Source organism: Lithobates pipiens, unplaced genomic scaffold (genome assembly GCF_037356315.1).
Source record: "Lithobates pipiens isolate NorthernLeopardFrog02 unplaced genomic scaffold, aLitPip1_a1.2 Scaffold_27, whole genome shotgun sequence".
Lineage (NCBI taxonomy): Eukaryota > Metazoa > Chordata > Amphibia > Anura > Ranidae > Lithobates > Lithobates pipiens.
The window spans coordinates 9,265,505-9,405,849 of NW_027507788.1; the positions used below are offsets into that span (position 1 = coordinate 9,265,505).

The 140,345-nt window shown below is 45.4% G+C and overlaps 3 protein-coding genes across 4 annotated transcripts in view; 1 reads left to right on the forward strand and 2 right to left on the reverse strand.

Annotated features, from left to right (window-relative positions):
- The first annotated feature begins 4,044 nt into the window (after positions 1-4,044).
- On the forward strand, positions 4,045-84,462 carry APLP1 (amyloid beta precursor like protein 1). 2 transcript variants are annotated; one of them, XM_077456382.1, is made up of 17 exons: positions 4,045-4,406; positions 48,925-49,074; positions 58,076-58,205; positions 59,281-59,393; positions 59,484-59,656; positions 61,736-61,908; positions 62,035-62,156; positions 65,333-65,407; positions 69,670-69,828; positions 70,002-70,130; positions 71,430-71,529; positions 71,606-71,740; positions 75,344-75,367; positions 76,245-76,315; positions 76,512-76,571; positions 79,212-79,355; positions 81,608-84,462. In XM_077456382.1, exons 1-17 carry the CDS (start codon positions 4,338-4,340, stop codon positions 81,704-81,706), a joined length of 1,926 nt encoding a protein of 641 aa, XP_077312508.1. In that variant the 5' UTR covers positions 4,045-4,337; the 3' UTR covers positions 81,707-84,462. The 2 variants fall into 2 exon arrangements, with proteins under 2 accessions (XP_077312508.1, XP_077312509.1); XM_077456383.1 differs by lacking the exon at positions 75,344-75,367.
- Positions 84,463-90,256: 5,794 nt separating this feature from the next.
- Positions 90,257-113,559, reverse strand: UPK1A (uroplakin 1A). Its single transcript, XM_077456384.1, has 8 exons — positions 113,418-113,559; positions 106,951-107,029; positions 95,702-95,902; positions 95,537-95,611; positions 93,815-93,922; positions 93,290-93,469; positions 92,125-92,208; positions 90,257-90,993 (listed from the first exon to the last, which is right to left on the reverse strand). The coding sequence occupies exons 2-8, from the start codon at positions 107,011-107,013 to the stop codon at positions 90,949-90,951; spliced, it is 756 nt and encodes a 251-aa protein (XP_077312510.1). The 5' UTR covers positions 107,014-107,029; positions 113,418-113,559; the 3' UTR covers positions 90,257-90,948.
- Positions 113,560-131,971: 18,412 nt separating this feature from the next.
- ARHGAP33 (Rho GTPase activating protein 33) overlaps positions 131,972-140,345 on the reverse strand; it is a gene marked incomplete at its 5' end in the record, with an annotated part of 52,504 nt that continues 44,130 nt past the window's right edge. The window contains 4 exon segments of the mRNA XM_077456386.1: positions 131,972-133,855; positions 136,060-136,406; positions 136,505-137,062; positions 139,899-139,970. Coding sequence (XP_077312512.1) covers positions 132,827-133,855; positions 136,060-136,406; positions 136,505-137,062; positions 139,899-139,970 — 2,006 coding nt within the window.

A 140,345-nucleotide genomic window follows, 5' to 3' on the forward strand; every position in this document is an offset into this window, starting at 1 on the left:
TCAATATGTTCTATATGATGGGAGGAGCTCTGGATTGATCAATATGTTCTATATGATGCGGAGGAGCTCTGGCTTGATCAATATGTTCTATATAATGGGGAGGAGCTCTGGATTGATCAATATGTGCTATATAATGGGGAGGAGCTCTGGATTCATCAATATGTTCTATATGATGGGAGGAGCTCTGGATTCATCAATATGTTCTATATGATGAGAGGAGCTCAGGATTTATCAATATGTTCTATATGATGGGAGGAGCTCTGGATTGATCAATATGTTCTATATGATGGGAGGAGCTCTGGATTGATCAATATGTTCTATATGAAGGGGAGGAGCCCTGGATTGATCAATATGTTCTATATGATGGGAGGAGCTCAGGATTGATCAATATGTTCTATATGATGGGAGGAGCTCTGGATTGATCAATATGTTCTATATGATGGGAGGAGCTCAGGATTGATCAATATGTTCTATATGATGGGAGGAGCTCTGGATTGATCAATATGTTTTATATGATGGGGAGGAGCCCTGGATTGATCAATATGTTCTATATGATGGAAGGAGCTCAGGATTTATCAATATGTTCTATATGATGGGAGGAGCTCTGGATTGATCAATATGTTCTATATGATGGGAGGAGCTCTGGATTGATCAATATGTTCTATATGATGGAAGGAGCTCAGGATTGATCTGTATGTTCTACAGTGGTGTGAAAAAGTGTTTGCCCCCTTCCTCATTTCCTGTTCCTTTGCATGTTTGTCACACTTAAGTGTTTCGGAACATCAAACCAATTTAAACAATAGTCAAGGACAACACAAGTAAACACAAAATGCAATTTGTAAATGAAGGTGTTTATTATTAAAGGTGAAAAAAAATCCAAACCATCATGGCCCTGTGTGAAAAAGTGATTGCCCCCCTTGTTAAAACATACTATAACTGTGGTTGTCCACACCTTCAATTTCTCTAGCCACACCCAGGCCTGATTATTGCCACACCTGTTCACAATCAAGGCATCACTTAAATAGGAGCTGCTTGACACAGTAAGGTCCACCAGAAGATCCTTAAAAGCTACACATCATGCCGAGACCCAAAGAAATTCAGGAACAATTGAGAAAGAAAGTAATTGAGATCTATCAGTCTGGAAAGGGATATAAAGCCATTTCCAAAGCTTTGGGAATCCAGCGAACCACAGTGAGAGCCATTATCCACAAATGACAAAGACATGGAACAGTGGTGAACCTTCCCAGGAGTGGCCGGCCGCCCAAAATTACCCCAAGAGCGCAGCGACGACTCATCCAAGAGGTCACAAAAGACCCCACAACAACGTCCAAGGAACTGCAGGCCTCACTTGCCTCAGTTAAGGTCAGCGTTCATGCCTCCACCATCAGGAAAAGACTGGGCAAAAATGGCCTGCATGGCAGAGTTCCAAGGAGAAAACCACTGCTGAGCAAAAAGAACATCAAAGCTCGTCTCAATTTCTCCACAACACATCTTGATGATCCCCAAGACTTTTGGGACAACATTCTGTGGAACGATGAGACAAAAGTGGAACTCTTTGGAAGGTGTGTGTCCAAGTATATCTGGCATAGAAGGAACACTGCATTTCATAAAAAGAACATTATACCAACAGTTAAATATGGTGGTGGTAGTGTGATGGTCTGGGGCTGTTTTGCTGCTTCAGGACCTGGAAGACTTGCCGTGATAAAAGGAACTATGAATTCTGCTGTCTACCAAGAGATCCTGAAGGAGAATGTCCGACCATCTGTTCGTGTACTCAAGCTGAAACGAACTTGGGTTCTGCAGCAGGACAATGATCCTAAACACACCAGCAAGTCCACCACCGAATGGCTGAAGAAAAACAAAATAAAGACTTTGGAGTGGCCTAGCCAAAGTCCTGACCTGAATCCTATTGAGATGTTGTGGTATGACTTTAAAAAGGCCATTCATGCTCGAAAACCCTCTAATGTAACTGAATTAGGACAATTCTGCAAAGATGAGTGGGCCAAAATTCCTTCAGGACGCTGTAAAAGCCTCATTGCACGTTATCGCAAAAGCTTGGTTGCAGTTGTTGCTGCTAAGGGTGGCCCAACCAGTTATTAGGTTTAGGGGGCAATCACTTTTTCACACAGGGCCATGATGGTTTGGATTTTTTTTTACCTTTAATAATAAACACCTTCATTTACAAATTGCATTTTGTGTTTACTTGTGTTGTCCTTGACTATTGTTTAAATTGGTTTGATGTTCCGAAACACTTAAGTGTGACAAACATGCAAAGGAACAGGAAATGAGGAAGGGGGCAAACACTTTTTCACACCACTGTATATGATGGGAGGAGCTCTGGAATGATCAATATGTTCTATATGATGGAAGGAGCTCAGGATTGATCAATATGTTATATATGATTGGGGGGGGGGGCTCTAGAAAAAAAAATTAAATGAATAAAAAATGAATAAAAATAAATAAATAAAATACATTCAAATAAAATAAAAGGTGGAGCTTTTCTGAAAATTATAAATTGATGGAAGGAGCTCAGGATTTATCAATATGTTCTATATGATGGGAGGAGCTCTGGATTGATCAATATGTTCTATATGATGGGAGGAGCTCAGGATTGATCAATATGTTCTATATGATGGGAGGAGCTCAGGATTGATCAATATGTTCTATATGATGGGAGGAGCTCTGGATTTATCAATATGTTCTATATGATGGGAGGAACTCTGGATTGATCAATATGTTCTATATGATGGAAGGAGCTCAGGATTTATCAATATGTTCTATATGATGGGAGGAGCTCTGGATTTATCAATATGTTTTATATGATGGGGAGGAGCTCTGGATTGATCAATATGTTCTATATGATGGGAGGAGCTCTGGATTGATCAATATGTTCTATATAAAGGGGAGGAGCCTTGGATTGATCAATATGTTCTATATGATGGAAGGAGCTCTGGATTGATCAATATGTTCTATATGATGCGGAGGAGCTCCGGCTTGATCAATATGTTCTATATAATGGGGAGGAGCTCTGGATTGATCAATATGTGCTATATAATGGGGAGGAGCTCTGGATTCATCAATATGTTCTATATGATGGGAGGAGCTCTGGATTCATCAATATGTTCTATATGATGGGAGGAGCTCTGGATTGATCAATATGTTCTATATGATGGGAGGAGCTCTGGATTGATCAATATGCTCTATATGATGGAAGTAGCTCAGGATTGATCAATATGTTCTATATGATGGGAGGAGCTCAGGATTGATCAATATGTTCTATATGATGGGGGGGGCTCTAGAAAAAAAATAATTAAATGAATAAAAAATGAATAAAAATAAATAAATAAAATACATTCAAATAAAATAAAAGGTGGAGCTTTTCTGAAAATTATACTGTTGCCATATAAAAATAAAATAAATTATTAAAAATAAAAAATAAATGAATAAAAAGAACGAATAAAATAAATTCAAAATAAATAACTAAATAAAAGGAGTAGCTTTTATATTATAACAAGTCAGGAATATATTCATGGGGACCAGTAAAGCTACTGACAGGTCCACTTTGAAGCTATTATAGCGACTTGCCACGTTTCGTCCATTTTAACCACACGCGCGTTTTTCGATCGCCATCCTCCAGGTACCCTTACCATTATCCCTTCTCGAGCCCCGTAAAACTTGATGACCCCCTGTGTATTGTTATCGCACTTATTAGCCAAATCCGTGTCTCGGCCCATTTGTAGAATTATCGATCGTCCTACAAATAACATCTTTTTTTTTTTTGGAAACATTTTCACTCGTCTCTGTTTTTTTTTTTTTTTATTTCCTTTTTTACAATTCTAATTATTCCCTCTTTTTTTTTGCATTTCGCGAGGAATGAATCGAGCTCGCTTCCTGCGGTCCCTCATTCCGCATTCTTACTAAATTTTTCATGACTTTTTTTTTTTTTTTTTCCCTTTTTGCTGGTGTGGATTGAATTCTCACTGGGAGGAGACGGGGAGGAAAGGAGGAGGAAGTGATAGAAGGGATGGGAGGAGAGGGAGAGAGAGAGAGAGAGAGAGAGAGAGGGAGAAGGAGAGAGACAGAAGAGGAGGGGGGGATGGGTTACGTCTTTGTATAGCAGAACAAGGCTTCATCAGACAGACATCCCAGCTAGAGAGCCACAACAGCTGCGTGACATGCACGCCGAGACCTAGATGCATCCGTGAGCGACGCGCAAAACGAGACAGCCTCTGCAGGGGGAAGAGAGCCCACCAGCAGCCCAGCCGACGCCGAGAGAGACCGCCGCAAGACCGTAAACGTACCCCAGCCGGGAAGACCACCAGCCAAGACATCCTTCGATGGGGGCTTCGGAGAGAATGAGGACCACCCTCCTATGCGTTGGTGGCGTTCTGCTGCTCAGCGCCCAGGTGAGGGGATGGCGAACAAGGTGTGTGGGGGAAGGGGGGGGGTTTGGAGGATGTCAGCGGAGGTGCAATGCACAGCTGGGCAGGGTGGAGTTGGTGTATTTTGCAAAAGCGAAAAAGGTCACCGCAGGCAAAAAAAAAAAAAGAATTAATAAAAAATAGTAACCCCCCCCCCCTTCCTCCTTCGCAGGACAGCGGCATCCTTCGAACGTAGGCCCCTGGGGCAGCTGGCAATGGTGGCGGCGGCGGAGGAAGGGGGGTCTATAAGGTCAAAAGATGCCAGACAGCTGTAAATATGATACAGCTGGTTTAGCGGGTCCTTGGTAAAGACTGGGGGCGGGGGGGTGTTGTGTTTTGCTCAGCCCGGTCGAGGTCATCATGGCATGACAGGTACTCAAAATGATGGGGAATGGGGGACGTAGGGGGGGGGAGTACCGGGCATCAGGGTGACTAAGGGCATGGTCGCCCACTACTTTGCAATGGTGCACTTTTGGCTTGCAATGATGTGCGTTCGACCGGCTTGCCATACTGGCTGCTGCAAAATTGCAGTACGTTGCTAGTTAATGTGCAGTTGCAACATGGCATGAGAAGGATGGGGGGGGTGGGTGGGTGGTGGTGGTGGTGGTGGGGGTGGGCGGGGGGGGTCTGAGAGTCGGGAGGTGGCGCAGTGGTACAGCCAGGAGCTGAAATAGCAGGTGGTGCCTGGTGCCAGGATGGAGATTAATGGAATCACTAATTGTATGATGGTACTTTAATGGAACAGCAGATAATGTCAGGAGTAAGGTGGGGGCCCTCGACTCGTGCGGCTTAAGTAATGAGAGGCTGCAAGGCTCGGCCATTGTCATATGTGTTCCTAGGAATAAAATAAACCGTATAAGCTATATATATTGCAATATCAATACAACCAATGCCTACTTGTTAAGACAAAAAAAAAAAAAATACCCAGCATGCTGGGCATTTCAGTCAACCAATTACTAAATTCTTGCATCTTCCATGAGAAAATGAAACGTTCCTTTTATTCGGCCTGTTGATGCATTGGTCGAGAAACTCCGTGGTGGCGTTCATTTAAAAAATGTTGTAGGGTTGACTTTATCCACCGAGATATCCAAAGGTTTGGACCTGGTGACCTTGGGGCAGCATGAAAAAAGTTATCAGTGGTGTTGGAAATTTTCAGCTGATGGTCTTTTCCTAGTTTAGCAATAGTTGTGGCAGCATTGGCCACAGGGCCTTAATAGACCAGGGGCACTTCTGGACAGAAAGAATGACATTTTTTGAGGGTCTCATAGGATACCACAATGACCACTTTGGATCAAATCTAAGACTAATATAATCCGAATTGATCTAAATGCTCTAACGTGACATCACCATGACAAAATACATCACTGATGGACTCAAAATGGATTGAAAAGTAGATACCATTTTTGAAAACTGTATAATGCATGGAAAGTATTTCAAAGGAGACCCAGGGCACTCAGTAGAAGACTTGGGGCACTTGGTAGAAGACTTGGAGTACTTGGTAGATGACCTACGGTGCTCAGTAGAAGACCCAGGGAACTTAGTAGGAGACCCAGGACACTTAGTAGGAGACCCAGGGCACTGATGGCACTCAGTAGAAGACCAAGGGCTCTCAGTTGGAGACCCAGGTCAGTAGAAGATCTGGGAAACTCACTGGGAAACCCAGAGTACTCAGTAGAAGACCAAGGCACTCAGTAGAAGACCCAGGCACTCAGTAGGAGACCTAGGCACTCAGTGGAGAACCCATGACACATGGTAGAAGACTTGGGGACTCAGTAGAAGACCGGGGGCACTTAGTAGGAGACCCAGGGCACTCAGTAGAAGACCCAGGGCACTCAGTAGAAGACTTGGGGCACTCGTTAGATGACCTAGGCTGCTCAGTAGAAGACCCAGGGAACTTAGTAGGAGACTCGAGTCGGGCCATATGAGACACAGGGCACTTAGTAGGAGACCCAGGGCACTCAGTATAAGACACAGGGTACTTAGTAGGAGACCCAGGTCACTCAGTAGAAGATCTGGGGAACTCATTAGGAAACCCAGGGTGCTCAGTAGAAGACCCAGGCACTCAGTAGGAGACCTAGGCACTCGGTAGAGGACCCGTGACACATGGTAGAAGACTTGGGGTACTTTGTAGAAGACTAGGGACACTCAGTAGAAGACTTGAGCACTCAGTAGAAGACCTGGGGCACTTAGTAGGAGACCCAGGGTACTTGGTAGAGGATCAGGGGGCACTCAGTAGAAGACCCCAGTCAGTTTTAAAATGGTATAATGCCTAGAATGTATCTCAAAGGTAGGATTGCCACCTCATCCCTTTAAATCTGAATACATATTAATTACACAGGTTCTGTGGCTGATTGAGGTGGTAATTAAACTTACTTAGTGAATTATCTGCATTAAATTAGCCTCAGAACCTGTGTTATTAATATTTGTTCGGGTTTAAAGGGATGAGGTGGCAACCCTTCTCAAAGGAGGGCTTTGAGTAGAACCAGGGAACTCAGTAGAAGACCCAGGGGCTCTCGGTAGAAGACCCAGGGCTCTCGGTAGAAGACCCAGGGCTCTCAGTAGAATACCCAGGGCTCTCAGTAAAAGACACAGGGTCCTTAGTAGAAGACCTGGGGCACTCAGTAGAAGGCTTGGGGCACACGATAGAGTACCTGGGGCACCCAGTAAAAGACCAGGATGACTCAGTAGACAACCTGGGGCACTCAGTAACAGACTTAACGTAGTCCGTAAAAGACCAGGAGAATTTAGTGGACAACCTGGGGCACTCGGTAGAAGACTTAAGGTACTCAGTAGATGGCCTGGGGCACTTAGAAGACTTGGGGCACATGCCCTCGGTGGCAGGGTCCAGCAACGCCCCTGGGGGACCTGCAATGTGGGTGAACAATATGGGCTAGAGACTATGCCACCATAAAGTTTAAAAAACCTTCTTGGATGTTCAGCAACGTTACCATCAACTATGTAGTGCATGGACCTGCCAGATTGCATAAAGATTGATTGGATCAATTAGGTGGGTGCTGAAATAGTTTTGGTAAAAAGAAGGTTGATTATACAAAGATTGTATAGTCACATTGTAATTTGTATGATGACCCTGATCTGGTAAATTTGAGTCTTGGTGAATTTCAGCCTATGAGGCCCCCTCATGCGGTACGTGATATAGGATCAAAATTTGCAGAGGGAATACTTCCTCTGATGACTTTACTTGTAGACATTTTGATATATCCCCTATTTTCTTCCACCCAATAACAGTAGTGACCTCAGATGTATGAGAACCTGCTGTCCAGCCTACCCACATACGAACTAGGACTCTATGGTAGAAAACAATAGCCAGCCATGACAGAGGGGGCCAAATTCCCGTTATTCTATGTGGCCAGGCATAACGTATGTGAAACTTTCCCGCTGCCCAGGAGATTCCTGTAATAAAGACCGGCCAACCCACTGCCCTATCGCGTTGTGCAAGGTGACTGGTCTTGTCTCCGCCCCCCTCTTAAAGTCTTGTGCAGGCAGTCAGCAGTGGGTGGGGTCTAATGGGTCCCTCCAGCTGGGCTCTCTGCACAGGCCATGTACGATGATGATGTCATCACTACTTTTACAAGGTAAAATCTGAAACTGGAGAAAATATTTAAATAAAAGTTTTTGTTTCTGGAGTTTAGGTTTACAAATATATAAAAAAAAAACTATAAATCGAGGTTTAGATAGGATTCAAAGATCGTTAGATAACAATTTCAGGAAATCTCTGATTGATTAATCATGGGGTTGTATCATCAGCTGTACCACTGATTCCCAAAATCCGCCCCTGTGATCTGTTTTCCATTGGCTAGGAAACAGGGAAGGCCTAGAACTTCTGTAATTTTTTTATTGATCAATATTGTTGTGATGGGGAGGAGTTTTGGATTGATCAATAATGACATGGGGCGCAGCTCTGAATACATCAATATGTTCTGTATGATAGAGAGGAGCTTTGAATTGATCAATATGTTCTATATGATGGGGAGGAGCTCTGGATCTATGAATATGTTCTAAATGATGGGGAGGAGATCTGGATCGATCAATATGTTCTATATGATGGGGAGGAGCTCTGGATCGATCAATATGTTCTATATGATGGGGAGGAGCTCTGGATCAATGAATATGTTCTGTCTGATGGGGCGGGACTATGGTTTGATCAATATTGTTGCGATGAAGAAGAGCTCTGAATTGATCAATAATGTTGTGATGGGGAGGAGCCCAGTATTAATCAATATGTTCTATAAGATGGGGAGGAGCTCTGGATTGATTAGAATGTTCTATATGATTGGGAGGAGCTCTGGATTCATCAATATGTTCTATACGAAGGGGGGTTGGGGGAAGCTCGGGATTGATCAGTATGTTTTATATGATGGCGGGAGGGGGAAGCTCTGGATTAACTATTATGTTCTCTTTGATGGGAAGGAGTTCTGGATCGATCAATATGTTTTATCTGATGGGCTGGACTATGGATTGATCAAGAATGTTGGGATGGGGAGGAGCTCAGTATTGATCAATATGTTCTATAAGATGAGAAGGAGCTCTGGATTAATCAATATGTTCTATACGAAGGGGGGTTGGGGGAAGCTCTGGATTGATCAGTATATTTTATATGATGGCGGGTGGGGGAAGCTCTGAATTAATCAATACGTTCTCTGTGATGGGGAGGAGCTCTGGATCGATCAATATGTTCTATCTGATGGGGTGGACTATGGATTTATCAATAATGTTGTGATGGGGAGGAGCTCTGGTTGATTGATATGTTTTACATAATGGGGAGGAGCCCTGGATTGATCAATATGTTCTATATAATGGGGGAGGGGGGCTCTGGATTAATCTGTATTTTCTAGGTGATGGGGAGAAGCTCTGGATTGATCGATCAGTATGTTCTAATTGATAAGGAGGAGGTCTGGGTTGATCAATATGTTCTATATAATGGAGGGGGGAGCTCTGGATTGATCAATGTGTTCTATAAGATAGGGAGGAGCTTTGGATTGATCAGTATATTCTAATTGATAAGGAGGAGCTCTGGATTGGTCAATATGTTCTATATAATGGGGGGGGGGCTCTTGACTAATCAGTATTTTGTAGTTAATGAGGAGGAGCTCTGGATTGATCATTATGTTCTAAATGATGGGGTGGGGCTATGGCTTGATCAATATTGCTGCTATGAGGGAGGAGCTCAGTATTGATGTTCTATATGATGATAAGGCACTCTGAATGAATCAGTATGTTCTTTTTGATGGGGGAGGAGCTCAGTATTGATCAGTATGTTCTATATGATGGGAGGAGCTCTGGATTGATTAGTATGTTCTATATGTTGGGAGGAGCTCTGCATTGATCAATATGTTCTATATGATGGGAGGAGCTCTGGATTGATCAGTATGTTCTAAATGATGGGAGGAGCTCTGGATTGATTAATATGTTCTATATGTTGAGAGGAGCTCTGGATTGATCAATATGTTCTATATAATGGGAGGATCTCTGGATTGATCAGTATGTTCTAAATGATGGGAGGAGCTCTGGATTGATTAATATGTTCTATATGTTGAGAGGAGCTCTGGATTGATCAATATGTTCTATATGTTGGGAGGAGCTCTGGATTGATCAATATGTTCTATATGTTGGGAGGAGCTCTGGATTGATCAATATGTTCTATATGATGGGAGGAGCTCTGGATTGATCAGTATGTTCTAAAAGATGGGAGGAGCTCTGGATTGATCAGTATGTTCTAAATGATGGGAGGAGCTCTGGATTGATCAATATGTTCTATATGTTGAGAGGAGCTCTGGATTGATCAATATGTTCTATATAATGGGCGGAGCTCTGGATTGATCAGTATGTTCTAAATGATGGGAGGAGCTCTGGATTGATTAATATGTTCTATATGTTGAGAGGAGCTCTGGATTGATCAATATGTTCTATATGTTGGGAGGAGCTCTGCATTGATCAATATGTTCTATCTGATGGGAGGAGCTCTGCATTAATCAATATGTTCTATACATTTCCTGATTGGGGGATGACATCACATAAACACGTCTCTCAATCACTGTAGAAGAAAACTGGGTTAGCGTAAAATTGGAACGTTCTGTCCGATCGCCCAATGCTGACAGATGTTTCTGCAGTGACAGGTGGCTGGGCAATCCAGAGGATGACGGCAGAGCCCCTCCACCGTCTCGCCCTGGTACTGCCCCTCCTCCCTCCAAGGAGCACAAACAGACCCTCTTCTCATAGAACTGAGGCCGCGCTGTACCAGACCGTGTCACCGCGCGCTCACTCCCAGCTTTGCCGCGGGTCAGCAGAGCACCCCACATACACATTTTGTTTCTTTATAGAACTGTTCAAAGATGTAACATTTTGTCAGAGCTGCAGTCACACCTGGCGTATTATAAACCTGGGCTTTTGACGCATTTTTTGTGTGCGTTTTCGGCGAGACGCGCAACAAACGCAGCAAAGTAGCTCATTGAAGTTCTGTTCACAACTTGCATACTTGAAACGTGCATTTTTCAAACTTTTTTTGCGCAACATGCACAGGGCAGCCGTTTGTTTTCAATGGGCAGCCCTGCCCATCAGAAATGCAACAAAGTAACTCGTGGAGCTTTTTTCCCACATTGGAGCTTGAATTGATTTTACTGCGTGTTTTCCAAATGTATTGCGCATTTTTGTGTGTGGCAAAACGCATATATGCTTACCACATCAGGGGTGCCATAAACAATGAACGGCACCGCGAACACGACAAGGTAAAAGCACTTCCACTGACACCAATGATGGGGTACTACTCAGCCTACACACACCAATGATGGGGCACTATTCCTCCCACTGACACCAATGATGGGGCACTATTCCTCCCACTGATACCAATGATGGGGTACTATTTCTTCCACTGATACCAATGATAGGGCACTATTCCTTCCACTGATACCAATAATGGGGCACTATTCCTCCCACTGACACCAATGATGGGGCACTATTCCTCCCACCGACACCAGTGAATGGTGTCAGTAGGAAGACTAGTACTCCATCATTGGTGTCAGTGGGAGGAATAGTGCCCCATCATTGGGGCTGACGTCAGCGGAGATCTTGGCCCTTCCCTCTGCAGTGCTTGGAGCGGGGCTGACGTCAGCAGGGACCTCGGCCCTTCCCTCGGCAGTGCTCAGAGTGGGGCTGACGTCAGCGGAGATCTTGGCCCTTCCCTCGGCAGTGCTCAGAGCGGGGCTGACGTCAGCGGAGATCTTGGCCCTTCCCTTTGCAGTGCTCAGAGCGGGCTGATGTCAGCAGGGATCTCGGCCCCACCCTCTGCAGTGCTCGGAGCGGGGCTGACGTCAGCGGGGATCTCGGCCCTTCCTCTGCAGGGTCCAGAGTGAGGGTGACGTCACCAGGGATCTCGGCCCTTCCCTCTGCAGTGCTCAGAGCGGGGGTGACGTCACCAGGGATCTCGGCCCTTTCCTCTGCAGGGCTCAGAGTGGGGGTGACGTCACCAGGGATCTCGGCCCTTTCCTCTGCAGGGCTCAGAGCAGGGCTGACGTCAGCAGGGACCTCGGCCCTTTCCTCTGCAGGGCTCAGAGCGGGGGTGACGTCACCAGGGATCTCGGCCCTTCCCTCTGCAGTGCTTAGAGCGGGGCTGACGTCAGCAGGGACCTCGGCCCTTTCCTCTGCAGGGCTCAGAGCAGGGCTGACGTCAGCGAGGATCTCGGCCCTTACCTCTGCAGTGCTTAGAGCGGGGCTGATGTCAGCGGGGACCTCGGCCCTTTCCTCTGCAGTGCTCATAGCGGGGCTGACGTCAGCGAGGACCTCGGCCCTTTACTCTGCAGGGCTCAGAGCGGGGCTGACGTCAGCAGGGACCTCGGCCCCTCCCTCTGCAGGGCTCAGAGCGGGGCTGACGTCAGCGAGGATCTCGGCCCTTCCATCTGCAGTGCTTAGAGCGGGGCTGATGTCAGCGGGGACCTCGGCCCTTTCCTCTGCAGTGCTCATAGCGGGGCTGACGTCAGCGAGGACCTCGGCCCTTTCCTCTGCAGGGCTCAGAGCGTGGGTGATGTCACCAGGGATTTCGGCCCTTCCCTCTGCAGTGCTCAGAGCGGGGGTGACGTCACCGAGGATCTCGGCCCTTTCCTCTGCAGGGCTCAGAGCGGGGCTGACGTCAGCAGGGACCTCGGCCCTTTCCTCTGCAGGGCTCAGAGCGGGGCTGACGTCAGCAGGGACCTCGGCCCTTTCCTCTGCAGGGCTCAGAGCGGGGCTGACGTCAGCGAGGACCTCGGCCCTTTCCTCTGCAGGGCTCAGAGCGGGGCTGACGTCAGCAGGGACCTCGGCCCTTTCCTCTGCAGTGCTCATAGTGGGGCTGACGTTAGCGAGGACCTCGTCCTTTCCTCTGCAGGGCTCAGAGCGGGGCTGACGTCAGCGAGGATCTCGGCCCTTCCCTCTGCAGTGCTTAGAGCGGGGCTGATGTCAGCGGGGACCTCGGCCCTTTCCTCTGCAGTACTCATAGCGGGGCTGACGTCAGCGAGGACCTCGGCCCTTTCCTCTGCAGGGCTCAGAGCGGGGCTGACGTCAGCAGGGACCTCGGCCCTTTCCTCTGCAGGGCTCAGAGCGGGGCTGACGTCAGCGACGACCTCGGCCCTTTCCTCTGCAGGGCTCAGAGCGGGGTTGACGTCAGCAGGGACCTCGGCCCTTTCCTCTGCAGTGCTCATAGCGGGGCTGACATCAGCGGGGATCTCGGCCTCTCCCTCTGCAGGGCTCGGAGCAGGGAAGAAGAGCTCGGGCGGATCACGTGAGCACCCATTTTTACAATGACTTTAACCACTTGCCTACCGGGCACTTTCACCCCCTTGCTGCCCAGGCCATTTTTCAGCTTTCAGTGCTGGCACTCTTTGAATGACAATTGTGCAGTCATGCAACACTGTACCCAAATTACATTTTTATCATGTTCTTCATACAAATAGAGCTTTCTATTGGTGGTATTTGATCACTGCTGGGTTTTTTATTTTTTACCAAAAAAAAGACCAAAAATTTTGAAAAATAAAATGTTTTTTTTTTACTTTTTCTCGGTCAGTAAATTTTGTAACTAAGTTATTTTTCGCCTTCACTGATGTGCGCTGAGGAGGCTGAACTGGTGGGCATTGATGAGGCGGCACTTATTGGCACTGATGAGGTGGCAATCATGGGCACTGATGAGGCGGCACTGAGGAGGAGGCACTAATGTGCCGCACTTATGGGTTATGGGCACTGATATGTGGTACTGATGAGCACTGATGGTCATGGTTAGGTGGCAGTGATGGGCACTGATAGGCAGCACTGGTGGGCAGGGCAGGACTTACCATTGGGCTTGACTGGGCTCAAGCCCATGGGCCCCACCCAATAGGGGGCCCCGTTGGCCCCGCCGAGATACATAGCTGAGTGTACTCGGCTCCGCTCCACTCACAGTCACGCCCACTCCTGCCCTATGATGGACATAACACGGGGACTGGGCGTAACTGTGAGCCAAGCCAAGTACACTCGGCTACACTCAGCTCCGCTCGGGACTGCGAGAGGACCCGAGAGCTGCCAAGAGGACCCAAGAGCCACCGAGAGGACACGAGAGCCACCAAGAGGATCCAAGAGCCGCCAAGAGCCTCCGAGAGGACCCGGCGGCACCATTTTTAAACTTCAAGACTGCAATGGCAAGGCTGCAAATGACACTGACAACGCTGCAGATGGATGGCAAGCCTGCAGATGGGTGGCAAGGCTGCAGATGGACACTGATAAGGCTGCATTGATGGGCATTTACATTTTTTTCCTTAAAATTCCCTCCTAAATTTGGGGTGTGTGTTATACGCCGAAAAATACGGTAATGTATAGAAGGTAGGGCCCGATAGTGACTCAAGCCCAGGGGCCCTCAGCACCCTAAGCCTTGCCCTGCTGGTGGGCACTGATATATGACGCTGGTGGTCACTGGTGAGCACTAATAAGTGGTGCTGGTGGGCACTGATATGATAAGCGGCACGGATAGGCGGTACTGATGGGCGTTAATGGGTGGCACTGACGGGCATTAGTGATGGGCATTGGTAGACAGCAGTGATGGGCATTGATGGGCAGCAGTAATTGCCAGCACTGAGTGGCATCACTAATAGGCACTGATTGGTGGTACTTGTGGGCAGTGATGGTCACTGATTGCTGCCACTAGAGGGCACTGATAGCTGGCATTGGTGGGCAATGGTGGGCACTGATTTGTGACACTATTTTGCAATATTGTAATCAGGTCACTGATGATCAGTGCCCTTATTACTTTCCTAGATGTCCCCCTGTATGGAGATGCCTCAGATTGGCTCTCACTCTGCCAGTGTGAGGTGAGGAGCGCCGATTACCAGCACTTCCATGTTTACATGTGACCGGCTGTGATTGGACAGCCGCTCACATGGGTCGTGCCCGACGCGGGTCTTTCCAGAGATCGGGGGTCGCGCCCTGTCCTGGCAACGCGGCGCGCCCGCGATCGCCGGCCCTGCGTGAGAGAGCGGCCGTCCTGGGACGCCATCATCCGTCGTCGTCGTCCCAGAACGAGAGCCACACCGCCCCGCCGTCATTTGACGATGGGCGGGCGGCAAGCAGTTAACCAAGGTTTATTTTTCTGATTAAAGTTGTCATAATGATGACTCCTGAGCTGAGAGGGGGAGAAAAGACAAGGGACAGAGAGAAGACATCCCCTGAAAATAAGTCCTAGTCTGTTTTTTGTAGCTAAAATGAATATAATAGCCGGTCTTATTCTCGGGGGGGGAACGCGTTAGTACGTGATCCGATATTTTAGGGTTGGTTGCGCGTAAGCGTGCCGCCGGCCCGCTCCCGCTGTGATTATACACTGGATGTCCACTGGCACCCGCCGATCATCCAGCCACTGTACAGTAAAACACGCCCTAGGGAACACATTTAACCCTTTAATCGCCCCTGATGTTAACCTCTTCCCAGCCAGCGTCGTTAGTACAGTGACAGTGCATATTTTTAGCACTGATCACTGTGTTAGTGTCACTGGTTCCCGCAAAGTGTCAGTCAGTGTCAGAATGGCCTCCGCAATATCGCAGTCCTGCTAGTCACACCTGAGCGATTGTCCGCTTGAAGCTCAAAAACGCCGGAGGAGAAAAAAAAATCTATTATTCTCTATGGAGACGGTTCACATTTCCGCTCCCAAGACGCCTGAAGCTCAAACAAGTTCTTTTGTCGCTCGAATCGCGCTGATTTGGGCATTTTTTGGTGCGTTTGTATTCCCATAGAAATGATTGGAAACGTGCTATTTGTTCTTGCTCGTTTCTGCGTGATTTTGTGCTCAAATGGAAAAAAAGTTAAAAAATAAAAAAAATAGTAATAAAATATGAGTAAATAAATGTAAAAAAAAAATACTTAAATAACTAAAAATCATCATAAATAGATAAAATAAATGAATAATGTGTAATAATACATTAATAAATAATAATTAACCTCTAACCTTAAAAAATATTAAATACTTTATTTTTATTTATAATAATAATAATAATAATAATAATAAAATAACACCCAAACGTGAACAAAAAAAATACATTAATAATAATAAAAAAAATCTTGCGTTAGGGTTAGGGTGTTTAGTTATTTATTATTGATTTATTTTTTAAGGGTTAAAGTTAATTATTTATTTATTGTTACTTAATATTAATTTATTGAATTTATATATTTTTTTATTTATGATTTTTATTTATTGGTGTATTTTAAATTTACTTATTATTTTATTATTATTCGTATAATAATAATAATAAAAAAAAAAAGCTATAATTAATAACCCTACCCCCAACTCCTAATCCTAACCCTAACTGAACTCAAACCCCTTACCATAACGCAAAAACATTATAATAAATGAATAATAATAATACAAGAAAAAATTAAAGCTAATGGAAAAGCTAAAAAAAAGCTCAAATACCTAGCAACAAATGATTGCAACCGATATTACTTTTCTCTATTATCTAATAATAAAAAAAAAGCCAAAGCCAAAAAACGCTGCATACAACCGCGCAAAGATGCATCAAAAACTTGCAAAAAAAATGCCAGAAAAAAACCGCTGCATACAAACGGGCAAAAATGCGCCAAAAACGTGCAAAAAAAATGGCAAAAAAAAAACGCTGCATACAAACGCGCAAAAATGCGCCAAAAACGTGCAAAAAAAAATGCCTGAAAAAAAATGCTGTATGCAAACGTGCAAAAATGCGTCAAAAATGTGCAAAAAATGCCTGAAAAAAACGCTGCATACAACCGCGCAAAAATGCATCAAAAACTTGCAAAAAAAATGCCAGAAAAAAAACGCTGCATACAAACGGGCAAAAATGCGCCAAAAACGTGCAAAAAAATGTCAGAAAAAAAACGCTGCATACAAACGCGCAAAAATACGCCAAAAACGTGCAAAAAAAAATGCCTGAAAAAAAAATGCTGTATGCAAACGTGCAAAAATGCGTCAAAAATGTGCAAAAAATGCCTGAAAAAAACGCTGCATACAAACGCGCAAAAATGCGTCAAAAATGTGCAAAAAAAGCCTGAAAAAAATGCTGCATACAAACGCGCAAAAATGCGTCAAAAATGTGCAAAAAAATGCCTGAAATAAACGCTGCATGCAAACGCGCAAAAATGCGTCAAAAACGTGCAAAAAATGCCTGGGAAAAAACCGCTGCATGCAAACGTGCAAAAATGCGTCAAAAATGTGCAAAAAATGCCTGAAAAAAACGCTGCATACAAACGCGCAAAAATGCGTCAAAAATGTGCAAAAAAAGCCTGAAAAAAATGCTGCATACAAACGCGCAAAAATGCGTCAAAAATGTGCAAAAAAATGCCTGAAATAAACGCTGCATGCAAACGCGCAAAAATGCGTCAAAAACGTGCAAAAAATGCCTGGGAAAAAACCGCTGCATGCAAACGTGCAAAAATGCATCAAAAATGTGCAAAAAATGCCTGAAAAAAACGCTGCATACAAACGCGCAAAAATGCGTCAAAAATGTGCAAAAAAAGCCTGAAAAAAATGCTGCATACAAATGTGCAAAAATGCGTCAAAAATTTGCAAAAAATGCCTGAAATAAACGCTGCATACAAACGCGCAAAAATGCGTCAAAAACGCGCAAAAAAATTGACTGAAAGCAAAATAAATAATAAAAATAAAAAATAATAATAAAATAATATTTTTTTAACTCGGAAGATATAATGGATAAAGGGGGAAGGGGAAGAAGCAGCTGACAAGGAGAGGTAAGTACCGGTTAGGAAGGGTAAAGGGAATTTCTTAAACAAAACCTTTTTGTTCCTATTTGTAGGGTTGCTATAACTGAGGTTTTGGGCGTCAGCGGATGAAAGAACGAATGTAATAATATATAATGACGATCATCCGGTTACAATGTATTCATTCACAAGGCGTGCGATCAATGGCGGAGCTTCTGCAGCACAGGTCAGGAGGTCAAACCGACAGCCAATCCCGGTGATTATAGGACAGGAAGACTGCGGTGTACAAGCCACAGCCAGGCTCTAGCAACACTGATAAAGGCAAGTCTGGGCCCCCTAGTAGTCACATTGTGCTGCTTCTCCTTCTTTCAGTCTGAGCAGTGCTGTAAGAGAGTGTTACCAGCTAAATCCAGGTAGACACCGTGTGCTGCTTCTCCCTCCTCCAGTCTGAGCTCTGCTGTACTGGCCTGGTGCCTGGTAAATTCAGGTAGGCACCTTGTGCTGCTTCTCTCTCTCTCTCAGTCTGAGCTCTGCTGTAAAAGGCTAATGCCAAGTAAATTCAGGATAGGCACCTTGTGCTGCTTCCCCACTTCCAGTCCGAGCTCTGCTGTGCCAGCCTGGTGCCTGGTAAATTCAGGATAGGCACCTTGTGCTGCTTCTCTTTCGATCTCTCAGTCTGAGCTCTGCAGTAAAAGGCTTATGCCACGTAAATTCAGGATAGGCACCTTGTGCTGCTTCCCCACTTCCAGTCTGAGCTCTGCTGTAAAAAGGCTTATGCCACGTAAATTCAGGATAGGCACCTTGTGCTGCTTCCCCACTTCCAGTCTGGGCTCTGCCGTAAAAAGGCTTATGCCACGTAAATTCAGGATAGGCACCTTGTGCTGCTTCCCCACTTCCAGTCTGAGCTCTGCCGTAAAAAGGCTTATGCCACGTAAATTCAGGATAGGCACCTTGTGCTGCTTCCCCACTTCCAGTCTGGGCTCTGCTGTAACAGGATGATACCAGGTAAATTCAGGTAGGCACCTTGTGCTGCTTCCCCACTACCAGCCTAAGCTCTGCTGTAAGAGGCTGATACCAGGTACATTCAGGTAGCTGTTTCCCTACTTACAGCCTAAGCTCTGCTGTAAGAGGCTGGTTCCTGGTACATTGAGGTAGGCACCTTGTGCTGCTTCCCTACTTACAGCCTAAGCTCTGCTGTAAGAGGCTGGTTCCTGGTACATTCAGGTAGGCACCTTGTGCTGCTTCCCTACTTACAGTCTAAGCTCTGCTGTAAGAGGCTGATGCCTGGTACATTCAGGTAGGCACCGTGTGCTGCTTCTCCCTTTTACAGTCTGAGCTCTGCTGTAAAAGGCTGATGCCCGGTACATTCAGGTAAGCACCGTGTGCCGCTGCTCTGTCTTCCAGTCTGAGCTCTGCTGTAAGAGGCTGATGCCCGGTAAGTTGGGGTACTTATATAAATACACATACTGGCTCTGCCGCGGGGAAGGATTGATTTGCTGGCGGGACTTTACCGGCAGTCCCACTCCACCAAACCTTTGTCCTGATCCGGGGAATTTACAACCTTCTTCCATTAGTGATATTGCAGAGATTGGCGCCGGCGGACGCGGCGTGATAACCGTGCCAGTCACTTTGTGAGATTATAACACATCAATCTGCCGCAGTGACAGATCACCGGGGGGGGGGGGGGGAGGGGAAATCTGGGGGGGCCCCTCAGAGAAGTCCCAATTATGTCTGGTCCCTGGAGCTCGTTGGGTCCCCGATCAGGAGTCGCCGTTCTCCTCCAATCCCTCATGGAAATTTATGGCCAAAACTATTTGTGATTCACTTCCTATAAAGCATGGAAAAGGCTGATACCCGACACTTTATTTCTTACTGTCTGTGTCCCCCTTGGGGAGATTTCCCTTTATTTCCTGTCCCGGAGACACAACAGGAAGTGAGAAGAAATGTATACAAAATAAGAGGAAGTCTTCTCCTCCATGGTTGTCACCAAAACACGTGTCCCCATTGAACATTCCCCCCCCCCCCCCCTTTACTGTTATGGCAACACCTGTAAGGTTTGGTTATAGGGAGATATGTAAGAATTGGATATGGGGACACCTGTAAGGGCTGGTTATGGGGACACCTGTAAGGTTTGGTTATGGGGACACCTGTAAGATTTGGTTATGGGGACACCTGTAAGGGTTGGTTATGGGGATACCTGTGAGGTTTGGTTATGGGGACACCTGTAAGGGTTGGTTATGGGGATACCTGTGAGGTTTGGTTATGGGGACACCTGTAAGGTTTGGTTATGGGGACACCTGTAAGGTTTGGTTATGGGGACACCTGTAAGGTTTGGTTATGGGGACACCTGTAAGGTTTGGTTATGGGGACACCTGTAAGGTTTGGTTATGGGGACACCTGTAAGGTTTGGTTATGGGGATACCTGTGAGGTTTGGTTATGGGGATACCTGTGAGGTTTGGTTATGGGGGCGCCTGTAAGGTTTGGTTATGGGGACACCTGTAAGGTTTGGTTATGGGGACACCTGTAAGGTTTGGTTATGGGGACACCTGTAAGGTTTGGTTATGGGGGCGCCTGTAAGGTTTGGTTATGGGGACACCTGTAAGGTTTGGTTATGGGGACACCTGTTATGGGGACACCTGTAAGATTTGGTTATGGCTACACCTGTAAGGTTTGGTTATGGGGGCGCCTGTAAGATTTGGTTATGGGGACACCTGTAAGATTTGGTTATGGGGACACCTGTAAGGTTTGGTTATGGGGGCGCCTGTAAGGTTTGGTTATGGGGACACCTGTTATGGGGACACCTGTAAGGTTTGGTTATGGGACCACCTGTAAGATTTGGTTATGGGGACACCTGTAAGATTTGGTTATGGGGACACCTGTAAGATTTGGTTATGGGGACACCTGTAAGATTTGGTTATGGGGACACCTGTAAGATTTGGTTATGGGGACACCTGTAAGGTTTGGTTATGGGGACACCTGTAAGATTTGGTTATGGGGACACCTGTAAGATTTGGTTATGGGGACACCTGTAAGATTTGGTTATGGGGAAACATGTAAGAATTGGTTATGGGGACACCGGTAAGGGTTGGTTATGGGGACACCTATAAGAATTGGTTCTGGGACCACCTGTAAGATTTGGTTATGGGGAGATATGTAAGAATTGGATATGGGGACACCTGTAAGAATTGGTTATGGGGACACATGTAAGAATTGGTTATGGGGACACCTGTAAAGGTTGGTTATGGGGATACCTGTGAGGTTTGGTTATGGGGGCGCCTCTAAGGTTTGGTTATGGGGGCACCTGTAAGATTTGGTTATGGGGGCACCTGTAAGATTTGGTTATGGGGACACCTGTAAGATTTGGTTATGGGGACACATGTAAGAATTGGTTATGGGGACACCGGTAAGAGTTGGTTATGGGGACACCTATAAGAATTGGTTCTGGGACCACCTGTAAGATTTGGTTATAGGGAGATATGTAAGAATTGGATATGGGGACTCCTGTAAGATTTGGTTATGGGGACACCTGTAAGATTTGGTTATGGGGACACCTGTAAGGTTTGGTTATGGGGACACCTGTAAGGTTTGGTTATGGGGACACCTGTTATGGGGACACCTCTAACGTTTGGTTATGGGGGCGCCTGTAAGGTTTGGTTAGGGGGACACCTGTAAGATTTGGTTATGGGGACACCTGTAAGAATTGGTTTTATTATTATTGTTATTTATTATTATTAAATTTGTTACATTCCATTCGTTATTTCGGCTAATTCATAACTTCGGATAAATTCGTATTCGTTACATTGACTAACATCCAATATTGATAGGAAATTCCAACACCTATAATTTAATAGTTAGTAATAGTTAAGATATTATTAGTTAGCTATTATTTCAGATTTTCACATTTTCGTTCTTTTTAATTTTTGTTCTTATTTTCGAAAATTTCGTAAATTCGAATATTCGGACATTAAAAAATTTGTAAATTCGTAAATTCAAATTTTTCCAATATTTGAAAATTTGTAAATTCGGATATTTGAATATTTGAAAATTAGTAAATTCGTAAATTCAAATTTTCGAATATTTAAAAAATGTTTAAATTCATCAATTCGAATTTTTGAATATTTGAACATTTGTAAAATCGTAAATTTGAATTTTTTGAATATCTGAAAATGTGTAAATTTGAATTTTCGAATGTTTGAAAATTGGTAAAATCGTAAATTTGAATTTTCGAATATTTTGAAAATTAGTCAATTCGAATTTTTGAATTTTCAAATATTTGAAAATTTGTAAATTCGTATTTTCAAAAGTTTGCAAAATTTGTAAAATCGTAAATTCGAATTTTCAAATATGTGAAAATTTGTCAATTTGAATTTTAGAATTTTCAAATATTTGAAAATTAGTAAATTAGAATTTTAAATTTTTCGAATATTTGGAAAAATTAGTTTAAAAGGGTAATTTGTCGAAAATCGTTAAGGATCGAATTCGGAGCGAAACAAATTGCACATGTCTAGGCCACATTGCATGCCGCCTCCTCCTGGACATGTCAGACATGAAAAGCGATCCGCAGGCTCGCGTCAACCTTCCGAAGAAAATCTTTTTTTTTTTCTGCCTCCTGATATTTTTCTAAACAAAATCAATAATAAAAAGAGAGAAGAGTCGTCCGTATCCAGTTTGTAGCGTTTATCTCGGAGGTCGGAACTTTATAGACAGAAGAGAGTCTTTTCTTCTGATCGATCGATCCCGTTTATATAAAACATACAAACAAACGTTGGCGCTCGGTGGGCTGCGCCGTATCAAAGCCGCCTGAATGTGTTTTTATAGCCGACATAAAAGTCCGACATTTTCTTGTTTTCTGCCAGAGAATTGGAGTCTGAAAACTTCACACAAAAGGAAACGGCGATTAAACTCCGCGAAGAAATGATTGTCTGCGGTTAGAAAGTGCGACCTTCGCCCCGACCCCGCTCCGGCAAATGGAGCGCCGTGGCTGGGAGAGGAAAATTATTGCGTTGTGTCTGATGCCAGGGAGAAAAAAAATATGAAATTAACTTCTTGTTTACCGGGCACATGAACCCCCCCCGCACCCCCCCCCCTCCTGCCCAGGCCAATTTTCAGCTTTCAGCGTTGAAGCACTTTGAGTGACAATTACGCGGTCATGCTATACTGTACACAAATTACGTTTTTATCATTTTTTTCACACAAATAGAGCTTATTTAATCACAGGCGGGGGGGGGGGGGGGGGTATTTTTTGCTAAGCAAACAAAAAAAAATCATGTTTCATAGTTTGTTATAAAATTTTGCAAGCAAGTAATTTTTCTCCTTCATTGATGAAGTGCGCAGGTGAGGCGGCACTGGTGGGCACTGATAAGGCGGCACTCGTGGGCACTGATAAGACGGCACTGGTGGGCACAGATAAGACGCCACTGGTGGGCACAGATAAGGTGGCATTGGTGGGCACAGATAAGATGGCACTGGTGGGCACAGATAAGGTGGCATTGGTGGGCACAGATAAGGCAGCACTGGTGGGCACAGATAAGGCTGCATTGGTGGGCACAGATAAGGTGGCACTGATAAGGCGGCACTGGTGGGCACAGATTAAGCTGCATTGGTGGGCACAGATAAAATGGCACTGTTGGGCACTGGTGGACACTGATAAGGCGGCACTGGTGGGCACAGATAAGGCTGCATTGATGGGCACTGATAAGGCGGCACAGATAATAGCGGCACTGATAGGGACAGATAAGACGATACTCATAGGCGTGTGCACAGGGTGTGCCAGGTGTGCCTGGGCACACCCTAATCCACCCCATGTGGCACAGATTTCCCCTGTTTAGACTCTGGATATTTCACCAAAGCCCCTTAATGGGGCTCCTAAAAAAAATTGTAAAAAAAATATATAATTTTTTTTTAAAATAAAATAATAAAAATAAAAACTACTGACACCATGCACTGCCCTACTGACACGGTCAGTGTGTGTATGTATGTATGTATATATATATATATATATATATATATATATATATATATAATACATGCACACACATGCATATGTGTTTGAGCTTTGGGGTGCATGCCCTAATGCAATAGGCTGTGCACACCTACGGCGGTACTGATGGGCACAGATAAGGCGGTACTGATGGCCACTGATAAGATGGCACTGATAGGCACTCATTGGTGGCACTCATGGGTGGGACTGATGGGCACTGATAGGTGTTACTGATAGGTACCACTGATAGATGACACTGATGGGCACTGATAGGTGGCACTGGTAGGTGACACTGATGGGCAGCACTGTTGATGAGGCACTGATTGGTGACACTGATAGGGGACACTGTGGGCACTGATAGGGGGCACTGTGGGCACTGATAGGGGGCACTGTGGGTATTGATAGGGGCACTGATGGGTGGCACTGATAGGGGGCACTGTGGGCACTGATGGGTGGCACTGATAGGGGGAACTGTGGGCACTGATAAGGGGCACTGTGGGCACTGATGGGTGGCACTGATAGGGGCACTGTGGGCACTGATAGGGGGCACTGTGGGCACTGATAGGGGCACTGATGGGTGGCACTCATAGGGGGCACTGTGGGCACTGATAGGGGGCACTGTGGCCACTGATGGGTGGCACTGATAGGGGGCACTGTGGGCACTGATAGGGGGCACCACTGTGGGCACTGATAGGGGGCACTGTGGGCACTGGTAGGCTGCACTGTTGTGCACTGGTAGGTGGCACTGGCAGGTGCAAAAGGTGGGCCTCTGAGAGCCATCGGTAATCGTTTTTTTGTTTTTTTAGGAGAAAAAATAGCCGATTACCGGCTCTGTTTACACCACATGATCAGCTGTCATTGGCTGACAGCTGATCGCGTGGTAAGGACTCGGGATCGGCCCCTTACTCTGGTCTGGTCTCATAGACTCGGATGATCGCAGAGCGCGCCGTCTGTGCCCTGCAAGGGGCGGGCAGGCTGCTTAGGCACGGGAGGACGTCTATTAAGCATTTTTTCTTCTCTGGGACTCCCCTGCCCCAAAGAACCCCCCCCCCTCCCCCATGTTGAGGGCATGTGATCTGGTATGGTTCAGGAGGGGACTCAATCGTCCAACCCCCCCCCCCCACCCCGCCCCCTTTTCTGACCATGCCAGTTTTTTTTGTTTTTTTTTATTGTGGCGCGGCGTTCCCATTAAAATCCATATCAGAGCGGAATGGTTTTCACAGTTTTTATTCTTTTTTTACTTTTTGATTGTCGGCGTGTTTTTTTACATTCAGCTGATGAATCGTCGGTTGTTAAGGACTCGGCGGCCAGCTACCCAGCCTGCTCCTTAGCAACCGGCTCAATGCGCTAAATAATGCGGTAATTGCCACTAAATCAAACAAATACCGCACTTGGTATTTACCGCGGTATTCCTAATGAATTGAACTCTTCCACAATTGTTAGGATTTTACCGCATTTTATTAGCCGTTGTTAAACTCTTAGTGAATCCACCCCTAAATGTTTTGAATGGCACCCCCAATGCATTTAAGCAAAATCTTCTCCCAATCAGTGCCGCCGGCGGTGCCCATCAGTGTATTCTGATGGCAGAAAAGCCTGACTGGTATGACCAGCTTTACTTAGATAGGGGGAGAAGAAACAGCAGCACACTAATCTTCCCAGTGAACGGCTGTGCAGAGGGGAGGGAGGGGGGTGGGGTTGTGTCAGAACAGTCTGACAATTGTAGGACAGGAAAGGCTGTTCTCCCAGCACAGCCAGAAAACTGACTACACTGGGAAGGATGTGCTCTAATGCCTAGTGTGGTCAGTTTGAAGTAGGAAAGCAGGGGGAATGCCGTTCCAGTACCCAGTGATGGTATCTGGTCGATGCAAATACAGGAGAATGGTTTTTAAAAATGTGGTCACCTTATCGTTGTCGGCTGCGGTGTGTTGCGCTGTGGGTGTGTTCTGCAGGTGCCATTCAGAATGAAGGACACCGCAATGAACCAACGCACATATGGGGGGTTAGTGTGGGCTGCCAGTGCCCGGGGGTCAGGCAAGTATTGTGCCCCCTAACCCGTGAACCACTAGCAGTTTCTGAGTCCCTTCCATCAGAATTTATATATATCTTCCCCTTCCAGCACAAATCTCTGCAACCCCCTCCCACCTACGCACCCAAATCCCCTCCTCTAGCACAAATACTCCCCCCCAGCACAAATCCCCCCTCCCAGCACTAATCCTTTACCCAAATCCCCGCCTCTAGCATAAATACTCCCTCCCAGCACAAATCCTCCACCCAAATCCCCTCTTCTAGCACACATCCCTCCTCCTAGCACAAATCCCACCCCCCCAGCACAAACTCTCCACCCAAATCCCCTCTTCTAGCACACATCCCTCCTCCTAGCACACATCCCACCCACCCCCCCCCCCCCCCCCCCCCCCCAGCACAAACTCTCCACCCAAATCTCCTCTTCTAGCACAAATCCTCCACCTAAATCCCCTCTTCTAGCACAAATATTTCTTCCTAGCACAAATCCTTCACCCAAAGTCTTTCTTCTAGCTCTTGCAGCACAAATCCTTCAACCCAAATCCCCCCTCCAGTATAAATCCTCCACCCGAATCTCCTCTTCTAGCACAAATGCACCCTTCAGCATAAATCCTCCACCCAAATCCCCGCCTCTAGCACAAATCCCCTCTCCCAGCACTAATCCTCCACCCAAATCCCCTCTTTTAGCACACATCCCTCCTCCCAGCACAAATCTCCCCCCCAGCACAAACCCCCCAACCAAATCCCCCTTCCAGCACAAATCCTCCACCCAAATCCCCTCTTCTAGCACAAATCCCCCTTCCAGCACAAATACTTCACACAGATTCCCTCTTCTAGCAGAAATCCCCCTTTCAGTACAAATCCTTCCACCCAAATCTCCTCTTCTAGCACAAGTACTTCCTCCCAGCACAAATCCCCCACCCAATCTCCTCTTCTAGCACAAGTACTTCCTCCCAGCACAAATCCCCCACCCATTCTCCTCTTCTAGCACAAGTACTTCCTCCCAGCACAAATCCCCCACCCATTCTCCTCTTCTAGCACAAATACTCCCTCCCAGCACAAATCCCCCACCCAATCTCCTCTTCTAGCACAAGTACTTCCTCCCAGCACAAATCCTTCACCCAAATCTCCTTTTCTAGCACAAATACTTCACCCAAATTTCCTCTTCTAGCACAGATCCTCCTTCCAAGACAAATCATCCACCCAAATCCCCTCTTATAACACAAATCCCCCCTCCAGCACAAATCCTCCACCCAAATCCCCTCTTCTAGCACACATCCCTCCTCCTAGCACAAATCCCCCCCCCCAGCACAAACTCTCCACCCAAATCTCCTCTTCTATCACAAATCCTCCACCTAAATCCCCTCTTCTAGCTCAAATATTTCTTCCTAGCACAAATTCTTCACCCAAATTCTTTCTTCTAGCTCTTCCAGCACAAATCCTTCAACCCAAATCCCCCCTCCAGTATAAATCCTGCACCCAAATCTCCTCTTCTAGCACAAATCCACCCTTCAGCATAAATCCTCCACCCAAATCCCCGCCTCTAGCATAAATACTCCCTCCCAGCACAAATCCTCCACCCAAATCCCCTCTTCTAGCACACATCCCTCCTCCTAGCACAAATCCCACCCCCCCCAGCACAAACTCTCCACCCAAATCCCCTCTTCTAGCACACATCCCTCCTCCTAGCACACATCCCACCCACCCCCCCCCCCCCCAGCACAAACTCTCCACCCAAATCTCCTCTTCTAGCACAAATCCTCCACCTAAATCCCCTCTTCTAGCACAAATATTTCTTCCTAGCACAAATCCTTCACCCAAAGTCTTTCTTCTAGCTCTTGCAGCACAAATCCTTCAACCCAAATCCCCCCTCCAGTATAAATCCTCCACCCGAATCTCCTCTTCTAGCACAAATGCACCCTTCAGCATAAATCCTCCACCCAAATCCCCGCCTCTAGCACAAATCCCCTCTCCCAGCACTAATCCTCCACCCAAATCCCCTCTTTTAGCACACATCCCTCCTCCCAGCACAAATCTCCCCCCCAGCACAAACCCCCCAACCAAATCCCCCCTTCCAGCACAAATCCTCCACCCAAATCCCCTCTTCTAGCACAAATCCCCCTTCCAGCACAAATACTTCACACAGATTCCCTCTTCTAGCAGAAATCCCCCTTTCAGTACAAATCCTTCCACCCAAATCTCCTCTTCTAGCACAAGTACTTCCTCCCAGCATAAATCCCCCACCCAATCTCCTCTTCTAGCACAAGTACTTCCTCCCAGCACAAATCCCCCACCCATTCTCCTCTTCTAGCACAAGTACTTCCTCCCAGCACAAATCCCCCACCCATTCTCCTCTTCTAGCACAAATACTCCCTCCCAGCACAAATCCCCCACCCAATCTCCTCTTCTAGCACAAGTACTTCCTCCCAGCACAAATCCTTCACCCAAATCTCCTTTTCTAGCACAAATACTTCACCCAAATTTCCTCTTCTAGCACAGATCCTCCTTCCAAGACAAATCATCCACCCAAATCCCCTCTTATAACACAAATCCCCCCTCCAGCACAAATCCTCCACCCAAATCCCCTCTTCTAGCACACATCCCTCCTCCTAGCACAAATCCCCCCCCCCCCCCCAGCACAAACTCTCCACCCAAATCTCCTCTTCTATCACAAATCCTCCACCTAAATCCCCTCTTCTAGCTCAAATATTTCTTCCTAGCACAAATTCTTCACCCAAATTCTTTCTTCTAGCTCTTCCAGCACAAATCCTTCAACCCAAATCCCCCCTCCAGTATAAATCCTGCACCCAAATCTCCTCTTCTAGCACAAATCCACCCTTCAGCATAAATCCTCCACCCAAATCCCCGCCTCTAGCACAAATCCCCTCTCCCAGCACTAATCCTCCACCCAAATCCCCTCTCTTAGCACACATCCCTCCTCCCAGCACAAATCTCCCCCCCCCCCAGCACAAACCCCCCACCCAAATTCCCCTTCCAGCACAAATCCTCCACCCAAATCCCCTCCTCTAGCACAAATCCCCGTTCCAGCACAAATACTTCACACAGATTCCCTCTTCTAGCAGAAATCCCCCTTTCAGCACAAATCCTTCCACCCAAATCCCCTCTTCTAGCACAAATACTCCCTCCCAGCACAAACCCCCCACCCATTCTCCTCTTCTAGCACAAGTACTTCCTCCCAGCACAAATCCTTCACCCAAATCTCCTTTTCTAGCACAAATACTTCGCCCAAATTTCCTCTTCTAGCACAGATCCTCCTTCCAAGACAAATCATCCACCCAAATCCCCTCTTATAACACAAATCCCCCCTCCAGCACAAATCCTCCACCCAAATCCCCTCTTCTAGCACAAATCACCCCTCCAGCACAAATCCTCCACCCAAATCCCCACTTCTAGCACAAATCCTTCACCTAAATCCCTCCTTCCAGCACAAATCCTCCACCTAATCCCCTCTTCTATTACAAATATGTCTTCCTAGCACAAATCCTTCAACCCAAATTCCCTGTTCTAGCACAAACCCCCCCTCCAGCATAAATCCTTCACCCAAATCCCCTCTTCTAGCACAAATCCCCCCTCCAGCATAATTCCTCCCTCCAAATCCCCTCTTCCAGCACAAATCCTTCACCCAAATCTCCTCTCCTAGCACAAATCACTCCTCCCAGCCCACATCCTCCATCCAAAGCCCTTCTTCTAGCACAAATACTCCCTCCCAGCACAAATCCTTCACCCAAATCCCCTCTTCTAGCACAAATCCTATACCCAAATCCCCTCCCAGCACAAATCCCGCACCCAAGTCCCCTCTTCTAGCACAAATCCTTCACCCAAATCTTCTTTTCTAGCACAAATCCTTACTCCTAGCATAAGTCCTCCACCCAAATCCCCTCTTCTGGCACAAATCCCCCACCCAAATACCCTCTTCCAGCACAAATCCTCCCTCCCAACACAAGCACCCCAGAACAAACTCCCCTAACAACCCATCACTCCTCCCAGCATAAATCCACCCCATCACACATCTGTGATAACGGTGCTCCTAAGATGATTTTGCACCCCTAAGAATTTTTTTGGCGCCCAGGGCAGCCACTCCTGTGACCCGGCCCGTGCTACGTCACCGTTGTCATGTAAAATCATCAATTACTCAGGAAATTATATTCAATCTCTCCTTCCGATTGGTCAGATGGGGGGCTCTTTAAAGCGATCGATATCCGTTAGATCCTGCTCATGTTCATATGAAGTACCCCCCCCCCCCCCCTACACAAGTGATACGGATCCCCGGGTTCCATTGGCCACCCATGGTCCGCTCTTCTCCCAAATCTCCATTTATCACCTAACACTTTTGTTTTATGACCCAAATAATAATAGAAATTAAAAAATTAAAAAAATAAAACACTAAGCCTCACTCTAAAGTCGTATCTGGATGGCGGCCAAGCCCGGCTTTTATAGAGATAGGCTTTGTTTTATTTATTTTTTTCGTAATAGCTCTTCTGCAGCTCGGGGCCGGCGGCAATGTTATATAATGTGTAAACCGCAAGAGTTTTCAGTAGAAATGAAAAATTAGAAACACGTTTTCTGTCTTTATGAGGCTGCGGAGGGCTCGGGGCGATATATATATATACGGCGCCCAAAACAAGGTCCGCGCACAAAAGAGCCAATGGCCTTCGCCGCGGAATTCCATTGCCATGAAGCGCCACTTTGAGAGGCAATTCCCGGTGAATATTCGGTGCGTTGGGGGACGCCTCTTTGCGAACGATCGGATTTTCCGACAACTTTGTGCGACCGTGTGTATGCGAGACAAGTTTCGGCCAAAATCCGTCGGGAAAAAATTGTTTTTTTTTTGTGGTCGAAATGTCCGACCGTGTGTATGGGGCATATTTCAGACCCTGTTGCTCCCCCCCCCCCCCTCATTGCCTCCATTAAGGCCCACAAACATGACCCCTCTCAGCTCTCATCTATATCCCAGAGACATATACTGGACAAAATGGTTTTATATATATATATATATATATATATATATATATATATATATATATATATATATATATATATATATATATATACATACACACATATGTGTGTGTGTGTATGTGTATATATATATATATAAAACTATTTTGTCCAGTATATGTATCTGGGATATAGATGAGAGCTGAATATAAAAGATTAAAATACATGCACACAATATTTATATTTATAAAACATGCAATATATATATATATATATATATATATATATATATATATATATATATATATATATATATATATATATATATATATATATATATATATATATATATATATATACACACACACAGTACATAGATGTTACTGTTTAATTTTATTACACCATTTTTTTTGTTATTGCACTTTAACTGATTCCATATATATATATATATATATATACTATACGGAATCAGTGCCATATTGCAAAAAAATGGGCAGGGGGTAAATGAAGGGGGGTAAATCTTCCTCGCTGGGGTAAGTGATTAAGAGAGTGAAATTCCACTTGAACCCTTGCTTCCACGGGTCAAAAGATTGTGGTACACGGCGTGGCGGCGTTATGTACAGCAATATATTTGTGTGTATTGTAGGAGGCTACAGAAATGAATAAACATAAAAAAAAAAACCATACAAACAACCAAAGTTTACATATGAACTTGAAAAACTGAATACACAGTATATATATATATATATATATATATATATATATATATATATATATATATACTGTACATACACACAGATAGAATGCAGCTGGTGTCTTGGCTTTCCATGCCTTTTTGCACCTCGCTTTCTTCATGTGTTCAATACTTTTTCCCTGCGTTCTTCCATTTTATTACACAGAACTTAATTTCTGAACTTATTTGTTTTGGTGTCTTTGCATGTATGGACTGTATGGGTTGTCACCGACATGTGGGGAAAATTTCATGTCTATAGTACTTTTAGAAATACATTTACTGTACCTAGAAATATGGTGATGTGTTCAATACTTATTTTACCCGCTGTGTCTGTTTATATATATATATATATATATATATATATATATATATATATATATATATATATATATATATCTCATTGGTACTTCCCTTCACTTTCTGTCCCATAGCCAAAACAGGAAGTGGAGGAGGCAATCCCTCCAAAGTGAAGGACTCCCGGGGTGTCCCCGGAAATAGTGTCCCCATTTGGAAGATTTCTCCTCTATTCCTGTTCTGGTGTCACTCTTGATGATAAAAGTAAACAGGACAAACAGAAGATGAATCTCCTTTACGAGTGCACAGACAGCAGTAAAAACTTGACAATTGATATCTCTATATAACACCCCTCCTTCATATTATACCCCCCATACCTCTAAATAACACCCTTCCCCCATATTATACCCCCCATACCTCTATATAACACCCTTCCCCCATACCTCTATATAACACCCTTCCCCCATATTATACCCCCCATACCTCTATATAACAACCCTCCTTCATATTATACCCCCCATACCCCTATATAACATCCTTCCTTCATATTATACCCCCCATACCCCTATATAACATCCTTCCTTCATATTATACCCCCCATACCCCTATATAACATCCTTCCTTCATATTATACCCCCCCCCCATACCCCTATATAACATCCTTCCTTCATACCTCTATATAACACCCTTCCCCCATATTATACCCCCCATACCTCTATATAACACCCTTCCCCCATACCTCTATATAACACCCTTTCCCCATATTATACCCCCCATACCTCTATATAACAACCCTCCTTCATATTATACCCCCCATACCCCTATATAACATCCTTCCTTCATATTATACCCCCCATACCCCTATATAACATCCTTCCTTCATATTATACCCCCCCATACCTCTAAATAACACTCTTCCCCCATATTATACCCCCCCCCAATACCTCTATATAACACCCTTCCCCCATATTATACCCCCCCCCCAATACCTCTATATAACACCCCTCCTTCATATTATAGCTCCCATACCACTAAATAACACTCTTCCCCCATATTATATCTCTCTCATATATATATAAACACCCCTCCCCCATAACATACCCCTCATACCGCTAGAGAACACCCCTCCCCTATGTTATACCCCCAATATTTCTATATAACACCCCTCCGCCATATTATACTCCCACTACCACTATAGAACACCCCTTCCCTATATTATGCCCCCTTATACCTCTATATGCCACCTCTCGCCCATATTATTCCCCACCTACCTATGTATAACACCCCTCCGCCATATTATACCCCCAATACCTCAATAGAACACCCCTTCCCTATAATATGCCCCCCATACCTCTATAGAATGCCCATCCCCCATATTATACCCCCTTATACCTTTTATATAATGCCCCTCCTCCATAATATACCCCTATACCTCTATATAATGCTCCTCCCCCATATTATACCCCCCATACCTCTATATAACACCCCTCCCCATGTTATACTCCATTTACCTCTATATAACACCCCTCCTCCATGGTTTACACCCATACCTCTAAATAACACCCCTCCTCCATATTATACCCCCATACCTCAGGCTCTATATAGCACCCCCCCAATAGTGTACCCCCTCATACCACTATATATCACCCCTCCCCCCATTATACCCCCTCATACCACTATATATCACCCCTCCCCCCATTATACCCCCTCATACCTCTATACAGTATATCAACCATCCCCTATATTATACCCCCCTGTACCTCTATATATAACACTCCTCCCCCATATTATACCTCCAAAAGCTCTATATATAACACCTGTCCCCCATTTTATACTCCCCCATACCTCTATATACAGTATAACACCCCCCCCCCCCCATATTATACCCTATTTACCTCTATATCTCACCCCTCCCCCATTATACCTCCAAAACCTCTGTATAACGCCCTTCCCCCATATTATACCCCATACCTCTACATATATAGAACATCCCTCCCCCATACCTCTATATATAACACTCCTCCCCCCATATTATACCCCCATACCTCTACATATATAGAACACCCCTCCCCCATACCTCTATATATAACACTTCTCCCCCCATATTATACGCCCATACCCCTATATAACCCCTCCCCCCATTTTATACTCCCCATACCTCTATATATAACACTCCTCCCCCCATATTATACCCCCATACCTCTATATAACCCCCCCATTTTATACTCCCCATACCTCTATATATAACACTCCTCCCCCCATATTATACCCCTATACATCTATAGAAACAACCCCCTCCCAATATTATACCCCCCATAACTCTATATATCACCCCCCTCCCCATATCTCTGTATAAGGCCCCTCTCAAAAGCTGTGATTTCTTCCTTTCTTCTTTATTTTTTATTTAAAAAAGAAAAAAAAAACTTTTTGTTTAAAAATGTATTGATCAATCATGCTTCATTCAATTATATAATGTGGCAGTTGGGATATGTTAGGAGGAGGAGGTGCTGAGATTATAGGGGAGCCATAGCCTGGAAACGTCAGTATTGTAATGAGATTTTTATTTTATTTTTTGTATTTTTTTTATTTTGTCAAAATGTCCATTATAAGTGTGGGCAAAACTGCTGAATATTCACTATAATGATAATATATTTTTTGTATTATTAATAGACGGAATTTCTTTAGCACCAATAGTTTGCACAGCACTTTACAAAATAAAGGGAGTCAGTACAGTTACAATGCAATCCTATACAAGAGAGTTAGGCGAGCTTTGCTCGTGAAATTAATAATAAAATAATAGTGATAATAATAATAATTAATATAATAAAAAATATATAAATATAAAAACGGTTGCTATAACAAAAAGTTTCAAAGACATCTTTTTAAAATCTTTGTAGAAAATAAGCATTGTGCATTTTTAAGAATGCAAAAAAAAAAAAAAAAAGGCGGATGGAGGTGCCTGTTACATGACAATGATTTATTAGAAGCTCGTAGACTAAAATTCGAATAAAGGCTTTTAGGATCTCCAGGATGTAATTGGAAACAGGTCTGAGAAGGCGGCGGTGAAGGGCGGTGTAGGGTTAATGCCTCTCAGGAAAGGTGCAGATGACACGACGGATTTAAAAAAAAAAAAAAAACACCAGCCAGTAAAAGGTGACAGATGTGAGGAGGGCACGAAACGCGTCGGTCCGGAGGCGAAGGAAATCAAGTAGGAAGGAGGATGATGGATGATGGAGGATGGTGAAGTGGCAAGGTGACAGTCAGAGGAAATGTAAAAAACATGTTGTAAAAAGTAAAAAAAAAAAAAAAAAAAAAAGCAACCAGAGACGGGGGATGAAAAAGAGAAAGAAGCGAGAAAATTGAGAGGCCCAGCGAGTGGAGATGAAATAAGCAGATAGGACGATGGAGAGGGCAGGGGGAGGAAGGAGAGGTGAGGGGGAGGAAGATGAGAGCACGATCAGCCTTCACATCCTTTTGGGAAGTGGTCGTCATGGCAACAGAGATAGATAGAACATCTCCACCGGGAACCGGTTGCCATGGCAGCCCCATCTCCGAGCCAGGCTGAGCGAAGGGAGCAGGGCGAGGAGATAAAGACGGGGGATTGCGGTTTAATAAGGCGGCGAGAGGAGTCTGGGATCGTTCCTTCCGCTCGCCCGCAGGCGTCCGGGCCGGGCAAAGAGGAATCGCGCTCTTGCGTAGGCCCGAGGCGCGACCCTCGCTCACCTGCGACCTTGAGGAGGTCAGGAACGCAGGTCTGGGCAGCGGACAGCGGGCTAACCTCTGCGCTACATATTCCACGGAATCGGTTAAAGTGCAATAACAAAAAAAAAATGGTGGAATAGGTGGAATAAAATTAAACAGTAACATCTATGTGTGTGTGTGTGTATATACATATATATATATATTGCATGTTTTATAAGTATAAATATTGTGTGCATGTATTTTAATTTTATATATATATATATATATATATATATATATATATATATGTGTGTGTGTGTGTGTGTGTGTGTGTGTGTGTGTGTGTGTGTGTGTGTGTGTGTGTGTGTGTGTGTGTGTGTGTGTGTGTGTGTGTGTGTGTGTGTGTGTGTGTGTGTGTGTGTGTGTGTATATACAGTGGTGTGAAAAAGTGTTTGCCCCCTTCCTCATTTCCTGTTCCTTTGCATGTTTGTCACACTTAAGTGTTTCGGAACATCAAACCAATTTAAACAATAGTCAAGGACAACACAAGTAAACACAAAATGCAATTTGTAAATGAAGGTGTTTATTATTAAAGGTGAAAAAAAATCCAAACCATCATGGCCCTGTGTGAAAAAGTGATTGCCCCCCTTGTTAAAACATACTATAACTGTGGTTATCCACACCTGAGTTCAATTTCTCTAGCCACACCCAGGCCTGATTATTGCCACACCTGTTCACAATCAAGGCATCACTTAAATAGGAGCTGCTTGACACAGTAAGGTCCACCAGAAGATCCTTAAAAGCTACACATCATGCCGAGACCCAAAGAAATTCAGGAACAATTGAGAAAGAAAGTAATTGAGATCTATCAGTCTGGAAAGGGTTATAAAGCCATTTCCAAAGCTTTGGGAATCCAGCGAACCACAGTGAGAGCCATTATCCACAAATGGCGAAGACATGAAACAGTGGTGAACCTTCCCAGGAGTGGCCGGCCGCCCAAAATTACCCCAAGAGCGCAGCGACGACTCATCCAAGAGGTCACAAAAGACCCCACAACAACGTCCAAGGAACTGCAGGCCTCACTTGCCTCAGTTAAGGTCAGCGTTCATGCCTCCACCATCAGGAAAAGACTGGGCAAAAATGGCCTGCATGGCAGAGTTCCAAGGAGAAAACCACTGCTGAGCAAAAAGAACATCAAAGCTCGTCTCAATTTCTCCACAACACATCTTGATGATCCCCAAGACTTTTGGGACAACATTCTGTGGAGCGATGAGACAAAAGTGGAACTCTTTGGAAGGTGTGTGTCCAAGTATATCTGGCGTAGAAGGAACACTGCATTTCATAAAAAGAACATTATACCAACAGTAAAATATGGTGGTGGTAGTGTGATGGTCTGGGGCTGTTTTGCTGCTTCAGGACCTGGAAGACTTGCCGTGATAAAAGGAACTATGAATTCTGCTGTCTACCAAGAGATCCTGAAGGAGAATGTCCGACCATCTGTTCGTGTACTCAAGCTGAAACGAACTTGGGTTCTGCAGCAGGACAATGATCCTAAACACACCAGCAAGTCCACCACCGAATGGCTGAAGAAAAACAAAATGAAGACTTTGGAGTGGCCTAGCCAAAGTCCTGACCTGAATCCTATTGAGATGTTGTGGTATGACCTTAAAAAGGCCGTTCATGCTCGAAAACCCTCTAATGTAACTGAATTAGGATAATTCTGCAAAGATGAGTGGGCCAAAATTCCTCCAGGACGCTGTAAAAGCCTCATTGCACGTTATCGCAAACGCTTGGTTGCAGTTGTTGCTGCTAAGGGTGGCCCAACCAGTTATTAGGTTTAGGGGGGCAATCACTTTTTCACACAGGGCCATGATGGTTTGGATTTTTTTTCACCTTTAATAATAAACACCTTCATTTACAAATTGCATTTTGTGTTTACTTGTGTTGTCCTTGACTATTGTTTAAATTGGTTTGATGTTCCGAAACACTCAAGTGTGACAAACATGCAAAGGAACAGGAAATGAGGAAGGGGGCAAACACTTTTTCACACCACTGTATATATATATATATATATATATATATATATATATATATATATATATATATAATACATGTACACATGTATATATCTCAATCGAAGGAGATGGCAAATGAAACAGACCCAAAAAGCCAACAGCAAATTGCAACAAAGTAGCAAACAAAGAAAAGTAACAAAAACATTATCAGTACAAGATATGTAGCAGAAAACCAGAAATAATGTATTTACTGCACACTGTGTAATGTGACTTATTGATTACTGTGTTTTTGTTTCCTGCTGTATTACTATTATTAATTATTATTAATATTAATATTATTACTGTCTTATTATGATTACTATTATTATTACTTTTTTATTATGATTACTATTATTATTACTTTTTTATTATGATTATTATTACTTTTATTGTTAAGATGTATATCAGCTGTAGTCAACTTTCTTGATATGGAGGACCTCAATTGTGCCCCCCCCCCCCCCCCCGACATCACCAAAGGGCCACGCGTAATTGAATATTCAGTCTCAGAGACTGCAGACACACAACGGGATATAATGGGAGATCATGGAGACGGTACAAGAGATGGTCAGAGACTGTGAACATGATATAGGAATTGTTGGAGACTGGGGATATGCTTCAAGAGATCTAGAGCATGATGCAATAGATGGTCAGAGACTGCAGACATGATACAGGAGATGGTCAGAGACTGCAGACATGATACAGGAGATGGTCAGAGACTGCAGACATGGTACAGGAGATGGTCAGAGACTGCAGACATGATACAGGAGATGGTCAGAGACTGCAGACATGATACAGGAGATGGTCAGAGACTTCAGAAATTATACAAGAGATAGTCAGAGACTGCAGACATGATGCAGGAGTTGGTCAGAGACTGTAGACATGATACAAGAGATGGTCAGAGACTGCAGACATGATACAAGTGATGGTCAGAGACTGCAGACATGATACAAGTCATGGTCAGAGACTGCAGAAATTGATGGCCAGAGACTGCGCACATGATACAGAAGATGGCCGGAGACTGCAGACATGATACAGGAGATGGTCAGAGACTGCAGACGTGATACAGGAGATGGTCAGAGACTGCAGATGTGATACAGGAGATGGGCAGAGACTGCAGACATGATACAAGAGATGGTCAGAGACTGCAGACATGATACAGGAGATTGTCAGAGACTGCAGAAATTATTACAAGAGATGGTCAGAGACTGCAGACATGACGCAGGAAGTTGGTCAGAGACTGCAGTCATGATACAGGAGATGGTCAGAGACTGCAGACATGATGCAAGAGATGGTCATAGACTGCAGACATGATACAAGAGATGGTCAGAGACTGCAGACATGATACAAGTGATGGACAGAGACTGCAGAAATTGATGGCCACAGACTGCACACATGATACAAGAGATAGCCAGAGACTGCAGACATGATACAGGAGATGGTCAGAGACTGCAGACATGATACACGAGATGGTCAGAGACTGCAGACATGATACACGAGATGGTCAGAGACTGCGGACATGATACAAGAGATGGTCAGAGACTGCAGACATGATACAAGTGATGGTCAGAGACTGCAGACATGATACAAGTCATGGTCAGAGACTGCAGAAATTGATGGCCAGAGACTGCGCACATGATACAGAAGATGGCCGGAGACTGCAGACATGATACAGGAGATGGTCAGAGACTGCAGACGTGATACAGGAGATGGTCAGAGACTTCAGACGTGATACAGGAGATGGTCAGAGACTGCAGACATGATACAAGAGATGGTCAGAGACTGCAGACATGATACAAGAGATGGTCAGAGACTGCAGAAGTTGGTCAGAGACTGCAGACATGACGCAGGAGTTGGTCAGAGACTGCAGACATGATACAGGAGATGGTCAGAGACTGCAGACATGATACAAGTGATGCTCAGAGACTGCAGACATGATACAAGTCATGGTCAGAGACTGCAGAAATTGATGGCCAGAGGCTGCGCAAATGATACAGAAGATGGCCGGAGACTGCAGACATGATACAGGAGATGGTCAGAGACTGCAGACGTTGATACAGGAGATGGTCAGAGACTGCAGACGTGATACAGGAGATGGTCAGAGACTGCAGACATGATACAAAAGATGGTCAGAGACTGCAGACATGATACAAGAGATGGTCAAAGACTGCAGACATGATACAGGAGATTGTCAGAGACTGCAGAAATTATACAAGAGATGGTCAGAGACTGCAGACATGACGCAGGAGTTGGTCAGAGACTGCAGTCATGATGCAAGAGATGGTCAGAGACTGCAGACATGATACAAGAGATGGTCAGAGACTGCAGACATTGATACAAGTGATTGGACAGAGACTGCAGAAATTGATGGCCACAGACTGCACACATGATACAAGAGATGGCCAGAGACTGCAGACATGATACAGGAGATGGTCAGAGACTGCAGACATGATACAAGAGATGGTCAGAGACTGCGGACATGATACAAGAGATGGTCAGAGAATGCAGACATGCGGCAGGAGACTGTCAGAGACTGCAGACATAGGAGTTGTTGGAGGTTAGAGACATGCTTCAAGAGACAGTAATAGATTAGACAGAAGTGGCTGCTATGAGATTGCAGGCAATCAGCAGTACTGAGATATAACAATGAAAACATGGATTTCATTTCAGTAATGACAATAGTTTATAACACACACAGAGTTTTATCAAACAAAAGATTGAGTTTACATCGACTATAAAGATCCAACCGAGCGGGACCCCTCCTTAAGTCCACGGCATGTGCTCAGACCCGGTTTCAGCACTGAAGTCCCTGGGCGAATATTTTCTACTATATCGCACCTGTTTATTTCAGCAGTCCCCGCCCCTTTGACCCATCGTGAACCTATCCCGCATCGTCTCATTTAAACACAATCGATGGCGGCGTGGGATTGCTTGACTCCCGTAAAAGGCGTTCGCCTGGATACGGAGCCCTCGGATTTGATGTTGTCTCTGTAGCCTTGTGAATAACTAACAAGCCATAAATCAATAAATACAGCTCAGCGATGTGTAATAACCTTTACAAACGTTTTATAATGCGCGGCCTCGTATACGACCAAGACTTAAACAGGACTGGAGGAATAACTCCGGCCGCCAATCGCACGGCAACAAGGAACGCCGAGGAACACCAAGGAATGCCGAGGATGTTTCGGAAATTTTGTAGCAATATTGACGTATGAGGGATCCTATCAATACTAATTGTATCCAAATGGTCAACTAATATAACTCAAGACTTCAGATCCCTATAGGATAGTCCTTATTGATAGTCCACCTTTACAGGGAACCCTTAAATCCTCCCTCCGGCCTCTTCTCCAGTCTTGTACAGGTGTACCAGCCAGTGGCGGCCCATCTATATGGGGTGCAGGGGCACCACCCCTCTAATCCATGTGCCCAGCCCCTAATCTACATGCAGGGCACCGGACGCATGGATTCCAATGGGTGTTATTTTTTTTAGAAGCACATGGTTAGAACCTGAGGCTCTAATTGGCTTCAAAAAAGGGTGGGCTCGGGGCGCATAGCACTGTGCCCCGAGCCCACCCAGTTGTGTGACAATCGTGAATTAATACTCACTATTGTCTTCCTGATTCTCCTCCTGGTCCAATCAGGAAGTGGGTCCTGAGACCCATCACCCGATTGGCCGAGAGGAGAAGCGATCCTATTTGCCGCTGAGGAGGAGGAGGGAGGAGACGCAGAGGAAGTCGCTGAAGCCGAGGAGGAGAAGACGCAGGGTGAATCCGCTGGAGGAAGTGCTACTCACGACCTAGATGGGGTATAATGCAGGGCTGATGACTGACCGACTAGGTGGAGGTTCTTGTGACCCAACCAGGGAGGCTGGCACGGCGGGTGGATTGTTTGCCACCCCTCAAAAAAAATACCACCAGCCACCACTGGTAACGACTCTTCTCCTGGACTGAAACAGCTTCCTCTGCTTTCACTGCACACTGTGAGCTTCTCACAATATGCATTAGAAGCTGCAGCAAGTCAGATAGAACCTGCCACCATTTCCTAGCTGGAGGATGTCCAGCACCATCTAGCCCTTTCCTCCCCAGCCCTGGCCCGCCCCTTTCAGTCATTGTATTTCAGTTCTATCAATCATGAAGGCTCAGTATCACAAGTGGGGGGTTGCCTGCATGTAAATACAGCCCTTCCTCTAGGGTTGCCACCTTTTCTTCAAGTCAAACCTGAACACTTAAGCAGTATAAACTATACATATATTTTGCAATTAAATAACATTTCTAATCAAATTAAGTTAATCACAAGATCCCCCCTTTAGATCAGAGTCCACAGAGTTCCCCTTTTACATCTGAACTTGCAGAGTTCCCTTACACTGTAAGGGGGACTCTGCAGACTCTGATGTAAGGGAGAACTCTGGGAACTCTAACATAAGGGATGCTCTGGGAACCCTGATTTAAGAGGGAACACTGAGAATTCTGATGTACAGAGAGGGCTCTGATGTAATGGGGTACTCTGTGGCCTCTGGTTTATAGGGGAACTCTGATGTAAGGGGTATTCTGAGAACCCTGATTTACCTTAGTGTACTCACTCAGAGGCAGGAGATAGAAAGGGGGAGACTTCAATCACAGACAAGGATGGATGGTGAGCTCATTCACCTCTTGGCAGTCAGCACCTTTTATCCAGATGTAGCTGAGGCTGCTGGACTGTATACAGACACAGAGGGGTAGGAGTGGGAGGAAGAGGAGCAGATCAACCCTCTCCTGTCTGTGTGGAGGGAGGAGTAATTGTTAGTGCTGGCTTTGGGCAGTGTGAAAGAGAGTGTAACAGATACAGACTGCTTACACAACTGCAGCAGCAACCCTGCTGGGAAGCCATAGCCTGGTCTGAATAATGTGTCCGGGTTCCATGCGATCCGAAACCCGAACTCATGATTCCAAACCCGAACTGTCCGGGTGAATCCCAGACAGGTGGCAACCCTACCTTCCTCCCCAGCCTGACCCTTTCATTCGTTGGAGTTCAGTTCTTTCTGGTTCCCCCTCCATCAAAATGCTAGTAATTTAGAAATAAAACCTTCTTCTTTTTTTAAATAAAAAAATAAATAAAATCTATCTGAAACAATAAGAAGACATTCCTTAAATCAAAAATGAACACAACACTAAGGGCACAGTAAAGGGGGACAAGAGGGCACAGTACAGGTTCCAGGGTGACGCGTCCATCCCGGGACAGCTTAGTAAAACCCACAACTGTCCCGGAAAATCCGGGACAGTTGGCAAGTATGATGTAATGCAAGATTATCATGGGGACCCCCGTGCACCTGGGGCCCATGCATTATGGCTGCCCTCCAGTCCTAATGCAAGCAGTGGGAGGAGTTATGGAAATCTCAAAAAGGCCTCGATGGGTGGGTGTCAGTCTGGAGGGGTGGGCCTTCCAGGCAGACTGTATTTGCATGCAAGCAATGCATACTTCTAATGCTGGACCTCCATGATGGAAAGAACTGCAATCCAATGAATGAAAGGGGGAGGGCCAGGGACAGTCGGCCTGAGGAGGAAAGGGGCTAGATGATGCTGGATGTCCCACAGCCACAAAATGAGGCAGGCTCTATCTGACTTGCCGCAGCTTTTAATGCACGTTGTGAGAAGCTCAGTGTGTGGTGAAATCAGAAGAAGACATTTTATTACAGAAGAGGAGCCGGTACACCTGTGCAAGACCGAAGGGAAGGCCAGAGGGAGGATTACGTTTCAAGTGCACATGCAGGGATTTTAACTTTAGCTTCTGGGTGCGTCCACTTTCCCCATCTCGTTAGGGGTGAAAGCAATGAGTTTACTGATCACCTTGATGATCCGCGGGGGCGTGGCAAGGGTGTGGCCATATAGACAGAACTACTTTGAGCCCTGATTAGGGCCTGACAGCCGAAACGCGTTGGAATTTTCCATAATTGTATTACAAGAACTTAATAAAGAGCATTTGATTATAGCTGTTGCACTGTAGTGCCAGATTTCTCTATATACTGTTCTATACAGAAATACTTTATACTAAGAGGCAGACTGTGCAGCTGCACGAGGGCCCCCTGTGACATAGGGGAAGCATTTTTACGAAATAAGTGCAAGAACCCCTCTTTAGACTGTGACATGACTGCCTTCTACCTCGTTTTCATTTGATATCCGGTTTTCCAGAAATTGAACTGGCAGCTAAGAATTGGTGTTGCTCAGAAGCCCCATGGTGACTCTGTCACATGCTTAAAAGATGAAAAGAGAAGGTCAGACTAAAAGCAAGAAAAAGCCCAACTGCCATACCCCATAGAGGGGAAAGGGGGGGGGGGCTGTGGAGCATGGCTGGGACAAGGGGTGGGCAGGGGGGGCGGCTGCCCTGGGTAATGTGGTGTCATGTGAGGGGGGATTTGTGTTGGGAGGAGGAATTTGGGGGCAGCAGGGAATAAGAATTGTTCTAGAAGTGTAAATTTAGGGGTGTGTGTAAGGAGGGGTTATTCAGGGGGATTTGTGCTGGGAGGGGGATGGGAGAAGAGGATTTGTGCTAAGAGGGGGGGATTTGGGGGGTTGTGCTAGAAGAGGTGATATGGTAGAGGAGAGAAGGGAGGGAAAAGTTGTGCTAGGAGGTAAAATGTATTTTTTTGGAGCGGTGGGGGGGGGGGGAGCTTTGGTTGTTCTACTAGGGATGATTGGGGGGTGTTTGTGCTAGAGGGGGATTTGGAGTGTGGGGGGGGGGATGTGTACTCAGAGGGGAAATTTGAGGGATGGAGAGTTTGTGCTATGATTTTTTTTTTGGGGGGGGGTAGGGGTTGTTTGTGCTAGGAGGGGGATTTGGAGTGTGGGGGGATGTGTACTCAGAGGAGAAATTTGAGGGATGGAGAGTTTGTGCTATGGTTTTTTCTTGGGAGGGGGTTGTTTGTGCTAGGAGGGGGATTTGGAGTGTGGGGGGGGGGGTGTACTCAGAGGAGAAATTTAAAGGATGGAGAGTTTGTGCTATGTTTTTTTGGGGGGGGGGATTGTTTGTGCTAGGAGGGGGATTTGGAGTGTGGGGGGGGTGTGTACTCAGAGGAGAAATTTGAGGGATGGAGAGTTTGTGCTATGGTTTTTTTTTGGGGGGGGGGTTGTTTGTGCTAGGAGGGGGATTTGGAGTGTGGGGGGGGGGGATGTGTACTCAGAGGGGAAATTAGAGGGATGGAGAGTTTGTGCTATGATTTTTTTTTTTGGGGGGAGGGAGGTTGTTTGTGCTAGGAGGAGGGGATGGGAAGGATATTTGTGATAGGAGGGGGATTCGGAGTGAGGCGGGGAGATGTGTACTCAGAGGAGAAGTTTGAGGGGTGGTGGATTTGTGCTAGGAGTTGTTATTTTTGGGGGGGGGGATTTTTGCTGACATATAATTGGGGGGGGGCGCGCTTGCCATTTTTTTGGCTTTAGGTGACCTTCTCCTTGCACTGCTGGGGGTGGAAAGATTTGATGCTCCAGCCAGGAGATGAGGCCGAGTCTGACTGGCTGCAGCTTCTAATGCACACTATGAGAAGCTCGCAGTGTGCGGCGGAAGCAGAGTAGGCCATTTCAGTCCAGGGAGCCCCCCCCCCCCCGTCCTGCTCGATGGCCCCCAGGAGCAGTCACAATGTCGCCCCCCCAAGGGGACTTCAGATAAACAATCATTTTTGCGAGTGCTTCTGTCCCGTTACGCAACACGGAATTTATCCCTCTCCTCCTGGATAACATTTGTTTACTGCCAAAAATCTAGGACGGCGGGGAGAATTATCTAGGTCATCGCTATCAGCTCCCCCTCCGATTGGTCGCTCCCTTCCCTGGAAGAAAAACAAAACTTTTTTTTATTTTTTTTTTTTATATCAGCCAATCATTTTTTTGTTATATTTTTGGTAGAACGCCAAAACGTAGAAGAATTCTTCCCGCTGTCTGCTGAGCACCGATCGATGGCTTCCACTGCATGCATAGCAATGCGTTTCGTCTCACTGCCCGGGCCGTCAGCGATATAAACAGCCCGCATATCGTCCATCGGCCGCATCGCCCCACCGGGCTATAAACGAAAATTTATGCGCATTTATAATCGTTATTAAATCTGACCTCCGCCCTTCCCTTCAGTCTTGCACAGTTGTACAGGCTCCTCCCCTGGCCCTCCCATTTCTTTCACTGGATTTAAACAAAAAATGATATCATAGAGGCGCAGCATTACCAAATTCAGCCAGCGAGGTGGGCAGGAGGGGCAACTGCCCCCCCCCCCAGGCACAGTGAATCAAAAGGCACCCATCAAGGTGATATTTGCATAGCTCCTCCCACTGTATGTATTGAGGATAAGTACTCTTGGGTTTTACATAGGGCTATCTGCATGCAAATTCACTCTGCCGAGGAACGCCCACTCCTCCAGGCTGACACTCGCCCATCAATGCATTTTGATATTTGCATAGCTCCTCCCACTGCTTGTATTGAAGATAAGTACTCTTGGGCGTTACCTAGGGATATCTGCATGCAAATTCACTCTGCCGAGGAACGCCCACTCCTCCAGGCTGACACCCGCCCATCAAGGCATTTTGATATTTGCATAGCTCCTCCCACTGCTTGTATTTAGAATAAGTACTCTTGGGCATTACCTAGTGCTATCTACATGCAAATTTACTCTGCCCAGGAACGCCCACTCCTCCAGGCTGACACCCACCCATCAAAGCATTTTGATATTTGCATAGCTCCTCCCACTGGTTGTATTGAAGATAAGTACTCTTGGGCATTACCTAGGGATATCTGCATGCAAATTCACTCCACCGAAGAAACGCCCACTCCTCCAGACTGACACCCGCCCATCAAAGCATTTTGATATTTCCATAGCTCCTCCCACTGCTTGTGTCAGGGATAAGTACTCTTGGGCGTTGCCTAGTGCTATCTGCATGCAAATTTACTCTGCCCAGGAACGCCCACTCCTCCAGGCTGACACCCACCCATCAAAGCATTTGGATATTTGCATAGCTCCTCCCACTGCTTGCATCAGGGCTAAGAGCTCTTAAGAGGAGTACTGACCATCAATACATTTTGATATTTGCATAGCTCCTCCCACTGGTTGTATTGAAGATAAGTACTCTTGAGCATTACCTAGGGCTAATTTGCATGCAAATTCACTCTGCCAAGGAATGCCCACTCCTCCAGACTGGCATCCACCCATCAAAGCATTTGATATTTGCATAACTCCGCCCTCCGCTTGTATCAGGGATAAGTACTCTTGGGCGTTAACTAGGGTGGTCTGCATGCAAATACAGCCTGCCTAGGAATGGGCTACTCCTCCAGACTGACATCCGCCCATGAGGGCCTTTTTGATATTTGCATAACTCCTCCCACTGGATGAAATGAGTATAAGTACTCTTGGGTGTTACCTAGTGCTATCTGCATGCAAATTCACTCTGCCTTAGAACACCCACTCCTCCAGACTGACGCCCACCCATTAAGGTATTTTGATATTTGCATAACTCCTCCCACTGCTTGCATCAGTGCTGAGGGCTCTTGAGAGGAGTGCTGACCATCCACGGCATTTTCATATTTGCATAACTCCTCCCAAGAGAGCTCTTTTGATAGGAGTAGTGGTGGCAGGGTGCTGCGATGCTTTCAGAAAAATATGTCCGGCCCCATGCCAGCCCCTCCCACCAGCCCCTCCCTTCAGTCTTGCATGGTTGTACAGGCTCCTCCCCCGGCCCTCACGTTTTTTTTCACTGGATTTAATTTTTTATTTTATTTTATAGAGGCGCGGAATTGTATATAGGTGTTACCCAGGGGAGGACTGACCATTGGGGCACTCGGGCACTGCCCGGGGGCCCTATGCCACTAGGGGGCCCCATCAGGGTTGCCAGCCTTTAATAAAACCAGGGACGGTATGTAAAAATCTGTGTTTTAAAAAAAAAAAAAAAACAAGATTATAGCTGTCCCGCCTCTCCAGTACCTTTTCAGTGTGTGTATGTGTATGCTGTGTGTATACTGTGTGGCTCCATAATCTCCTATTGCCCAGGGACCCCATAATCTCCTATTGCCCGGGGGCCCCATAATCTCCTATTGCCCGGGGGCCCCATAATCCCATGAGTTGTCAGTCCGCCCCTGGTGTTACCAAATTCAGCCAGCCAGCCAGGTGGGCAGGAGGGGCAGCTGCCCCCCCCCCCCCGGGCACAGTGAATCAAGAGTCAAAGAATGGATGCAGGGTGGTATACCCATTTTAAGGCGTGTATTAACAGTGGGGGAGGGGGGTGCAGCTCTGCATCCTTGCCCTGGGAACTGGACGATCCCGCCTCAGTACAGCAGCCAAATTGACACCCACCCATAAAGTGAGCTATCTGCATTGCATTGAGAAGCACAGAGACCCAGTGATGATGTTCTCAGCCTATAATAGGATAAGTAATGAAAACAGGTTGTATTAAAAAAAAAAAAATTCACTGAAAGTGGTGTTGCCACCAAAAAATAAAGTGTTTAAAATTCTTAAAAAAAAATAAAATAAAAAAAATAATTGGAAAAATTTTTTTTTACTCACCTCTAAATGCCTGTTGCTAGGGGGCTCCTCGTAGTCTGCCTTTTTCCTTGCCCGGGCTGGTGAAATCACTTCCCCTCGCGCCGCACAGTCATCTGCGACCTGTCACGTGTCCCAGGTGACTGTGCGACGTATCGCGGTGCCCTGCGCCGCTAGCGCATGCGCAGTGGGTTCCCCGGCTGTGCCCACAGTACGAATGACGGCGCCGTGAGCAGAGCGGGGAACGAGGGGGGGAGCTTCGTTCCCCCGCATCGCTGGACCCTGGGACAGGTAAGTGTCCGATTATCAGCAGCTGCAGTATTTGTATTAGACTTTAGATTTTTTTTTTTTTAGGGGGCACCCCACTTTAATTTGAGTTACTTCATGTGTACAGAAACAAAAAAAAAGGCAAATAACGTGGGGCTCAGGGCGGCAAGTGGGTGGTCCTCACATATTTAAGGAGGTGTGGTCTGGGCGGGACCCAGCCGTAAAGTTGACCGATGAGCGGTCCTCTCATATTTAAAGGCGGGGTCTCGGTGGGAACAGCCAGTAACGTGGGAGTGATTTGGATGTGCCCACCTGTGAAAGTGGGAGGATGAAATGCAGATTGTGGGCAGGGTTATCAGCTCCCCGGGGATTCAGGACAATAATGGCAGTATGTAGGGTAAGGTAGTGGGCAACGGACCTGCAGTACGGAGCATCACAACGCGCTTAGGCTAGGCTCACAGCTGTGTAAGTCAGGAATGGCTTCCCTGACGCACACAGAAACGCGTTGTGACCACGCGCATAGAAACGCGTTGTCCTTCCACTCGCACAGAAACGCGTAGCCCTTTAACCTACGCGTGGCGATGCCGGTAACTGCTAATGGCACTTACTTCTCTGCAAATGCAGGCATCAAAACCTCATGGTGCCGCAGCGTTTTCGGAAAAATTCAGGGACTTCTTTTCCAGGTTTTCTTGCACGTAGGGCAGCCCATTGAAATGAATATACTGCCCTACGCGCAAGACGCGGGAATGCACGCAAAAACGCGTAGAAACGTTGGTCACACCTGTAGGTGGATTTTTTTTATGTGTTAGTGCGCTAACCCCATCTCCCTTTTCTCCTTCCCACAGTCCATCTCAGCATGGAAGCCCCAGCTGGCCCTGTTTTGCGGGCGGGTGCCTCTTCACATGGACCTGACAACAGGGGAGTGGGTGTCAGACCCCCGCGGCGTGCCAAGCTGTCCAGGAAATAACGATGAGATTTTACAGCACTGCAAGCAGGTAAGAAGGAACCTCATCCTACATAGCAACCTACAAAACGCTAAGAATATCGCCAATGGAGTATTACTGCCAGGGATACAAAGTATTGGGACACCTGCCTTTACCCGCACATGAACTTTAATGGCATCCCAGTCTTAGTCAATATTGAGTTGGCTCCGCCCTTTGCAGCTATAGCAGCTTCAACTCTTCTGGGAAGGCCGTCCACAAGGTTTAGGAGTGTGTCTATGGGAATGTTTGACCATTCTTCCAGAAAAGCATTTGTGAGGTCAGGCTCTGATGTTGGATGAGAAGGCGTGGCTCGCAGTATCCACTCTAATTCATCCCAAAGGTGTTCTATCGAGTTGAGGTCAGGACTCTGTGCAGGTCAGTCAAGATCCTCCACCCCAAACTCGCTCATCCATGTCTTTATGGACCTTTCCTTGTGCACTGGTTCAAATCATTTGGTGGAGAGGGGGAGATTATGGTGTGGAGTTGTTTTTCAGGGGTTGGCCCCTTAGTTCCAATGTAGGGAACTCTTAAGGCATCAGCTTGCCAAGACATTTTGGACAATTTCATGCTCCCAACTTTGTGGGAACAGTTTGGGGACGGCCCCTTCCTGTTCCAACATGACTGTGCTCAAAGCAAAGTCCATAAAGACATGGATGTGCGAGTTTGGGGTGGAGGAACTTGCCTGGCCTGCACAGAGTCCCGACCTCAACCCGATAGAACACCTTTGGGATGATATAGAGCGGAGACTTTGTGGGAACAGTTTTCGGGACGGCCCCTTCCTATTCCAACATGACTGCGCACCAGAGCACAAAGCAAGGTCCATAAAGACACGGATGAGCGGGGTGGGGGTGGAGGAACTTGACTGGCCTGCAACTGTTCCTACAAAGTTGGGAGCATAAAATTGTCTAAAATGTCTTGACATGCTGATGCCTTAAGAGTTCCCTTCTCTTGCTTAAAGCGGGAGTCCACCGGGACTCCGCGTTTTTTTTTTTTTTTAAAGCCAGCAGCTACAAATACTGCAGCTGCTGACTTTTAAAATAGTGACACTTACCTGTCCAGCGCGCCCGCGATGTCAGCACCCGAAGCCGATCTCTAGGTCGTCTGTCGGGTCCTGCCGCCACCATCTTGGGTATGGGAATCAGGAAATGGAGCCTTTCGGCTTCATTTCCCGGTTCCCTACTGCGCATGCGCGAATCGCGCTGCGCAATAAGGACGCTCCCCGCTGCCTCTGGGATCTGTGTGTTTCCCAGCAGGCAGCGGGGCACTTGCGGGAAGGGGCGGGCACTTGCGGAAAGGGGCGTAAGTTACGCCCCTTTCCGCAGAGAGCTATCCCGGAAGTGGGTGCAGTTACCTGGATTATCCAGGTAACTGCACCCCCCTCCCCCCTGAAAGGTGCCGATTGTGGCACCGGAGGGAGGGAGGGTTCGGATGAGCGGAAGGTCCACTTTAGGATGGACCTCCGCTTTAACAGGGGGAAAAACAGCAAGATGTCAGTGAACAGAGCTCTATAATGTTTGTGGTCTCCAAACTGTGGCCCTTGGGGCACTATTTCATCCACTGATACCAAGAATGGGGCATAGTTCCTACCCCCCCCCCCCCACTGACACCAACGAAGAGGGCACAATTCCTCCTAAACACACCAACAATGGAGCCAAATGACATCAATGATGGGGCACAATTCCTCCCACTTACACCACTAATGGGGTGCAATTACTGTCACTGAAAGAAACAACGGGGCATTATTTTTTCCCACTGACATAGGGACCTTTTCTACTCCCACTGGCCATAGTTCAGCCCCCCTAAAGTCTGAAGGACAGTAAACTGTCCCTTTTATTTAGAAGGTTTGGAGACCCCTGGTTTACAATCACAGAGCTCTGTTCTGTGAATCACTGAGCTGATCAGCGGGTAACGTCTGCCAATCATTGGCTGAGCTTGTGCTCTAAATAATCGTAGCACAGCCGGGCCGGCAGACGCGAGTGCCCCCTGCCCGGGCACGTGGATCATGTACTAGGTACTGTAAGGGATCTTCCCGGGGTAGGGTGTGTTTGGACACAGTTCACAGCAGACTTGGAATTTGATAAAGCAGATCTTGGCGTTTATTCGTGGTACAAACAGTCCAGCAAACAAAATATACAGCAACACCGTGCTTTCTAAGTACAACAAAAATAAAAGTCCTAGCCCGGCTGGGCGCTTACTAACAGGTTCTGCTCACCTATCTGACACTTACAAACACAGCGTCTTTCGCCTGGATATCGCAGGGTGAGTTTTAGCTCCAGCAGTGGCTGTGCTTGCAGCTTCCTTCAACACACAGATTGTTCATTCCCTGGCTGAGAAGCAATCACCTGCAGACCCTACAGAGCCTTTAGCTTCCCAGGCTAATTAGGATCCAAGCTCACCTGATCCCAAACCCAGAACTGGATCGGGGGATGTGGAATGACAGGTCCCTCTACCAAACCTACCTGCCATTCCATATAAACCCAGGCCCGGCAAAATTAAATAACAACTCAGCAGCATATCGCTGCTGAGAAACTGATCCATCCTGGATTTACCATCTCACACTGTGTAGCAACCTAGGTGAGATGTACACCCCCTCGATCACTTCTCCAGTGACATGTCTACATATCCCCCCCCTCTTTTTCAGACCGGAGGGCTGAGCCTTTTGTCCCCACAGACAACTTACCCTTGACAATGCGTCAGCATTTGCCTGTAATTTCCCTGGCCTGTGTTCCACAGTGAAATTAAAGTTTTGTAGGGAGAGAAACCATCTAGTCACTCTTGCATTTCTCTCCTTGTTTAACTTCATCCATGTTAGGGGGGCATGGTCTGTCACCAACTTGAATTTCCTGCCTAGCAAGTAATACTTTAAAGATTCTAGGGCCCACTTCACTGCCAAACATTCTCGCTCCACAATGGCATAATTTTTCTCGGCCGGGGTTAGTTTTCTACTCAAGTACGTCACCGGATGCTCCTCACCATTCACTACTTGTGAGAGTACTGCACCTAAGCCTGTGTTAGAGGCATCTGTCTGGACCAGAAATTCTCGCCTGAAATCGGGGGTGACTAACACAGGTGGTTGGCACAAGGCAGACTTAAGGCTTTGGAAAGCCTCCTCGGCCTCTGGGGTCCACGTGACCATTGCTGTCTTTCCGCCCTTTGTCAAGTCAGTTAGCGGAGCAGCAACTGAGGCAAAGTTCGGCACAAATCTACGGTAATAACCCGTAATACCCAGGAAAGCTCTAACCTGTTTCTTTGTCAGGGGTCTAGGCCAACTCTGTATTGCCTCAATTTTATTTAGCTGTGGCCTAACCAATCCTCTTCCAACAATGTAGCCCAGATATTTGGCCTCTTCTAGGGCTAGAGCACACTTCTCGGCATTTATGGTCAACCCTGCATCACTTATGGCATCCAACACGGCCTGTACCTTACAGAGGTGACTTTCCCAATCAGGGCTAAAAATGACCACATCATCGAGGTAGGCGGCTGAGTAATCACGATGTGGTCGCAGAATCAAGTCCATCAACCTCTGGAAAGTTGCAGGCGCTCCATGTAACCCGAACGGCATCACTACATACTGGAATAGCCCATCAGGGGTGGAGAAAGCAGTTTTCTCTTTAGCCTCATCAGAAAGTGGAATCTGCCAATAGCCCTTTGTGAGATCGAGGGTGGTTATGTACCTGGCGTTACCCAACTTCTCAATCAACTCATCTACCCTGGGCATAGGATACGCATCGAACTTGGAGATCTCATTCAACTTTCTGAAATCGTTACAGAACCTCCAAGTTCCATTGGGCTTTGGGATTAGCACAATTGGGCTGGACCATTCACTCTGTGACACCTCAATTACCCCCAGAGCAAGCATACGTTTTACCTCGGCAGATACGGCTTCCCTACGTGCCTCCGGTATCCTATAGGGCTTAAGGTTTACTCTGCTTCTAGGCTCAGTTTCAATGTGATGATGGATGAGGTGGGTACGCCCTGGGAGGTCAGAGAACTTGTTTTTGTTTTTCTGTAAAAATTCCTGAGCCTCCTGTTTCTGTGACACTGATAGAGTATCACCTACCTTGACTGGAGGGATTGGTTGTGACAAATTATTAACAGTATTTGTCGCCACCAAGGATTCCCTGTCTTTCCAGGGCTTGATCAAGTTTATGTGATAAACTTGGAAAGGCTTCCTTCTACCTGGTTGGTGCACCTTGTAGTTCACCTCACTGACCTTTTCAACAATTTCATAAGGACCTTGCCACTTCGCCAAGAATTTACTCTCAACAGTGGGGACTAGTATAAGGACCCTATCGCCTGGGTTGAATGTCCTGATTCTTGCGGACCGGTTGTAAATTCTACTTTGGGCCTCTTGAGCTCTCTGGAGGTGTTCCCTTACCAGGGGCATTACAGTGGCTATACGGTCCTGCATTTGTGCTACATGCTCAATAACACTCTTGTATGGGGTGGACTCATTCTCCCATGTCTCTTTTGCAATGTCCAGTAGACCCCTAGGGTGACGACCATAGACCAACTCGAATGGTGAGAACCCTGTGGACGCTTGGGGCACCTCCCTAATAGCAAACATGAGGTAGGGTAATAAATGATCCCAGTCACGACCATCTTTTGCCACCACTTTCTTCAACATATGTTTCAAAGTTTTATTAAATCTCTCCACCAATCCGTCCGTCTGGGGGTGGTACACAGAGGTACGGATGTGTGAGATTTTAAATAGTCTGCATAATTCCTTCATTACTTTCAACATAAATGGCGTACCTTGGTCAGTTAGGATTTCTTTGGGGATCCCAGTCCTAGAGAACATATAAAACAACTCACGTGCAATTGTTTTAGATGCAGTGTTTCTTAAGGGTACAGCCTCAGGATAGCGGGTCGCATAATCCAGGACTACCAAAATATACTGGTGTCCTCTAGCTGACTTTACAATGGGACCCACTAAATCCATGGCAATACGCTCAAAAGGCACCTCTATAATAGGGAGCGAAACCAAAGGACTGCGAAAATGTGACACTGGGGCACTAACCTGACATGTGGGGCACGACTCACAGTATTTTTTAATGTCATCATATATGGCCGGCCAAAAAAACCTCTGGAGAACCCTCTCTCGCGTTTTGTCCAGACTGTAGCTCCAGTTGCGTACCCTCCGGGCACGGACTGCAGTAGTAACTCCTAGTCGGGCAAGCATCTCCTCTTTTAGCCGAGTATAGTCCTTAACCTCTTGCTCACTGAGGTCATAGTAGGCTTTTTGAGGTTCACCTGTTAAATAGGGCGCAATTACCTCTGCCCACTCAGCGGCTGGTAACTTCTCTCGCTCAGCCACGCGCTCAAATACTGTTAGATAGGCCTCAACATCGTCCTCAGCAGTCATCTTTTGCAGCGCTTTCTGCACAGTCCTTCTCCCAAAAAAAATCTCTGGAGCGGCTCCCATCACCACAGGCGCCTCTCGATTTGCTATCAGGTGCTCGATAAGTTGTTGTTGTGCAGCCATGGACTGTTCATGTCGTCTATTGGCCTCTATCTGAGCCTGCTGTTGTGCAGCCATGGACTGTTCATGTCGTTGCTGTTGTTGCAAACTCACTTGCATAAACTGCTTCAGCATCTCCTCCATGTTGCTGGACTGTTCCTGGAGTGTCATTGCAGCTTTCACCCAAGACATAAGCAGCTGTAGCCAAGTCTGTCCACACCGTTGCCCCTAGCAACCGACTTTGCCCGCATTCGAACACCAATTGTAAGGGATCTTCCCGGGGTAGGGTGTGTTTGGACACAGTTCACAGCAGACTTGGAATTTATAAAGCAGATCTTGGCGTTTATTCGTGGTACAAACAGTCCAGCAAACAAAATATACAGCAACACCATGCTTTCTAAGTACAACAAAAATAAAAGTCCTAGCCCGGCTGGGCGCTTACTAACAGGTTCTGCTCACCTATCTGACACTTACAAACACAGCGTCTTTCGCCTGGATATCGCAGGGTGAGTTTTAGCTCCAGCAGTGGCTGTGCTTGCAGCTTCCTTCAACACACAGATTGTTCATTCCCTGGCTGAGAAGCAATCACCTGCAGACCCTACAGAGCCTTTAGCTTCCCAGGCTAATTAGGATCCAAGCTCACCTGATCCCAAACCCAGAACTGGATCGGGGGATGTGGAATGACAGGTCCCTCTACCAAACCTACCTGCCATTCCATATAAACCCAGGCCTGGCAAAATTAAATAACAACTCAGCAGCATATCGCTGCTGAGAAACTGATCCATCCTGGATTTACCATCTCACACTGTGTAGCAACCTAGGTGAGATGTACACCCCCTCGATCACTTCTCCAGTGACATGTCTACAGTACGTGATCCAGCACAGGAACACCACTTTGCCGCCATACTGGTACATTAGGCGGTCGGCAAGTGGTTAACCAACCTCCAGACCCCCAAAACTATCTGTGTCCCACAACAAGGCACTCCAAGGCAGTGCCGAGACAAGGTCGTCCAGCACCCAGGGCAAAGATGCCAAACTGCGCCCCCCTTTCCCTTAGGGTTAGGGTCAGGGTGCCCCCTACCCCTGCAATAAACCATTGCGCCAGGGGCAGCCGCCCTTCCTGCCCACCCCTTGTCCCGGTCCTGCTCCAAGGATCCAGGAAACAAAAATTTCTTCCAATAACGTCTTATATATTACAAGAGACATTCATTCCTGCTATCTTGGAGCACCTTTTCATCTTGACCGACCTCCAGACAGCCAAATACACTCTGATGTAAGGGGGCTGCTGATGGGACACTCTGATGTAAGGGGGCTGGTGATGAGACACTGTGATGTAAAGGGGCTGGTAATGGGACACTGTGATGTAAGGGGGCTGGTAATGGGACACTCTGATGTAAGGGGGCTGGTAATGGGACACTCTGATGTAAGGGGGCTGATGATGGGACACTCTGATGTAAGGGGGCTGGTGATGGGACACCCTGATGTAAGGGGGTGCTGTTGGGACACTCTGATGTAAGGGGGTGCTGATGGGACACTCTGTTGTAGGGGGGCTGGTAATGGGACACTCTGATGTAAGGGGGCTGCTGATGGGACACTCTGATGTAAGGGGGCTGGTGATGGGACACTGTGATGTAAAGGGGCTGGTAATGGGACACTGTGATGAAAGGGGGCTGGTAATGGGACACTGTGATGAAAGGGGGCTGGTAATGGGACACTCTGATGTAAGGGGGCTGGTGATGGGACACTCTGATGTAAGGGGTCTGGTGATGGGACACTGATGTAAGGGGGCTGGTGATGGGACACTGTGATGTAAAGGGGCTGGTAATGGGACACTGTGATGTAAAGGGGCTGGTAATGGGACACTGTGATGTAAGGGGGCTGGTAATGGGACACTCTGATGTAAGGGGGCTGGTAATGGGACACTGTGATGTAAGGGGGCTGGTAATGGGACACTCTGATGTAAGGTGGTGCTGATGGGACACTCTGATGTAAGGGGGCTGGTGATGGGACACTCTGTTGTAAGGGGGCTGGTGATGGGACACTCTGATGTAAGGGGGCTGGTGATGGGACACTCTGTTGTAAGGAGCCGGTAATGGGACACTGTGATGTAAGGGGGCTGGTAATGGGACACTCTGATGTAAGGGGGCTGGTTATGGGACACTCTGATGTAAGGGGGCTGGTAATGGGACACTCTGATGTAAGGGGGCCGGTAATGGGACACTCTGATGTAAGGTGGTGCTGATGGGACACTCTGATGTAAGGTGGTGCTGATGGGACACTCTGATGTAAGGGGGCTGGTGATGGGACACTCTGATGTAAGGGGTGGTGATGGGACACTCTGATGTAAGGGGGCTGGTGATGGGACACTCTGATGTAAGGGGGCTGGTGATGGGACACTCTGATGTAAGGGGGCTGGTGATGGGACACTCTGATGTAAGGGGTGCTGATGGGACACTCTGATGTAAGGGGGCTGGTGATGGGACACTCTGATGTAAGGGGGCTGGTGATGGGACACTCTGTTGTAAGGGGGCTGGTGATGGGACACTCTGTTGTAAGGGGGTGCTGATGGGACACTCTGATGTAAGGGGGTGCTGATGGGACACTCAAAATGTAAGTGGGCTGGTCTGGATGAAGTCCAGGGCCAAATTCCTGTCCCAGTCCAGCCCTGCAAATACCTTATTGTAGAACAAGGAAATTAACTGTCTGTGTTCCACAGCAAGGCAGTCCAAGGATTCAGGGGACAACAATTTGTTCCAATAACATCTTAACGTATTTCAAGAGACATTCATTTCTGCTGTTTTGGAACACCTTATCAACTTGACCGACGTCCAGTCCAGACCCTCGAATTCCCTTTGTAGAACAAGGAATCTGCCACGTTGTTCCACAACAAGACACTCCAAGGATCCTGGAGGAAGCATTATATTATATTTCTGCAAAGTCATTCTAGCTTGGCAAACCTGTTCTGATATAAAGAGCCTAACATTGCCCTATAAGCACTATTTTTTTTTTTTTTTTTATCAGGGGTAACATTTGTCAGTGATGATACGGGCATTTTATTAAAGGGGAAAGAAGTGAGGGGGGGTTCTGTTGCCTATAAAGAGGGGCAGCTCACTCATAGAACAGCCAATGGTCTGCAAGCTTCTATACATTGTGAATGTATAGACCAGTGATGGCCAACCTTGGCACCACAGATGTTTTGGAACTACATTTCCCATGATGCTCAACTACACTGCAGAGTGCATGATCATCATGGGAAATGTAGTTCCAAAACATCTGGGGTGCCAAGGTGCCAAGGGTTTAGAATGAGATTTCCAACAAGCTCAAAGAGGTGTGATGGTCGGTTGTCTTCAGCCTTTCGCCATATAGTGTACAATGTTCCTTAAATAAGGATCCTTACCTTGATGTGTTGGCCTTGTTAATTGAGCCTGTAGACAGGAAATATCAGGGAGAAGCAGTTAGGATTGGGGCCCTCGGACTGCTATGGGCCCTAAAGCTTTTGCTCCATCTTCACCCTCATAGTGAGCCCCGTTACTCTGTTCTTTCTTCCTTCAGATGTATCCAGAGATGCAGATCACAGGGGTGACAGAGGCAGCTCAGCCGATGACAGTGACAAACTGGTGCCAGAAGCAGAAACCGGAGTGCAAGCGCCGCCTACATATCGTGGTCCCGTACCTCTGCCTGGGTGAGCTACAATGACATTGCCCTGTCCATCTATTGTTCATGTTATTTTTTTGGGCTTACTTATGTTAAAGCATGGGTGGTGTCTGGTGAGCTAAGTCAGTGTAGTGATGGTGGTAACTCCTTATAATGGGCACGGCAGGTGTATATACCCAGGAACTCAGCATAAGGGATGGAGGGAAACCCTCATAATGGGCACGGCAGGTGTATATACCCAAGAACTCAGCATAAGGGATGGTGGGAACCCCTCATAATGGGCACAGCAGGTGTTCAGACCCAAGAACTCAGCACAGGGATGGTCGGAACCCCAAAGGTGTACAGAACCAAGAAGTGGCCCGGGGATGGGGGGAACCCCTCTTAATGGACACAGCAGGTGTACAGACCCGAGAACTCATCAGAGAGATGGGGGGGGGGACTCTGATAATGGGCACAGCAGGTGTACAGACCTATGAACTCTGCACAGGGATGGTGGGAAACCCTCATAATGGGCACAGCAGGTATACAGACCCAGGAACTCAGCACAGGGATGGTGGGAACCCCTCATAATGGGCACAGCAGGTGTACAGACCCAGGAACTCAGCACAGGGATGGTGGGAACCCCTCATAATGGGCACAGCGGGTGTACAGACCTGGGAACTCAGCACAGGGATAGCAGGAACCCCACATAATGGGTAAAGCAAGTGTACAGACCCCAGAACTCAGCACTGGGATGGTGGGATGCCCTCACAATGGGCATAATGGGCACAGCAGGGGGAACCCCTCATAATGGACACAGCAGTTGTACAGACCTGATAAATCAGCACAATGGTGGTGGAAATGCCTCATAATGGGCACAGCAGGTGTACAGACCCAGGAACTCAGCACAGGGATGGTGGAAACCCCTCATAATGGGCACAGCGGGTGTACAGGCCCAGGAACTCAGCACAGGGATAGCGGGAACCCCTCATAATGGGTACAGTAGGTGTACAGAACCGAGAAGTAAACAGAACTCGCCAATAGAGTTCCCAAGACTAAAGCCGTTAATTATGTTGGTTGTTCATCGAATCCCAAATTCTCAGTTTCCCCCGTCTATTTTGCAGTGAATGAATTTGTCAGCGACGCTCTTCTGGTACCCGATAAATGCCGCTTCCTTCACCGCGAACAGATGGACACCTGTGAGAGTTACCAGCACTGGCATGAAACGGCCCGCACGGTGAGCAATGGAAGCCGCACATCTCCATTAAACGACGGCTTCATCCAAAACTGAATTAACAGATTATTATTTTTTTTCCCCCCCTGTAAGGCCTGTGCCGCAGAGGACCTTGACCTCCACAGCTATGGCATGCTGCTTCCCTGCCGCCCAGAGAGGTTCCGCGGGGTGGAGTATGTGTGCTGCCCAAACCGCAATCCCCAGCCCATGGAACCCACAAGAAGCCACCCTGTCACCGAGCTGGAGCCGCAGGACACGGAAAAGGGGTAAGAGGAACAATGGGCGGAGCCAGGAACACAGTCACAACTTTTTTTTAGTGCTAGATCTCCAATCCAAGAGCCTGCCTGATCAGCAGTCCCTAATGACCTCACATACTATGTGCCTGTGCCCAACCTCTTCCATCCCTACAGCATCCTCCGAGCAACCTTGATATGCTGGAGTAATGGCACTCCCAGACAGTGCCAGGACAAGGTCATCCAGCGTCCAGGGCGAAGATGGCAAATTGCACCCCCCCCCGCCAGGTGGAGTCCCCAGTTCAGTCCCCCTTTTCATCAGGTGTCCCCAATAGAGTCCCGCTTTACATCAATTCTCCCTGTTAGTGCCCCCCTTTATATCAGGTGTCCCCAGTAGAGTATGGTTGCCACCTCATCCCTTTGGTGGCAACTCTACAGTAGAGTCCCCATTACATCAGAAGTCCCCAATATAGTCCCCCTTTACATCAGGTGCCCCCATGCTCCTGAGTTGTTGCCCCCCCCCTTTCCCCCTTGCACTGGGAGATCGGTACTCACAATGTCTCCTTCCTCCCATCATGTGACAAGCCACATGACAGGGGAGAGAGGAAAAAGGACACAAACCACTCCCCTTCCTCAGCAGTGCAGAGCTGAGACTGAGAACAGTTCTTGGGCTCAGCGCCAGCTCTTTTCTGCCCCATGCAGGCTGGAGGGAGGAGAAAGCCAAATACTCCCTCCAGCAGCAGCTATCGGCCGCTGCTCCTTCTGACAGAAGGGACACTGCAGTCACTTCTCTCAATAGGGAACAGGACGAGCAGCCAACTGTGCCCCCCCCCCCGTCAACACAGTGCCTGGGGCAGATGCCCAATTGCCCCCCCCCAGTCCCCAGCCCAGCCCTGCCCTGCAGATGCAAAAATTCTAAATTGCTTCTGCTCTCTTTTTACCTTAATCTGATCTTTATTAACATTTCCTTTCAGAACTTACAGCCATTTCGAGTAGGGCTCTCTTACTGTTTCTATTCAGGACTGTAGCCTCTTGCCAGCCATTCTGCATTACGCAATCTTCATCAAGTTTCTTTGCATATTATAAAATGGGTGGCCTCACAAGATAGTTAGGAGTTTTAAAAGTTTCAATGTGCACCCTTATTCCCAATTGTATATAAACTAAGTATATCGAGATCTCTGGTCTCCAATCAGAGATATCAGGAAGGTATGAGCGAGGGGACTATTACGGTGCACGTGGATTTATTGCATCAAAATGAGAAAAAAAAACAAATATGACATAAAAATAATACAATTTATTAGAATAAAAAACATTACAAATTCAAGTTGTATCACAATTTCATAGGGGAAGGTGAGGTATTTCGACTAGTTTCGCTTCTCAGCTTCTTCAGGAATTACTTACATCTAAAAATACACCAATTACTCATAGATATAAAAATACAAAGATCATCATAAATCACAAAATAACAATTAATTTAACTAAACAATAATGGAGACAGTAAAAGCAGAGTATTACCTACACGCCCTTGCCCCTGGACAGGCCAGAACCAAATTGGGGGAAAAAAAGGCCTTGCCCGGCGACTGGGAGGGGGATTGAACCCCAACAGCCGACCGATATCTAAACAAAGATATTTATTTAATGATAAGTGAGGGAAAAGAAAGGGGTGGGGGGGGAGGGTTCTGGCCTGTCCAGGGGCAAGGGCGTGTAGGTAAGACTCTGCTTTTACTGTCTCCATTATTGTTTAGTTAAATTAATTGTTATTTTGTGATTTATGATGATCTTTGTATTTTTATATCTATGAATAATTGATGTATTTTTAGATGTAGGTAATTCCTGAAGAAGCTGAGAAGCGAAACTAGTCGAAATACCTCACCTTCCCCTATGAAATTGTGATACAACTTGAATTTGTAATGTTTTTTTATTCTAATAAATTGTATTATTTTTATGTAATATTTGTTTGTTTTTTCTCATTTTGATGCAATAGATCCACGTGCACCGTAATAGTCCCCTCGCTCATACCTTCCTGATATCTCTGATTGGAGACCAGAGATCTCGATATACTAAGTTTCTTTGCATGCCACTTTTCTGATCAATGCTTTTTTTTTTTTACAGGGACGAGGTGGAGATTGAAGAAGATAATGTTGATATCATCGATGAAGGAGGAGAGGACACAGCGGGGGCCTCTCCAGACCAGCACCCAGCAGTGTGGGACGACTACTTTGTGGGGAATGGATATGAGGACGAAACAACCAGCAGTGCGCCTACCCTCCCACCAGAGGTTAAAGGTCAGACAACAGTCCACAGCTGTCTTTATGATGGGTTCAGCACCCTTAAATCTACCATTGAATTTGCCTACCCTCCAGTCTCCGTGGTGCACCCCGGTAACCTCCCCGATCTGCTTGCTTTCGCAGTCTCTCGACCTACTGATGGGGTTGATATCTACTTTGAGTCGCCCCGCGATGGCTCTGAACACGCCAATTTCCTGCGAGCGAAAATGGAGCTAGAAGAGAGGCGGATGAAACAGATCAATGAGGTAAGATGAACCTTTTTTTTTTTCAACAGTTTGTTTTTTCTAATGTAAATAGTAACAGAAGCCATTGTTCTGTGTCTTCTTCTGGCCTCCATCACGGGTAGCCAAGAGGACTTTTCGACTCTTTCTAGAGCTGTACCTCCTGTATTTTGAGGTGTGGCGATGAGGAAATCAACAACCTCTGCTCATGGGGAAGGTTTTCCATTTTATTTTATTTCTTATTTTTTTTAGAAGTAAATGTAAAGATTAGAAAGTAAAGAGATGAATGCATGCGGAGATCTCCAGACACGGCTGGTGTTCCAAGGATCTGACCTCTTGGTCAAACGGGAAGCTTTTCAGCTCCAATCTTGGACAGTTGCCATGTAGGACCATCCCGTACATTAACATTTTACATATTAAATCATTCACTTAAGATTTTGCCTGAGAAGCACATCATTAATTACAAGAGACCGTCATTTCTGGAATCTTGGAACATCTTTTCAGCTTGACCGGCTATTCTCAGCCAGGGTTCTGTGGAACCCTGGGGATTTTTTAGAGCAGAACATTCTAAACAAAGGGCCAGCTTACTGTCCTTCAGACTTTGAGGGGCGGGGGGGGGGGGGGCAGGTGTTGGTGTTAGTGGGAGGAATAGTACCCTATTATTGTTGCCAATGGGAAGGATAGTGCCCCGTTATTGGTGTCAGTAGCAAGAATAGTACCCTATTATTGCTGTCAGTGGAAAAAATAGTACCCCATCATTGGTGTCAGTAGGAAGAATAGTACCCCATCATTGGTGTCAGTAGGAAGAATAGAACCCCATCATTGGTGTCAGTAGGAAGAATAGAACCCCATCATTGGTGTCAGTAGGAAGAATAGAACCCCATCATTGGTGTCAGTAGGAAGAATAGAACCCCATCATTGGTGTCAATGGAAGGAATAGTACCCTATCATTGGTGTCAGTAGGAAGAGTAGTGTTCCATCATTAGTGTCAATAGGAGGAATAGACCCAATCATTGGTGTCAGTAGGAAGAATAGTGTTCCATCATTAGTGTCAGTAGGAAGAATAGTACCCCATCATTGGTGTCAGTAGGAAGAATAGAACCCCATCATTGGTGTCAGTAGGAAGAATAGAGCCCCATCATTGGTGTCAGTAGGAAGAATAGAACCCCATCATTGGTGTCAATGGAAGGAATAGTACCCTATCATTGGTGTCAGTAGGAAGAGTAGTGTTCCATCATTAGTGTCAGTACCTCCTACCCAATAGACCCAATCATTTGTACTGGGAGGAGTAGTACCCCATTAATGGTGTAAGTGGAAGGAATAGTACTCCATCATTGGTGTCAGGAGGAAGAATGGTACCAAATAATTGGTGTCAGTGGAAGGAATAGTACCCCTATCATTGGTGTCAGTAGGAAGAATAGTGTTCCATCATTGGTGTCAGTAGGAAGAATAGTACCCTATTATTGCTGTCAGTGGAAAAAATAGTACCCCATCATTGGTGTCAGTAGGAAGAATAGTACCCTATCAATGGTGTCATTGCAAGGAATATTACCCCATCATTGGTGTCAGTAGGAAGAATAGAACCCCATCATTGGTGTAAGTGTGAGGAATAGTGCCCCATTATTGGTGTCAGTAGGAAGAATAGTGCCCCATTATTGGTGTCAGTGGAAGGAATTGTACCTCATTATTGTTTCAGTAGGAAGAATATTGACCCATTATTGGTGTCAGTAGGAAGAATAGTACCCTATTATTGGTGTCAGTAGAAGGAATAGCATCCCACCATTGGTGTCAGTAGCAAGAATAGAACCCTATCATTGGTGTCAATGGAAGAAATAGTACCTTATCATTGATGTCAGTAGGAAGAATAGTGTTCCATCATTAGTGTCAGTAGGAGGAATAGTACCCCATTAATGGTGTAAGTGGAAGGAATATTACTCCATCATTGGTGTCAGTAGAAGGAATAGTACCCCATCATTAGTGTCAGTAGTAAGAATAGTGTTCCATCATTGGTGTCAGTGGGAGGAATAGTGTCTTATCATTGGTGTCAGTGGAAGGAATAGTACCCCATCATTGGTGTCAGTGGAAGGAATAGTGTCCTATCATTGGTGTCAGTGGAAGGAATAGTACCCCATTATTGGTGTCAGTGGAAGGAATATTACCCCATCATTGGTGTCAGTGGAAGGAATAGTACCCCATTATTGGTGTCAGTGGAAGGAATAGTACCCCATTATTGGTGTCAGTGGGAGGAATAGTGTCCTATCATTGGTGTCAGTGGAAGGAATAGTACCCCATTATTGGTGTCAGTAAAAAGAATAGTGCCCCATGATCGATGTCAGTAGGAAGAATAGTGCCATTCGACTGCTTGCAAAAATTTCAAGCTAGGCCTTTACGTATACACCGAGTTTTGAGTTTCAAAATATATCCAGCACATCTATTGCAAAAATATTTTATCATACTTAATCTATGTTTAGAATATATTCCATACACTTTCCCCGTGGGCTTAGAACATACTCCAGAAGCAGAGCCAGATGGGAGCCTCTGCAGGGAGGATGAGCTCATCAGCCAGAAGGTTTCTATACGATAACACTCAGGAACGTGCTGAAGTCATCAATCTTATTATATCTCCGGGGTTCGGCGTTAGCTGGTTGCATTGTAAATGAGAATGAAATAAAGGTTTGTTTCATTTTTGCTTCAAAGCTGGCCATACATGTGGGCAAATTTCAGCCAATTTCAACAACGTTTGAGCCACCAATCACCTTGAAACGAAGCAATCTACCACCAGGGAGCATGGCAACCACCCAACTTTGCTCAATTGTGAAGTCAAAACTGGCCCGGCTTCAATACAGTTAATTGAAAGGTGGAATTGAGTTGGGTTCGAACTGGGGAAAAACTATGGCAAGTTCGTCAAAAGTCATCCGGTTTTTCCACCGCCTTAGATCTGGGCATTTTCAGTTCCAACCCCCTTCCAGTTGATTGAAACCATCCATAGGCGTGGGCAGGGGTTATGCCAGGTGTGCCTGGGCACACCCTAATCACTCTGTGCAGTGCCAATTCCCTTTACTGTCTGGGCTCCCCTTCGTGTTGTGCCCCCTCATCACCACAGATAAAGGCAAGCAAAGGGCCACATCCCGCCCCCCCCCCCCCCCCAGGCCGCAATTTGGAGGACCACTGACCTAAATCTTTGCTTTCTCCACTTGTAGGTGATGAAGGAATGGGCAGAGGCTGATAACCAGGCCAAAAACCTACCCAAGTCTGACCGGCAGGCGCTGAACGAGGTACGTATTTAGTGACTCATCGTAAGAAATGTGTATTTTTCTGACTCAGGGGAATGTGAAATGGAAAAATAATTTTCTGGCATTCATTTGTGCTCGGGGAGTGTGGGCGAGAGCCTCGTGAGGGGTCTGTGAGATTTGAAAGACATCAAAGCTTAAGACTAATTTATGATTCCGGGGAAAAAAAATGAAATGAAACATAGGGAGACGATAAGACTTGGTGGCTGCTGCGAATGGAGGAGTTTTTCTTTTGCGCGTGGGACTGAAAGCTATGAAGAAGTCGAGAATTAAAGCTGCGTGTCATTGGTTGCGCCCCTCGAATTTTCCACGGATGCCTGTTATGATGGATGGAGGTTTTTTGAAAGACTATTATAAGGGTATTTATAGGCCGTGTAATTTTACTCATTTAAATTCAAGCCAACCATTCCCCTGGAGTGCCCAACATTGCCTTGGCCAGTCTGTGTCTTTTCCTGAGATGTATTCCCACAATGCTGCACCTGGTTTTGATGGGTGATGTCGCCCCACCAAAGCTGCGCGGGTACTGCCTGACAGGAGATGGATATGCCTGACGGTGCCGGAAAACCTACCCTGTCAATGGTGGCATACCTTCCACCATGTCCATGGTATGCCACTAGAATCATGTCCATAGTCTCTGACCATCTCTGGTATCATGCCCATAGTCTCTGACCATCTCTAGTATCATGCCTATAGTCTCTGATCATCTCTGGTATCATGCCCATAGTCTCTGATCATCTCTGGTATCATGCCCATAGTCTCTGACCATCTCTAGTATCATGCCTATAGTCTCTGACCATCTCTGGTATCATGCCCATAGTCTCTGGCCATCTCTAGTATCATGCCCATAGTCTCTGTTCATCTCTGGTATAATGCCCATAGTCTCTGACCATCTCTGGTATCATGTCCACAGTCTCTGACCATCTCTAGTATCATGCCCATAGTCTCTGACCATCTCTAGTATCATGCCCACAGTCTCTGAGCATCTCTAGTATCATGCCCATACTCTCTGACCATCTCTAGTATCATGCCCATAGTCTCTGCTCATCTCTGGTATCATGCCCATAGTCTCTGATCATCTCTAGTATCATGCCCATAGTCTCTGTTCATCTCTGGTATCATGCCCATAGTCTCTGACCATCTCTGGTATCATGCCTAGAGTCTATGATCATCTCTAGTATCATGCCCAAAGTCTCTGATCATCTCTAGTATCATGCCCATAGTGTCTGACCATCTCTAGTATCATGCTCATAGTCCCTGATCATCTCTAGTATCATGCCCATATTCTCTGATCATCTCTAGTATCATGCCCATAGTCTCTGACCATCTCTTGTAATATTGCCACAGTCACTGACCATCTCTTGTATTATAGCCACAGTCTCTGACTATTTCTAGTATCATGTCCATAGTCTCTGATCATCGTTAGTATAATGCCCACAGTCTCTGACCATCTCTAGTATCATGTCCATAGCTTCTGACCATCTGCCGTATCACTCCCATCATTTTTGATTATATCCTGTTGTGGGTGTCTGGCATTGAATCTTATGTGCGGTTGATGTCGGTTGATGTGGAGGGGCCACACTTGAGGCCCCCAAGGTCCAACAAAAGTTGACCACCTCTGGTAAAAAAATGTCTTTGCATATTGTAGTATAACAACACCAGAACTGTCATTCTGATTGGGTTCACATACTTTTTGCTCATATAATGTATAAGTAAAAGTATAATGCAGAAAAATACAAAAAAGACGAAAAATGTTTTTATTTTTGAACATCAAGAATTCCTGCATCACGAGCTCCAATCCCCCGGAGTCCGCCCGACCATTAAGCAAAAAAAAAAAAGAGAATTCTGCATGAGGAGCAGATGGGCAAGTCATTAATTTTCGAAATCCCTAAAGTAATAGCTTTTAGGTCCTTTTAGGCCTCTCTCAGAGGGTCGTATTACCGGTGACTACAACAGATAACATTTCAGGGAGAGGGAGCGAGAGGAGATATTGTGAAATCGAAGCCGGCTGATAATTCCTTGTCATAAAAACAAAATGTGGAACCTGACAGCTTGACAGATAGAGAGCTTGTGTAACAAAGTATACGGTTACGCGGCAAAAAAAGTCAACGTCATACTGCGCCATATGACCGCCAGCTGCGGCTAACAAGGTAACATCCTCCGGGGTCCACTTACCCGGCGGAAAAAAACAGTGGAAACGCAAAGTATTAAGTGGTGCGGCTAATAATAGGTTCCTCCAGATGGAGAGGTACGTTAGGGCTTGTTCACCTCAGGTGCGGCACGGGAACGCGTGCAAGATTGCGCGTTCTCCCGCGCCGCAACAAAAACGCACTGCCTATTCCAGACTTATGTGGGTGCCATTGATTCTTGGGTCACACCATTGAGGTGCGACTGACCGTGGGCACGCTTTCTAGCACGTTTTCCCACACACCGCGTGTACGGTAGCCCATTAGTTTTTAATGGGTTGCCCTAGGTGCGTAAAGCGCAGAAAATAAGTACTTGACTCTTTTCCAAAAACCGCACCCTGCAGTTTGGCAAAAAAAAAAAGTTTACTGAAGCATGGGAAGGGCCAGAGGGGCAGCTGCCCTGGGCACTGTGGTATCATACGAGGTGGGGTGGGGCACTACAAGGAGATTGGGGAGGGAGGAGATTTGTGTTGGGAGAGGGAATTTGTGGGGCAGCAGGAGATAAGAATTATTCTAGGCAGGGAAATTTGACGGGAGGGTGCTAGGATAGCACCCCCCTAATCCATGCACCCGGCCCCTAATCTACATGTAGGGCACTGGACACATGGATTACAATGGTTTTTTATTTTTTTATTTTTTTTAGAAGCGCATGATTAGAGCCTCTAATTGGCTTCAAAAAAGGGTAGGCTCAGGGCGCAGAGCACAGCGCCCCCGAGCACACCCAGCTATGTGGCATTAATGAATTAATATTCCCCATTGTCTTCCTGATTCTCCTCCTAGGCCAATCGGGAAGTTGGTCCTGAGACCCGTCACCCGTTTGGCCGAGAGGAGACGCAATCCTATTGGCCGCCGAGGAGGAGGAGAGAGGGGACACAAAGGAAACCTCTGTGAAGCCCAGGAGGAAGAGGGAGGAGGAGGGAGGCGACACAATGGAAACCGCCATGAAGCTGAGGAGGAGAAGGGAGGGGACACAAGGGAAACCGCTGTGAAGCCAAGGAACAGAAGGAGGAGGAGGGAGGGGACACAAGGACAGCCGCCGTGAAGCCGAGGAGGAGGGAGGAGACACAAGGGCAGCCGCCGTGAAGCCAAGGAGGAGGAGGAGGGAGGGGACACAAGGGCAGCCACCGTGAAGCCGAGGAGGAGGAGGAGGGAAGGGACACAAGGGCAGCTGCTGTGAAGCCAAGGAGGAGGAGGGAGGGGACACAAGGGCAGCCGCTGTGAAGCCAAGGAGGAGGAGGGAGGGGACACAATGGCAGCCGCTGTGAAGCCAAGGAGGAGGAGGGAGGGGACACAATGGCAGCCGCTGTGAAGCCAAGGAGGAGGAGGGAGGGGACACAAGGGCAGCCGCTGTGAAGCCGAGGAGGAGACGCAGGGTGAGGCCTGAAAAAATATACCACCAGCCACCACTGGTGCTAGGAGTGGTGATTTGGGGGGAATCGCAGCATTGGGATTGGGGATGAGGGAAAGGGATTTGTGCTAGGGGGGGATTTGGGGGTTTGTGTCCTAGAAGAGGTGATATGGTAGAGGTGAGAGGTGATTTGTTCTGGGCAGGAATTTTTTTTCTTTGGGGGAGGTAATTGTGCTAGTGTGGATGATCGGGGGGGGGGTTGGAGCTAGGAGGGGGGAGTTGTGCTGGGAGGGAGAGTTTGGGGGGGGGGAGAATTTGCTTTAGGAAAAGTTATTTTTTTTGGGGAGGGGTGTTGTGCGTTGAGGATTTGAGCTGGGAAGGGAGGGGTGGGTGCACAGATTTGTGCTGGGAGGGGGGATTTTTATGCTTAGAAGGTAAGCATGCAAATTGGAGCTCAGTTTTTTTCTTTTTCTTTTTGGGGGGGGGGGGGGGTTTGCTGACACATAAGGCTCATACATCTTGGGGGAGGGGACGCAGTTTGGTATGTTCGCCCTGAGCTCTATATGACCTTGTCCCAACACTGGGGGTGCTATTAACCATTTTTGCGTGTGTTCCCAACACGCAGTAGCCCTAATGGCATCTAACAAACGTGAGCCCCCCTGGCCTGGCTTTAAGCCCAGTATGGTCTTCCTTTAACCAATTTGTTCTCCTTTCAGCACTTCCAGTCCATCCTGCAGACCCTGGAGAGTCAGATATCTGCTCAGCGCCAGCGATTGGTGGAGACCCACTTGGGACGGGTGGTCGCCGCTCTCAATGACAACCGCAGGGCTGCACTGGAAAACTACCTGCCAGCTGTGCAGACCACACCCCTCGATGTAAGTAGCCCCCTCCCCCCCCGTCTGGCCCACCGGGAACATATCCTGCCATGTAATAATGACCTTCACCCAGAAGATATATTTTTCTTCTAGAGAGCCAACCTACAGGAAACCCTCTACAAGGTGAACTGTGGTCCCCTATATACTGACCTCTCTTTGTTTTGTCTGAACAGCCAGAGAGAGTCCTGCTGGCACTGAAGAGATACATACATGCCGAGCAGCGAGACCAGCGCCATACCGTCCGCCATTACCAGCATGTGAGCAGCGCTGAGCCCGACCGAGCTGAGACCATCCAGTTCCAGGTAAGTAAGACCCTTACAGATCAGTACATGGATGGTGGGGACCTCTCATAATGGGCACAGCGGGTGTACAGACTCAGGAACTCAGCTCAGGGATGGTGGGAACCCCTCATAATGGGCACAGCGGGTGTACAGACCCGGGAACTCAGCACAAGGATGGTGGGAACCCCCCATAATGGGCACAGCGGGTGTACAGATCCGGGAACTTAGCTCAAGGATGGTGGGAACCTTTAATAATGGGCACAGCGGGTGTACAGACTCAGGAACTCAGCACAAGGATGGTGGGAACCTTTCATAATGGGCTCAACAGGTGTACAGATCCGGGAACTCAGCACAGGGATGGTGGGAACCCCTCATAATGGGCACAGCGGTTGTACAGACCCGGGAACTCAGCGCAGTGATGGAGGGAACCCCTCATAATGGGCACAGCATGTGTACAGACCCAGGAACTCAGCACAGGGATTGTGGGAACCCCTCATAATGGGCACAGCTGATGTACAGACCTGGGAACTTAGCTCAAGGATGGTGGGAACCTTTAATAATGGGCACAGCGGGTGTACAGACCCAGGAACTCAGCACAAGGATGCTGGGAACCCCTCATAATGGGCACAGCTGGTGTACAGACCCGGGAACTCAGCACAGGGATGGTGGGAACCCCTCATAATAGGCACAGCAGGTGTACAGACCCGGGAACTCAGCACAGGGATGGTGGGAACCCCTCATAATAGGCACAGCTGGTGTACAGACCCGGGAACTCAGCACAGGGATGGTGGGAACCCCTCATAATGGGCACAGCAGGTGTACAGACCCAGGAACTCAGCACAGGGATGGTGGGAACCCCTCATAATAGGCACAGCGGGTGTACAGACCCGGGAACTCAGCACAGGTATGGTGAGAACCCCTCATAATGGGCAGAGGAGGTGTACAGACCCAGAAACTCAACACAGGGACGGTGGAAACCCCTAATAATGGGTACAGCAGTTGTTCAGACTCTGGATCTCAGCACAGGGATGGTGGGACCCCCTCATAATGAGCACAGTAGGTCTAAAGATCTGGGAACTCAACACAGCAACATGCGGAACCCCTCATAATGGGTACAGCAGTTGTACAGACCCGGGATCTCAGCACAGGGATGGTGGGACCCCCTCATAATGAGCACAGTAGGTCTAAAGATCTGGGAACTCAGCACAGCAACATGCGGAACCCCTCATAATGGGCTCAGCCTGCATAAGCTGCACAAGCAAGTCAATTTCTGGGCGGTGAGGTGATGACGGTCACTATTCCTCTCTCTGGCTCCCTCAGGTTCTCACCCACCTACGTGTCATTGAAGAACGGGTCAACCAGTCCCTGTCTCTCCTGTACCGGAACCCCCAACTGTCCCCCGAACTCCGTAGCCAGATTGGTGAGTATTATCACTCCCCTTTGTGTTAAACCTCTCAGCAAGTACCCCAGGTCACTGAGTGTCAGCTCTTTTGCAGAGACCTGGCTGCACACAGAGTGGGTTGGAGCCGGAGACCTTCTTAGCTCCACCCAGAAGAAACTGAGCGAAGACAGCGATTACCCCGAGATCAGAGTACCACCGCAGAGCTCCGCTGAGACATCCCAAGGAGAAGGTGAGGAGTTGGGAGGAACGATGCAAAGCCAGAACCCAAAACAAACCTATTACAGACCATACCCTGCAGACCCGCTACCTCAATAACAATACTGGGTTTTAAAGTACTACACTGGCCAGCAAGTACCAACGCACATTACTAATACCTATCCAGCAAGTACTGCAGCAGTGCTGAAGTCAGAATTTCCACTCGATTTTACTTGTAATCCATTTTAGCCAGGTTCAGCAGGTTCTTTAGAGTGCTTTTGGGTTGGTTTGTGGTCACTCCATAGTCTGGGATGGTCAGAGGGATGTCCAGGATACATTATAGGATCCCAATAAATTGTAAGCTCTACTGTAGGAATGAACCACCTCTTTAGGGGCCCCAAAGGCACCTACTGTATATGTGTATATATATATGGATGAATTATTTTTTCTTCAGTGCTAGCTACTTCTACATCTCAAATTTCCGTTGACAAGTGGAGCTTGAGGCTCTCTTTTAAACGTTTACCAGGCTGATCGTAACTGCTTTGGTGAGCAAAAACTTAGTTATAGAAGTCAATAGCTCAAGCTCAGGTTATACACAGTGCTGAACGAGTCCGAGGAGTGACTTTTCCACCTCTCCGCCCCTCTCTGCCTCCGCTGTAGGTCTCCATGCAGATTTTCAATTGGAGAGAGACAGTCTAAAAGCAGACCTCATCTGCTTTTTTCAGAAAACAACTAATATGACATCAGTACCTTTTTAAATTGACAAGCGGAGCTTGAGGCCCTTTTTTTTAGCAGGTTGATCTAAACTGCTATGGTGAAAAAAAAAATTGTTTATAGAAGTCAATAGCTCAAGCTCAGATTATACACATAGGTGAATGAGTCAGAGGAGTCACTCCACTAGTTACTCAATTAGAGAGAGATAATATCTGCTTTTTTCAGAAAACAAATAATATGATACCAGTATCTATTTCAGTTGACAGGTGGAGCATGAGGTTATTTTTCAAATGTTTACCAGGCTGAACTTAACAGTTTTGGTGAACAAAAACATGTTTACAGAAGTCAATAGCTCAAGCTCAGGTTATACACAGAGGTGAATGAGTCAGAGGAGTAACTACCCCCGGCCCGCCTCTCTCTGCCTCCTCTGTATGATTCAATATAGATTTTCAATTAGAGAGAGACAATCTAAAATAAAATATCTGCTTTATTCAGAAAACGAATAATATGATAGCAGTATCTTTTTCAGTTGACAGGCGGAGCTAGAGGCTATTTTTCAAATGTTTACCAGGCTGACCTTAACAGTTTTGGTGAACAAAAACATGTTTACAAAAGTCAATAGCTCAAGCTCAGGTTATACACAGAGGTGAATGAGTCAAAGGAGTGACTCCTCCCCCTTTTAGACTGTCTCTCTCTAATTGAAAATCTGTATAGATTCCTATAGAGGAGGCAGAGAGAGGCGCATCATCTGTTTTTTGTTTCCAGAAAGCTATTAATATGACCCCTGTGTCTTTTTAGTTGACAGGGGGAGCTTGAGGCTCTTTTTCAAATGTTTACCAGGCTGATCTTAACTGCTTTGGTGAACAACAGAAGTCAATAGCTCAAGCTCAGGTTATACACAAAGGTGAATGAGTCAGAGGAGTGACTCCACTGCCAGCCTGTCTCTCCCTCCTCTGTATGACTCCATATAGAATTTCAATTAGAGAGAGACAATCTAAAAGAAAATATCAGATTTTTTTCAGAAAACTAATAATATGATACCAGTATCTTTTTCAGTTGACAGGTGGAGCTAGAGGCTATTTTTCAAATGTTTACCAGGCTGATCTCAACTTTTTTGGTGAACAATAACATGTTGACAGAAGTCAATAGCTCAAGCTCAGGTTATACACAGAGGTGAATGAGTCAGAGGAGTGATTCCTCCCCCTGCCTTCCTCTCTCTGCCTCCTCTGTAGGAATCTATACAGATTTTCAATTAGAGAGAGACAGTCTAAAAGCAAACATCATCTGTTTTTTGTTTCAAGAAAAATATTAATATGACCCCTGTGTCTTTTCAGTTGACAGGTGGAGCTTGAGGCTCTTTTTCAAATGTTTACCAGGCTGATCTTAGCTGCTTTGGTGAACAACAGAAGTCAATAGCTCAAGCTCAGGTTATACACAGAGGTGAATGAGTCAGAGGAGTGACTCCGACCCCTGTCCGCCTCTTTCTGCCTCCTCTGTATGACTCCATATAGATTTTCAATTAGAGAGAGACAATCTAAAAGAAAATATCAGATTTTTTCAGAAAACGAATAATATGATACCAGTATCTTTTTCAGTTAACAGGTGGAGCATGAGGTTATTTTTCAAAAGTTTACTAGGCTGACCTTAACTGTTTTGGTGAAAAAAAACATGTTCACAGAGGTCAATAGCTCAAGCTCAGGTTATACACAGAGGTGAATGAATCAGAGGAGTGACTCCTCCTCCTGTCCTCCTGTCTCTGCCTCCTCCTTTTCAATTAGACAGTCTAAAAGCAAACATCATGTTTTTTTGTTTCCAGAAAACTATTAATATGACCCCAGTGTCTTTTCAGTTGACAGGTGGAGCTCGAGGCTCTTTTTTCAAATGTTTACCAGGCTGATCTTAACTGCTTTGGTGAACAACAGAAGTCAATAGCTCAAGCTCAGGTTATACACAGAGGTGAATGAGTCAGAGGAGTGATTCCTCCCCCTGCCTGCCTCTCTCTGCCTCCTCTGTAGGAATCTATACAGATTTTCAATTAGAGAGAGACAGTCTAAAAGCAAACATCATCTGTTTTTTGTTTCGAGAAAAATATTAATATGACCCCTGTGTCTTTTTAGTTGACAAGTGGAGCTTGAGGCTCTTTTTCAAATGTTTACCAGGCTGATCTTAACTGCTTTGGTGAACAACAGAAGTCAATAGCTCAAGCTCAGGTTATACACAAAGGTTAATGAGTCAGAGGAGTGACTCCACTGCCAGCCTGTCTCTCCCTCCTCTGTATGACTCCATATAGATTTTCAATTAGAGAGAGAGACAATCTAAAAGAAAATATCAGATTTTTTCAGAAAACGAATAATATGATACCAGTATCTTTTTCAGTTGACAGGTGGAGCTAGAGGCAAATTTTCAAATGTTTACCAGGCTGATCTCAACTGTTTTGGTGAACAATAACAGGTTGACAGAAGTCAATAGCTCAAGCTCAGGTTATACACAGAGGTGAATGAGTCAGAAGGGTGGCTCCTCCCCCTCCCTGCCTCTCTCTGCCTCCTCTGTATGACTCCACATAGATTTTCAATTAGAGAGAGACAGTCTAAAAGCAAACATCATCTGCTTTTTTTTCCAGAAAACTTTTAATGTGACACCAGTGTGATGTGTGCACCCTTTAGTTGTCAAAAATGTTTAACTTAAAAATGTAGCCCAAGCCATTAACCCTTCCTGGAGCTTTGTAAATTATTCATCACTCTCTTGTTACCCCCATTGCTGCTGCTCTATGATTGGTTGGGGTGATACTTTATAGAGCCTGAACTTCTTCTTCTCCAACTCTTCTGCTTTGTTCCCCCACTGACTTATCTCTCTCTCTCTATTTTCCTCGCTCTCCGGATTTTCCGGTCTCCCTTTCTTTTGCCTTTTTCGGACCTCTCAACAGACTCCCAGCAGATCGAAAGAAAAGGTCAGTAAACGTTTGATCGCCGTCCCCGATGAAGACGCAACATCTGTAAACCATTGATTCATTACCCAATCAGCAGGTCAAACTTCACAAAGTTGAATCACGGGTTGCTTGCGGGGCAGTTCGGGGCTCAAGGGGAAGCTGCCTTGGACCCCACAACAATGACTGATGCCCCCACGGGGCCAGCTTCCCTTTTTGCCCTGTGTTTAAAGATAGCCCTGCTAACTGACCTCTGTGATTCAAGCCTGTAAGGTTCCCATTGTCCAAGTCCTAGAAGTGTGTCTGTGTTGCCCATAGTAACCAATAGGATGGCATGTTCTTTTTTTTTTTTTTAAAGGGCCAGTCCACCCAAAATTTATATATAGGTCTTTGTGCTCCCGTTTATGTTATGTCAAAGGGCCAATCGACTCAAAAATGATATTTTGACATTTATGTTTAGCTGTTATTATACTTAAGTTGTGATGAATGTTAAGGCCAAATCACACTTGGGCATTGTGGCAACGCCGGCTAAAAGGGCGCAATACGTGGTCATGGACCTGCGCTATGGGTCTTTGTGAATTGCTCCCCTAAGCATCGTACAGTAAAGCCCAACACAACGTGCAGTGCAGCACACCACAACGCGTTCTGGTGCGCTGCATTGTCAAAAAAGGCTCATGCGCATTTTTGTCTCTGTTTTGGTGCACTGGCAGCCCACTCATAATAAATGTGACCACCCTAATGCAAGGTACATAAACGCATACCGAATGCACGTCGATGCATCACTGCGCCACAAGGAAACGCTTTAGTGTGAATGGGCCCCTAAAATTTACTGGTTGAACTTTATCTGTCTGTTTCCTAATCAGTCTATAATTTCCTATCTCCCCCCCCCCCCCTCCTCTAGGTTCCGCCATCTGGGACTTGTACTCAGACTTCCCCCCCAGCGAGAGAACCCTGACCTTCCCCAGCCAGAAGGTGAGATAAGAAGGCTTATTCTACAACAGCCAAGAATACTAATATAGAGACCCCTGTCCCATCCAATCAGACTACACCGTTCATCAGTTTAGAGCAATCGGAACAATGAAAGATGACTTCTGATTGGATGCAATGGGGTTGTGGTTTACTCATCGCTCCCTGCCATATTAATACCGTGACATCTGTGTCTTCTCAGGATAATGCTTCAGTAAAGCAAGTCCATTACCAGTCAGAGGACATCCAGCGTGATGAGTTGGTAAGGGATCTCCGCTCCTGCCCCCTGCTGTCCATTTTTTGTAGTACACCCACTTATTGGTATGAAAACAGTGGCATGGTACTGTAATTTATAAATATTAGTCATTAGTAATATTATCATTTATATATATATATATATATATATATATATATACACATACACACACACTATATATATATATATATATATATATATATACACACATACACACACTATATATATATATATATATATATATATATATATATATATATATATATATGCACACTATATATATATATATATATATATATATATGCACACTATATATATATATATATATATATATATATATATATATATATATATATATATATATATATATATACACACACATATATACATGATGATGATAATATTATTAAATTATAGCACCATTTTTATGAATAGATACATGAAGAAAAGTGGTATCTATAATTAAGATATACTGTTTACATAAATATTCTTTCTCTCTGAAAATTATTTGCTTTTTTAATTTAAACTTTAATATTTATTTTCAAAAATGATAGCTCTAACTAGTATTATAAACATTAAAATGTGTATGTGTATATATATATATATATATATAAAAAAAAAAAAATAGAAACATAAGCACCAATATAACATTTTTTTTAATATAGCTACAAAAAAGAGACATATATACATTTTTATTTTTATATTATATATGTTATATATATATATATATATATATATATATATATATATATATATATATAAACATATATAATATAAAAATAAAAATGTATATATGTCTCTTTTTTGTAGCTATATTAAAAAAAATTATATTGGTGCTTATATTTCTATATATATATATATATATATATATATATATATATATATATATATATATATATATATATATATATATATATATATATATATATATATATAATGTATATACACATTTTAATGTATGTAATTAAAGTTTAAATTAATAAAGCAAATCATTAAATCATTTTCAGAGAGAAAAAATATTTATGTAAACAGTATATCTTAATTATAGATACCACTTTTCTTCATGTATCTATTCATAAAAAATGGTGCTATAATTTAATAATAACATTATCATCATCATCATCATGTGTGTGTGTATGTATGTATGTATGTATGTATGTGTATATATATATATATATATATATATATATATATATATATATATATATATATATATATATATATATATATATATATATATATATATGTATATATATAATAAAATAGAAACACAAGCACCAATATTAATATATTTTTTTAACATAGCTACAAAAAAGAGAGTTTTATATAACTAAAAAAAAAAGCAAAAAAGCCATTTATTTAAAAAGTTACAAAATATTTTTTACTAGTATTATTATTATTATTATTATGATCATCATTGCTAAATTTTTTTATAGTCCTAAATAGTTCTAAAAAATTTTATAGTCCTAAATATTGATAATAATATGATATGTTAACTAAAAAATAAAGGTACATTTATTTAAAAAAGTAAAATTATTATTTATAATATTATTATCGTTATTGCTAAAATTTCAGTAGTCATAAATAATACATTTTAAAAATATGTAATACTAGAAAAAGCTATCATTATTAAAGATAAATATTAACATTTAAATAATAAAGTAAAAAAATGACAAAGAAAAATAATATTTATGTAAAGAGTATGTCTTAATTATAGATATAATTTTTCTTTGTGTATCCATAAAAAAATAAAAAATAGAAACACAGGCACCAATATTATTAAATTGTTCATAAATATTAACGTTTAAATAATAAAGTAAAAAAAATTCAGAGAAAAATAATATTTATGTAAAGAGTGTGTCTTAATTATAGATATAATTTTTCTTCGTGTATCCATAAAAAAAAAAAATAGAAACACAAGCACCAATATTATTAAATTGTTAATAAATATTAACGTTTAAATAATAAAGTAAAAAAAATTCAGAGAAAAATAATATTTATGTAAAGAGTGTGTCTTAATTATAGATATCATTTTTCTTATTATTATTATCCATAATAAAATAAAAAAAATAGAAACACAAGCACCAATATTAATAATTGTTTTTTTTTTAACTATAGCAACATTTCAGGTAACAGTAACAATAATAGTCATATTATTACTCATAATTATTATATTTATTACATTGATTTCTCTAGTTGTATAATAAAAATGAGAAGGAGAAAGGAAAACGAATGATTACAGATCATATTAGCGACAATAATTATTATTTTATATACTATTAGCCGTGGTTATCGGTAATCAGCAGTGATATTCTTAATATTTCAGTTTTGTTTTGTTTTTAATCATCTTGATTTTTACTATTTTATAAATAAAGAATAAAACATTAATTAATATGTGTTGCAAAATAAGGTACCTGTACCTATGCTATAGATCATCTTTGTTTATAGATATTTAACCCGATTTTATGATTTATTGTCTTATGTATATTGTATTACATTTGTACAATGACGTTGCTCTTTCTTGTTGGGGTCCTTTGACCATGATTGGCCTTCAGCAGACACCGGCACACACGCCGCATCACCATGACAACTTAACATAATCGCTCTATAATTGGGCCCTAACGCAGTAATAATCCCTTTCTGCAGGAACCAGACACCCTGGTCCCCTTTAACCGAGGAGCTCTGATTGGCCTGTTGGTGGTGGCTGTTGCCGTGGCGATGGTTATAATTATCAGCCTGCTTCTGATCCGGCGCAAACCCTACGGGACCATCAGCCATGGGATTATCGAGGTGAGATCATCTTTGTGCCCCGCGAGTTCCAGTCTTTGTCTCGTGTCCCGTCCTACGCCGACTAGCCAAAGAGGCATTCAGTGTCCGTCTTCAACAGTTTGTATATTTATTGATTGGCCCTCCTTTACCGTGTGCCCCATTTACACATTAAAGGAAACCTATAATAAGATAGATATGGAGGGGTTCTATTGGTGCCTTCTCCATCTGAAGATGCTGCTTGATCCTGGGTCTTCCGTTCTTTGTTTGGAACGAGAATGCCCATGAGGAGGTCAAGCTTACCCTGACTTTGCTGGATGCATGCTACCCTGTTTCCCCCCAAAATAAGACCTAGCGTGATTGTCGGTGATGGCTGTAATATAAGCCCTACCCCCCCCCACCCCCCAAAGAAGCCCTAAAGTCCTTGTAGGTCTTATTTTCAGGGCAGGGCTTATTTTCGGGGGAAACAGGGTAGGGCTTATATTGCAGCCATCACCGACAATCACGCTAGGTCTTATTTTCGGGGGAAACAGGGTTGTTCTGGGTCAATGTCACAAAGTACTGAAGGCAGAGGCGTCCTCAAAAGAAGGTCAGCTATGGCCTGCAGTTCAGGCTACTAAGTATGCAAGGTTTTATTAGGGCCTCTATTGTCCCACAAAGGAACCTACCCAACGGGGTACAAAATAAATGGAAACAGAAGCTCTAACCCAGCCATTCTCAAACAAGTCCATGGGACTCTAGGTGTCTGCATAGTTCTTGGGTCAACATCCCTTGTCATAGGTGGCTGCATGACACCGAAGATCTGTTTAACTGTCTATAAGGGTGACCACTAATGTAAGGGGTATTCTTCCCACTGACCCCAAACATAAGGGGCATTCTTCCCACTGACCACCAATGTAAGGAACATTCTTCCCACTGACCCCCAACAAAAGGGGCATTCTTCCCATCAGCAACCAATGTAAGGGGCATTCTTCTCATTGACCACCAAGGGGCATTATTCCTACTGATGTCCAATGTAAGGGGCATTCTTCTCACTGATCACCAATGTAAGGAACATTCTTCTCACTGATCACCAATGTAAGGAACATTCTTCCCACTGATCACCAATGTAAGGGGCATTCTTCCCACTGACCCCCAACCCCCAACATAAGGGGCATTCTTCCCATTAGCAACCAATGTAAGGGGCATTCTTCTCATTGACCACCAAGGGGCATTATTCCTACTGATCACCAATGTAAGGTGCATTCTTCTCACTGATCACTAACGTAAGTAACATTCTTCCCACTGATCACCAACGTAAGGAACATTCTTCCCACTGGCCACCAATGTAAGGGGCATTCTTCCCACTGACCACCAATGTAAGGAGTGTTCTTCCCACTGGCCACCAATGTAAGGAGCGTTCTTCCCACTGGCCACCAATGTAAGGGGCATTCTTCCCACTGGGCACCAATGTAAGGGGCATTCTTCCCACTGGCCACCAATGTAAGGAGCATTCTTCACACTGGCCACCAATGTAAGGGGCATTCTTCCCACTGGCCACCAATGTAAGGGGCATTCTTCCCACTGACCACCAATGTAAGGAGTGTTCTTCTCACTGGCCACCAATGTAAGGAGCATTCTTCCCACTGATCACCAATGTAAGGAGCATTCTTCCCATTGACCACCAATGTAAGGAGCATTCTTCCCACTGACCACCAATGTAAGGAGCATTGTTCTCACTAAATAACAACGTCAGGGGCATCTTCTCATTAACTCCCAATGAGTTGATTTCTGCAGGGGTTCCCAGAACCTAAAAAAAATTGTTGCAGGGGATCCTCTAAAGTAAGGCTGGGTTCGCATATATATGCGAATTAGATGCGTTTTAAACCGCATTCAATTCTCATGACACGTAAATGTGACCAGCTCCCAATGAAGATGCTTCACACATGTCCAGGGTGTGGTTTAAAAAATGGTCCTGTGCGTTTTTTGGGTCTGGTTCAGGTGCGAATTCCGGCAAAAATTTGCACCTGAACCGGTGAACAGGAAACGCACCGGGGACCCCCCGGACTGCAAACCACAGCCGCACATTGGCCTTAAAAAGCTGAAACAAACGTCTCTAACGCTTTCCAAAAAAAAATAGTCCATTTTGGCCTGGCCTCAGCTAGTACTTTATTACACTGGAAAACAAAGAGTTAAAGAAGAAGAAAAACTTCTAATACGTTATAAATGAGCTTTAAAGTTGACGGCCATTTTTTCCATTTTAACTCACCCCCCACCCCCTTTTTTTTTTTTTGCAGGTGGAAGCTTCCAGGACCCCCGAGGACAAGCACCTGAGCAAGATGCAGAACCAGGGCTACGAAAACCCAACCTACAGATACCTGGAAGAGAACAACTGAGGGCCGGAGCGGGGGTGTCGGCGGGTTCTATTATTTTTGGGCAGAAGGGAAGGGGTTTTACTTCAGGGGAGGTACAATACAGGTCAAGGGGTGGGGGACAAACAGGGAATATATTTAATAAAGAAGGGGGTGGGGGTGCAGCTAAAGAATACTTGACCCTCTCCTCCCTCCCCTCTCCTCCAGGAACGACGGTGCACCATACCAGATCCTAGCCCGATAGCTTCTAGGACACAACGGGTTAAACGCGTCCGCCTCTCTCCCCTGTGAATGCACTTAAATTATTTATGACTACGAAGGGAAAAAAGAGACGGTCAGCACTAACCTCTCGTTGTGAGATATTCCCCGATTACTAGTCACCCCCCCCCCCCCCTACCGTAACTGCAACCCCCCACCCACACAAATCCCTGCTAATGGCATTTTCACTTATCGCAGAGAAACCAGCAATGCATTGCAGCATCGATGGCTTCCGATTCTATCACCGCGCCCCCCCCCTCCCCTCCCCGCCACACCATCACTCTTTTTGCTGCTTCATAATTTATTTAACGTTCAACCTTTTCTGTGGCTAGGTAAGGAAGGGTCCCGCCCTCGTCTGACATCCTACCGGCCGCAGAAAAAAAAAAAAAAACAGAGATTGCCTGTGACCCCGCCCACCCCTACCTTGCGCTCGACGGCGGCGAGTCTCAAACGATTCCGAGGCGTTTTCCCCGCGGCGCAGGGTTTCTCCCTTCAAGTGTTGTGAACAGAAACTACCTTTTTGTAGATTCCTATGTGTCAGTCTGGGGGGGGGATGGGGGGGGGCGCTTTTGATTGGTTGTTAAAAGCCAAAAAGGAGCGCTGGCGTCAAGCGAGATGATACCCGGCTGATTAGGCGCTGATGGAGGCAGCAGTCCAAATCCAACCAAAACCCTTTTTTGTTTTTTTGTTTTTTTTGGATAAGGAAAAGTTTACAGTTTTTATTGCTGTGTCCCCATTGGAGGACATCCATTAGTTCCTGTCCTGGTGACACTGTTAAGGCCTAAAGGACATCATGGAGAATTCCTCAACAGGGGTCAGAGACTGCAATAAAAATAAAAAAAACATGACAATGGATTGAAGCCTCTTTTCTATCCAAAAATTAAATGCCATTCAGTGAAAACGTGTAAATACCGCATTTTGGCCACTAGGTGGAGTTGAGGAGCAAAAATATTTGATGTTAACCTGTTTGCTTTCCAGCCGGACTTGGCAGTAAATATCCGAGTTCATGGCAGCCTAATTACAGAGGAGTCTTGCTTTAAGACAGGGCCCCTTTAAGCTTGTCGGGGGGGGGGGGGGGAAATCGCTGAAGCTCACTCGCTGCATAGGTACATTGAAGGCAGCCTTTTTGGGGACCAAACTGCGCTCCGTGATGCCGTTTCTTTAACTCTGACACCTTCATGGACACAGGCGACCAAATCTGTGCATCGGCCTCCGCACGCGTCGACAATTCCTCCATACACAGCCGCCACAATTTCACCACGCACCGCATAGAACGTCTTAAAGCCATGCCAACACTCGTAATTTTTTTTTTTTGCGGCACGCAGGCGACTTTTTACGCTAGCCGAACCATGGAGTGGTGATACATTGTGTGCACCCATGCCACGGTTGGGCACCTCAGTTGTATGCCAACCATGTCTGAGAATGAAGGAAAGGATAAGAAAGAGTGAACCATGGTCAAGCCATCTGGAGGAATAAAGTAATACCAACAGTTTCACTCTGTAGATTCTAAGGGCTGCATTTAAAAAAAAAAAAAAAAAAAAAATTGGATAGCTGTTCGTCCTTCGAAATGGCATGTACATTTATTCTGTGTAAAAGGGGCAAAATTGAATGTTCTCAGGCTATATTCTCTGCAGATTGAATGTTAATGAAAATGAATGGGCAAAATACCATTATACGGCCACTAGATGGCAGTGCTTATCACAAAGTATGCTCCTCAACCCCATCTAGTGGCCAAAATGCTGTATTTTTTTTTCCCATTCTTTTTCAATGAATGGCAGTCGTTGGGCAGTTTCGCAAAATTTTTCCTTCCTAGTGGAATTTTTTTTTTTCAAAAAAAAAATCGATCACCAGTTTCCTCAGTTAACGATCGGTTGGATCCACCAAAAGGCGCCCCCCCCCCCCCAGTAACTTCTTGGGGGCTCACTGGGCCAAGACCAAACCCCCAGCGGTGTCACTTTAATCCCTTGTACTGAACACCCCGCCACGTCAGCAAATTTATAACACACGGATTGTAGCGGCTGCGCTTCCCGGGCAGCTGGTCGTACCGATAGTCGTTGTATATATGTGTGTACATATGTGTTTTAGATCAGTAATAAGAGGCCTTTTTTTATTTTATTTTTTGTCCCACTCTTAATCCACAATGTAACAATAAACTATGACCTTTTCCACCGAATTGACCAGATCCAGGTTACTGGGCCAAGGGGGGGGTCGCATGAGATAAGGTCCCAGACCTTTCGCCGCATAATAACAAAACCGGTGCATGGCGTCATCGGCCGGAGAAAACCCCCCCCTCCCCCCCGGGACATGGCTGTAGGCTGCGTTTTACTACGTCACGTGTGTTTGCTTCTCAGTCCCGTCACAGTCAGGCTTTATACCACGCAGACTAGGCCGAGTCAGCCGCGTACTTTGTAGATTCAACATGCCGACCGCAGACTTTGGAGACTTAATAAAAAAATAAATAAACAAATGTTTAACAGTTGTCTTATCATCATGCATTAAAACTGTAGCATGTGTGATAATAACCTGGTTCTTATTCGTTTTCCTTATTTATTACAGCCAACTCTTTTCTCTTGCCCTCAGTTTGGGTTTTGTAACCTGGTGGACCAGGACCTTGTGACAGAGTCCCTAGTAGGACTCCAGTTGGGGAAAATAATGGTACGTTGGACCATTATTGAACATCCAGGCAATGGAAACTTCAGGGCCTATTGGAGTCAAGAGAATGTGAGAACCTTGGGGTGTCCATAAAGAGAACCCAGGAGCTCCATCCTGCATTATATAGGTCTTGAGTATTAGGAAGAGGGATGAGAGCTTGAAGAACCAAAATAGAGTAGAAGGCAAAGGGTTGTGGGGCAAGTGACATGGTGGACCAGTCCCTGACAGAACTCTACTTTGCCTTAAGTTAAGGAAAAGGTCTATTGGACCATCAATTAAATGCCCAGGCGATGGAAACTTGAGGGCCTATTGTCAAGAGAAGGTGAGAAACCTGGTTCTTATTCGTTTTCCTTATTTATTACAGCCAACTCTTTTCTCTTGCCCTCAGTTTGGGTTTTGTAACCTGGTGGACCAGGACCTTGTGACAGAGTCCCTAGTAGGACTGCAGTTGGGGAAAATAATGGTACGTTGGACCATTATTGAACATCCAGGCAATGGAAACTTCAGGGCCTATTGGAGTGTCCATAAAGAGAACCAACGAGCTCCATCCTGCATTATATAGGTCTTGAGTATTAGGAAGAGGGGTGAGAGCTTGAAGAACCAAAATTGAGAAGAAGGCAAAGGGTTGTGGGGCAAGTGACATGGTGGACCAGTCCCTGACAGAACTCTACTTTGCCCTACGTTAAGGAAAAGGTCTACTGGACCATCAATTAAATGCCCAGGCAATGGAAACTTGAGGGCCTATTGTTGTCAAGAGAAGGTGAGAAACCTGGTGTGTCCATACTGCATTCTATATATCTTGAGTATTAGGAAGAGATAAGAAGAGGGCAGGGGGTTGTAGGGTAAATGGCATAGTGGACCAGACCCTCCAACATAGTCCCTAACGGGACTTTAGCTGGCTCCAAGATGGGGAAAAGGTCTATTGGACCATCATTAAATGTCCAAGCAATGGAAATTTGAGGGCCTATTGGAGTCGAGATAAGGTTAAACAAGATAAGTCAAGATAAGGTGTGTCCATAAAGTGAAACCAGAGGCTTCATACTGCATTGAGTAGTATGAAGACGCAAGAGAGCTTGAAGAACCAAAATATAGAAGGCAAAGGGTTGTGTGGCAAGTGGCATGGTAGACCAATCCTTGCAATATAGTCCTGTCAGGGACTAAGTTAAGTTCTATTGGACCATCAGTAAATGCCCAGGCGATGGAAACTTGAGTGCCTATTATAGTCAAGAGAAGGTGAGAAACCTGGTGTGTCCATACTGCATTCAGATCTTGAGTAGTAAGAAAAAAGTGCGGCAAGTGGCATGGTGGACCAGACCCTGCAACATAGTTCCTGGTATAACTCTAACTTGTTCCAAGTTGAGGAAAAGGTCTATTGGATCATTTTGAATGTCCAGGCAATGGGAACTTGAGGGCATACTGGAGTCAAGAGAAGGTGAGAAACTTGGGGCGTCCATAAAGAGAAACCAGGGGCCCAATACTGCATTATATAGGTCTTAAATAGTATGAAGAGGCAAGAGCGCTTGAAGAACCAAAATAGAGAAGGCGGCAAGGGGTTGTGTGCTAAGTGCCATGGTGGACCAGACCTTGCAACATAGTTCCTAGCAGGATTCTATCTTGCTCCAAGGTAGGGAAAAGGTCTATGGGACCATCATTGAATGTCCAGGCAAAGGAAACTTGGGGCTTATCAGAGCCAAGACAAGGAGAGAAACTTGGTATGTCCATAAAGAGAACCAAGGGGCTCCATACTGAATTATATAGGTCTTGAGCCATAGGCATATCATAATCACCCTGTGTGACAGATTCCCAGTTTAAATCCCTGATATTTCACCAAAGCCCCTTGACGGGCTCCTAAAAAGTGTTTAAATAAATGCTACTGACACCATCAGCATACACGTTGAGCTTTGAGGTGCACCCTAATGCAATAGTCTGTGCACACTTATGTCTTGAGTAGTATAAAGAGGAAAAAAAAAAAAAGAAGAACCAGAATAGGGAGGAAGGCAAGAGGTTGTGGGGTGAGTAGCATGGCTGGCAAGACCCTGCAACATGGTCCCTAGCTCCAGTTGAGAAAAAAGGTCTATTGGACCAACATTGCATTCCAGGTGATAAAAAGCTTGGGGCCCATCAGAGTCCAGGACAAGATTTGGGACTTATATGCTAGTATGTCCATAAACAGAACCCAGGGGCTCTATACGGCATTTCTTGGTCTAGAGTAGTATGAAGGAACTCCATCAGGGCAGCGATTCTCTAGAATCAGAATGACTATTGTTATTTTCATAATGACTCATCTTTAGGAGACATAATTCAGTGACCCAATTCTTCACTTGAACAGTGGATGACCTCTAGTGACTAGGGATTATGGTGCCCAGAGAAGAAATAAAGAAGCAAAACAACGTCTTTAAGATCTAAGCATAGGATCTCTAATGTAAACATGCGCCAACACAAGGGTAATTTAAATATTAACATATACTTCAAAAGGAAGCCCTCACTGATCGCTGTAGATGCAAGCATTGTGGAGCAATTCATCCATAGCGTTCACAGCAGAGGCAATAAAACCACAGTTCCTCTTCCAACTGTGATTTTGCCACCTGCCAGCCATCTAATACAAAGAAACAGAAGCTCCTTTAAGATGTTCAGAGTTTTCTGTGATACTTTAGGATGAATCGCTCCACAATGCCTGCAGCTAGAGAGGTCAATGAGGGCTTGTTTTAAAGCCTTTTTAACTGGTTGCCAAGAACACTTAAATTAGGGTTGCCACCTCATCCCTTTAAACCCGAACACAAATCAATTACACGGGTTCTGTGGCTAATTAAGGTGGTAATTAAACTCACTTGGTGCCTTATCTGCATTTAATTAACCTCAGAACCTGTGTAATTCATATGTGTTTGGGTTTAAAGGGATGAGGTGGCACCCCTAACTTAAATACATTAATGTCTATGGGATCACATTAAGGTTACTGCAAAACCTTCTAATCACCTGTGATACTTGAGGTTGATTCACTCCACAATGCTTGCAGCTAGAGAGGTCAGTGAGGGCTTGTTCTAATGTCCATTTATGCTTGCTAAAAATACTGAAATACTTTAATATCCATAGCCTTTCCGCAAGTTCATTGCAAAACCTTGTAATCACCTGTACTCTTTAAAAAATTTAAACTACCAAATGCAAATTACAACCTTAGCACCCCCATCCCCCCTATCCAATGACAACGCCTTATTTGGCACTTTAGCAAAATGGTTGTTGGGGAGGCTTAGTCCTTAAGACTAGAACCAGATTAGTAAAATGATCTTCTGAGGGACTCGCCCCGGTAGGGGCTTTCTGGCCAACATGGGTTATTAACCAAACTAACGTCGTTACCACTACCATCATTCCTTGTGACACCAGTTAAAATTTCTGGTTGGCAGTCGGAGACGCCACCTAAAAGAAAAACCATTACAATCATCTTTCCGTACCTTGAGACTTTGATATTATCTTACATTATTATTATAATACAGGATTTATATAGCACCAATAGTTTGCACAGTGCTTTACAACATGAGGGCAGACAGTACACTTGCAATACAAATCAATACAGGAGAGACTAGAGGGCCCTGCTCGTTAGAGCTTACATGCCCTGGTGTTCAGAAAGCACAAGGAGACTCTACAGAGGCAGAGATGAGACACCCTAGGGCAGTGATGGTGAACCTTGGCACCCCAGATGTTTTGGAACTACATTTCCCATGATGCTCATGCACGCATGCATGCAGTGTGGTTGAACATCATGAGAAATGAAGTTCCAAAACATCTGGAGCTCCAAGGTCCGCCACCACTGCCCTAGGGTATGGACCTGCACAATATATGGCCAGTCTTCCCAAAATGGATGGATATAAGCTGAAGAATTTAACGGGTTTTGGCTACAGTTGGGCTTAAAAGCAATTAGAGTTTTAATTTGCCGCTCCCCCCCCCTCCCTCCCTGTTCACACCGCCACTACTTTGGATGTGACTTGCAACACGCAAAGATCACATGATATGTGAAATCCCATTGATTTAAAAGGAGTGTGGTTCCTATTAATGTGACTGAAGTCGCTCCGACTTTAGAAAAGGTTCCTGCACTACGCTAATATAAATTGTATGCTAGTTCTGCCTGTAGACCAAGGGAGGGCGTCTATGCGTCACGGTGCTCAGTATCTCCTGGTCCCCTCCGTGCCGCCGTCCCCCCCTCTCTTCTCCCCCTCCGTGCCGCCGTCCCCCCCTCTCTTCTCCCCCTCCGTGCCGCCGCCCCCCTCCTCTTCTCCCCCTCCGTGCCGCCGTCCCCCTCCTCTTCTCCCCCTCCGTGCCGCCGTCCCCCCCTCTTCTCCCCTCCGTGCCGCCGTCCCCCCCTCTTCTCTGTGTCCCCCTCCGTGCTGCCATCCCCCCTCCGTGCTGCCGCCCCCCCTCTTCTCTTTGTTCCCCTCCGTGCCGCCGCCCCCCCTCTTCTCTTTGTTCCCCTCCGTGCCGCCGTCCCCCCTCTTCTCCCCCTCCGTGCCGCCATCCCCCTCTCTTCTCCCCCTCCGTGCCGCCGTCCCCCTCTCTTCTCTTTGTTCCCCCTCCGTGCCGCCGTCCCCCAACCCTCTTCTGTGTCCCCCTCCGTGCCGCCGTCCCCCAACCCTCTTCTGTGTCCCCCTCCGTGCCGCCGTCCCCCACCCCTCTTCTGTGTCCCCCTCCGTGCCGCCGTCCCCCACCCCTCTTCTGTGTCCCCCTCCGTGCCGCCGTCCCCCACCCCTCTTCTGTGTCCCCCTCCGTGCCGCCGTCCCCCCTCTCCTCTCCCCCTCCGTGCCGCCGCCCCCCCTCTCCTCTCCCCCTCCGTGCCGCCGTCCCCCCTCTCTTCTCCCCCTCCGTGCCGCCGTCCCCCACGCGCTGCCGTCCCCTCTCTTCTCCCCCTCCGTGCTGCCGTCCCCGCCTCTTCTGTGTCCCCCTCCGTGCTGCCGTCCCCCCTCTTCTCCCCCTCCGTGCTGCCGTCCCAGCCTCTCTTCTCCCCCTCCATATCTCAGGATGGAGAGTGGGAGGTAGGAGCCAGTAAACCTGGCTACTTCGTTTTCAGAATGGACAGAGTCAGTGACCACTGACTCTGTCCATTCACATAACTGAAACATTGTAACTGCCTGTGATTACGATGTCTCAGTTAATGAATGGAGAGGAGCAGCTGTCTTCTCTCCATTCATTATCAGTGCAGCAGAGGCTGCAGAGAAAGGGACTGGGGAATCTCTGTCCCCAGTCCCTTTCCCTGTCTCAAATGGGAGATGACAGAGGTCTGTTAAGACCCCTGATATCTCACCACCATACACACACACACACACACACACATATATATATACACACACTTTTAACAAAAAATAAGTACATAAAAAAGGTAAGAATATAAGTACATACTTATATATAATATATATGTACTAGTTATATTCTTTTATCTTACTTTTTTTTTATGTACTTATTTTTTGTAAGGTTATCCAAAGGATTAATTAGCTAATAAAAAAAAAAAAAAAAAAAAAAAAAATCGGTTATTGACTAATTGAAAAAATCATCGATAGATTAGTCGACAGAAAAATTAATTGTTAGTTGCAGCTCTACCGTACAGTAATGTAAATTTTACAGCTTCATTTTGATATAATTCTATATTTAAAAAAAAAAAAAACGACCACACAAAAACTCAAGTTACATTATAAGAACACATTTATTTATTATATAAACAAAAACACACATAAAAAAATAGTCGGAAGAGTTGGTCAAATGAAAGTCGGCTTCATCAAAAATGTATTCTCAGCTCGGGGGGAGGGGATGGGGGGGCATTTTCCTCAACGCATTCCCTATTTAACAATTGAAACATCATCAGGGTGGGGGGGGGGGGGGGGGGGGGAGTGATTTAAATCAACATCCAATTTATAGAAAAAGGTAATAATAAAAAAAAAAAAAAAATAGATTTATACCAGACCAAACCGCCTATACAATAAAATCACCAAGCTGTGTCAGCCAACGCTGAAACATTATATCCCTACTTGGTGATGATGGTGGAACAGCAACCTTCGCCGCAGCACTTGATGAACGTTCAAGAGGACCCACCTTCGAAGCCATCAAATTGGCTTCTTCAAGGGACACAAAAATGGCTGCTATGTTGAGAATATACCTACTTTAAGCAGATGTAAAGTGTGACCCAAAAGATATCAAGCCAAGAATAGCTTGGGAGTCCAGGGTGACACCAATTGTATTTATTTTTTATTTACACTATATATGCACGGCTTATCACAGAGGAGCAACATGTCCTAAATATTTTAAAGGCGGGTTAGTGGTTCAAAAGATCCCTGTGATAATCCTTCTGGGGTCCCCATACAGTGTCCAAATTTCAGGCCTCACATGCGAAAGTAGTGGTACATGGTGGCAAACAACACCAGCATCTGAAAGAAAGATGGGAGATGTTAGAAGCATGTCCAGAATTTGAAAAAATACCCAATGTTACTGTAAGCCATCTGTATTATGTTCGTAGACTACAGCAATAACCATTGTAGCCTCTGCCCAACCTGACCCATTTCAAACACAAAAATTTTGGTAGGCATTTTCTTGTTGAGCTTAAAATAAATTGAGCTATAGTGTGGTAGGGATGTTTTTACATACTTTGTTGGGAATTTTTACTTGGGTGGGGCCCAACCGGCCAGCCCTGGACTCCCGGGCCGGCCCAACCGGCCAGCCCTGGACTCCCGGGCCGGCCCAACCGGCCAGCCCTGGACTCCCGGGCCGGCCCAACCGGCCAGCCCTGGACTCCCGGGCCGGCCCAACCGGCCAGCCCTGGACTCCCGGGCCGGCCCAACCGGCCAGCCCTGGACTCCCGGGCCGGCCCAACCGGCCAGCCCTGGACTCCCGGGCCGGCCCAACCGGCCAGCCCTGGACTCCGGCTGAGCCAGATAATTTTAGACAGATTTACCCTGCCATCTTCATTTGTGCTGCTTTTCTACTCACTTCCTGTCTTGCCACCCACACAAGAAATGGGGCCAAGGGCAAGCCCCCGTTGGGCCACCACAACCAAATATTCTTTATTTTGCCTACATCGGGTAAGAGCTATAATTTTAGACAGGATAAGTCTGCCATCTTCATGTCTGCCACTTTTTTATTCACTTTAGGTCTTACCTACCACATAAGACACAAGGACACAGAGGGCACCTAAATCTTGACAGAGGTTCTCATATTTAATATCTTATTTTGTATAAGGTTTTATTATGGTCTATGCCCACATTTGAAAAGGGATTTTCCGGTCATACAACACAAACTGAGGGCAAATCTCTCCAGTAGCTACAGAAATTAAAATTCAACCAGGTCAAAACTCTTCACCTCTTAAATAAAAAAAAAAATAGAAAGGCCAAGAGAAATAAGGTTTATGGTGCACAATCCATGAACAGAACTTCTGTATAGCCATTGAAGTCACTGGTACATATAGTTCTTTTCACCAATTTCTTTACAGCGGCCCAGAACAACTCATCATAGATTAGTAAATAAAGAGGACATTGAAACCTTCTGGATTGTGTCCAACTTACCGTCCACATTAGGATAGCAAACCCAAACCAGGAGATGCCCCAAGTGTAGCTGTTGATGGCGTGTATTATGTGGTCCGAACAGCCCTGGAAGAAAAATGTGAAAATCAACGTCTTACATCTCCGTTATTCTTGTTTGTTGTATTTGATATACCAATTGCAAGTCCAAGGTTGCCCACATGTTACTATTTGATCTCTGACCAATCCCTTTCTGATTTCCCAGCAGCTGTTTAGTGTGAGGGCTCACCTATCAATTTCTTCTAGTTATAATCTATCTGGTAAGTGCTTCCATGGCCATTGTTAAATCATAAGAAAATTCTACAATTGGATTGAAAAAGGAATGGTTGGTTTTGATTAGCAACCACTTTGTAGCATGATGGCTTACCTCAAGAATACATTCAGTTTATTACCAAATAGGTAGGCCCTCATACTACATCGTTATTGAGATGAATATAATGAAAGTGCAACTTATGAAAACTCGGAAAGGAACATTTTCCTTTGTGGTGTCACAAACTAAAACAGAGGAGCCCGCGTGGGGCCCACACGGAGGAGCCCGCGTGGGGCCCACACGGAGGAGCCCGCGTGGGGCCCACACGGAGGAGCCCGCGTCGGGCCCACACGGAGGAGCCCGCGTCGGGCCCACACGGAGGAGCCCGCGTCGGGCCCACACGGAGGAGCCCGCGTCGGAACGTTTGGCAGCTGATATACAGAGTACCCTCCTCTTCAGATTGGGTTCAGTAGAGTGAAAGGACAAGAGTGTCAAGCTTTGGATATCAATCACGATCATGTATTTCTCATAAGTGTTTTTCAAGACTTGACATCCCACTCTTTTTGGGGCTTATACAAGGACCACCCTTCATCAGGGCTAACACCTGAAACACATTCGCCGTCAATTCTTGAAATTTTTTTTCTCTTATTGTGACAAATAAAACTTGTATCTGGACTGATAACCAAAGGTTCTCGTGCTTTCACTCTACATACACCGACTAAACTGGGAACCCCATCAAAGCCCTCCTGAGCATTAGAGAGCTGCTATGAAACAATCACTTCACCTAATCGAAAGCCCCACTGAGCTTGAAGTCCACCCCAATATTAGAGTCTGGAGATTGGTGACACGCAGAGAGCATGCAATGTCATCATAGCTGATAAAATAGCGGTCGCTTCTTACCTGGGCATTGATGTACGGGGAAAGTCCGACGCTGCAGCCTGCTTGATTTATGACCTGAAAGTTGTTATCTCTTGCACAGCACCAAAACGGCCAGGGTGCTTCTTTCTCAGAATACGTATTGCGGAAAGTTGAACCATAGGTGATCCAGTCAGCAGGCCCATCCACAGCACAACAACTTTTCTGCAAGGCAAGAATTCACATTGCACGTTAGACGATTCAGTTAGCTGCAGCACCAAATCTTATAAAATACTGTGTGAAGTTTATTGGGCAGAACTTAAAATGGATGTGGGTAAGGTATCGGGATAGTATTGAAAGACACCCAAATATCAGAGCAATATTGGGCAATACCAACATTTTTAAAAGTGAGGCAGCTAAATTTTCAGTTTCAGATTTTGTTTTACAAACAAACCTTGTCTAAGAAACCAATGGTATCCTTTACCAAGGGCCATCATTTCAAAAAAAATCTAGGTTACTCCAACATAATGGAGACAGTCAAGTGACATAAGCAGAACCCCTTGTGCTTACCTCCAGCATAATTCTGTTCCAGAACAAGGTGATCTCCTGGCCCTGATTCGTAGAATTATCTGCATAGTACCTAAGCATCTGTTGCTTGATCACATTGGAATTCACCATCTAGAAAGAGACAATGAGTGAGCGTGACACAAAATCAAGCAACCTGCTGAACAACATCTATGGAAATGATAAAAACACTGAAAACCAAACTTTGGCCCAAAGCCAGACTTGGCATAAGAAACAACAATGTGCAAGGCCAGAAAAGTCAACCAAATATACAATAGGGGAAATTATTTCTTTTTTAGGGCTCATGAACCTTGCACACTGTTTTAGAGAAAATATTCAGCAAGCCCATAATCCATACACCAATCCTCCCCCTATTCATATTCCTAAGACTAACACAACCTGTAACCTCAATCGTAGCCCATACCAACCCTTCCCATAACTCACACCCAACCCTCTGCGAATCCCCAGCACTTAGCTAGCCTGTAACCTCAACAGTTTCATACACCGGCCCTTCCAATAACCCACACTCAAACCTTCTCATATCACCAAGACTCACCTAGCCTGTAAACTCAGCATTAGCCCATATACCAACCCTTCCCAAAATTTAAACGCAACCAACTCTCCTCATATCCCCAAGATCCACCAAGCCTGTAACCTCAACATTAGCCCATACACCAACTCCTCCCATAGTTCACACCCACCCAACCCTCCCCAAGACTCACCTGGCCTTTAACCTCAATGGTAACCCATGCACCAAACTTTGCAATAACTCACACCCAACCCTTTGTGTAAATCCCATGCCCAACCCTCCCATGTATCCAAGACTCACCTAGTCTGTAGCCCATACACCAACTCTTCCCATAACTCTCACCCAACCTTTAACAAACCCCACACATGACCCTTTGCAAATCCCCAGGAGTCACCAAGCCTGTAACCTCAGCATTAGCCCATACACCAACCCTTCCCAAACTTTAAACGCAACCAACTCTTCTCATATCCCCAAGATCCACCAAGCCTGTAACCTCAACATTAGCCCATACACCAACTCCTCCCATAGTTCACACCCACCCAACCCTCCACAAATCCCCAAGACTCACCTGGCCTTTAACCTCAATGGTAACCCATACACCAAGCTTTCCCATAACTCACACCAAACACTTTGCGTAAATCCCATGCCCAACCCTCCCATGTATCCAAGACTCACCTAGTCTGTCGCCCATACACCAACTCTTCCCATAACTCACACCCAACCTTTAACAAACCCCACACTTGACCCTCTGCAAATCCCCAGGAGTCACCAAGCCTGTAACCTCAATGGTAGCCCATAACACCAACCCTTCCCATAAACCCCACTCACCCAACCATCTGCATAAATCCCACACCCAACCCTCCCCATATCCCCAAGACTTACCAACTCTATCCTCAACAGTAGCTCATACACCAATCCCACCTGTAAATCCACTCACTATCCCAAACTCCAACCCCAAATCTTCCTGTAATCCTTACATTTACCATTCCTTCAGTAAGCTTAACTCTTCATTTTTATATTCCGATTACTGCTGTGGAACACTCTGCAATGAAAACTAGCCTGTACCACCAAAATCCATTCTCTGGAAACTCCTTATTCTGCAACTTTGTGCCTGAACATACGTCAAGCCTCAGTATTTAGTACCAGTATGACCAATGCCTTCCCTCCGCAAAGTCTAATCAGTCATAACCACGACTTACATAGTCCCGGTGTGTAAAGGACGTTATGCAGGAAGCACATTCGAATATATAGATGATCATCATCAGCACCAGATACTGGAGAGGGAAAAAAAAAAAAAATGGAGTTATGATCCATATTTCTCGTTTCAAACCCAGTCATGCCAGACTACACAGCCGATTGCTTACCACGATCAGCATGGTGCGACTGCCCTTCACCGCCGCCACGATTCCATACAATCCCAGAAGAAAAAAGGAGAAACCGCAAAAGATTGCAATCCAGCCGCCTGCGAACACGTCATCCTTACCAGTCACCCCCAGCACCGGGTACACATAGTACGGGTCTGTGGTGGCCCAGATGGTTTCGGCGAACAGCGCCAGGCCGCAGAGCTGTAACGGGAACCCAGATGGGTCATAAAAGCGAATATATAAAAAACTGTATTTGATGAACGGCAATTTATGGAAAAGTTCTCTGGTTTTTACTGGAAAACCTATATATACACAGTATAGGGAATTTCAAAATATTAGTAACATACCCAGATATTCTATATCAAGGTGTATAGCATAAAAACAGTTATATCATGCTTTGACAAAGAGCATTCTATAGATTTCATCAATTTCACACATTGCCTTTGACATATAGAGATCAATAGAGATTTTTTTTAATTTAATTTTATTTCATGAATTTTTTTATTTTTTATTTCTATGGTAACGTGAAATACGTCTACATACTACCTATATATATTTCTATAATTTTTTGTTAATCATTTAAAGGTACGTTCTCCCATATGAATTTCCCACTCTGCATGTTGAAAGATACATTGCGTCAGATTTTTTTTTTCCACCGGCTTGAGAAATAAAAAAAATAAAATAAAAACTTCAAAACTGTTGCCATTGCATTTACAGTATTTTTATTTAATTGCATTTACTTTAAATTTGTTTTAATTGTATTCATTTTTTTTGTCATTTTAATTCTACAGTAATTTTCATTAAATCCACATACTATTTGTATATTCTAGAATTTTTTTGGTAATCGTTTTATAGCTATATTCTCCCATAGGAAATTCCCACTGTGCTGCACCTACAACATTATATGTTGCTGTAACATATTTGGTAAATTACTTATCCATCTGTACAATCTACTTCTCTCTGCTGAACTGTCATTGCTGTAACATATTTGGTAAATTACTTATCCATCTGTACAATCTACTTCTCTCTGCTGAACTGTCATTGCTGTAACATATTTGGTAAATTACTTATCCATCTGTACAATCTACTTCTCTCTGCTGAACTGTCATTGCTGTAACATATTTGGTAAATTACTTATCCATCTGTACAATCTACTTCTCTCTGCTGAACTGTCATTGCTGTAACATATTTGGTAAATTACTTATCCATCTGTACAATCTACTTCTCTCTGCTGAACTGTCATTGCTGTAACATATTTGGTAAATTACTTATCCATCTGTACAATCTACTTCTCTCTGCTGAACTGTCATTGCTGTAACATATTTGGTAAATTACTTATCCATCTGTACAATCTACTTCTCTCTGCTGAACTGTCATTGCTGTAACATATTTGGTAAATTACTTATCCATCTGTACAATCTACTTCTCTCTGCTGAACTGTCATTGCTGTAACATATTTGGTAAATTACTTATCCATCTGTACAATCTACTTCTCTCTGCTGAACTGTCATTGCTGTAACATATTTGGTAAATTACTTATCCATCTGTACAATCTACTTCTCTCTGCTGAACTGTCATTGCTGTAACATATTTGGTAAATTACTTATCCATCTGTACAATCTACTTCTCTCTGCTGAACTGTCATTGCTGTAACATATTTGGTAAATTACTTATCCATCTGTACAATCTACTTCTCTCTGCTGAACTGTCATTGCTGTAACATATTTGGTAAATTACTTCTACTGTCATATCTTTAAACTTCCATATTTAATGTTAGCTATATAACAACCACACTACAATAGCAACATTACTGGTTACTGGTGACTGATTCTAAACCCCATGTACTTCTCTTGATCAATGAAGCAATTAGCTTTATGACTCTAGCCTGTGTCTGGTTTTGGACATCTTCTCTCCCATATTCAGGTGTCTTAAATCAGACCCTATGATGACCAATAGAGAAATGCATGCCTTCTCCCTCTCCCTATAAATTGAAATCATTCTATGGGGGGGCGCAGACCGGGGCATGGCGCAGACATCATGGCTCTGTCACGAGTGATGCGCAGTTTCAGCGACGCAGTTTAACGAAAGCTGGATAACTAGAACTGGATGAAGACACAACAAGATCTCTGCAAGACAACAAGCAAACCAGCAATTCTCCTTTATTTTGTATCAAGTCAGATTCCCACTCTATCTAGTACGATGCTCCTCCTTATCTTCCTTCTCACATCAGTTTCTTCTATCCTCAAATTCTCCTTACTCTATCCCTCCCCTCTACCCTGCAGCATGCACATATCACCCTCACTCCTACCCTCTCCCTACTACTGCACCTATCATCTCCTGCATTTGCTGCATTCATATGCTGGCATAAACTCCAAAGCCACGAGACACATGCACTCATGCTCATCTCACTCCCATCTTGTGTTCCTCACCCTCCTCCTTCTCCTAGTCTCAGGTGACATTTCTCCTAATCCTGGGCCGCCACTCTCAAACTGCAAGCCACATCTTCAAAACCCCTCCCCCTCTGGCAACCACCACAATCCACTTAATTTAGTTTCTATCCCCCTGCTTCCTCAAAGCAGCCCCCCTATCTCATGCGCCCTTTGGAATGCCCGCTCCATCTGTAACAAGCTAACATCTGTACATGACCTCTTCATCTCTCATGGCTTCAACATACTCGCCATAACTGAAACCTGGCTTCAAAATTTGGACTCAGCTTCTCCTGCTGCCCTCTCCCATGGTGGTCTCCATTGGACTCACTCCCCCAGACCCAATGGACAGAAAGGAGGTGGAGTTGGATTGCTCCTATCCCCACAATACACCTTCCAAGTCCTTCCCATCCCGCCCTCTCTTTCCCTCTCTTCTTTCGAGATGCACTGTATTCGCCTGTTTTCTCCTATTTCGCTGAGAATTGCAGCAATTTATCGGCCTCCTGGACCGGTGTCACGCTTTCTTGATGACTTTGCTGCCTGGCTACCCTACTTTCTCTCCTCTGAAATACCCACCATCATTCTTGGTGACTTTAACATTCCTATCAACGTTAACAACCCAACTACAGCTAAACTTCTTGACTTAACCTCATCTTTTGACCTAACCCAATGGACACATACTTCCACTCACTCTAATGGTAATACCCTTGACCTTGTATTCTCTCATCTCTGCAACCCCAGCAATCTCACAAACACCCCCTTTCCTCTCTCTGATCACAACCTCATTAGTTTCACTGTATCTTTGTCTCCAACCACCCATCCTTCCAAGCAGCAAACTATCACTTGTAGAAACCTTCGCCACCTTAAGCCTTCTCTTCTCTATTCTGCTACTGACCACCTATATGATATAATCTCTCCCCTGTCCTGTCCTGACCTTGCCATCTCTGTCTACAACAGTTCACTCTCTTCATCACTAGATGCACTTGCTCCTCTAACCACACACAGAATCAGGCCCCGACCATTACAACCCTGGCAAACTGACAACACTAGAAATCTCAAGAGACGTTGCCGTGCTCTTGAACGGCTGTGGCGTAAAACCAAATGCCTCCAAGACTTCACCATATATAAATCTGCCCTTCTAAAATACAATTCCTGCCTCCATGCTGCCAAACAAGCCTACTTTGTATCTCTTATTAATACTTTGTCATCCAATCCTCGTCGGCTCTTCTCAACTTTTAACTCTCTGCTTCGTCCCCCACCCCCTCTACCCACCGGCTCACTCACTGCCCAAGAGATTGCCAATCACTTCAAAGACAAGATTGATGCAATTCGCGAGGACACCTCCGCTGTGCGTACATCTTCCCCACCCAACATACCTGGCCTAATAGCACATTCAACACTCTCCTCTTTTGAATTGGCTACTACTGAAGAGGTTGCAAAACTTTTCTCAGATGCTCACCTAACCAATTGTCCCTTGGACCCTGTTCCCTCACAACTATTAAGGTCACCCTCTAACTCTATCCTATGCTCCCTCACTCACATCTACAATCTCTCCCTCTCAAGTGGCACCTTCCCCTCCCCTCTAAAACATGCGCAGATCACCCCCATACTTAAAAAACCCTCTCTGGACCCCACCAACCTGAACAACTTAAGACCTATCTCATTGCTCCCATTCACCTCTAAGCTTCTAGAACGCTTAGTCTACAACCGCCTTAGCTCCTACCTCAGTGAAAATAACCTTCTTGACCCATTACAGTCTGGCTTTCGCTCTCAGCACTCCACGGAAACTGCCTTACTAAAACTCACTAACGATCTACTAACTGCTAAAACCAACAGCCAGTACTCCATACTCCTACTACTTGACCTCTCTGCTGCCTTTGATACTGTTGACCACCCACTCCTCCTCAATAAACTACATTCCCTTGGCCTCCGAGATTCTGCGCTTTCCTGGTTCTCTGCCTATCTATCACAGCGCTCCTTCAGTGTCACCTACAACTCTGTATCCTCCTCTCCATTGCCCCTTTCTGTGGGGGTCCCCCAAGGCTCTGTTCTTGGACCCCTTCTCTTCTCTATCTATACCTCCTCCCTTGGTCACCTGATAACCGCCCACGGCTTCCAATACCACTTATACGCCGATGACACCCAAATCTATCTGTCTACTCCTCACCTCACTCCTTCAGTCTCCTCTCGCATTACTAACCTGCTAACTGACATATCAGCATGGATGTCACACCATTTCCTTAAACTAAACCTCTCTAAAACTGAGCTATTAATAATCCCCCCTGCACATGCCCCCCTCCATGACTTTTCCATCAAAATCAACAATGCAACCATCAGGCCCTCCCCTCACGCCAGGGTACTAGGTGTAATCCTAGACTCTGACTTGTCATTTCAGCCCCAAGTCCTATCGTTGTCAAAAGTTTGTAGATTTCACCTCCGTAACATCTCTAAAATTCGTCTCTTTTTAACAATTAAAACTACCAAGATCCTCATTCACTCCCTTGTTATATCCCGCCTTGACTATTGCAACTCCCTTCTCATTGGCCTGCCTCTCCATAGGCTATCTCCTCTTCAGTCTATCATGAATGCTGCTGCCAGACTTATCCACCTTACCAACCGCTCAGTGTCTGCCAACCCTCTCCTCCAATCCCTACACTGGCTCCCAATCACCCAGCGAATTAAATTCAAAATACTAACCACCACATACAAAGCCATTCACAACTCTGCCCCGAGCTACATCACCAATCTTGTCTCCAAATATCACCCAAACCGTCCTCTCCGTTCTTCTCAAAACCTCCTACTCTCAAGCTCTCTCGTCTCCTCCTCCCACACTCGTCTCCAGGATTTCTCCAGAGCCTCTCCAATCCTCTGGAACTCGCTACCTCCACCGGTCCGGCTATCCCCTACTCTTGCTACCTTCAGACAATCCCTGAAAACTCATCTATTCAGGGAAGCCTATCACGTCTCAAACTAATCTCCTACCACTTCCATAAACTCATTCCCAACAGTTATAACCTTCTGTACCACCTGCCCCACCCTTTTAGATTGTAAGCTCTTCTGAGCAGGGTCCTCTTAATCCTTTTGTATTTAATTGTATTGTAACTGTATTGTCTCCCTTTTATATTGTAAAGCGCTGCGTAAATTGCTGGCGCTATATAAATCCTGAATAATAATAATAATAATAATAATAATAACCTACAAGTATGTTGAAAGATACATTGTATCAGATTTTTTTTTCACTAGCTTAAAAGGCAAACACTTCAAAACTGTTGCCATTGCATTTATTTTGTTTGATTTTATTCAATTTTTTTGTAGTTATTTTATTGCTACGGTAACTCAAATTAAATCTACGTACTACTTATATGTTCTATAATTTTTTATTAATCATTTTATAGCTACAGCACAAGCATTTTTAATGCTTTGCCTAAGAGAGTTGTATAGATTACCCAATTTCCCCACATTGCCTGTAAGAAAAAAGATCAACAGAGATGTTTATTATTTAATTGATTTTAATTTTATTTAGTTACTTTTTATACTACATTAAAAAGAATTAAATTCACATCCTACTTATAAAATTTTCTATATTTTTTTTGTTAATGATGTTATAGCTATATCTTCCCATATGAAATTCCCAATGTGCTGCACCTATTAGCATGTTGAAAGATACATTGCATCACATTCTTTTTTCACTTGCTTGAGAAAGAGCTCAAAAAACTGTTGCCATTGCATGTTTATTTTGTTGATTTGAATTTTAATTTATATTTTTTGTTCACTTAAGAGCAAAAAGCTCAAAACTGTTGCCACATTGCATTTTTTTTTTTATTAAATTGATTTTTTCAGTTACTTTAATTCTACAATAAATTGAATGAAATCTACCTGCTACTTATATATTCTATATTTTTTTTATTATTGTTAATTATTTCATAGCTATAGCCCCCCATGTGAAATTCCCACTGTGCCGCACCTATAAGCATATTGAAAGATACATTGCATCACATTTTTTTCACTTGCTTGAGAAAAAGCAAAAACCTCAAAAAACTGTTTGCCCTTGCATTTATTTTTATTTAATTGATTTACATTTTAAATTTATATTTTTTGTTATGTTAATTCTACAGTAACTTTAATATACATATTACTTGTATATTCTACAATTTTTTGTTAATTTTAGAGCTATATCTTCCCATATAAAATTCCCAATGTGCTGCACCCATAAACACGTTGAAAGATACATTGTATTAGATACATTTTTTTCCACTGGCTTGAGAAACAGCAAAAAGGTCAACACTGTTGCCATCACGCAAGTCGCAATGGTCCTGCAATCTTTGCTGTGGACTTGCTATATTTTGGACAGTTTGGCCGGTCCTGGAGCTGACAACAAGCACCAAGTCGCACAGTACATAATCGCATGGCTCTTCCTGCTGGCAATCACAAGGCATTGATAAATGTAATGCAAAAAATAAATTTAAAAATGCTGAGCCGTCAACCAACCAAACAACCCAGCACCCCCCCACCACACCCCCCCCCCACCCCCTTTTACCCCCACCTCACCTGCCATAAAAAACATCTATTGAAAAAATCCGGTCCCGCTACTCTCTATTGTAATATTGTGCATAGAGGAGCCCAGCCTGTCCTGAATAGCGACATTCCACAGCCCTGTGTATGGGGCCTCTGAACAAGAAACTGGAGGCTGACAGTCACAGGATTGGAATTTACATTTTTGTTCCCTTGAATTTGAAATGCCCCACTTTTTTTTTTTTTTTTTTTAAATAACTTCCCCCAAGATGGAAGACAGCGCATAGGGTCTGACCAGGAGAACCCAGTTGGGAAATTTGCCCCATGTCAGGGAAGCCTTGATCGCTGTCTTATTGAATGGGCACTGCCCCGGGCCCCAAGTGCATGGGGACCCATGATTAGGGCCAGGAAAGCGGGGGGGGGTGCACTGGCGATTAGGCTCTTTTTTGACAGGAGTAACTGCAATGTCACTTATCAGAAAGAGCACCGGCTGGCTTCTGCTGGAGAGAGGATGGGCACACACCAGGTGTGGGAAGGACCCACCGTGATGGGCACACACCAGGTGTGGGAAGGACCCCCCCCCGTGATGGGCACACACCAGGTGTGGGAAGGACCCCCCCCCGTGATGGGCACACACCAGGTGTGGGAAGGACCCCCCCCGTGATGGGCACACACCAGGTGTGGGAAGGACCCCCCCCCGTGATGGGCACACACCAGGTGTGGGAAGGACCCCCCCCCGTGATGGGCACACACCAGGTGTGGGAAGGACCCCCCCCCGTGATGGGCACACACCAGGTGTGGGAAGGACCCCCCCCCGTGATGGGCACACACCAGGTGTGGGAAGGACCCCCCCCCGTGATGGGCACACACCAGGTGTGGGAAGGACCCCCCCCCGTGATGGGCACACACCAGGTGTGGGAAGGACCCCCCCCCGTGATGGGCACACACCAGGTGTGGGAAGGACCCCCCCCCGTGATGGGCACACACCAGGTGTGGGAAGGACCCCCCCCCGTGATGGGCACACACCAGGTGTGGGAAGGACCCCCCCCCCGTGATGGGCACACACCAGGTGTGGGAAGGACCCCCCCCCGTGATGGGCACACACCAGGTGTGGGAAGGACCCCCCCCCGTGATGGGCACACACCAGGTGTGGGAAGGACCCCCCCCCCGTGATGGGCACACACCAGGTGTGGGAAGGACCCCCCCCCGTGATGGGCACACACCAGGTGTGGGAAGGACCCCCCCCGTGATGGGCACACACCAGGTACGGGAAGGACCCCCCCCCCCGTGATGGGCACACACCAGGTACGGGAAGGACCCCCCCCCCCGTGATGGGCACACACCAGGTACGGGAAGGACCCCCCCGTGATGGGCACACACCAGGTATGGGAAGGACACCCCCGTGATGGGCACACACCAGGTATGGGAAGGACCCCCCCGTGATGGGCACACACCAGGTATGGGAAGGACCCCCCCGTGATGGGCACACACCAGGTATGGGAAGGACCCCCCCGTGATGGGCACACACCAGGTATGGGAAGGACCCCCCCGTGATGGGCACACACCAGGTATGGGAAGGACCCCCCGTGATGGGCACACACCAGGTATGGGAAGGACCCCCCGTGATGGGCACACACCAGGTATGGGAAGGACCCACCGTGATGGGCACACACCAGGTATGGGAAGGACCCACCGTGATGGGCACACACCAGGTACGGGAAGGACCCCGTGATGGGCACACACCAGGTATGGGAAGGACCCCGTGATGGGCACACCTCATGTATGGGGAACCCTGTGATGGGGAAACCTCATTTATATGGGCGCTGTTATAGGGGAACATGATGTGAGGGTGCACCGTGATGGGAACACCTACTGCAGGCTGGTAGGGGCTCCAGTGCATTACTTTGCCCAGGGATCCATGATGCCATTATGAAGGCACCACATGATGCCAAAGCTGAGCGTGTTCCTCATTCATTCCTGAAGGAGGCCTATACGGCTAGAAATTGGGGCCTAGTGCATGAGACAGGCTAGCCAAGGCAAGGGGTAGCAGCTAAGACATGGGGAGCTTTGAGGTCCAACCCACTCCACCCAAAAAATAGACTGTTTCACTGGGACAGGAAGGTACACACGCTCACTGTGTCCCAGTTGAAGAGAGATTTTGCCAAAACAGGAAGCGAGATGAAATCTCCCCCATCGGTGACACAGCAACAGCCTATCCCAGTGCCAATTAAAAATGGCCGCATTTGCACGCAATGTGTATGCAAGCTTACTGTTACTTTTGAATGGCACCTGCGCTGTAGCAAATGCAATGCGTTGCATGCCATTAAAAGGCTCATGTGTGCATTTAGGCACTTTGGGGGGCATTGGAAGCCCCTTCATTTTCAACCCAATGCACATTAATGCGTAATGCACAGAAAACGGACCCTCTGTGTTTTCATTGTGAAACTTGCATAGCAAGCCGCCCAGGAAAGAAACCAACTCTGCCTGCCCTCCCTGCAGCAGACGAGCCAAGCTGGCCGGGGCTGTGCATTCTCTGAAAATACAGGAAAGACCAGTTTTCTCTGATCACAACAAAACCACTCTGAACACAGAGTTTCGGTTTCAGGGTCACTTAATGGTTGACCAGAACTGGTCAGCCTACAAATCTTATGGAATCGCAAGAGATTCTCGTTACGAGATACCTGGAGATCAGATAAGTCGTTCCCACAGCAAACCATTCACTCCTTTATATCAGGGACACCCAACCCCCCCCCCGCCCCCAGCCACATGCCCTGGATTAATAACTGGATTATAGCACTCATCGGCAATGTCATCAGTCTGCCACCAGCATGAGGAAGCATTTCCACAGTCTCATCCCCAGTGATCGCTTAGACTGCGCATCGTAACTTTGTAGGCGAATGGCTGCAACAGGGGCTGATCTGTCTAAGATGTTGTGAACACCAGAACAGGCAAGACAAGATTTACAGGATATCATCCAAATGATGACAGTGGATGATGCCGACACAAAGATGGCACAGTCCTTCTGGAGAGAGAAGTAGATGAGGACACTGCCAGGGTTGAGTATGGCGATCTCTGTGAGAGGTAATAAATACCTGGAAGGGTTACACTGACAGTGCTTCGTATTCATGCACTGAACATAATAATCCTCCCTCCAGTCAAACAAAAGTAGGCAGGGAGGTACCTACGGGGGTCACAGGGGTCTCAACTGTAAGCCAGCCCCATGCGGCTCCCCCCTACACCTGGATAGGAGGAGTGCCTGCATATAGAGGCTCCTTCATCCCATGCGGCCCCCCTTGTACACCTGGATAGGAGGAGTGCCTGCATATAGAGAGGCTCCTGCAGCCCATGCGGCCCCCCTTGTACACCTAAATAGGAGGAGCGCCTGCATATAGAGTAAATCGATGCCCAACATTTTCCTCCTGCACCAGCTGAATGCACACTTCTGCGGCCACTGAATGCCTGCAGGAGGGAGAGGAGGAGAAGTGTGCATTCAGCTGGTGCAGGAGGAAAATGTTGGGCATCGATTTACTCTATATGCAGCCGCTCCTTCTATCCAGGTGTACAAGGGGGGCCGCACGGGCCCCCTGGAGGATGGGACCAGCTCTGTATAGCTGTGGGTGCCTACCTGAGGGGGGTGAATCCCTCTATATGCAGCAGTCCCAGCTGCTCCTCCTATCCAGCTTCTTTCTGCTGCCCCCGCCCATGTGCTCTGCTGCCGCCCCACCGCCCGCGTGCTCTGATGCAGGCCGCCCACCCCCTCGCGTGCTCTGCTGCCGCAATTCACCCCCCCCCCCGGTGTGCTCTGCTGCCGCACCCCCCCACCCCCCGTGTGCTCTGCTGCCGCACCCCCCCTCCCCCCGTGTGCTCTGCTGCCGCACCCCCCCACCCCCCGTGTGCTCTGCTGCCCCTCCCATCCTCATCCCCTGCCTCTCTACAGGGGTTTCCCCTCTCCCGGGGATGTGTCAGGATGGAGATTGGTGAAGGGGCCGGTAAATGTGTCTTTTACCGGCCCCTTCCTTGTCTGAAACAATAGAGTCAGCGATCGGTACAGATCACTGACTCCGTCCCATTCAAAACTAAAGCATAGTAAACTGTTTCAAATGCTTCAGTTTGTGAGTGAACAGGAAGCCTCTGTACAGAGCTATTCCTGTTCATTCATTCTGTGAAGCTACAGAGATGGAGATTGAGGGTTCTGTCCCCCCCCCCCCACCGAGCTCAGAGAAAGGGCACCTGGTCGGGGGCTTCATGGTTTCTTGCACCGGGGGGGCCCGGAATGTTTTAGTTATGCCAGTGAAAGAAGCCTCTACTCACCATTATAATCACATTTCCAAATACAATGATCGCCACGAGGCCGGAAGACCCCTTCTCTGCCATCTTCAGCCTCCGTCACCTGCAGGAGACACAAGAACACAAGCTCAGCACAGCTTCCCGCAAACCTTTTCATAAATGGCAAAAATTACCGCGCAACACCAGACTGGACTGTCCTCCTAAAATCAGTTTGCATTTTTGTAAAATATACTATAAAAAGTTGTATTATATCTACAATACGTGCAGACAAAAAAAAAAAAAAAAGAAGGTGATCCTGCCAGAAATACAGAAGGTTTATAACTTCCTGTGCTGCACTCTTATCAGTTACATTGTTTCCAGCTATCTGAGGACTTGAGATCCACAGCCCTCTAGGTGGCGAGGTGGAGTCATGACCTGTTTTTGTTGACCTCCTAATAAAATGCAGTAAGTGTTGTCACCCTAGGACAGGAAGTGTTACTGACAGGATCACTGGGTGAAAAGCCTGAAAAAGTAAAAAAACGAATGCAGCCACCACATCTAAGGATTGAAAGGTGCAACACATTACATTTTTGTTTAGATGCACTTAAGTACAGTGGTCCCCAAACTGCAGCTCAGGGGCTGGATATGGCCATTTGCTTACCTTTGTCTTGCCCTTGGGCACCACGCCTCCCACTGACCCCAATGAGGGGGCACCATTCCCCCCACTAACCCCAATGACGGGGCACCATTCCCCCCACTGACACCAATGACGGGGCACCATTCCTCCCACTGACACCAATGACGGGGCACCATTCCTCCCACTGACACCAATGACGGGGCACCATTCCTCCCACTGACACCAATGACGGGGCACCATTCCTCCCACTGACACCAATGACGGGGCCCCATTCCTCCCACTGACACCAATGACGGGGCCCCATTCCTCCCACTGACACCAATGACGGGGCCCCATTCCTCCCACTGACACCAATGACGGGGCCCCATTCCTCCCACTGACACCAATGACGGGGCCCCATTCCTCCCACTGACACCAATGACGGGGCACCATTCCTCCCACTGACACCAATGACGGGGCACCATTCCTCCCACTGACACCAATGACGGGGCACCATTCCTCCCACTGACACCAATGACGGGGCACCATTCCTCCCACTGACACCAATGACGGGGCACCATTCCTCCCACTGACACCAATGACGGGGCACCATTCCTCCCACTGACACCAATGACGGGGCACCAATGACGGGGCCCCATTCCTCCCACTGACACCAATGACGGGGCACCATTCCTCCCACTGACACCAATGACGGGGCACCATTCCTCCCACTGACACCAATGACGGGGCACCATTCCTCCCACTGACACCAATGACGGGGCACCATTCCTCCCACTGACACCAATGACGGGGCACCATTCCTCCCACTGACACCAATGACGGGGCACCATTCCTCCCACTGACACCAATGACGGGGCCCCATTCCTCCCACTGACACCAATGACGGGGCCCCATTCCTCCCACTGACACCAATGACGGGGCCCCATTCCTCCCACTGACACCAATGACGGGGCCCCATTCCTCCCACTGACACCAATGACGGGGCACCATTCCTCCCACTGACACCAATGACGGGGCACCATTCCTCCCCACTGACACCAATGACGGGGCACCATTCCTCCCACTGACACCAATGACGGGGCACCATTCCTCCCACTGACACCAATGACGGGGCACCAATGACGGGGCCCCATTCCTCCCACTGACACCAATGACGGGGCACCATTCCTCCCACTGACACCAATGACGGGGCACCATTCCTCCCACTGACACCAATGACGGGGCACCATTCCTCCCACTGACACCAATGACGGGGCACCAATGACGGGGCCCCATTCCTCCCACTGACACCAATGACGGGGCACCATTCCTCCCACTGACACCAATGACGGGGCACCATTCCTCCCACTGACACCAATGACGGGGCACCATTCCTCCCACTGACACCAATGACGGGGCACCATTCCTCCCACTGACACCAATGACGGGGCACCATTCCTCCCACTGACACCAATGACGGGGCACCATTCCTCCCACTGATATCAATGACAGGGCACCATACTATCCACTGACGCTATTAATGGGGCACCATACCCCCCTACTAACACTTTTTCTCCCATTAAAACCAATGATGGGGCAATTTCACTGGGGCATTTTCTACTCCCACTGGCCACATTCCGGCCCCCTAAGGCTCGAAGGACAATAAATTGGCCCTTTTACAATCAGCTCTTGGACACAAAAAGTAGAGATTTGATCAGTGGGAAACGTTAAAATTTCACCACGATTGAGCAACTGTGCAAAGTCGAAATTGATCGCTAAACCAATCCAAAAGATGGGGAATTTTTGGTTTGCATAATTATTTGGATTAGTCAAGTTGTAAAAAGCAAGATAAAATAATTTCAATGTTACAAAACTAATCAAATTAAACAAACATCTCAAACCAAAAATCTTCCATGCGACCGATTTGGTCTTTAAACTTTGACAGGTCATCCATCAATGGTGGTGGAAATTTTAATGGTCGCTTCCCCATTGATCAAATATCTAGTTTATGGTGTCGAAAAACCAGTTGTAATGCAAACCTATTAAATGATTGGTTTGTGATAGATTGCATTTTCAAGAGTTATATACTAGAATAATACCGGGTGTTTCATTGTTTGAGATTCTAATAGCTTGTTTGCAATCATGCCTAAATTGGTCACCATTAAAAGCCCATTATTAGGAGATGAGGGTCAGTTGGGTGCTGGTACCACCTCCTATCACCATATGGCCTTGGACTCTTCCAATTTCTGGGGGAAAAAGCAAAGAAGAAGCGATGCCACTTGTAGAGCTCTCTTTCTAGGGATGGGTGCTGTGACGGGGGAGCTCATAGGGTGCCCCAGGTCTTTGAAATGCAAATACTACAATTTTTTTATCCCAGTAGATGCATAAAGAGAGTTAAAAGATCCAAGATAGGCATTAAAGTGACCCCAAAGTCAAAACTTCTCAATTTTGGAAGGGCTTCAATCCTCCCGTCGTTTGGTTATTACCATTTGTGTCCCATTGGGGGGAGATGCCCCTTCACTTCAGGTTTTGTGGACACAACAGGAAGTGGGAAAAATTCCCCCACGTTCGAAGAATGCCCTCTTAGTGGGTGTCACCTTCTCAGTAGCTGTCACCATCTTAATGGGTGCACCCATTGGAAGAAGATTTCCCTTTACATCCCGTACCTTTGACAACTTTTGGATTCTTTGATCAGTGTCCCCCCCCCCAAATTACAAAGGTCGCCAGGAAAAATGGAGGACAAATCTCCGCAGCGGGGACACAGACCGGAATAAGAACTGATAAGGGTTTGAACCCTTCCAATCTCCATCAAAGACTAAAAAAAGCCGGGGTTTAGAAACATTTATTGGGAGCTTGTTATGATGGCGAATTGGGAGTTGCCTTTGCCGATTTGTTTTTAACAGTGCACGTTCCAGAGCGGTCAACCTCATCCTTTGACTCCTCAGTGAATCATTTTGTATACAAATTGACTTCAAAGGACTAAGCTCGTTCCAGGCTAGGGGCTCAGCAGGATATGAAGAAGGGATGAGGATGATGTCCTAGGGGTCCATGCCTTCACAAATAAGTTTGCATTTCAACCTTCATAGTTTTGCCGTGAGCCAGGGACTCGAAATTATTGAAAGACAGGAACAGGCGATTTTCCAGAAGGTGGGGTCAGCAATGACTGCCCAATAATGGTTTCCTAACAACCAAGAGCTAAGCAAACATTGCTATCTATCATTACCTGCAAACCATCAGGGAAAGCTCCAAGAGTAATCACCAATATGAGATTACCATGGTCAAGATTAGATATCCCGATCATCTGAGTCATTACAAAAATATATATCTGTCATAATATATGTAAACTATGTTATATTCAAACAATTTATAATGTTGGGTAAACAGGGTCCCTCTGAAGATTCTCCCAACCAGGGTTCCGTGGAGCCATAGGATTCCTCCAGGGGTTGCTTTGGGTTCCTTGATCAATGAGCAGTAATTAAAAATGATTTCCCACCAGAGTCTACATATTTCCAATATGGAGCCAATTGAGCCTCTCCTCCATTCTTTCATGTAAGTCACTGACCACAACTATCCATTAAGCGGTCTGTAAATGGTGGCATTCTTTCCACCGACCCCACCTCATGCTACAAGGCATCCTTTTTTCACTGACTATCCATGTAAGGGGGCACTGCATGTCCTGCTAATGTAAATGACACTCACTGATCCAATGTAAGGGGCCACTTCCACTGAGGACCCCCCATTCTAAGAGGGCCATTTAGCCACAGCCGACCCACAGTGCAAGGGGGGCTCTCTTCCCACCGACGACCCACAGTGCAAGGGGGGCTCTCTTCCCACCGACGACCCACAGTGCAAGGGGGGCTCTCTTCCCACTGACGACCCACAGTGCAAGGGGGGCTCTCTTCCCACCGACGACCCACAGTGCAAGGGGGGCTCTCTTCCCACCGACGACCCACAGTGCAAGGGGGGCTCTCTTCCCACCGACGACCCACAGTGCAAGGGGGGCTCTCTTCCCACCGACGACCCACAGTGCAAGGGGGGCTCTCTTCCCAACGACCCACAATGCAAGGGAGCCCTGCTTTTACTGCCAAACCCCAATGTACGGGGGACACGTCCCCCAGTGCTGACCCCCAATGTAAGGGGGCATAGCTCCTGATTTAAGGGGGCAGCGCTCCCAAAGGCCCAGATTTAAGGGGGCAGCGCTCCCAAAGGCCCAGATTTAAGGGGGCAGCGCTCCCACTGTTGGAAACCAATGCAAGGGGGCCCTTTGCCTACTGTCGATCCCTCATTGTAAGGAGATCCCACTGACCACCCACTGACCATGCCCAGTGTTTAGGCGGAACTTCTCCCACTAACCCCAAATCTAAAAAGGTGACACTTTTCCCACTGATGCCCAGTGTAGGAGAGCAATTCACCCAGTGCCGACACCCAATGTTAGGGGGCACATCTCCCACTAACGTAAAAAAAAAAAAAAAAATGGGCAGTTTTTCCACAGATGCCCACTAACAGGGCACTCCTTCTCATGCTAACCCCCCCCACACACACACACACACACACACACACTATACTCAGGCACTTCTCCCCGTTTTCCACAAATATAAACATGGACCACCAATACAAGATTTTTTCACTTCTAACATTTTAATTTATTTTCTGACCATTATTATTACTACTTGTTTATGTTATGAATATCGCTGGAAATTTGCATATATCACAGGGGGTGATAAAAAAAAAAAAAAAAAAAAAACTATCTGTCCTAGGCACCATACCCTAGGTATGCTGCAATCCTTTTTCTTATCCAACAAGTCACGTGAATATACAGTGAGTTGAAAATATAAACACATTTAGCAGGGGACCCGGAAAACCAAAAATTCTCATTCAAGGGTACCAACCAATGTAATGAGGTTGCGAAAAGCTGCTCTAAAATATGCGGCCAATAACCCTACGGGTCAGCAATGCTCCATTACTTGTCATGCAGAGTCTACACAAGAGATTCTCACACCATGGAACATTTTTTTTTTTTTTTTTTTTTTTAAGGCATCCAAACCAACATGTATAAAAAAATAAAAATAAAATTGTTTGCCTAACATTATGTAACTATTTTCAGTTCCTTCACAACCCTAAACAATGTATCCAAAAATTGCAACAACCAACTTTGTATAAAAGTATAACTAATAATACCTTCATTTTATTTTTATTTTTTTTAATGCAATGCCTCCATACCAAACTCCGTCACATACTGGTCCTGGTGTGACCACAGCCAATCACAATGCCCAAAACTGCTTTTTTTTTTTTTAAATGTATTTTTTTATTTTAAGGGATAATCTCTTCCACAATTTGGATGCAAACACTGAACCAAGCATGCAAAGCAAGCATGAATCTTTATTATAAAAATTATTATAAAAACTAGGAAACATTAAAACAGGGTGACACACCCTGAACAAAAAAAAACAAATAAAAAAAAAAAAAATGCCTCCATACCAAACTCCGTCACATACTGCTCCTGGTGTGACCACGGCCAATCACAATGCCCAAAACTGCTTTTTTTTTATTTTATTTTAAGGGATAATCTCTACCACAAATTTGGAAGCAAACACTGAACCAAGCATGCAAAGTGAATCTTTCTTATTTATTATAAAAATTATAAAAACTAGAAAAACATTAAAAAAGGGCGACACACCCTGAAAAAAAAAAAAAAAAAAAAACTTTCCCAAATTTTCTGCATGAATAAAACCTCCAAAATTTGCTGCAGCATCAAAACATTTCCAAGCCAACATTAGGTCCTGGCAATGTTGCACAAAAAAAAAAAAAAAAAAAGGCAATCAATATCTTACTTAGATGAATAGGGTACAGTTCCAGAAAAAGAAAGGAAACCCCTGCAGAGAGCACCTGTACTCACCTGTCCTCCAGCCCTGTATCAGGTGTAATGTCCCCGCCTCGCCCCCTCCATTGATACTTATAGACTCTGCTGGAAGCTGCACAGAAGACCTGGAGCCCTCTATGGAGGCTGGAGCCTGGCGGTTGGGTGGGGTCTTCTTAGGGCTCCTATCCAAGGTGGTGCATAAAGTTTTTGGGGGGCGGAGACTTTGGGCCACATACCTGAAATCAGGAGGGTTAACCCTTTTTCACTTGGGGACAGTGATGTGTTTACAAGCTGGGGAGGGTGAAGTCAAACTAGTTTGTAGCAAAACAAAGATACAGAATGTATGGAGGCTCAGCAGAAGTTTATATAAGGACACACATTTTAATATTTTGGAGGCTGGGGGGGGGGGGGCTGTATACAATGGCAAATAATGCATTATTTTTGAGGGACTTTTAAAAGGTCAAGTGTTAATATTTGGAAGCAAGGGCTTTAAAAGAAAAGAAAAAAAAGAAAAAAAAATGCATTATTATTATTATTATTATTATTTGTTTATTTTTTTGTGGTTGAGCTAGATGGACTTGTGTCTTTTTTCAACCTGACTAATAGTTACAAAAAAATAAATAAACAAATAATAATAATAATAATAATAATAATAATAATAATAATGCATTTTATTTCTTTTTGTGTGTGTGTGTGTGTGTGTGTGTGTGCCCCCCCCCCCCCCACACACACACACACACACACACAAAAAGAAATAAAATGCATTATTATTATTATTTGTTTATTTATTTTTTTAAAGGGGCTATAAAAGGGCATATAATGCATTATATTGTGGGGGGGGGGGGGGTTTATAAAAGGGCAAATAATGCATTATAGGGGGGGGGGGTCTAAATAAAGACTAATATTGCATAAAATAGTTGAATGGGGTAAAAATTAATATTTCAAATATATTAATATTAAAAAAATATTGCTATATATTTGGGGGTTTATATAAGAAATAATTTATACTGGAAAAGTAAAAAAAAGGACTAATATTGCATAATAAATTAAATTAAATATTGCCATATATCCCTTAGTGACATCCATTCCTTAGTTTTGCCTAATATTTTAATAAAAGATTTAGATGAGCACAAAAACAGACCGAATGCTCCATTGGGTCTGTTTTTTTTTTTTTTTGGTTTATTTTTTTGCTTTTTTTCTGCTTGTTTTATCCTTTTTGTCTGATTATTGATCTATGTTTGTCCTGAGCGTGTTTAAATATACATACCTTTCATGCAATCGCTACCTCTTCTGGGAGTCGGCTCCACGTATCGACTACTCTTTTGTTAATCTAACACTTTATATGGTTAGTTTTGAACTTTCCTCCTCTAGTTGGAGGTCATGTCCTCATGTTCTTGATCTTAGCTTCATAAGGAAAATACTGCCCTCCTAAACCTTTTCCACGTCCTTTGTGTGTTTTAAAAGTTTTGGGTCATGTCCCCTGTTTCCCATCAAGGCTGTACATATTAAAGCGCTATTAAACCCAAAAACAAACATTTATTTTATCGCAGCTTACCAATCCTGTTTTTTCCTGTTTTTAAACAGAACAAGCTGTCCTGCAGATGTAGAGGTTGGAGGGTTGAGACAAACCATTTACAACTGACAGGGGTGCTTACAGTGATCAGCTTTTATTTGTATAAAAGTTTTATCCCCAAAGGGAACAACACCGTTTGCTGTAACTGCTTGAAAAGTGTGAGCTGGAGTTTGGGTTCAATTTGTTAGTGTATCTAAATCTACTAATACATCGAAACACTCCCCGCTCCCCACCAGACTGACAATGCTGCTGTCCAAAGATGTCTCTATTGCTCCTTCATCCAGAGTAGAGGTACTCTAATACAGGAGGTGTGTTACTGGCCAGCTCACTAAGTGAAAACAAAAGGGGGCGGGGGAGCCCAAAGAAGAAAACAAATGCAGCCACCACTTCTAATGAATGGTAAGCTGCAATGTATGAAATTTTTGGTTTGTGGTTTAATACTGCTTTAGGTTCCTGCTGTCGCTACTAATATATTGTATCCTTCAGATCCTTCACTATTTTTGTTGCTTATCTCTGGACTTCTATTATATCTATATCCTTTTGTAAGTGAGGTCCCCAGAATTGGACACAGTATTCTAAATGAGGTCTAACTATAGATCTATATAGAGGAATCAGGACCTCCTCCCTCTGCTGGTGACCCCTCTAGTGATATAAAGATCTATATGGAGGAATCAGGACCTCCTTCCTCTGCCAGTGACCCCTCTAGTGATATAAAGATCTATATGGAGGAATCAGGACCTCCTCCTTGTGCTGGTTGTCACTATAGTGATAAAATAAAAAAAATCTATAATGGAGGAATCAGGACCTCCTCTTTCTGGTGACCACTCTAGAGATATAAAGATAGAGGAATCATGACCTCCTTTCTCTGCTGGTGACCCCTCTAGTGATATAAAGATCTATATGGAGGAATCAGGACCCCCTCCTTCTGGTGACCCCTCTAGTGATATAAAGATCTATATGGAGGAATCAGGACCTCCTTCCTCTGCTGGTGACCCCTCTAGTGATATAAAGATCTATATAGAGGAATCAGGACCTCCTTCCTCCTGCTGGTGACCCCTCTAGTTATATAAAGCTCTATATAGAGGAATCAGGACCTCCTTCCTCCTTCTGGTGACCCCTCTAGTTATATAAAGCTCTATATAGAGGAATCAGGACCTCCTTCCTCCTTCTGGTGACCCCTCTAGCTATATAAAGCTCTATATAGAGGAATCAGGACCTCCTTCCTCCTTCTGGTGACCCCTCTAGTGATATAAAGATCTATATAGAGGAATAAGGTCCTCCTTCCTCCTGCTGGTGATCCCTCTAGTGATATAAAGATCTATATAGAGGAATCAGGACCTCCTTCCTCCTTCTGGTGACCCCTCTAGTGATATAAAGATCTATATAGAGGAATAAGGTCATCCTTCCTCCTGCTGGTGACCCCTCTAGTTATATAAAGCTCTATATAGAGGAATCAGGACCTCCTTCCTCCTTCTGGTGACCCCTCTAGCTATATAAAGCTCTATATAGAGGAATCAGGACCTCCTTCCTCCTTCTGGTGACCCCTCTAGTGATATAAAGATCTATATAGAGGAATAAGGTCCTCCTTCCTCCTGCTGGTGATCCCTCTAGTGATATAAAGATCTATATAGAGGAATCAGGACCTCCTTCCTCCTTCTGGTGATCCCTCTAGTGATATAAAGATCTATATAGAGGAATAAGGTCATCCTTCCTCCTGCTGGTGACCCCTCTAGTGATATAAAGATCTATATAGAGGAATAAGGTCATCCTTCCTCCTGCTGGTGACCCCTCTAGAGATATAAAGATAGAGGAATCAGAACCTCCTTCCTCCTGCTGGTGACCCCTCTAGTGATATAAAGATCTATATAGAGGAATCAGGACCTCCTTCCTCCTTCTGGTGACCCCTCTAGTGATATAAAGATCTATATAGAGGAATCAGGACCTCCTTCCTCCTTCTGGTGATCCCTCTAGTTATATAAAGCTCTATATAGAGGAATCAGGACCTCCTTCCTCCTTCTGGTGACCCCTCTAGTGATATAAAGCTCTATATAGAGGAATCAGGACCTCCTTCCTCCTTCTGGTGACCCCTCTAGTGATATAAAGATCTATATAGAGGAATAAGGTCCTCCTTCCTCCTGCTGGTGACCCCTCTAGTGATATAAAGATCTATATAGAGGAATCAGGACCTCCTCCTTCTGGTGACCCCTCTAGAGATATAAAGATAGAGGAATCAGGACCTCCTTCCTCTGCTGGTGACCCCTCTAGTTATATAAAGATCTATATAGAGGAATCAGGACCTCCTTCCTCTTATCGCAGTTTTTTCTCAGGTTGGGACCATTTTTAGCTACAGTTATACCTGGATGTCTGAGATAGCAGATTGTCGCTTATCCGGTTTCTGTCTGGATCGGGAGGGGTGTACACCTTTGCCTTCTCTCCCTGGCAATGGAATCCCCCCAAACCTGTCAGTCAGCTCTGGTCTTGTAGGATGTTATCACCAAGCGGTATGGCAGGAATCCAGACTGGTCTCTTTTCAGTTGTAGGGTGGAGTGCGTTACATATGCCCCCTATGCAGAAGTGTAGAATCACATATATATATATATATATATACAGTTTATATATATACACATACAGTGGCTTGAAAAAGTATTCATACCCCTTGAAATTTTCCACATTTGTCAAAAAATATAAATGTATTTTATTGGGATTTTATGTGATAGACCAACACAAAGTGGCTCATAATTGTGAAGTGGAAGGAAAATGATTTTCAAAATCTTTTACAAATAAATATCTGAAAAGTGTGGGGGGGGGGGGTACATTTGTATTCAGCCCCCTTTACTCTGATACCCCTATAACTAAAATCTAGTGGAACCAATTGCCTTCCGAAGTCACCTAATTAGTAAATAGAGTCCAACTGTGTGTCATTTAATCTCAGTATAAATACAGTTCTGTGAAGCCCTCATAGGTTTGTTAGAGAACCTTAGTGAACAAACAGCATCATGAAGGCCAAGGAACACACTAGACAGGTCAGGGATAAAGTTGTGGAGAAGTATAAAGCAGAGTGAGGTTATAAAAAAAATCTCCCAAGCTTTGAACATCTCACGGAGCTCTGTTCAATCCATCATCAGAAAACGGAAAGAGTATGGCACAACTGCAAACCTACCAAGACATGGCCGTCCACCTAAACTGACCGGGCCGGGCAAGGAGAGCATTCATCAGAGAAGAGCCAAGAGGTCCATGGTAACTCTGGAGGAGCTGCAGAGATCCACAGCTCAGGTGGGAGAATCTGTTCACAGGACAACTATTATGCCCCGTACACAGGAATCGGATTTTCCGACAACAAATGTTGGATGTGAGCTTGTTTGCGGAAAGTCCGACAGCGTGTACGCTCCATCGAACATTTGTTGTCTGACTTTCCGCCAACAAATGTTGGCTAGCAGGTTCTAAAATTTTCCGCCAACAAATTTTTGTTGTCGGACTTTCCGATCACTTGTACACAAGTCCGTTGGACAAAAGTCCATGCGTGCTCGGAATCAAGTATGAGCCGGAAGCGTTTGGTCTTGTAAAACTAGCGTTCATAATGACATCTTGTACGTCACCACATTCGTAATTGTTGGCCAACATTTGTGTGACCGTGTGTATGCAAGACAAGTTGGAGCCAACAACCTCCGAACAAAAATCTTTGTTGTCGGAAAGTCCAATTGTGTGTACGCGGCTTTAGTCGTGCGCTCCACAAATCTGCTCTTTATGAAAGAGTGTCAAGATGAAAGCAAACATGTGGAAGAAGGTGATCTGGTCAGATGAGACCAAAATTGAACTTTTTGGCCTAAAAGCAAAACTTCATGTGTGGTAGAAAACGAACACTGCACATCACCCTGAACACACCATCCCCACCGTGAAACATGGTGGTGGCAGCATCATGTTGTTGGGATGCTTTTCTTCAGCAGGGACAGGGAAGCTGGTCAGAGTTGATAGGAAGATGGATGGGGCCAAATACAGGACAACGCCAAATGCTAAAGCCTTGTACACACGATCGGACTTTAAACAAACTTTCCAGTGGATTTTTGTACAAAGGGCGTCGGCCGTGAACTTGCACTGCATACACACGATCAGACTTTTTCAGCCAACTTTCACCAAATCGCGTGTTTTTTCTGCTCTTTAACGCCACCTTTGGTCCACTTCTGTATTGTTGTCTGATCTTTTGCATTGGTTCTGAGCATGCCTGTTTGTACTTTGTACAAACCTCAGATGGTTTTCAGTACACGCGATCGGACTTTGCTCCATCGGACTTTTGTTGCCGGAAAGTTTGTCCATTCGCACAGCCAACAAAAGTCAGATAAAAACCGAAAAAGTTTGTCCGATGGAGCGTACACAGGGTCAGATGTTGCCTTAAAACAGCTAATTTGCATGTTTGTTGTCAAAAAGTCAGATCGTGTGTATGGGCTTTTAGACCCCTTTCACACTGGAGCGTTTTGCAGGTGCTATAGCGTTAAAAATAGCACCTGCGAAATGCCCTAAGACCCATTTCACACCACACCACCCATTGCATCGGCGGTAAAATGCTGCTATTTTTAGCGGCGTTTTACAGGCGGATTTGCGGCGCATTTACCCCCCCCCCCCCCCGCTATCGGCCGCGAAAGGGTTAAAACCGCCGGCAATATTACAGCGCTGCCCCATTGATCTCAATGGGGAGCAGCGGTGGAGGAGCGGTAAACACACCGCTCCTTCACCGCTCCAAAGAAGCTGCTGGCAGGACTCAGGGCTTTCACACTACATACAATGGTACAGCTTCTTTAGGGCATTTTGCAGGCGCCATTTCTAACGCTATAGCGCCTGCAAAACGCCCTGGTGTGAAAGGGATCTAAAACCGAGGGCTTTCACACTGGAGCGGTGCGCTGGCAGTGGCGTCAGCAAGAGTCCTGCCAGCAGCTTCTTTGGAGCGGTGAACTCCCCGCTCCTCCCCATTGAAATCAATGGGGCAGCGATGCGACACCACCATCAAAACGCCGCTCCGGCGGCATTTTGCGGGCGGATTTAACCCCTTTTCGGCTTCTAGCGGGGGCGGGGTAAAACCACTCCGCCAGCGTTCGAATATCACTGCTAAAACGACGGTAAAGCAGTGCTAAAAAATAGCGCAGCATTACCGCTGACGCCCGGGGCGGCTCGGTGTGGAAGGGGTCTTATGCCCCATACACATGGTCGGAAATTCAGAAGGAAAAGTCTGATCTGATCGCGTTGTCGGATAATCCGATCGCGTGTGGGGCTCCATCTGACTTTTTCCGTCGGAATTTCCGACACACAAAGTTTGAGAGCAGGATCTAAAATTTTCCGACAACAAAATCCGATTGTTTAAATTTCCGATCGTGTGTAGACAATTCCGACGGACAAAGTGCCGCGCAATGCTCAGAATAAATTACGAGACGAAAAGCTATTGGCTACTTGCCCTCTTTATAGTCCCGTTGTACGTTATGTACGCCACCGCGTTCTGAACGATCGGATTTTCCGACAACTTTGTGCATGCAAGATGGTTTGGGCCAAGTTTGGGCCAAAATCCGTCGGAAAAAATCAGACGGATTTTGTTGTCAGAATGTGTGTATGGGGCATTTAAATGTACGTATTTATTAAAGGGATTTATATTGTGTCGACAATTTACACAGTGCTTCCAACTATGTCTTTGTTCATAATGTGAGGACACACACACACAGATGGGATTCAGTGGATTTGTACACATTTTAAATTCAGTTTGGTCAGTCTTGTGCCTCACACAACCACGGCCCGGACAAGGGGTGGGCATGAGGGACAGCTGCCCTGGGCGCAATGGTTTATTGCAAGGATGGGGGTGCCATTTGCTTCTGTTGCAAGACTGACAGGACTATGGACAGTGGCATCACTGCTGACCCTACCCCTAAGGGAAGTGGTGCGGGGGAACAGTTTGGCATCTTTGCCATGGGCGCTGGATGACCTTGTCCTAGGCACTGAACACAACACTTGCCCCATATCTGTGATAACACTGCTTGCTACCACGGCATGCTGTGTCAGCTACCTGAAAACTGGACTGGTGATCTTCTCTTGTTGGCCTCCTAAGCAGCCGCCCCTCTAGCTCCCACAACCTGAAACATGGTAGAATGTCATCATTGCGCCATGCAATAGAGCAGTGATGGCGAACCTTGGCACCCCAGATGTTTTGGAACTACATTTCCCATGATGCTCAACTACACTGCAGAGTGCATGAGCATCATGGAAGATGTAGTTCCAAAATGTATGGGGTGCCAAGGTTCCCCATCACTGCCAAGGTTCCCCATACGTCACTTATTCTCAATCAAGGGTCTGTGGAACCCTAGGGTTGCTTTGCAGTTGCTAGCAGTTCTTTGGGCAGTGAGCAATTTCTGTCTCTTTATTAACAATAATTATCGTTTCAGCTATTAAGGGGGCCATGCTTACCCCTTGCCCAGTACTGTAAGAGGCAGTTCCACAGTCCAGCACCATAAGGTACATTATTCCCACCAACCACCAATATAAGAACATTCTTCCAATTATCCACCAGTGTGATTGGGCTTTCTCCCACTGACTACCAGTTTAAGAGGATCTTCTCCCACTGACCACCAAACTAAAGGACAATTCTCCCATTACCCAACTGACCACCCTTCTTCACCGACCTCGAACGTAATATAGCACCTTCCTCTGGGTACCATTGGCTGCGCCAAGTTGAGCACCATCGACCTATAGTGACAACACTGCCTTTGGTGGTCCTTGACAGCTTTGAAATCCCCTCTGGGACTAGATGGGTAGAACTGTATATGTACCAACCGTTCCCCCATTGACCAACTGACCACCAATCTAAGTCGCCCTTCTTCACTGACCTCCAATGTAAGGTAGCACGTTCCACTGGGTACCATTGGTGGAGCACCATCGACCTATGCTGACCCCAACATTGCCCACCAAACTCCAACGTATAACAGCACTGGTCCTTGGTGGTCCTTGACACCTCTGATTTAATTAATTTAATTAATTTAATTAATTAATTTAGCACCTTCCTCTGGGTATCATTTTCTACATCAAGTTGACCACCATCGACCTATAGTGACCCTAACAACACTGCCTTTGGTGGTCCTTGACAGCTTTGAAAGCCCCTCTGGGTCTAGATGGGTGGAACTGTATATGCACCAATGTAAGGGGCCCTTCCCCCATTAACCACCAATCTAAGTTGCCCTTCTTCACTGACCTCAAATGTAAGCTAGCACCTTTTACTGGTTGAGCACCATCGACCTATGGTGGCCCTAACAGCACTGGCCCTTGGTGGTCCTTGACACCTCTGAAACCCCCTCTGGGTTTAGATGGGTGGAACTGTATATGTACCAATGTAAGGGGCCCTTCCCCCATTGACCAACTGATCACCAATCTAAGTGGCCTTTCTTCACCGACCTCCAACGTAATGTAGCACCTTTAACTGGGTACCATTGGTGGAGCACCATCGACCTATGGTGACCCCAACAACATTGCCCATCGACCTCCAACGTAATGTAGCACCTTCCACTGGGTATCATTGGCTATGTCAAGTTGACCACCATCTATCTATAGTGACCCTAACAACACTGCCTTTGGTGGTCCTTGAAAGCTCTAAAAGCCCCTCTGGGTCTAGATGGGTGGAACTGTATATGTACCAATGTAAGGGGCCCTTCTCCCTTTGACCAATTGACCACCAATCTAAGTGGCCTTTCTTCACCGACCTCCAACGTAATGTAGCACATTTAACTGGGTACCATTGGTGGAGCACCATCGACCTATGGTGACCCCAACAACATTGCCCACCAACCTCCAACATAAGGTAGCACCTTCCACTGGGTACCATTGGTGGAGCACCATTGGCCTATGACGACCCCAACAACATTACCCATGGTTGGTCCTTGCCACCTCTGAAATTCCCTCTGGGTCCAAATGGGTGAAACTGTGTATGTCCTTGTCCATCAAATCCCTTTTTTTGTTTTAGTCGTACTATTCCACCACACAACTTGTTACTTGTGTTTTTATTACAACAATGAACAGTGAAAAGGACACAGCTGAGTTTCTTATCAGATTTGTGGCATTTGGGTCACAGGCGTGAGCGCACCTTCTACGTGTGGAATTCACATAGTTCAGGATAGAGAATGAGAAACATTTTTTTTGTAAAGAATGGAGTTGGGTGACATTCCCCGAGTTCCACTGACAGCTCGCTGGAGAGGGGGAGGGGGACACAGGAATCTCTTATCTATACATCACCTCAACCCCCGCCCTGACCAAAAAATAGATTTATCAAGAACTTAAGACAATTTGTTCTATTGTCACTTTTTACACCATAAGTATGAGGAGGGAACCAAACCAAAAACTGGAACGTTGCTCTTAGAAACCGCTGGGCCCTATACAGCCAACCTTACAGTGACCCCCCCCCCCCCCCACCCAAATAAACACAGTTTACTATGCTTCCATAATAAATGAACACAGCGAGTGAGATCGGTACCGATCACTCATTGTGCTCATTCAGGAAAGGAAGGGGCTGGTAGATTGGACACACACTATATTGTCAAAAGTATTGGGACACCTGCCTTTACAAACACATGAACTTTGATGGCATCCCAGTCTTGGTCCGTAGGGCTCAATATTGAGTTGGCCCGCCTATAACAGCTTCAACTCTTCTGGGAAGGCAGTCCGCAAGGTTTAGGAGTGTGTCTATAGGAACATTTGACCATTCTTCCAGAAGTGCATTTGTGAGGCCAGGTTAGACAAGAAGGCCTGGCTCGTAGTCTCCACTCTCATTCATCTCAAAGGTGTTTTCTCGGGTTGAGGTCAGGACTCTGTACAGGTCAGTCAAGTTCCTCCACCTCAAACGCGCTCATCCAGGTCTTTATGGACCTTGCTTTGTGCACTGGTGGGCAGTCATGTTGGAGCAAGAAGAGTCCATCCCCAAACTGTTCCCACGAAGTTGGGAGCATGAAATTGTCCAAAACGTCTTGGTATGCGATGCCTTGGGCGTTCCCTTCACTAGAACTAAGGGGCCAAGCCCAACCCTTGAAAGAACAACCCTCCACCATATGGTTTAGAAGGGTGACCCAATACTTTTGGCAATATAGTGTGGACGAGCGAGTTTTGGGGTGGAGGAACAAAACAAAGGAGGAGCAAAATTTATTAAAAATTCAATCCTTTTGAAAGATAAGAAAGAGAATCCTGGACTACAATACAGGGCGACAGAAACCTTAAACCTCAAATTTAAGAAAAGTGCAGCAAGGGGCTGCCTGCATCCTAGCAACCGAGGGCAATGCTAGGACAGAGTGGCATCAGGAGCCACATACAGCGTTGTTGGTTGCTTGGAGGCTGGTGGCCAGTTGTGGTGAAACTACACATCCTGTCGTTCCAATGTCTCTGGGAGTCATGCCGGCCTCTTGGGACTTGTAGCTCCACAGCAGAGAGTGCGCCGCAGTTACCTACCATAGGCTTTGCACTGCATTATAGTTTGCACCTGATTTCGAGAGGGGAGCCTGCAAAGTTTTCAGCCAAAAGTTCACGATTTGCAAACTTTAAACTACTTGCACAAAAAAAAAAGCTATATTATATATATATATATATTATATATACACACATATATACATACACACACACACACACTGTATATATAAATATCTAAAAATATAAGTTTTGATTTTATTTTTTGTCTATGGATTGCATAGAAAATAAAAATGTCTGCAAGACTATATCAAAATAAAGCCTTTTTTTTTATTTATTTTTTACAATAAGTCTATTTAAAAACACACACACACACACACTTTAAACTACTTGCAGAAGTAGAAAAAAGGGTAATAAAAAAAAAATATATTAATATATATATAAATAATTTTTTATCTATGGATTGCATAGAAAATAAAAATTTCTGCAAGACTAGAATATCAAAATAAAGGCTTTTTTTTTTTAACAATAAGTCTATTTAAAAACACACACACACACACACACACACACACACACACTTTAAAACTACTTGCACAAGAACAAAAAAGGGTAATATATATATATATATATACACACACATATACACACAGTATATATATATGTGTGTGTAATAAATATATATATAACTACTTGCACAAGTAGAAAAAAAGATTATATATATATATATATATATATATATATATATATATATATATATATACACACATACATACATATACACACACACTGTATATATAAATATCTAAAATAAAGCCTTTTTTTTAACAATAATTCTATTTAAAAACACACACACACTTTAAACTACTTGCAGAAGTAGAAAAAAGGGTAACAAATAAATATGTATATAAATATATATATATATATATATATATATATATATATATATATATATATATATATATATATATATATATATATATATATATATGTATGTATATATATAATTTTTTATCTATGGATTGCATAGAAAATAAAAAATTCTGCAGGACTAGAATATCAAAATAAAGGCTTTTTTTTTTTTTTTAACAATAAGTCTATTTAAAAACACACACACACACACACACACACACACACACACTTTAAACTAGAAAGAAAAAAGCGTAATAAATATATTTTATATATATAATAAATATATTTTATATATATAATATATATATATATATATATATATATATATATATATAATATATATTTTTTGTCAATGGATTGCATAGAAGAAAAAAAAGACTATATTATCAAAATAAAGCCTTGTTTGTCCTGAACAAAAATAAAAATAAAAATGATGTGTTATGGCCCCTACGCACGATTCAAAAATAAGACAAAAAAAATACCGCCTTAGATGCGATTGTACGATAATCGGATCGTTAGTACAGAGCTTTCAAGAGCCGATCATGACAATTAATCCGATATTAATCGATCGGACAAGCACGAAAATTCAGTACAGTTCGAAAATACAATACAAAATACACATGACATCACTTGTGATTTTTTAATTTTTTCTGTCGTACGAGAATTTTCGTGACTTTATTAACCCATTAAATTTCTACTTGCGACTATTAAGCGAAAAAAAGTCGGAAGATCTTTCGTCCCATTTTACGGATCGTGCATACGGGGCCATTACTTGGCTGATTTAAGCAATGACAGCATTGTTGCCAAATAAATAGGCTTATTGCAGAAATGCAATGCATGTCTCTTCTGCAATAAAAGGGCATGCCCATTCGCAATTTGTTTATTTTCCCATCACAAACACTCCAAAACATTCAGAGGAATTTATAAACTACACTTTTTTTTTTATTTTCAAATTAAATAAGTTAAAGTGAATTAAAATGTACACAGCATGTTTAAACAACAGGAATCTGAACAGCGTGACCTCTTGAAAGGTGACAATGGATGGTTTTCCTATAGGAGGCTCCGGTGAGACGGTTGGTGGCCATGCAGTGTGTGCGCACGTCTGTCCACTTCATTCACACCTTCAGCAGTCGAGGAGTCTAAAATTGTAAAAATTCCCCACCTACAGCCCAACAACCATTGTCAGATATTCCCAGTTTGCCATCCTTTTAATTGTCCAAAAACGTTCTGTCAATCTTCTGGCAAATTTTCACGCAAAAAAAATAAAATTAAATAAGGACAGCTTATAATACAATTTTTTTTTTTTTTTTTTATGTTGTGTCATTTTACAGCAGCTGGTCACTGGCAAAAATAAATAAAATTGTATACTTGGTATGGGAGTCATTTTCGATTTAAAGGTTATCGGGTTACGTTAAAAAAAAAAAGGTTAAAAAAAAGGTTAAAAAAAATGTAAAAAATTATTAGTCTTCAATATTATTGTTAATTTTTTTTTAAAAATAAATTCCAAAAAGAAAAAAAAAAATAGACTACAAAAAAATATTTTTTCTTTTTGCAGTTTTTTTTTACCTTTTTGCGAATCAAAAAAAATAAAAAATTATTAAATGATTTCGATTACAAAAAGATCAACTAGGGTCAAGTAGGGTCGCCCAAAGTAAAAAATATTTTTTTTCCGCTTTGGAATTTCTCTTTACATTTTTTGTGAACAGTGATCGTCAAGATAAGATCTTTTTACCTGGGTTGAAAAAATTCAAAAATACGGTTCATTTGAGAGAGTTTCCGGGCAGTTGACGATATAGTATAACATTAGACTTATATGCGGACACAGACCTTAGCCCCAGTTTAATGTTTAATAAATAAATATTAAAATTTTTAATAAAAAAAAAATTGTTATAGTTGTATTGGAGGCATCTGATGCCTTAGACAGAAGGAGGACACAAGTTCATAGTAGAGTGATGAGCTCCGTATTAAAGGTCACCATCCACAGTGACAAAGTGAATGCATGCCAACTGTTTGTACTACAACTCCCAGTATTCACAGTAAGTTAGATGAACTGGTAAACATACTCCAGGGAAATGATCATTCACTAAAGGGAACCCAAGGAGAAGGAAATAGGGGGGGGGGGCCTTTGGCTTTGGGGAGGTCACCTATAATAAAGTCTAACCCCAGCCAAAGCATGCGAGTTTGCGCCTTGGATCTTAGAAGCCGATATTTTTCCCGCACTTGCAATCCTCAAAACTCCTAAAGGTGTTGGCCATTTTATGCGTGTTCTATCAAATAAAGTGTTAGGTTTCTAACAAAAGCCAAGACTTCAGGAATACTTTTGGCCTCTATGATCCAAGGTGCATGACCTGCTTATGTCACTGGATTCCAACCAGCAGAACCCTATATAGCCCTCAATGAGGATGTGCCTTCAAAACCCATGAAATGGAAATGTTTTTTCTTCCACGTTCTTCCAAATTAAAATTATGGGGGTTTTTTTTTGGCTGAAAGTCCTCAATTGTTTCTGAACTCCTCAACTTTTAACGCTCAAGCTACACTTAAGAAGGACCGGTAGCCCCCGAGGAATCCCCTCATGAGTTGAGAAGCCAAAAGGAGATTTCTCCCATCAAATATTCTCTACAGCTGGTCCAGAACTCCACTGGCTATTTGGCTCTTTGAGGATCAAAATAAAAACCCATTCAATACCAACCATGGCCTACATGTCCACCTTACACACCCACATAAGACACAAAGACCAGCATCTCCACTGAAGGCCGCCATCTCCACTGAAGGCCGCCATCTCCACTGAAGGCCGCCATCTCCACTGAAGACCGCCATCTCCACTGAAGACCGCCATCTCCACTGAAGACCGCCATCTCCACTGAAGGCCGCCATCTCCACTGAAGGCCGCCATCTCCACTGAAGGCCGCCATCTCCACTGAAGGCCGCCATCTCCACTGAAGGCCGCCATCTCCACTGAAGGCCGCCATCTCCACTGAAGGCCGCCATCTCCACTGAAGGCGGCCATCTCCACTGAAGGCGGCCATCTCCACTGAAGGCCGCCATCTCCACTGAAGACCGCCATCTCCACTGAAGACCGCCATCTCCACTGAAGACCGCCATCTCCACTGAAGGCCAGCACCTCCACTGAAGGCCAGCACCTCCACTGAAGGCCAGCACCTCCACTGAAGGCCAGCACCTCCACTGAAGGCCAGCACCTCCACTGAAGGCCAGCACCTCCACTGAAGGCCAGCACCTCCACTGAAGGCCAGCACCTCCACTGAAGGCCAGCACCTCCACTGAAGGCCGGCACCTCACTGAAGGCCGGCACCTCCACTGAAGACCAGCATCTCCACTGAAGGCCGGCACCTCACTGAAGACCAGCATCTCCACTGAAGACCAGCATCTCCACTGAAGACCAGCATCTCCACTGAAGACCAGCATCTCCACTGAAAACCAAAAGTGCTGAAGTTCGAGACAGACTGCAAATTTAGGAGGTCAGCGATGGCAGTTTACCTATTACAGGTTTCCGAAGATATGAGATTTAAAGCGGAACCAAAAATTAAATACTGTACATTGCAGCTTACCAATCATTAGAAGTGGCAGCTGCATTTGTTTTCTTTTTTTAGGCTTTTTCCCCCTCCGTTTTCACCTGGTAATCTGGCCAGTAACACTCCCCCTGTATTAGAGCACCCATCACTCTAGATGAAGGAGCACAAGGAGGACCCTTGGACAGCAGCATTGTCAGTCTGGAGGGAGGGGATTTTAGATGTACAAGCAGATTTAAATACACTAACAAACTGAAGCCCTGGTTAACACCAGTGTGGCTTTGAGATTGCACTACTTTGGCACAATTTCAAAGCCACACATCAGTCCGGTTCCAACACTGTGGCGATCTGCGCTTGCGCAGAATTTTGTGGCCACACCCCTGAGTCCAGGTTCAAGCCCCACCATCCAAGTGGACATAGAGCTAGATTTCAATTATGCCGAGCAAAGCGAGGCCGTGCCCGAAGTGTGGTGAGCAAAGCGAGGCCGTGCCCTGAAGCGTGGTGAGCAAAGCGAGGCTGTGCCCGAAGCGTGGCGAGCAAAGCGAGGCCGTGCTCGAAGCGTGGCGAGCAAAGCGAGGCCGTACCCGAAGCGTGGCGAGCAAAGCGAAGCCGTGCCGAAAGCGTGGCGAGCAAAGCGAGCCCGCGAGGGGCCCTGTGGCAAAGCGGTCTTACAACCGCATTGGAACACATGCGCACTTCAGCGGGTAGTAAAATGTGATCGGTAGCCGAATGTGACTTAACAAAGCAGCAGGGGCTGTCAAAAGAAAAGCACTCTGGCAATGTTTATCAACAACATTGCCGAGCCTGGAATACAGAAAGATACATTGTTTCATTTTGTATCTTTCTGCTTATTCATCTACAGATCAAAGGGATGAACTTTGAAGTCAGGTAAAGAAACCTGACAAGTAAAACAAAGTTTTTATTTTATTTTAAATGTTCCTCTGTTGAACTCCTTATTAACCCTTATGCCCCGTACACACAAGCGTAATTTCCATCGGAAAAATCTTGGATGTTTTTTTCCGACGCAATTCCACTCAAGCTTGTCTTGCATACACACAGTCACACAAAAGTTCTCTGAACTTTCGACCGTCAAGAACGCGGTGACGTCCAACACTACGGCAAGCCAAGAAAATGAAGTTCAATGCTTCAGAGCATGCGTCAAATTGTTTCCAAGCATGCGTAGGAATTTTTTGCGTCGGAATTGGTACAGACGATCGGAATTTCCGTTTCGGAACTTTATCCGACCGAAAAATTGAGAACCTGCTCTCGATCTTTTTCTGGTGGGAATTCCGTCCGCAAAAGTCCGATGGAGCATACACACGGTCGGAATTTCCGACCGAAAGCTCCCATCGGACGTTTGCTGGCAGAATTTCCGATCGTGTGTATGGGGCATTAGTCTACTTTAATCAGCCCTAACTCCTTATTCTCCTTCTCCATTCAATTATAATTTTCCTGGTGATTTTTTTTTTGTTTGTTTTTTTTCCTATTCTAATATTTAAACTTTTTTTTCTGATTTTGTTTGCTATTTTGATCACCTCTGCGGTTTTTATTTTTTGCTTAAAAAAATGTAAAAATACCAATTTTTTTTTTTTAATTTATTTCATTTTTTTAAATATTTTGCTATAAAATTTTTAAAACAGGTAATTTTTCTCCTTCATTGATGTACGCTGATGAGGCGGCACTGATGGGCACCTATAGGTGGCAGCGATGGGCACTGATGGGTGGCAATGATGGGCAGCACTGCTAGGTGTCACCGATTGGCACCACTGGTAGGCATTGATAGGTGGCACTGGTGGGCACTGACAGGTGGCAATGACAGGGGGTACTGGTGTGCACAGATAAAGAATTGCCTCTTCCTCTTCGGGACCGATGTCCCTTGCAGATGAGCCGGCGATCGGCTTTTTGTTCTCCTCGCGCTGTTAGCGCGAGGAGGAAAAAAAATGATTACCGAGCTTTATTTTACATCATATGATCAGCTGTAATTGGCTGACTGCTGCTCACATAGTAAGGGGACGGGACCTGATCGGTGATCACTCGAGTCTCAGTGACTCAGTGATCACAGTGCACATTGCGCGTGCACAGGGGAGGCTATAGCGCAGACGTCAAGCGGTTAAAGCATTAGGACATGTTCAGTATCAATTTACTCGTCGTAACATTATCTTTCATATTATACAAAAAGTTGGGCTAACTTTACTGTGTTTTTTTTTTTTAATTCATTAAATGGTATTTTTTTTACTTTATTGCGTTTGAAAGACCGCCGCGCAAATATAATGTGACATAAAATATCGCAACAATCACCATTTTATTCTCTAGGACCACTGCTATAATAAGTATATATATATATATATATATATATATAGATAGATAGATAGATAGATAGATAGATAGATAGATAGATAGATAGATAGATAGATAGATAGATAGAGAGAGAGAGAGAGAGAGAGAGAGAGAGAGAGAGAGAGAGAGAGAGAGAGAGAGAGAGAGAAGAGGTCCTAGAGGAAAAAATAAAATTATATATATATATTTTTTTCTCTAGGACCTCTGCTATCTAATATATATATATATATATATATATATATCTGAGGTCCTAGAGAATAAAAAAATAAATATATATATTTTTTTATTCTCTAGGACCTCTGCTATATATATATATATATATATATATATATATATATATATATATATATATATATATATAGCAGAGGTCCTAGAGAATAAAAAAAAAAATATATATATAATTTTTTATTTTATTTTTTCTCTAGGACCTCTGCTATCTATTTATATATATATATATATATGTTTGGGGGTAATTTTCTAGCAACAAATACTGGTTTGTCTCATCCCTGTAACTACAAGAGAGCTTGTTGTACTGAAAAACCAACAGATTTGTTGGTTGGATCCCCAGATGAAAATAGAAGAAAGCCTGAAAAAAGAAAAAAAAAGAAAACGAATGCAGACATCACATCTAAGAATCTGCAAGCTGAAATATATAATGAATGTTTGCTTTTGGGTTTAAATACTACATAATGCAACCTCAGAATGATTCCCAAGGGCTAGGCGCAGCCCGGCGCAAACTTCCACGACAGCTTTCTGGAAACGTAAGCAAGTAAATCCTCTGTTCCATGGAAAAAAAGAGACATCACATGTCTAATAAGCACTGGGCCGCATGATTTAAGATTAGCGAGTTTAATAAATATGGTAAACAGCAACAAGCAAAGTGCAGTAACCAATCAGGATCCACCTATCGCTGATCTGACTCGGGTGAACTCTAATCCCATTGGATGCTGTGGGTCACGGGGCTCCTCACCATTACTCTTTGCACCAGCTTAACAAGCACGTTAAGTGCCAGCAGTGTTTGGGGGGGCAATTTACATGATGACGTCACTTAGCAACGCATGATGTCATCGGTTGGTCACCATTAATGCCCTCTGCATAGCAGAAGGAAAAAAAAAAGAAAAAAAAAAGTGTTAAAATGAGACAATAAAATATCATTGAGTGCAATTAGTCATAATAAAAGACACGATTTTGTTTATGTGGCATTATTGGGCCTATTCCAAGTTTGCCATCTACGCAGAGATAATTAGACCTCTCGATGGCCATCAGAGAGCGGGGTCATTCATTAAAAGCGTTGATGTCGTTACGGGGGGGGGGGGGGGGGTCTGATTAATGCACTCAAGGCCAGGCGTTGTGCTAAACGAGCCTCAATTGAATAAAAATGATAAAAACATCAGACGGTTCGCCAAAAAGAAAAAAAAAAAACACCCAACTGATGACAGAATAAAAAAGAAAAAAAATTTAAAAAAATCTAATTTTTTTCGTAGCTATGTGAAACTTTAACCCAGGACCCACCCACCACAAAACCACAGGTGACGTCACAGTGTCACATTTTTTGCACCACGTCATGGAAGCGTCCAAAAAAAAAAAAAAAGAAGAAGAAAGGAGGCAGGAAGTCATCATCCTATGTGCCGCGTCGTTAAAGGATCAATGATTTGACCAGGGGTGGAGGGCAAGAGGAGTTTTATTCTTCAACAGTAACTTCGAGTCTGTCCTTCCGTGTGCACGGTCCATGGGGAGCCTAAAAACCCAGCCGGTGTGCCGGATCGCTGCGGTGGCCCCCTTTGTTCCAGGTTCCCGTATAGGGTCGCTCCTTCTGAAAGCATGCAGTGAGGGGGCAAGTAGCCTACTCTCTGCCCTCCTACTCCAGGAGCCTCGTAAGTAATGATAGGGGTCTCTCGGTTCTCGGAGTACTTAGTCTGTGTGCCCCACATGGCTGCGTGAGGAAGGGGAGGTGGGCGAAAATAGCTGAGGGACCCTTCTCTGCGTACCGGCTGGGGGTTCTGGTTCTGCTTCGCAGATTGAGTCCCTCCAAAGCTTTCATGTCTGCCAATGCCAGGTGGCTGGCCGGGGCGTTGTTTGTGAGGGAGTTCAGGTTTCGGCTCGGTGGAGTCCCTGGCACCCTGGAAATGCCCCCCGAAGTCCATCTTGGGAGGAAGGTTGACGTAAATAGGCTCTTCCCTTTTCCCTTGCGGGTAAGAGCCGGCAGTCAAGTCTGTGAATGGACCTTGGCTTCTATGCTCTGTGGTGCCCACGTACTGATAAGGGGCACCAGGTCCCACAACATAGGGCCGTAAATGTGGAGGTGGGTTTCTGTCCCAACGCTGATAACCCAGAAATTCTGGGTCGGGAGGGAGATGTCGTCCATACCAGCCTCCCAGGCCTGGAGGGCGTATGGAATGAGGGTGGGAGGAAGGGGAACCCACGCAGGGCCAAGGAGCTTGAATTAACCCATAAGAGGCATTAAGTGGTGCCATATGAGGATCACCCAATATCTCGTAGTAGAGGCCTTCTGGCTCTGGCCAAGGTGGAGCTGAGCGGTGAGGCGGTAGCCTGGATCGTTCCTCTGGGAACCGATAGGGTGGTGGGTGAGGGCGTTGAATACATACACTCGGTGGTGCTGGAAGGCTGCCGCAGCGAGTGTGGAGACGAGGGGCGCGGGAAGGAGGAGCAGCTGCTGGCGTCATCTTTCGAACGTCTGCCGGAGAGGAGCCCGAAACCTGCAAAACAGAAAGAGCAAAGCCAAGTTTTACTGCTGAGCTTCTTGTACTCAACTCATGAAAAGAGGAGGAACTAAAGATATTGAGATCTCTGCCCATGGTGTCCAACCAGTGCCTGGACAGGGTCATCTAGAACCCAGGCTTAACATGCCAAATTGCCCCCCCCCCCTCCCCCCAAGATGTATGAGCATTATGTGTCAGCAAAAATCCCTTCCCCAAATAAAAATCTAGCGCCAATCTGCACGCTTAGCTCAAATCCTCCCAACGCAATAACCCCCCCTCCAAAAAAATCCCCCCCTCCTAGCACAAATCCTCTCCGAGCACATTCCCCCCCTAAAGCCCCCCTCCCAGCACAAATTACCCTCCCTCAATCCCCCATCCTAGCATAAATTCCACCCCCCCCCCGCAAAATTCCCCTTCTAGCACAAATGCCCCCCCAATCATCCCTACTATCGCCAATCCCCCTCCCAAAAAACATTTCCCCTCCTAGCACAAATTCCACCCCCCCCCCCACATCTCTCCTCTCAATATAAATCCCCCTCAAATCGTCACACCTCCCCAAATTTCCCCCCCCTAGAGCAATTTTTACTTCCTGTCGCCCTCTGAATTCCCCATCCTAACACAAATCCCCTCCCCCCCAATCTCCTTGTGGTACCCCCCCCCCCCAATTTCCAACTGTGGCTCTTAGGCACCTGCTATGTGGATTTTGGACACCAGCAGTTAAGTAGAGGGCGCAGGAGTGCCGATTTGTATTGGATCTGTAATAACAGTGATCTCTAGCATTCTTGTGTAACATAATCCACGGGAAAAGGGGCAACGCTCACTGGGATTTGCACATGGAGGTGAAGTATCGGTGCACAGGTGGAAAGCATCTTCCCTTCACTCGATCTGTAGTAGTAACTAGACTAGGCAGCTCCAGCCATCCACATTTAAAAATGTTTAATTTGCTACAGGATAGGTATAGAGTAGAAAACGTACGCGTTTCGGCCCATGGCCTTCATCATAGCATAATAGGATTAAGGTCACAGGCCGAAACACGTAATCGTTTCTACTCTGCACCCTATGTAAAAAAAATTATTTGCCACAGGATAAGTACAGAGTAGAAAACTTACGCATTTCATTGACCAAGGGGCGAAACGCGTACGCTTTTCTACTCTACTTATCCTGCAGCAAATGAGATTTTTACATGTGGATGACTCACGTTGCCAGCTGCCTATTCCAGTCTTGTGTAACATGTACATAGTCTCTCTTTCCTACAGTCTCCATCTACTCCAGTTTCATGGCTACAGTCTATGACCGGCTCTAATAGCATGTCTGCAGTCTCTAGAAGCATTATTATATATATGAATATTATGTGCGGCCCTTTGATGATGCCAGGGGCTGCACAGGAGTCTTCGTACCGCGTAAGTTGACACCCACTGGTCTATACGGATAAGGGAACACCACCAATCCGAACCAATAGCCCATGAGGAAGTTGGGAGTCTTCATCCTCAGGGCCGTCTTTAATATAGATTGGACCCTGGGCAAAAATTTTCTTGCCCCCCCCCCAAATACATTCTCCACCTACTCTGAGACATACAATAAATAGCAGCTATCAGATCAGGCAGCAATTGCGATTGGTTGCCAGCAGTTACAGCATTTCATTACTACTTATTGACTGGTTGCTAGAGGCTAGAGGTTACAGCACACATTAAGGCTCACTGATTAGTTGCTAGAGGTTACAGCACATCATCTCCTCACAACAGGGAAGCATGATATACATATGAATGCCGCCTTTATTTACATATCAATGCTGTTGGCCGCAGCTATTTACTTAGTATTGTCGCCGCTATTTACATATGAATGCCGGTTATTTACATGTAAACACAGGGTCTGCAGGTGAGTCATCTGCACACAACAATAGGGCAGAGGTGAGCAGCATTAGTACCAGCACTTCACACTGAGATATTGGGACACTGTACAGGACTAAAACTTTAAGGGACAAGGGAATTTAAACCTGGATAGTTGGCAAATATGAGGCAGCTGTTTTGGGCCCCACAACAATGACAGGGCCCAGGGCAGCTGCCCCTTTTGCCCTGCCTTAAAGACGGCCCTGTTTATCCTAAGCTTATATTCCAGCAATGACTGAGAATGCAATGGATGCTAGTTTGGTCAAAGGACCAGCGAGATAGTCAAACTAATGTCAAAAGTCCATTTGCCCTCACCAAGGTGCTGTGTATCTGGGGTCTTGGAGGTCTATGTTGGGTGGCCACAGGAGGTCGCAGTTCGGAATACAGGGGCCCCTCCTTCAGGACTGTGCTCTCACTGCACTCCATGGACAAAGAACGTCGGAAAACAGATGCAGACGGGTGCGGGGGCGCCGATCGCAAGACTGATGACTTAGCTGGGACCGTTCCAGTGGACATAGAAGACTGAAGGGCACGCTGGGCGCTCTCTGCTAGTTTGAGGGCCATTAAGCGGGCAGGGTCTTTCGGAGGCGGAGGAGGTGGAAGTTGCCGGCCTGTGGGCAAAGGTGGAGGGTGTATGTTCTTCTGTGGAGAGAGAGTCACACCTGAGTGGGAAAAAAAAAAAAAAAGGCAAAAACGAGAAGTTGCTGTAAGAATTCTGCCCACCTATACAGACAAAGATTCGTAAAGTTAGTTTACCAACCTGCAGAAGGTTCTTCTTGGCCTGGAACCCCTGTTAGTTTTCCTTTCACTTCTTGGAAGCAGTTCTCGTTGAGGCGGAGTTGGCAGGACTTTAGAAGCAAGGATAACATCTGTGGTGGAGGGGACAGGCTACGGGGACCTTGGCTCTCCACGGCAGTCACTAGGCGCTCGGGGGGGCTGTGAGAAGGGGATGGAGAGCACCCACCGGTAGGAGAAAGACTCACCCGGCTCTGCCGGGATTGAGATGGAGCCTGACTGGTAATGTCCGCCTTGACCATGGTTGGAGATTTAGCTTCTTCATGATCAGAGTATGAAAGTCGGAAGGAGAGGGGGTCAAAGCCGAGACCATCAGTGTCAGGAAGAGGTGGGGAGAGGTCCAAGTCCTCCTCAATCCATGCGGACTGGGGGCGGGCAGAGTTGGGAGGAGGTGAGGGCACACCTGGAGGAGAAGGGGTCGACTGGGCCAAGCTCTCAACTGAACGGCAATGAGGAAGTCTAGAGGAGAGCCCGTCGCTCGTGGAGCGTGGCCGGCGTAGGCGTGAAGTCCGATGGAATCCCACTAGTGTAGACGAGAGAAATAAATTTAAAGTACAATATAGTAAGTGGAATTCAGTCAATCACTGAACATTTTTGTTTAAGAACAATGAATTTATATCGAAATTTAATACTAACGTAATTCCTATTTGTTGTAGCCCAGATGAAGGGGGTCTCTTGAACCCCCAGAAATGGGTTGGCATTTTTTTAATTGACTAATAAACTTTTTTTTTTTGAGCTCTCTCTTCTATAAACTGGAGGGATTTACCAAAAAAGCATCAATAGGGGCTGAAAGAAAGTCTCTTATGTAAGGAACATGGGGGGGGGGGTGACAATTTTGACTCAACCTTCAGAAAAAGTAACTTGACCCTCTTGCTTCAATGGTGTAGAATAAGTATGCAGATGGGGTTTTTTTTTTTTTCCGTGCCAAGCTGGCCACTCAGACAGTTAGATGGACAGGTTAGCAGATACTGCTAGGTAGGCAGTGGTGCATCCAATTGCTATTATTTAGGTAGTGGTGCATCCAATTGCTATTTTTTAGGTAGTGGTGCATCCAATTGCTATTTTTTAGGTAGTGGTGCATCCAATTGCTATTTTTTAAGGTAGTGGTGCATCCAAATGCTATTTTTTATCTACAGATTTGGACCTCACCCCAGTAGAAACCATATGATCGAAATCTGAATCAATCCCAAAGATCGCTTGCTGGTCTGAGAGAGATCACAGGCTAGCTACTAGAAGAAAGGATTTTTTGGTGGTTGGCAGCTCTCAGTGCAGGTTGGTTCCTAAACGTCTACTGCATGCACCACTGGTCCCCAACCTCCGGCCTGGGGGCCACATGCGACCCTGTGGTGCTCGGGGCCCCTGAAGTTCACTACCATGGGAAGGCGACGTGACCGGCCTACATCAACCCAAAATGGACATCGTTTAATTGTTCAATAAACAGGGACATTTTTCGGCTGAGAAACTAGCATATATGTGCAAGACCCACGGCAAGCAGAATCTGTCAACTATTGGGCCAGCAACATTTAAGTCGTATCTGATTGGCCCGCTATGAGTTACTGCACTTGGCATGTTTCTTTCTTACACAGTTCATTAAGTAAGTCCTCAAAGGCTTCTACTGTAGAACATCTACAACCTCAAACCACTTAGCTAATAATTAAAAAAAGGAACAAATTAAAACTAAAACCACAGTTCCTTGCATTGTTCAATTTAAAGGAGAGAGAGTGAGCGCCCCCTTCTGGCAGTTTTATATACGTTTTGTGCGGCTAAATAAACAAGTAGAAAATAGTAATTTTTCAATGAAGAGTTACGATTTTTCAGCCAAAGTTCTCCTCTATTCCCTTTTCTGCAGCTCCTTCCTCTATGACTCTCCTCTCCTGAAATACTCTGCACTGCTGGAGGACTTTGCTCCTTCCGCTATCTAATTCTCTTCTCCCGAAAGACTCTGCTCCTTCAGCTATAACTCTCCTCTCCTGAAATACTCTGCTCAATGACTCTGCTCCTTCCTCCAACTCTCTTCCCCTGAAATAAATACTCTGCTCAAGGAGTCTGCTCCTTCCTCTATCTAATATTCCTCTCCTGAAATATTCTGCCCTGCTGGAGGACTCTGCTCCTTCAGCTATAACTCTCCTCTCCTGAAATACTCTGCTCAAGGACTCTGCTCCTTCCTCCAATGCTCCTCTCCTGAAATATTCTCCTCAAGGAGTTTGCTCCTTCCTCTATCTAACTTTCCTCTCCTGAAATACTCTGCTGGAGGACTCTGCTCCTTCCTCTAACTCTCCTCTCCTGAAATACTCTGCTCTGCTGGAGGACTCTGCTCCTTCCTCTAACTCTCCTCTCCTGAAATACTCTGCTCTTTCCGCTATTTAACTTTCCTCTCCTGAAATACTCTGCTCCTTCCTCTATCTAACCTCTTTTGAAAATCTCTGCTCAAGGACTCTGCTCCTTCCTCTATATAACTCTCCTCTCCTGAAATGCTCTGATCAAGGACTCTTGTTCCTTCCTCTAATGCCGCCTACACACGACCGGATTTTTCACGGCGGAGGTCCGACGGACTTTATGAATGAGAGGACTTGGCCACACACCACTGGACTAAGTCCGTTCGTTTTCAACGGGATGACGTAAACGGGACTAAACAAGGAAGTTCAATAAGCCAGTAGCCAATAGCTGCCCTTGCGTCGTATTTGGTCCGTCGGACCAGCACACAGACGAACGGTTTTCCCGATTTTTAGTCCGTCGGACAGATTTGAAACATGTTTTATTTCTAGATCCATCTGACTTTTGGGGGGAAAAAAAAGTCAGCTGGAGCCCACACACGATCGAATTTTCCGACGGATTCCGGTCCGCCCGGACCAAGTTTGCCGGAAAGTCCGATCGTGTGTACGCAGCATAACTCTCTTCTCCTGAAATACTCTGCTCCTATCTAACGTCCCTTTCCTGAACTACTCTGTTCAAGGACTCTGCTCCTTCCTCTAACTCTCCTCTCCTGAAATAATCTGCACTGCTGGAGGACTCTGCTTCATCTAACTCTCCTCTCCTGAAATAATCTGCACTGCTAGAGGACTCTGCTCCTTCCTCTATAACTCTCCTCTCCTGCAATACTCTGCACCGCTGGAGGACTCTGCTCCTTCCTACGTGTAACTCTCCTCTCCTGGAATGCTCTGCACTGCTGGAGAACTCATCTCCTTCAACTGATTCTAAAAATCCAGAACTATGAATCCTGCAGCTGTAAGTCTAGAACTGACCTGCTGAAAATTCTACAATTCTAGAATGAAATCCTTTTTTTTTTCATCAGTATGTTCTTTATAATAAAAACATTTGGATTTATTGTTCGGATGATACTCTTTTCCGGAGACTCTCACCTGTCCCGCTGGTATGAGAGCAGAGGGACTCCTCGCTTTTCGCTGACCGTAGCGTGACCGTTTCAGACACTACTGACAGAGGGAGTGGAATGTTAAGGGACAATCTGCGGCAGTCTACTGACACAACAAACAAATCGGGTGAAGAACAGCTGCAGGAACTTTCATTTACAGACATTTCAGAATTTTCAGGTTTTCATGATGCATTAGGATTATTATAGTAACTCAGAACAATGTACTTGAAGACCAGGGCCGGGACAAGGGGTGGGCAGGAGGGACGGCTGCCCTGGGCACTGTGGTATCATGGGCGGTGGGGGGGGGGGCACCACAAGGAAATAGGGGGGAGGGGATTTGTGTTGGAAAGGGGGATTTGGGGGGCAGCAGGAAGTATTGTTCTAGGAGGGGAAATTTGGGGGGTATGCTAATATTTAGGAGTAGAAGGAATGGGGG

Bases quoted from the DNA above. Each gene is read 5' to 3' on its own strand.
- UPK1A (XM_077456384.1), bottom strand. From the start codon at position 107,013: ATGGCAGAGAAGGGGTCTTCCGGCCTCGTGGCGATCATTGTATTTGGA. The intron at 95,612-95,701 runs GTAAGCAATCGG...TTCCCTCTCCAG, and splicing joins GTCGCACCATGCTGATCGTG to TATCTGGTGCTGATGATGAT. The intron at 93,470-93,814 runs GTAAGCACAAGG...CTTGCCTTGCAG, and splicing joins GGAACAGAATTATGCTGGAG to AAAAGTTGTTGTGCTGTGGA.
- APLP1 (XM_077456382.1), top strand. From the start codon at position 4,338: ATGGGGGCTTCGGAGAGAATGAGGACCACCCTCCTATGCGTTGGTGGC. The intron at 49,075-58,075 runs GTAAGAAGGAAC...TTCTTCCTTCAG, and splicing joins TTTTACAGCACTGCAAGCAG to ATGTATCCAGAGATGCAGAT. The intron at 58,206-59,280 runs GTGAGCTACAAT...TCTATTTTGCAG, and splicing joins GGTCCCGTACCTCTGCCTGG to TGAATGAATTTGTCAGCGAC.